The following is a 144,179-nucleotide window of genomic DNA, read 5'->3' as shown; positions in this document are numbered from 1 at the left end:
CGACTTTTGAAAAAAAAAACATATCATTTTAGAAACGTGCAATTTTAATTTTCATGGCCCAATTTTTATAAATTCTATGAAACACCTGTGAGGTCAAAATGCTCATTACAACCGTAGACAAATTATTTGAGGGATGTGGTTTCCAAAATGGGACCTTTTATGGGTTGTTTCTTGTGTGTGGCACCTCAAAGCCTCTGCAAACCTGAAATAATGCCTGAAAAACATCCTAAGGCCTGATTTTTTGAGTGCAGGACAATAGCACCGCGGGCGGCCCGACATGCACAGCATCATTGTAATCTATGATGCTGTGTGCTCCCATGCACACGATCAATGCTGCTCCAGGACATATTGCCCGCTCACGGACTGTATGTCACGGAGGGCATACGGTCGTGTGCAAGAGGCCTAAGGCTAGGTCTACACGACAACATATGTTGCGCGACAGATAGGGCACAACTACACGCAACATTTGTTGCGCGATAATTGTAGTCGTGTAGACCTAGCCTAAAAAAGCAGAGCCAACAAATTCACAACAGTGGTCACAGGAGTGAGACACTTCCTGGCTAAATACGATGTAGGGCACAACTCTCTGTTCATTGGCAGTGTGAGATCAGTAGCCCAAATCCATTTAACTCTTTAAAACATGTTACTTATTTAAATCAATAAAAAGTGTCCGTTTGCCCACTTTGATGGCAGTTCTTGGGCCAGGCTGAATTCTATTGACTGATGCAGTTATTTCTGGTTGCATGCTGCTTTCAACTGAATTTACTTTAGGACAGCTCAGTACAACATATTTTATTATTCCGAAAAGTTTTCCTCATAATTCGTTAATGAAAAAACCTGCACTGATAGTGTTAGGACTTCAGCACTGTTTATTATATGATAATAATTATAATAGATTATGAGCTCCACTGGGGAAAGCGAGTGATGATGATGTCTGTAAAGCGCTATGGAATAAGTCAGTGCTATAGAAGTGAGTAAAATAAATACACTTTAACCCCTTGTCGACCTCTGCCGTACATGTACGGCAGAAGTTATCCCTTTTAGGATATCGGGGGCGCCACAGCTGCCAGGTTTCTGCCGTTTCAAACAGCAGAGGCCAAGGGCTAACAGCCATAATACCATAAACCCTTCAGATCCTCTTAAAAAGGGTTTTTAAAAATATAAAGGTTCAAATCACCCCTCTTTCCCCAAAATTAAATAATTAAAAATAAAAACAAAAATATCATAGGCATTGCCACATCTAAAAACATCTGTACTATTAACCCCCTTCCCGACCCATGACGTACTACTACGTGGAAACCACTGCGTTCCAGCAATTCGACGTAATAGTACGTCATAGTGATCGGGCGGGTACCGGAGCGGTGCGCGCACGATCACTGCAGGGGCCCGGCAGTCCCTGATAGCCGGGCTCCTGCTGTATCCGCCGGCAAAAAAGCGGATTAACTCCTTCTATGCCACTGTCCGCGCACCAATAAAACTGGCACCTTATCCCGTAGTTTCCAAAATGTGGTCACTTATTTGAGTTTCTATTGTAGGGGTGCATCACGGGGGCTTCAAATGGGACACGGCATCTAAAAACCAGTTCAGCTAAATCTGCCTTCCAAAAACCATATGGCGTTCCTTTCATACTGCCCCCTGCTGTGTGCCTGTACAGCAGTTTTGGATCATATGTGGGGTGTTTCTGTAAACCACAGAATCAGGGTAATAAATATTGAGTTTTATTTGGCTGTTAACCCTTGCTTTGCTACTGGAAAAAATGGATCAAAATATAAAATCTGCCAAAAAAGTGAAATTCTGAAATGTAATTTCCTTTTTTTATTAATTCTTGTGGAACACCTAAAGGGTTAACAAAGTTAGTAAAATCAGTTTTGTATACCTTGAGGGGTGTAGTTTCTAAAATGGGGTCATTTTTGGGTGGTTTCTATTATGTAAGCCTCACAAAGTGACTTCAGACCTGAATTGGTCCTTAAAAAGTGGGTTTTGGAACTTTTCCCAAAAATTTCAAGATTTGCTTCCAAACTTCTAAGCCTTCTAACGTCCCCAAAAAAGCCGGAATTAGTACTTAACGGTAATTCATTTTCCATGAGATCACCACGACGGCCATACAAGGAGATTGACCCCTGACCTCTGTAGGGGCAGGAAGCAGAGAAAGGTTTAAATATTCCCCTCCCACCACCAACACCAGTGGTTCCAAAATACCAGAGTAAAGGGTGGTGGATACACACGTGAAAAAATAAATAGATAAACAGGAGAAGATATTGCATCATATCAACCCCCAGGTAATTAACAGGGAGGGAAATACGGGCCGTCATGGTGATCTCATGGAAAATGAATTACCGGTAAGTACTAATTCCGGCTTTCCATATCATCACCACGACGGCCATACAAGGAGGTATATCAAATATGAATTTACGGGGGGTACACAGACTGAAGGACTTTTTGTCCGAAAGACATATCAGTCTTTTTGAAAAGGTCCAACCTATAATGTTTGGCAAAAGTATGGATACTGGACCAGGTGGCTGCCTTACAGATCTCCTCAAGGGAGACACCGGCTCTTTCTGCTTGAGAAGATGACATTGCCCTGGTAGAGTGGGCTCTTATATTGCCTGGGCAGGAAAGATTCTGTAAGGAATAACAAGAAGCGATGGTAGCTTTGATCCATCTGGCAATGGAGGACTTGGAAACCTTCTGACCCTTGTTTCTTCCTCCAAACTGGACAAAGAGGCAGTCTGATTTCCTAAAGTCTTTAGTGGTATCTAAATAATCCAGTACTGCCCGTCTGACATCAAGTGAATGAAGGGTAGATTCCGAATCATTAGATGGGTTGTTAAACAAGGAAGGGAGAGTGATCTCCTGGTCCCTATGAAACTTCGAGACTACTTTCGGTAGAAAACACGGGTCTAGTCTTAGAACTATCCTGTCGTCCAGGACCTGTAGGTAAGGCTCTCTAATTGAAAGGGCCTGTAGTTCACTTATTCTTCTAGCTGAGGAGATGGCAACCAGGAACGCAGTCTTGTAAGATTTATGCTTCAAAGAGCAGTCACTCAGAGGTTCAAATGGAGGATGTGATAGTCCCCTAAGGACGATGTCTAAATCCCAGGAAGGTACTTGAGACCTTAAAGTCAGACGTAGCCTCGTTATTGCCTTCATGAAACGCTTTATCCACCTATGGTTTGCCAGCTCGGTGTCGTAAAAGCAACTAAGGGCTGATACCTGTACCTTGAGTGTGGAAGGTCTTAATCCCAGGTCAAAACCTTTTTGTAAAAAGTCCAGAATCATTTGGATGTTTGGAGCTGAGGTATTCAGTGAAGGCGAACCTGACCATGAGCAGAAACGTTTCCATATCTTCATGTAAATTGAAAAGGTCACCTTCTTTTTGGAAGCCTGAGGGTTAGGGTTGAAATTACCACATCCGATAGTCCCTGATGCTTTAGGATCTGGGTCTCAGGATCCAGGCTGCTAGGTTGAGAAAGTCCGGGTCCGGGTGTAGGATCGGACCTTGGTGAAGGATGTCTCGTCTCTTTGGCAGAATCCAAGGATCTTCGCTGGCCAGGTTCCACAGGATTGGGAACCAGCTCCTCTTTGGCCAGTAGGGTGTCACTAGTATGATTGAAGTACTGTCCTGTATGATCTTCTGTACCACCCTCGGTATTAACGGAAGAGGAGGGAAAGCGTAATGGAGACCTCGGTTCCATCTGAAAGAGAAAGCGTCCAGAAATCTCGGTCTGTCTCCGGGATGTAGGGAACAAAAAACTGGCGACTTTGAGTTTACTCGAGTGGCAAAGAGATCTATTGCTGGTCTCCCCCACTTGTCCCCTATCATCAGGAAGACTTCCTCGTTTAAGGACCATTCTGAGTGATCTATCCTTGCCCGGCTTAGGTAGTCTGCTTCCACATTTAGGGACCCCTTCAGATGGACTGCTGACACTGACCGGACGTTCGCCTCGGCCCAGGTGAATATCCTTGCCGACAATTCCAGCAGGCTGCTCGAACCTATGCCTCCATGATGGTTTAAATACCTTATCACTGTCGTATTGTCTGACAGGACTCTTACGTGATGGCCCTGAAGATGACTCTTTGCTTGCCTTAGAGTTTCCCAGACTGCCATCAATTCTCGAAGATTTGACGACTGGAGACTGAAAGATTTGGACCAGACTCCCTGGTAATAAACATCTCCGACCTTCGCTCCCCAACCGTACTGGCTTGCATCTGTGGTGATCTGGGCATAGGGATTCTTTGACCACTGCACCCCCTGGAGATATTGAGCCTGTCTTTCCACCAAATAAGGGAGGTTTTTATCCTCTGAGGGATGATCACCTTTTGGTCTAGGGAAGATTCCCTTCTGTCCCAAACCCTGAGGATCCACATCTGCAGGGTTCGGAAGTGGATCTGACACCACTGAACAGACGGTATGCAGGATGTGAGGATCCCCAGGAGACTCATTGAGTCTCTGATGGAGCTGAAATTCTTTGAGTTGAAGATGGAGATTTTCTTCTGGATGTCCTGTATCTTGCTCTGAGGCAAACAGGTTATCTGCCTCTGGGAATCCAGAATAACCCCCAGGAACTGGATCTTTGTTGTCGGCTCTGAGATTTTTTTATGTTGATCAACCAACCCAGACCCTCTAGGGTCTGACGGAAAAAACTTAGATCTCTCTGCAGAAGAGGAGCGGAACTGTTTGAGATTAGAAAATCGTCTAAGTATGGAAAAACTGTCAGACCTTCCTTCCTTAGATAGGCCACTACCTCGATCATTAGCTTTGTAAAAACTCGAGGGGCTGATGATATGCCGAAGGGGAGAGAGGTGAATTGATAATGAAGGATTCTGCCGAGATGGTCTCTGACCGCGAACCTTAAGAACCGTTGAGAGCTGGGATGTATCGGTACATGATAGTAGGCGTCGGTCAGATCGACCGAGCACATCACTGAATTGTTCTGGAGCAGAGGGACTATAGATCTTAGGGTCTCCATCCTGAATTTTTGATAGGTAATGTATCTGTTCAGGCGCTTTAAGTTTATTATTGTGCGGTAGGATCCCTCCTTCTTCTTCACTAGGAAGAGGTTCGAATAGAAACCCTCTCCTTGTTCGGATCGTGGTACTTTCACCACTACCCCTTTTGCGATTAGTTCCCGAATGCCCACGTGAATAGGATGATTGAATTCTGGGATCGCAACCTTGGTGACTAGAAATCTTGGGGGAAAGTCTGAGAATTGTATTTTGTAACCTGACTCTACAATCCTCAGAGCCCAGGAGTTTGAGGATATCTCCTCCCAACGGGGAAAAAACATCCTCAATCTCCCTCCTACCCTGATGTCACTGGTTTCCATTTCCTTTTTGGGGGGCAGGAGCGGGAGCCCTACCTCTCCCCCCCTTGGGGTAACTGAAACGGCCCGACTTGCCCTTACCAGAGAACTGACTACTCTGGTTGGAAGGGGCACGAAAGGGATACTTCCTTTTGTAGACTTTTTCCTCCGGAAAACCCTTCTTTTTATCGGAGGCCCTTTCTAGGATCTTCTCTAGTTCTGGTCCGAAGACATACTCTCCAGAAAAGGGGATGCCACATAGTCTGGATTTTGACACTTTGTCCCCCGACCAGCATTTCACCCACAAGGCACGGCGAGCTGCATTGGACTGACCCGCATCTTTTGCTGAAAAACGTATAGACTCCGCGGAGGCTGTAGCAGATTTTAGCAGGGGGATGGCACTCACAATCTCATCTGTTGAGGAATCGCTGGAGGCCCTATTCTCTAACTCAGAGAGCCAGATGAACATAGATCTGGCAACTGATGTGGCTGCTATGTTCGACTTCAGCGTGAACATGGCCGCCTCCCAGGACCTTCTCAATAGGCCGACAGCCTTTCTATCCAGTGGATCTTTGAGCTGAGAGGCATCCTCAAATGGTAGGCTGGTCTTTATATTGACCCTAGCTACCTGGGTGTCAATTTTAGGAATGGTATTAAAGGTCCTTGCCTCTTCTTGATCAAAGAGAAGCCGGTTCTGGAAGGATCTGGCAACACCTAGCCGTTTCTCCGGATCTGCCCATTCATCCAAAATCATCCCCTTGATATTATCGTTAATAGGGAAGACACTGGATTTCTTCACCCTGAGACCTCCAAACATCTCATCTTGTACTGATGGAGTAGCGGGGACCTCCTCTACTCCCATAGTAGCTCTGACGGCTTTTAAAAGCTCGGGCATATCCTCAGAGGAGAAGTAAAACTTCCTTCTATTTTCTGAAATTTCTCGTTCAGAGAGCTTATCTTCATCCTCCATATGTTTAGAGGAGGAAGCTGAACCGCCATAAACCTCAGAATCGGATGAAATATAATCATCCGATCTGTGGCGTTTAGCGGGGGGCTCCGAAACAACAGGTTTCTCTGTTTGGAGAGAGGAAAAGGCCGCAAAGGAGGATCTAATCTCTTCCTGCATTATGGACTTAATTTCGTCCATGAGGGACGGCTGTTCCTCCCGGACAATCTTAGCAATACAATCCCGGCACAACTTCTTAGGGTGGTCATCAGGAAGTCGCTTAAGACATGAAATACACTTTGATGACTTCTTGGGTTTTCTCAGAGAATCCTTAGCAGTCTGGAAAAGCCAAGAAAAAACCTCATCAATAATGTGCCCAGGTGAGAGAGGAAGAAAAACTCTCCCCTATGGGGAACTTACGGACAGCAGAGTAGAGGCCTCGGTATGCTCAGATGCAGACATCCTGAAGTACAGCCAGAGAAAGGTAAGAACTCACCGCAGGACGCTGCCGCAAGGAGGATCCATTTGAATTCTCCCGCCTCCTGGAGCCGGCCCCGTCCGTCCGCGTCACTTCCGGAAACGTCACTGCTACCCGGAAATGACGAATTTACATAGCGCCGCATGGCGCTGGGCGCACAAGCCGGCATGGTTTAGGTGAACCAGCGGGCGTTCCGTGCCCCGGGAGCAGGGCCCAGATCAACCGGAGGCGAGTCTCTCCCTTTCCCCCCTGTCCGGCGTAAGTATAAAACCGCGGGCTGACAGGGGGGGTCCCGCTAAAGCAGGTACGCGACTCCGTCCACTTCTGGACCTTCATCTCCACGGCAGCTGCCTGCGGAGACCTTTCTCCGCCCCTGTCCTCTGTAGGGACAGGAAACACTGGTGTTGGTGGTGGGAGGGGAGTATTTAAACCTTTCTCTGCTTCCTGCCCCTACAGAGGTCAGGGGTCAATCTCCTTGTATGGCCGTTGTGGTGATGATATGGAAATAAAATGTCATTAAAAATGTAAAGTAGTAACTATTATACGAGGTATCACTATCTATTATAAAAGTAGAGAAATTGAAATTTGAAATATTTTCCAAATTTTGGGTAAATTTGGGATTTTTTCACAAATAAAGGTGAAATTGACTACAATTTATGACTATCATGAAGTACAATATGTGACGAGAAAACAATCAGAATGGACTGGATAAGTAAAAGTGTTCCAAAGTTATTACCACATAAAATGACATGTCAGATTTGCAAAAAATGGCCTGGGCAGGAAGGTGAAAACAGGCCCGGGGTTGAAGGGGTTAAAATATAAAAATATTAATCCTATATGGCGTATCATACTGACCTGGAGAATGAAGGGCACAGGTCAGTTTTACTGCATAGGGAATGCCGTAAAAGCGAAACCCATAAAACTGTGGCAGACTAGCGTTTTTTTTTTCCAATTCCCCCCATTTGGAATTTTTTTCCCCCACTACATCCTATGCAATATTAAATGGTGGCATTAGAAAGTACAACTTGTCCTGCAAAAAACAAGTCCTCATATGTCTATGTGAACTGAAAAATAAAATGGTTACGGCACTGGGAAGAAAAATCTCCGTGTCCTATAAGGAAGGGTTGCCAACCAGAATTTTTCTGGAAAACGTATCCCAAAATCATGCCCATTTTTTACCGTCAAATTGAAAAATCACAACGAATGATAAAGATTATAAGTAATTCACCTCTATCTCCCTGATAAAACCTCATTACCAGCATTTACTGTGAGCTCTAAAATGAGAATTACCACCAAAATAATCTAGTCAAATACCACCAGCCTCAAAAAAATCACGGACACATCGATCTATTTTACAGACACAGGAAAAAAAGCCGCCTACTTTACAGACTGTACAGCCCTCCTCTAAGGCAGGGATCGGCAACTTTTGATGCTCCAGGTGTGGTGAAACTATGACTCCCAGCATGCACACTTGTTTGGCTCTTCTCAGAACTACCATAGAAGTCAATGGAGCATGCCGGGAGTTGTAGTTTCACAACAGCTGGAGTGCCTGGAGTTGTAGACCCCTGCTCTAAGGGTTAATAGTGCATATGAGCATGTGGGCATATCATACAGATGCAGCACATTTATTTGAATGCTTGCGTCCTCCAATCATGGCAGGGTCTCCCTCTCGCCTTCAAGTACAATGTTCAGTATAGGGTGGCCAGATGTCCGGTTTTTAGACTCCTGGCCAGGACGGGACCGCGGCGCTCAGGCGTGGTCACTTTAAGGAGGCAGGACCATGTTTGGATCACACTGTGACAGGCTGCATCGGCCAATGAATTCTGGTTTGTGCTGGAGCCTGGCAGGAACTAGTTGGAAACAGAGGAGCGTGAATCGCGATGGGACGGGACCGTCATGGGTGTGTAGCTGCGGCGGTGCTGCCAGTCACAATGATAGCACTTCTCTGCCACTCACCCCATCGACTGCCTCGCATCACCGCGCTCTCTCTCTGCCAGGCGCCAGGATCTTTGGGGGTTGGAGATAGCCTGCCCTGCACAGACACAGTAAGAGCTGCACAGGTGGAGCAGGGTTTAGTGCACCTGTGAAGAGGGGACTGACAGGGGTTAATAAATACTGTGAATGGGGGACTGCTGAAAGGGGTTAATAACTACTGTGAATGGGGGACTGCTTAAAAGGGTTAATAACTACTGAGAAGGGACCTCACAGTACTTATTATCCCCTTTCACAGTATTTATTAACCCCAGCAGTCCCCCCTTCACTGAAGGGGGGGACTGCGGAAAGGGGTTAATAACTATTGTGAAGGGGGGACTGCTGGGTAGTGTAGGGTGGCCACTGGTCCCTGAGGCGCCACCAGAACACCCCCCTTGCCCCTCCACCCATGGTCAGTAATAGGGGCGTGACTTCGCTGATATGGGCGTGGTTTGTTGTGTTGGGGCGTGGTCGGCGAGGTCCGGTGATGCGTTATACTACCCTACCTCGTGAGATTTCCCTACCCTCTGACTTCCTGTCGCATTAGCGATGACGTCGGGAGGCGTGCCTTACTTTTCACCATCTGCGCATGCCCAAAAGGACATTCTACTGAAAATCTCACGGCTGAATTGAGCAGCACAGCGGGAACCTGCGCATGCGTCGGGGAGCCGAGGTAGGGAAAAATCACGGGTCAGTGCGCAAGCGCGGTTAACTTATTAAAATCCACCCGATATACGCGCCTGCGCAATGTGGTGGTAGGGAAAAATTACATCCCAGTGCGCAAGCGCCGAGGGTAAGTATGACTATCCATGCCAAAAGCACTTTTAACCCTTTGCAGGAGCTATTCTCATATTGGTTCTTGATTGATTGTCCTCTAATATATAGGTTCTATTATATAGGGGGTCTGTCTGCACAGTATATTTGGGGGTCTGTCTGCACAGTATATTTGGGGGTCTGTCTGCACAGTATATTTGGGGGTCTGTCTGCACAGTATATTTGGGGGTCTGTCTCCACAGTATATTTGGGGGTCTGTCTCCACAGTATATTTGGGGGTCTGTCTGCACAGTATATTTGGGGGTCTGTCTGCACAGTATATTTGGGGGTCTGTCTGCACAGTATGTTTGGGGGTCTGTCTCCACAGTATATTTGGGGGTCTGTCTGCACAGTATATTTGGGGGTCTGTCTGCACAGTATATTTGGGGTCTGTCTCCACAGTACATTTGGGGGGCTGTCTGCGCAGTATATGGGGAGGGGGCTGTCTTCGCAGTATATGGGGGGGGGCTGTCTGCACAGTATATGGGGAGGGGGCTGTCTTCGCAGTATATGGGGGGGCTGTCTGAGCAGTATATGGGGGGCTGTCTGTGCAGTATATGGGGGGCTGTCTGCGCAGTATATGGGGGGGCTGTCTGCGCAGTATATGGGGGGGGCTGTCTGCGCAGTATATGGGGGGGGCTGTCTGCGCAGTATATGGGGGGGCTGTCTGCGCAGTATATGGGGGGGGCTGTCTGCGCAGTATATGGGGGGTCTGTCTGCGCAGTATATGGGGGGTCTGTCTGCGCAGTATATGGGGGGTCTGTCTGCGCAGTATATGGGGGGCTGTCTACGCAGTATATGGGGGGCTGTCTGCACAGTATATTGGGGGGCTGTTTGTGATGTATATGGGGGGCTGTCTTAGCAGTATATGGGGGGTGTCTGTGCATTATATAGGGAGGTCTGTGCAGTATATGAGGTGCTGTCTGTGCAGTATATTGGGGGGCTGTCTGCGAAGTATATGGGGGACTGTCTGCGCAGTATATGGGGGGGCTGTCTGCGCAGTATATGGGGGGGCTGTCTGCGCAGTATATAGGGGGGCTGTCTGCGCAGTATATGGGGGGGGCTGTCTGCGCAGTATATGGGGGGCTGTCTGCGCAGTATATGGGGGGGCTGTCTGCGCAGTATATGGGGGGTGTCTGTGCATTATATAGGGAGGTCTGTGCAGTATATGGGGCTGCTGTCTGTGCAGTATATGCGGGGTGTCTGTGCATTATATGGGGGGTGTCTGTGCATTATATAGGGAGGTCTGTGCAGTATATGGGGGGGCTGTCTGCAAAGTATATGGGGGGACTGTCTGTGCGGTATGGTATATTGGGGGATGTATGTGCAGCATATTTGGGGGGGCAGTGTATTATATTTGTGGGCTGTGCGTTAGATGTGGAGCTGTGCACCACGTGTGGCCTGTGTGTTAGATGTGTACAACCCTAATTTAACAAATAGTACGAAACTGCAGCCATCTCGTCACTTGGAGAAGGATGAGAAGCTGCCCCCCATCCAGAGGGACACACCTGCCACCAGATCCGTCGCTCACTGGATTCTGTAATCCCCGTCTGCTGTGTATGTGTGCACCGTCAGTCTGCTGTGTATGTGTGTGCACCGTCTGTCTGCTGTGTATGTGTGCACCGTCAGTCTGCTGTGTATGTGTGCACCGTCAGTCTGCTGTGTATGTGTGCACCGTCAGTCTGCTGTGTATGTGTGTGCACCGTCAGTCTGCTGTGTATGTGTGTGCACCGTCAGTCTGCTGTGTATGTGTGTGCACCGTCAGTCTGCTGTGTATGTGTGCACCGTCAGTCTGCTGTGTATGTGTGCACCGTCAGTCTGCTGTGTATGTGTGCACCGTCAGTCTGCTGTGTATGTGTGCACCGTCAGTCTGCTGTGTATGTGTGCACCGTCAGTCTGCTGTGTATGTGTGCACCGTCAGTCTGCTGTGTATGTGTGTGCACCGTCTGTCTGCTGTGTATGTGTGTGCACCGTCTGTCTGCTGTGTATGTGTGCACCGTCAGTCTGCTGTGTATGTGTGCACCGTCAGTCTGCTGTGTATGTGTGCACCGTCAGTCTGCTGTGTATGTGTGTGCACCGTCAGTCTGCTGTGTATGTGTGTGCACCGTCAGTCTGCTGTGTATGTGTGCACCGTCAGTCTGCTGTGTATGTGTGCACCGTCAGTCTGCTGTGTATGTGTGCACCGTCAGTCTGCTGTGTATGTGTGCACCGTCAGTCTGCTGTGTATGTGTGCACCGTCAGTCTGCTGTGTATGTGTGCACCGTCAGTCTGCTGTGTATGTGTGCACCGTCAGTCTGCTGTGTATGTGTGTGCACCGTCAGTCTGCTGTGTATGTGTGCACCTTCAGTCCACTGCGTCTGTTCTGCCATTTGCTCTAACCATTTAAATTTATTTTTTGTGTGTCACAACTCTGACCAGCATGTTCTCCTATGGAACACAAAGTACCTGAAGTGGAATGAAGAAGCCCATGTGTGAGGCCTGCGCCCTGGCGGGAGCATTAAATGGACATCTGACACGTGACGAGCTGCTCCTGTGTACTGTGATCACCGCGAGTTCAGAGGTCGGCAACCACAGGCCGTCCACATGCTGTGAATTACATCTCCCATCATGCTGGTAAAGTATTATGGGAGGTGTAGTCCAAAACATCTGGAATACCAAATGCGTATGAATGAAAAGCATGGTGTGTGATTGGTCAGTAACAAGGGTTGAAGCCTTGATGTGGCGTTACTGCTCACATGTGTATCCATGTGCCAATTCAACCAATGTGAGTGACTGTAATTAATACTGATTAGTTAACTATAAATACTGTGACAATGGAGAATTAAACGACCGTATCTCCTACACACCGCTTACACCGTGACCGTATCTCCTACACACTGCTTACACCGTGACCGTATCTCCTACACACTGCTTACACTGTGACCGTATCTCCTACACACTGCTTACACCGTGACCGTATCACCTACACACTGCTTACACTGTGACTGTATCACCTACACACTGCTTACACCGTGACCGTATCTCCTACACACTGCTTACACTGTGACCGTATCTCCTACACACTGCTTACACTGTGACCGTATCTCCTACACACTGCTTACACTGTGACCGTATCTCCTACACACTGCTTACACCGTGACCGTATCTCCTACACACCGCTTACACTGTGACCGTATCTCCTACACACGGCTTACACTATGACCGTATCTCCTACATACTGCTTACACTGTGACCGTATCTCCTACATACTGCTTACACTGTGACCGTATCACCTACACACTGCTTACACTGTGACCGTATCTCCTACACACTGCTTACACCGTGACCGTATCTCCTACACACTGCTTACACCGTGACCGTATCTCCTACACACTGCTTACACTGTGACCGTATCTCCTACACACTGCTTACACTGTGACCGTATCTCCTACACACTGCTTACACTGTGACCGTATCTCCTACACACCGCTTACACTGTGACCGTATCTCCTACACACGGCTTACACCGTGACCGTATCTCCTACATACTGCTTACACTGTGACCGTATCACCTACACACTGCTTACACTGTGACCGTATCTCCTACACACTGCTTACACCGTGACCGTATCTCCTACACACTGCTTACACTGTGACCGTATCTCCTACACACTGCTTACACTGTGACCGTATCTCCTACACACTGCTTACACCGTGACCGTATCTCCTACATACTGCTTACACTGTGACCGTATCTCCTACACACCGCTTACACTGTGACCGTATCTCCTACACACCGCTTACACTGTGACCGTATCTCCTACACACTGCTTACACCGTGACCGTATCTCCTACACACTGCTTACACTGTGACCGTATCTCCTACACACTGCTTACACTGTGACCGTATCTCCTACACACTGCTTACACCGTGACCGTATCACCTACACACTGCTTACACTGTGACCGTATCTCCTACACACCGCTTACACCGTGACCGTATCACCTACACACTGCTTACACCGTGACCGTATCACCTACACACCGCTTACACCGTGACCGTATCTCCTACACACCGCTTACACCGTGACCGTATCTCCTACACACCGCTTACACTGTGACCGTATCTCCTACACACCGCTTACACTGTGACCGTATCTCCTACACACTGCTTACACTGTGACCGTATCTCCTACACACCGCTTACACTGTGACCGTATCTCCTACACACTGCTTACACTGCGACCGTATCTCCTACACACTGCTTACACCGTGACCGTATCACCTACACACTGCTTACACCGTGACCGTATCTCCTACACACTGCTTACACCGTGACCGTATCTCCTACACACTGCTTACACCGTGACCGTATCTCCTACACACCGCTTACACCGTGACCGTATCACCTACACACCGCTTACACAGTGACCGTATCTCCTACACACCGCTTACACTGTGACCGTATCTCCTACACACCGCTTACACTGTGACCGTATCTCCTACACACTGCTTACACTGCGACCGTATCTCCTACACACTGCTTACACCGTGACCGTATCACCTACACACTGCTTACACCGTGACCGTATCTCCTACACACTGCTTACACCGTGACCGTATCTCCTACACACTGCTTACACCGTGACCGTATCTCCTACACACCGCTTACACCGTGACCGTATCACCTACACACCGCTTACACCGTGACCGTATCTCCTACACACTGCTTACACTGTGACTGTATCTCCTTCACAATTATGTCCGGTTTTAGCTCTGACCACACCTTTTGGACTCTTGTACACGACTATATGCACTAAAACATGTATAGTGTTAGTTAAGGGGCCATATTGATCGTGCGTACAGGAGCACATGGCATCTTGATGTTGTCCATGTTGTGCCTCACAATGGGCTATTGTCCCGCATTCATATGATCTATTCTCTATTCGTGCTAAACAATAGTCCCACCTGAAGCTCGACTTGCGCAGCATCATTGTAATCTAGGATTGTGTGTACTCCTGTTGGCATGATCAATGCCAGTGCGGGAAATATGGCCCTCTTGAAGGTAATACAGTCGTGTGAAAGAGGCCTTAAAATGGTTTTTCTCATCTCAGACAATAGAGGCGTATCGCTTGGATATGCCCCCATTGTCTTATAGCTGCTGTTCCCCGCACCTATATTGAGAACTGGTCCCCGAAATTGGAGTATGGCGCAATGCGCATGCTCTGCCGCCCTCCATTCTTTTCTATGTGAGAGTTGTGGATTAGCAAACAGTGGTCGACGGACCCCATTAAATCTGTCCTCCAGCCACAGCGCTATCTGCTCCGTTCTCAATATAGGTGCGTCTCCCATCGGTGGTACCCACACCTATCAGACAATAATTGCATATTCAAGCGATATGCCACCATTGATTGGAATACCCCTTTAACAGCAGTTAGTCCCTTGTGTGTCCATTGTGGTAATCACACTAGTTATGTCATAGCGTCATAGGGAAATCATTAATCAAACTGTTAAATTACAATTTTTTTATGAATTCCTGATGATGCTGATGTACTGTGACTCCCACAAGGGCTCATATGAAAAGGGGCAAGATTGAACAACGAACAAGCCTTTGCTGTTCATGTGCCAATCATAGGGTCTGCGATCAATAAAGAGCCAAAAGATAGCTCATTACTGATGGTATTGTTCATGGTTCACCTTTGGCAATAATGTTGTTTTGGGGGGGAAAAAAAATATACCAAGGGCTTTTTAATAAACGTACAGTAGTGACCCTATGGTAGTTTTAATGTCACCACAGCGGTAGTGCCAAAGGTTACTGTTACCCTGTACTGGCCAATGAAAACACAAATACATTGAAGTTAACTATACATTTTTTAATTTTTGTATAAATTACAATATATCCATAAAAAAATATATATATATATATATACATACTTAAAAAAAAAAATGAAATTTTAGTGGAGTAGGACTGTCGTGTAGGTGGTTTGAGGTTGGCAATGGTAGCCCCCCTGTCCTCTTTATTCTCTGAGCTAAAAATACAGTCCACAAGAAAGGATGCAGGTTGAAATTGTGGGTTGTATAAGGATCTGAGGAGGATGGTACCCGAGCATGTGTAGAGGTGGTGGGGAAAATAGTGGGACGGAGAAGTAGAAAAGAGACAGAAGTGAACACATGCCCGGGGGCTGGGAATGGGAAGGTTGTCGGTAATGGTCACTGGTGTGGGATGGGGTTGTGGGGGCCGTGGCCAATTTCTGTGACACATTCTCTAGCATGATATTAAACTCATGCAACTGCTCGGGCGTCATTGAGTCCACCAAATTGATAATGCTTACTCCATAAAGGTAGTTAGGGCTGCATTGGATCGCCGACTCTGCTCCCTCCCAGCGGCGAATCAAGGCAGCACTAAACTCCTTCTGATGTTCGTCCAAACCTTCTACAGTGTTGGAAACAACCTCTACACGGTCCACATAATCATTTTGCTTTGGCCTACCGGATCTCTGCATGCTCAGCAGGGCTCTTAAATTTGGATGTCAACCTAAGAGCCTCTGTTGAGCAGAGGGATCCGGTAGGGGACCCGGATTCTCCCAAGCAGATGCATGAGGGACAGGAGGTCTGGCGTTAGCAATCCATTCATTTTCCGCATCAGGGGGTTGTTCAGTCTCCAGAGCGCTGCTCTTAGTTCTGTATGAAAAAAAAACAAAAAAAAAAAACTGACCTTTAAAAACACCATCTATGTCCGATGCTACGTCTACATTACACCATAAGTTGGCTGTCCAAAACAGGGTTGCTGTTACAGACAGTCCCTTAAATTACATTTCTGTTTACATTTCATTTACATTTCTTTAAAAAAAATATATATAATTTACCCTCTTTGTGCCATTGTGCGTCGCCATAAACCAAGGCCGCTGTATATGTACTCCCTGAGGTTGCGCTGGACCCAATCGGGGACTGAACCTCCTTCATAGTCCATCCTGAAGCCGTCCTGGATAGATCAGCAACGCGTTGTGTAACCTGTTTGAAAGTTGAAAAAAAAAAAAACATAACATGATGTAAGGTTAAGAACAATATGAATGTTTAAAAAAAATAAAAAAATAAAATGCTGTTCTTACAACATATCTCCGGAGACACCGCATTTAACTCTCCCCAGGTCTCAGAAAGGTCAGAACATATGTCCCTCTATGGCTGCTTGGTCCAATGATGATCAGTGTGTTGGCCGTCAGAGTGGTCCCGTAAAGATTGACGCGCCACCACAAGTTAGATGAGGAGCTCGTTATCAATGGTAGGCACCCAAACGCCTCATCCTCTATGTTGTAGCCTCTTGAACCATGAAAGAAAAAAAAAGAAAAAAAGAAAAGAATCTAATTTAAAGCAAAATAGAAAATGCAAATTTAAACTATTTAATCAAGATTCATAAGTCAATGAACGCCATGCACACTCCCGCGAACTCCGTAGGCGACTGAGGGATCCTGACTGGTGGTTTCATTTGAAGGTTGCTCAAACAAACCAAAATTTTACATATTGCATAAAAAAAATAAAAAAATAGACAATGCTCTACCTTCTCTGTTAGAATCAATCAAGTAAACCACCTTCTCCCTCATATGCCACTCGACCCAGTACTCAAAGTTGACCAAAAAAACAAATATAAAAAAAAAAAATATATATATATATATATATATATATATATATATATTTTTAGTGTGAATAAGGTTAGCCACAGGAGGAACTGACTAGTAAAGTATTTCAACATTAAAACAAAACCAAAAAACACATATTGCTAATAGAGAATCCAAGATTACACAATTAAACTTTGAAATCAAATAAATACTCTACCTTTTCCGTGAGTATCAATCAAGGAAACCACCTTCTCCCTCATATGCCACTCGACTCAGTACTCAAAGTTGACCAAAAAAATATAAGTTAGAATATGTAATTTTGAATAACTTTAGTCAGTGACAAGTACTACAGTCTTACAACATTAACCCCCTCAGCCCCCCTAGCTTGACCCCCTTAATGACCAGACCACTTTTTACAATTCTGCTCTACACTACTTTCACCGTTTATTGCGCAGTCATGCAACTTACCACCCAAATGAATTTTACCTCCTTTTCTTCTCACTAATAGAGCTTTCATTTGCTGGTATTTCATTGCTGCTGACATGTCTACTTTTTTGATATTAATCAAAACTGACCAATTTTTTTTTTTAAATGACATTTTTCACTTTCTGTTGTAACATTTTTCAAATAAAAGTACATTTCTATATACATTTTTCACTAAATTTATTGTTCTACATGTCTTTGATAAAAAAATTAAAAAAAAGCAATATGTGTATATTTATTGGTTTGGGTAAAAGTTATAGCGTTTACAAACTATGGTGCAAAAAATTAATTTACGCACTTTGACTTTCTGAGCACCTGTCATGTTTCCTGAGGTTCTACAATGCCCAGACAGTAGAAACACCCCACAAATGACCCCATTTCGGAAAGTAGACACCCTAAGGTATTTGCTGATGGGCATAGTGAGTTCATGAAAGTTTTTATTTTTTGTCACAAGTTAGCGGAAATTGCATTTTATTTTATTTTTATTACAAAGTCTCATATTCCACTAACTTGTGACAAAAAATAAAATTTTACATGAACTCACCATACCCCTCATGGAATACCTTTGGGTGTCTTCTTTCTAAAATTGGGTCACATGTGGGGTATTTATACTGCCCGGGCATTTTAGGTGCCCTAAAGCGTGAGAACTAGTTTGGAATCCAAATGCGTAAAAATGGCCTGTGAAATCCTAAAAGTACTCATTGGAATTTGGGCCCCTTTGCGCACCTAGGCTGCCAAAATGTGTCACACATGTGGTATCGTTGTACTCAGGAGAAGTAGGACAATGTGTTTTGTGGTGTATTTTTACATATATCTATACTGTGTGTGAAAAATATCTCTGTAAATGACAACCTTTTACATTTTTTTTATACAAAGTTGTCATTCTACAGAGATATTTCTCTCACCCAACATGGGTATATGCAAAAATACACCCCAAAACACATTGCCATACTTCTCCCGAGTACGGCGATACCACATGTGTGACACTTTTTTGCAGCCAAGATGCGCAAAGGGGCCCAAATTCCAATGAGTATCTTTTAGGATTTCACATTTTTAGACATTTGGATCCCAGACTTCTTCTCACGCATTAGGGCCCCTAAAATGCCTGGGCAGTATAAATACCCCACATGTGACAACATTTTGGAAAGAAGACACCCCAAGGTATTTCGTGAGGAGCATGGCGAGTTCATCGAATATTTTTTTTTTTGCACAAGTTAGCGGAAATTATATATTTATTTTTTCGTACAAAGTCTCATTTTCCACTAACTTGTGACAAAAAATAAAATTTTACATGAACTCGCCATGCCCCTCGTGTGGGCAACTGATCAGGCCTGATCGGGCAAACACTGCGTTTTGGGTGGAGGGCGAACTAAGGTGACACTAATACTATTATAGATCTGACTGATCAGTTCTGATCACTTACAGATACTATAAAAGTACCAATGCTGATTAGCGATACGCGAATCAGCGAATCATTGACTGCGGTGCCGTGGGCTGGGCGCTAACCGATCCCTAAACTACCTAACCAAGGGGCCTAAACTATCCTAAAACCTAACTGTCAATACTAGTAGAAAAAAAAAAGTGACAGTTTACACTGATCACTTTTTTCCCTTTCACTAGTGATTGACAGGGGTGATCAAGGGGTTAATTGGGGTGATGGGCTAAATGTGTAGTGTTTGTTGTACTCATTGTGATCTGTGCTCTCTGCTGTAACCAATTGACGAAAAGGACCAGCAGAGAGCACAGAAGCCATTTAACACCTTATATTTATAAATATAATGTGTTATATGGCTGGTGGTTCTTCATTTTAAAAGTCACCAACCTGCCAGCGCTGATCATTGGCTGGCAGGCTGGTGACCAACTCCTTGTGCGCCTCTTGCCGACCCGCACTACGCCTGTGCGGGACGCATATACGTGTCATGATGCGTATATGCGTCTAGGAGGAATAACCCGGTTGCCCGCAGGACACATCCCTGCGTTAGGCGGTCGGGAGGTGGTTAATAGTGAATACAGCATAAAAGGAACGGAGGGGATTTGAAAGGTGCCCACTATAACCAAACAGAGGCAATTGCTACAGCAATTGAGTGGCCTCTATATCTCGCCCGAAAGGGAGAAATAGTGCCGCACGGAACACAATAGAGCCCGCCAGGGATATTGGATACAGCATCAGGAGATGGTGTAGGTACTCTACCCATGAAGGGAGCAAGGTGGCTGGAAACAAAAAGATTTAATCGCTACGGCAATAGAAGTCTGCCTGTATTCTCTGGCACAGGCACTACAAAAGAACCTCTAGAGGCCGAGAAGGGTTACCAACCCTACAAGAGGCGTTTGCCCGAATTATCAGCTTGCTTAGAACATAGCCCCTGGATAGGGGAACCAGGAAGGTCTGTCGTGTACAGCCTACGAGGGCATACGTACCAGAGACACCGTGTAGGTGTCCCAGTTGCTAAGCATGGTGATGGCTGCGTTACCTGTGCGGTAATTACCTGTGCAGGCAGGAGAGCGCCATCCAAAAGAGGTCTTCCACTAGAGGGGCACCAAACCTGGGTAGGGTAGGTTCCATCGTGCACGTTTGTCTTGACCTCAGAGGGATTCTGCATGGTGGAAGACCGCCTGATGCTCTGTTCTGAGGGAATCGGTGCAGAGGTGTCCCCAGAGGCAACTGACAGAGAAGGCTTTGTCACCAGCCTCAGGCCCGTCCTGTGGCTACCCGAGGATGCCGAAGAGGGGTGGAAGCTACTTGAGACCACCCAAGGAAGGTCCGTGGGCTACTCCTTGCGTGACCCTGTATCTGAGCGTGAGCGTGGCCCATCTCCACGGAGGAGGAGGGGGGGGGGGGTCGGGGAGAGACCGCAATTTGTAGGTAGCGCTCCAGCGACTACGCCAGGGATTGGTCGAGGCAGGCAAGGTTCCCATGGTTCGACAGGGAGGGAGCCCATTCAGGGGGAACCTACACAAAAGGGTGGGAGAGGAGGACAAGGCGACCACATTGAAACCTCCATAGACAACGGACGCACGTGAAATACGAAGTGATCCGATAGGGAGGCAGGGAGAGGATGCCCTCATAGAGCAGCAGGGCTGTACTATCTGTCCCCAGATGCCACGTTCCCTAACACTATACTTGTTTTAGTGCATATAGTCGTGTACAAGAGTCCAAAAGGTGTGGTCCGTGATCAGAGCTGAAACCGGACATAATTGTGAAGGAGATACAGTCACAGTGTAAGCAGTGTGTAGGTGATACGGTCACTGTGTAAGCGGTGTGAAGGAGATACAGTCACAGTGTAAGCAGTGTGTAGGTGATACGGTCACAGTGTAAGCAGTGTGTAGGAGATACGGTCACAGTGTAAGCAGTGTGTAGGAGATACGGTCACGGTGTAAGCAGTGTGTAGGAGATATGGTCACGGTGTAAGCAGTGTGTAGGTGATACGGTCACAGTGTAAGCAGTGTGTAGGTGATACGGTCACAGTGTAAGCAGTGTGTAGGTGATACGGTCACAGTGTAAGCAGTGTGTAGGTGATACGGTCACAGTGTAAGCAGTGTGTAGGAGATACGGTCACAGTGTAAGCAGTGTGTAGGAGATACGGTCGCGGTGTAAGCAGTGTGTAGGAGATACGGTCGCAGTGTAAGCAGTGTGTAGGAGATACGGTCGCAGTGTAAGCAGTGTGTAGGAGATACAGTCACAGTGTAAGCGGTGTGTAGGTGATACGGTCATGGTGTAAGCAGTGTGTAGGAGATACGGTCACGGTGTAAGCAGTGTGTAGGAGATACGGTCACGGTGTAAGCAGTGTGTAGGAGATACAGTCACAGTGTAAGCAGTGTGTAGGAGATACGGTCACGGTGTAAGCAGTGTGTAGGAGATACGGTCACGGTGTAAGCAGTGTGTAGGAGATACAGTCACGGTGTAAGCAGTGTGTAGGAGATACGGTCACGGTGTAAGCAGTGTGTAGGAGATACAGTCACAGTGTAAGCAGTGTGTAGGAGATACGGTCACAGTGTAAGCAGTGTGTAGGTGATACGGTCACGGTGTAAGCGGTGTGTAGAAGATACGGTCACAGTGTAAGCAGTGTGTAGGAGATACGGTCACGGTGTAAGCAGTGTGTAGGAGATACGGTCACAGTGTAAGCAGTGTGTAGGTGATACGGTCACGGTGTAAGCAGTGTGTAGGAGATACGGTCACAGTGTAAGCAGTGTGTAGGTGATACGGTCACGGTGTAAGCAGTGTGTAGGTGATACGGTCACGGTGTAAGCAGTGTGTAGGTGATACGGTCACGGTGTAAGCAGTGTGTAGGAGATACGGTCACAGTGTAAGCAGTGTGTAGGTGATACGGTCACGGTGTAAGCAGTGTGTAGGAGATACGGTCACAGTGTAAGCAGTGTGTAGGAGATACGGTCACAGTGTAAGCAGTGTGTAGGAGATACGGTCATGGTGTAAGCCGTGTGTAGGAGATACGGTCACAGTGTAAGCAGTGTGTAGGAGATACGGTCGTTTAATTCTCCATTGTCACAGTATTTATAGTTAACTAATCAGTATTAATTACAGTCACTCACATTGGTTGAATTGGCACATGGATACACATGTGAGCAGTAACGCCACGTCAAGGCTTCAACCCTTGTTACTGACCAATCACACACCATGCTTTTCATTCATACGCATTTGGTATTCCAGATGTTTTGGACTACACCTCCCATAATACTTTACCAGCATGATGGGAGATGTAATTCACAGCATGTGGACGGCCTGTGGTTGCCGACCTCTGAACTCGCGGTGGTCACAGTACACAGGAGCAGCTCGTCACGTGTCAGATGTCCCTTTAATGCTCCCGCCAGGGCGCAGGCCTCACACATGGGCTTCTTCATACCACTTCAGGTACCTCGTGTTCCATAGGAGAACATGCTGGTCAGAGTTGTGACACACAAAAAATAAATTTAAATGGTTAGAGCAAATGGCAGAACAGACGCAGTGCAGCAGACGGACGGTGCACACATACACAGCAATAAGAAAGAGAAGAAAATCCAGCTCTCTCCGGTGAAAAAATGCGAAACTTTATTCCAGCGAGTTAAAATCCATACAGGTGTACAAACACAGTCAACATGTTTCAGACCTCAAAAGAATATGGGTCCTTCCTCATGACAAACGACACATACACAGCAGACTGACGGTGCACACATACACAGCAGACTGACGGTGCACACATACACAGCAGACTGACGGTGCACACATACACAGCAGACTGACGGTGCACACATACACAGCAGACTGAAGGTGCACACATACACAGCAGACTGACGGTGCACACACATACACAGCAGACTGACGGTGCACACATACACAGCAGACTGACGGTGCACACATACACAGCAGACTGACGGTGCACACATACACAGCAGACTGACGGTGCACACATACACAGCAGACTGACGGTGCACACATACACAGCAGACTGACGGTGCACACATACACAGCAGACTGACGGTGCACACATACACAGCAGACTGACGGTGCACACATACACAGCAGACTGACGGTGCACACATACACAGCAGACTGACGGTGCACACATACACAGCAGACTGACGGTGCACACACATACACAGCAGACTGACGGTGCACACACATACACAGCAGACTGACGGTGCACACACATACACAGCAGACTGACGGTGCACACACATACACAGCAGACTGACGGTGCACACACATACACAGCAGACTGACGGTGCACACACATACACAGCAGACAGACGGTGCACACACATACACAGCAGACTGACGGTGCACACATACACAGCAGACGGGGATTACAGAATCCAGTGAGCGACGGATCTGGTGGCAGGTGTGTCCCTCTGAATGGGGGGCAGCTTCTCATCCTTCTCCAAGTGACGAGATGGCTGCAGTTTCGTAGTATTTGTTAAATTAGGGTTGTACACATCTAACACACAGGCCACACGTGGTGCACAGCTCCACATCTAACGCACAGCCCACAAATATAATACACTGCCCCCCCAAATATGCTGCACATACATCCCCCAATATACCGTACCGCACAGACAGCCCCCCCATATACTTCGCAGACAGCCCCCCCATATACTGCACAGACCTCCCTATATAATGCACAGACACCCCCCCATATAATGCACAGACAGCCCCCCCATATACTGCGCAGACAGACCCCCCATATACTGCGCAGACAGACCCCCCATATACTGCGCAGACAGACCCCCCATATACTGCGCAGACAGCCCCCCATATACTACGCAGACAGCCCCCCCCATATACTGCGCAGACAGCCCCCCCATTTAATGCGCAGACAGCCCCCCAAATGTACTGTGGAGACAGACCCCCAAATATACTGTGCAGACAGACCCCCAAATATACTGTGGAGACAGACCCCCAAATATACTGTGGAGACAGACCCCCAAATATACTGTGGAGACAGACCCCCAAATATACTGTGGAGACAGACCCCCAAATATACTGTGCAGACAGACCCCCAAATATACTGTGCAGACAGACCCCCAAATATACTGTGGAGACAGACCCCCAAATATACTGTGCAGACAGACCCCCAAATATACTGTGGAGACAGACCCCCAAATATACTGTGCAGACAGACCCCCAAATATACTGTGCAGACAGACCCCCAAATATACTGTGGAGACAGACCCCCAAATATACTGTGCAGACAGACCCCCAAATATACTGTGCAGACAGACCCCCAAATATACTGTGCAGACAGACCCCCAAATATACTGTGCAGACAGACCCCCTATATAATAGAACCTATATATAAGAGGACAATCAATCAAGAACCAATATGAGAATAGCTCCTGCAAAGGGTTAAAAGTGCTTTTGGCATGGATAGTCATACTTACCCTCGGCGCTTGCGCACTGGGATGTAATTTTTCCCTACCACCACATTGCGCAGGCGCGTATATCGGGTGGATTTTAATAAGTTAACCGCGCTTGCGCACTGACCCGTGATTTTTCCCTACCTCGGCTCCCCGACGCATGCGCAGGTTCCCGCTGTGCTGCTCAATTCATCCTTTTGGGCATGCGCAGATGGTGAAAAGTAAGGCACGCCTCCCGACGTCATCGCTAATGCGACAGGAAGTCAGAGGGTAGGGAAATCTCACGAGGTAGGGTAGTATAATGCGTCACCGGCTTTCTGGGAGGAAGCCAGTGGCCACCCTAGTTCGGTACCGGAGAGCAGGCAGTTACACGGACACCTAGGCTGTAGTCAGCACATAGCAGGCAGTGCGCGGGACACCTCAGGCTCACAGCAAGGACCCGGCGCGGGAAATTGGAAACTGTATCTCAGAGCCAGTGTGTAGAGCGGCCAGTGACACCAGCTCAGTGTTCCTCCTCCATTGCTGCTGAGATGAAGAGCAGAAAACGTGCCCTGCAGCAGCCAGAAGAGTGCGGGGTCTGGTTAGACGCGTCTCAGCTTAAGAAGAAATGCCACCAGGTGACTAGCGCGTTCATGTACGACAATGTGAACGGGACATTGCGGTTCATGGCTGGTTGTAATGTACCAGCGGGGCCACTAGGCTGGCATGTATGTGTAGGGAAGGAAGGTGACACCATCCTGTGGAGGAGACCGGGGCTCAGGCTGAGCGCCATGGTGTCTGGACCTATGCGCTCTGCTTACAGGCTGCTCAGCTGGTCTTCTGGAGATGGCGACCTGTGTGTATGACAAGTACCGCCTCTTCACAGTTCCCCACTGGCATAGATAGCGCTGTCCTTAGTGCCCTATTGTTTCTGGTCAGTAGTTGTAGAGGTGCCCAGTATTATGGTGTACCAGCTAGATGTGCCCTACATGAGGGCAGCAGAATCTAGTGACCCTGCACCTCAATCTGAATCTCTGCTGGCAGCATATAAGGCCAGACAGCCACCAGTGAGCGTGTCCGTGACAGGTCCCGTGCTGACCTCCACTCCTCTCACAGGATCACACAGTATTGGGGTCCGTCCACACATTGCGGAACAGGTGTGGACCCATTCATTTTAATGGGGCCTCAAAAGATGCGGACAGCACACCGTGTGCTGTCCACATCCATAGTTCCGTTACACGGCCCCACCAAAAATATAGACCATGTCCTATTCTTGTTCGTGATTGCATGTCTATTATAGGGCTGACTGTGTGCGTTCCGCATAATGCAGAACGGACACGGCCGGTATCCCTGTTTTGGTCTTGAGAATGTATTAGTATACTGAATTATAATACTTTGTAACACTTAGGGGGTCATTTATCAAACTGGGTTAAAGTAGAACTGGCTTAGTTGCCCATAGCAACCAATCAGATCCCACCTTTCACTTTCCAAAGGAGCTGTCCAAAATGAAAGGAGGAATCTGATTGGTTTCTATGGGCAACTAAGCCAGTTCTACTTTACACCAGTTTGATAAATGACCCCCTTAGTGTTTTGAAATCTACTGAATTACACTGACATAATGCTATGTGTGTAATAAAATAGCTTTCAGGACCCTAAGGGTTACACAGCATTATAATTCGGTATAATGCTGTACAGGACCTGTCACTGACGCCCGTTGTGTTTCCCGCATTCAGCTCGCTGGTGGCTGTCTGGCCTATCTGGTGATAGACTCCTATTAAAAGTGCGGGTTCTCCCCGCGTCCTGAGGAGACCTAGTCTGGTAACTGCACCTGCTGGCAAGTTGTACTTTGTAACGTTTCTAACGCCACCATGTAATATTGTATCCGATGAAGTGGGAAAAACTGAATTCTGCTATTTTCTTATGTGGAAAAACAGACCTGTTACCTTAAACTTCCAGGTCAGTACGATTGCAGCGATACCATGTTTGAATAGTTTTTCTTCTGTTTTAATACTGAAAAAAATATTAAATCTACGGAGCTGTGTTAGGGCTAATTTTAAAACAGAGCTGTGCCACTGGCCGGGGCAAGCTCAGTAAAAGCAATAGGGTTCAGCCTCCTGAATCCCCTTCATGTTGATGTGAGAGCGAGAAAAAAGGCACGAATAAAGAAGAACTCGGAAACAGGTAATCGCCAATCTGAAGTTGTAGAGCTCCTGTAGATTGTGTTTTTAGGGCACTGACAGACAGGGAGTGCATGGCGCAGTACCATAGTATAAAATACACCTTTTGATCACTGTGTCATGAGGAAGGGCTGGAATTGCCTCTGGTAGCCCGAAAAGCTTAGCCAAGACTGCTATTTTTGTAATTCATGGATGAGTTTTTACCGCAAGCAAAATAAATCTACATTCCTTTATTCAAGTGGAGCTGGATTTCTTTCAACCTCTTTTCGCATTTGCTGCCCGTTACCTGACACGGGCCTTCCGTGCTCACAGTTGAAGGAGGGGCAGGTGAGAGCTGCTGAATTTCCTTTTTCTTCACCTTTTGATTACGTTTTATTTAATTTTTTGGGGGATGTGAAGTGCCGAAAAATTGCAAATTGGCCACATTGAATCTTTTCCTGTTACACCATAGTGCAGGCATTTCTGTATACAGTTGAGGCTTGTGTGTGTGTGTGTGTGTGTGTTTTATTTTTTTATTTCCAATCAACCCCCTTTCCCCCAAATAAAAAAAAAAAAATAAGTTTTAAAATAGATTGCGAATTGTATGCTGTAATGAATAGTGTTGAGCGAACTTGTGTTTTAAAGTCCGGCGTACAAGGTTCGGGTTATCTAAGAATTCCGTTATGGATTCAACTACCACCGGCCATAAGTTATGTGGTAGAGGAATCCATACCGGAATTCTTAAATAACCCAAACCTTTGTACGCCGGACTTGGAAACATAAGTTCACTCATCCCTAGTAATGAATGTTTATCCGTTACAGAATACAGCATTTAGTACTGTATATTCCAGTGCTGCCACCTGCAGGCCTGTATTGGGATATACCAGTGACGGGCATCAATTCCTCAAGCAGGCCCCAGCCCATCACTGTAGTGTACCAGCTTCTCAGATCTCAGCCGGGAAGCTGTTACTAGCGCAAAAGCACACGTTGCTGCATTTTTACTGCTCATGCCGTGGTCACGCTTGACCACAAAAACAGCAGAAACCTGGTGGCTGCGAGCAGGTGCCATATTTAAAGACCGAACATCTGCCATGCATAAACGTGGGACCCGCACATATCTTAGCAATAGGCCCCCTTTACATTTATCAGTTGTGCCTGGGGAGCCGGACACAACTGATATATGTGCACTGCACTACTGACTGCGGGGCCAGCTGTGGAGACATCAGAGGTGAGGCCTCTGCCAGATGAGAAGTAAGTTGTCCTGTGTTCCCCCATCCACCAATGGCTGTCTGTTCTGACTGCACCAGCCTCTCATACAGAGAATCAGAAGTTCATCATCGTGCTGATGGGCTAATGTAAGGCTAGGGCTACACGGTGATGCCACACAAATCTAGATGGAATAGAATCGGCCATGTTGGATTTCTTGCTGCTGCGATCTCATTCATTTCTATAAGATCACCACTAGTTGGCAATCCTGGCTGCAACCAGTGTCGCCCTAGCCCAATACTTAAGAAGCAAGGCCGTATGGTGACCTTCCAGTCCCAGGCTTGTATACTTCTGCCTGGGGTACAGACGGGGTCACGTGCACCGCTTCAGCCAATAAGTGGCCTTAGTTGTGACGTGTCCCCAAGTGACGCTGTCTCAGCAGTGACGTTATTGGCTGCAGTGTGGCGCACATGACCCTGACCATAGCCTGCTTTAGAAGTAAACAAGTCTCAGACTGGAAGATCAAGGAGCAGGACAGAGTCAAAAGGGTGCTCTCATGTGTAGGTCTTATTTATTTTTTTATTTTTCTCACCAGTGCTTTTTGCTGTAAAAACGCTAGCTCTATATTTTAGCTGAAGATCTATTGGAATATGAACTGCGGTCTACACTGCATATTATTATTTATTATTATTATTATTCAGAAGATGAACTCTGCACCACAAGTCAAGTCAACGTCCTGCAGAATTAGGATGAGATTATTATTTTTTTTTTGTGTGGAAAATCACGTTGTGTGACTGTTCCCCAAAGAGACCCTCCAGCAAGAAAACCTCATACATAAACGCATGTTGTCCTTACATAAGATTACTGCTGGTTTCTACGGGCTGCACAAATGTTTTGATGAGTGGTTGGGAAAGGTGGTCAATGTCTATCCTACTGGACCCTTCCGGCTTGTCCCTCAAACGTCTGTATGTTAAGGCTCATGCACCCGACCATGACTGGCCCGGGAAATGCGGTCTATGTGTCTGCCGGACTGACCGCAGCGTTTTATGATGTGTACATATGATGTGAGGTCAGTTCAGGGAAGCCCCCATTGGCCCAGGAGATCGGGCAGACCACTAATGAGTGCATTAGCAGCATGAAGTACTGGGGACACATATCGATAAATGCAACCAGCTGTTGTACCCCGATACCCCCAAATCATACCATTTAGCAGATCAACCTGACCTTTAAGGAGCCTAATGGCTAATTACAACTGTAACCCTCATGCTTATATGGCTTTAAACTTTCTGTTTTAGATGGTGATCCCCTGCACGTCTTCAAGATTTAATCCACTTTCAAGAAGAAAATCTGTGGATTCTGTGCAGGTTGACTTTACTCAGACAAAGTCGCCTCAGCTTTTCACCAAGCAGACTTCAATGTATTCCTTCTTCTCTGCCGCTGGTAAGGAGCACTTACTAGACTGTATTCTAGTGTAGGATTATGGTAAAATCTACCACCACACACTTCCTATTTAAAGGGAGTCTTTCACCTAATCTGAGCGTTTTAGACCGCTCAGATCAGGTTATAGACTCTTTAACCCTCATTACGATCATACCTTTGTCTTACGTGTCCCTCGCCCAGATAATGAAAATAACACTTTTTAAACTTATGCAAATTACCTTCTGAAGGTGCCCAGGGGCGGCGTTACTGGGCGATGTGCCCAGAAAAACACACCTCCAGCCGGCGGACGTCACGAGCGGCACCAGAGGACGGCGGGCTGGGAACTGGCCCGCACCTGCGCACTGCTCTGCCCATTATGGGCAGAGGAACATCCTTTCATATTGCGCATGCGCCGGCCGGCTGTCTTTAGTTGGCCGGCGCATGCGCAATATGAAAGGATGTTCCTCTGCCCATTATGGGCAGAGCAGTGCGCAGGTGCGGGCCAGTTCCCAGCCCGCCGTCCTCTGGTGCCGCTCGTGACGTCCGCCGGCTGGAGGTGTGTTTTTCTGGGCACATTGCCCAGTAACGCCGCCCCTGGGCACCTTCAGAAGGTAATTTGCATAAGTTTAAAAAGTGTTATTTTCATTATCTGGGCGAGGGACACATAAGACAAAGGTATGATCGTAATGAGGGTTAAAGAGTCTATAACCTGATCTGAGCGGTCTAAAACGCTCAGATTAGGTGAAAGACTCCCTTTAAGGGGCTACATTTTATCATACAAGAAGCCAATGTGGCGTGTTGCTTATCTGTGTAAACCTTTAGAAAGTTCCTTGCGTACCTCACATTGTGTAGGACATGATGGCACAGTGAATGGTTGGTTGTTTTTGCATATTGCAAATCCTACAAGATCCGTAGCAGAAATCTGAAGCCTACACTTGGGTTCCTGGCAGGGGACTGCAGCAGGTCTGCACATGGATTAGCCCCATTGAAATGAGTCTAAAATGCAACTATAAATCCTTTCTTTTCTCTACAAAATATGTTGTCTTTTTCAGGCAGTAGGAACAAGCAGTCGCCCATTACTGATATTAATACATTGATTCAAGAAACTCCTCAGTGTGAGAAAGGAAACGCACACGAATCTCTGAATGTGATGGAACAGTCACCTGTTGGTATGTGGCCCGTTATCCTTGATTGACTGACGATTGCCAGATCTATCCTTAGTTTACTCCCTAGCAGAAAACTATCAATCGGTGGGGAGCACTGAACACACACGGCCGGTATTCGTGTTCTGCAGATCTGCAATTTGCAGACCACAAAAACTGCTTCGGCTGTGGGCTGGAGCCCTAAGGCTCATCTCTACTTACCCAGCACCCCAAGCATGTAGCTTGCCCCCATAAGATTGCCAAACTGTAGTCATAGCAGGACACAGTACATGCAGACTACTTTACACACCCCTTTCCCATATAATATCTGTGTGTGCCTATGAGACACCCTCCACTGCCAATAAGCCACATCCAGTCAGCCTCCAGAGACCAATACAGGAGGGGCACACCGCTCTGGCAGTATGACAACGGCTGTCTGCTCTCTTGCCTGGCACGAGCCGTTCTTTATAGTCATGGCATGGTTCTTTATAGTCTAGCTGCATGCTTTCAGAACTAGTTATAAAGGGCAGGAAGCAAAACCTGGTACTAATGTTGTAGTCAAAGCCTGAAAAAGTGCACTTAACCTTTTGTTGGTATGCGTCTGAGGGTAATGTATGTATTTTTATTCTCGCTAGAAACATCTATGTGCTCGAAACCTGCTGAAATCCAGGAGAGCGTCTCTTTATGTAACCTACACAGAAATACTAGAGAGCCAGTAAGCTCAGGACAAAAGGAAAACAATGACCGGAGCTGGGTGCTGGAGGAACCGGGCAACCATACTGGCAGCTTCTCCAATGTCTCCGTAGTCAGAACTAAAGACAAGTCTCCGAACCCTACTCTGAACCACTGTTTTGCTTCAAAATTCCAGAATAAACTGTCTGACTCTTCAATTGTCAAATGTCCTCAAAAGGATTATCATGAGGAAGACGGTTGTCCTCAAAGTCAGTTTGACAGTCCGCTTTTCACACAGGATACACAAGGGAACAGAGTCATCTGTCACCCATCTACAAGTGATCAACATCTGACCACACCACTTCAGGACAAAACTAATGTCACTTGGCACACAAAAAGTCAGATAAAAGGAACGCTACAAACTTTGTGCGATGAAGATTCCCTCCACATAATGTTCACCCAAGATTCTGAAGGAAACATGGTTATAAAACATTAGGCAGAGCTACATCACACAACTGAACTATACAGGTTTCTCAATGCACATGTATGATTACTGTTCACAACCAGTCCACCCAAAAAAGGCGGACCCTCAACCTGAACACAGCAAATCTGCTGCATCTCAGACATGGGCCAGTGATCAGGAATAAACAGCACTTGTTCCTGTAACTGCCCCATGTAAACTTACCGCTGATCACAAGACAAGCAAAATGAGATCTGAGCTATATTACCAACTGGATGTCTGTCGCAAATACACACTGGAGTTTTTAAAGATGTATTTTCCACCATGTGAACAAAATCCTTAGTCCGTTTATGTTTACCATTCATGTTGAATTCACGGCTGGCTTTGACTAAAAAAAACTGCAACAAAAATACCACAAACGGTGGCGCTTTTCACAAAATGCTGTGTGTGAAACCCGCTTTAATCTTCTGATCCCCATTAGCTGCTATACTGATGGGTGTGGCTATGCCAGTTAGCTTAGCCCATTAAAGGGGTTTTCCAGGATTTTCATTTTCGTGTCTTAGCCTCAGAAAAGGCCATCCATATCTGATCAGTTATGTGGTTTTTGGACCCCCAGAGATCAGATATTGACCTACCCTGAGGAAAAACAATCAATATTAAAACCTTGGAAAAAACCCTTTAGCGTGTCGCCCATCTTGGCACAGTCATAAGAATTGCCATAAACATTTGAGAGGTGCAGATCCCAGAATAGGAACCTGTTATAACGCAGTGCTTACTCTCATGTTTTCAGAGGTCCCATACAGGCCTGTCAGTCTGATTCCTTCATAAATGGCCAATAATTTAGTAATAAATGAAAAAAATACTGGAGTTAAATGCTACCGTCAGGCTTTTTCTCACCATCATATAAGTAAGCAGGTGAACAAACCATATTTATTGGAATACAATTTCTGAAATTCCTGACGTTTTCTAAATTCCTGTAAGTAAATATGCAGTGCACTTTGTTTTAAGGAACTGTAATAACACTGTTATACAGTTAATTTTAAGAAATCTAGGAATGTGTCTTCTAAAGCTAGAAAAGCTATACATGTATGTCCTGAAAATGAAGAAAAACATGTACAAGTCTAAATTGGCATAAAAGAAATGTCAGCTTTTTTTTTTTAGTGCTTGCCTTAAAGGGTTGTCTGGGAATAAATTACTCCGCACAGAAGCCCACAGCCTGCCTCCGCTATGGAAAGATTCTTACTTACCTGCTACCCGCAGGTCCAGTCCTGCAGGCTGGCTCCTGTGTGTCTATCTTTCAGTTCGCAGCTGGTTTACATCGTCTGTGGCCTGATCATCCGTTGCAGCCAGCAACTGGATTCACCGGTGATGTGTCCTCATGAAACACCTCACCACAGAAGCCAGTCACTGGCTGCAGCACAATATTTACTGGAAAATAAAGATATAGGAGCCAGTGTGCAAAACCAAAGCTGTGGGTAGGTAGTAACTATGAATCTTTCCATAGCGGAGGCAGGCTACGGGTTCATGTGAAAAGTTGCTTATACCCAGACAACCCCTTTAGCGCTTGCTCTTCTTGTTTTGTCTAGCAGTTCTGAGATGACTGCAGGCATGACCAGTGCTGATCTTCTGTCTCTGGTCTTGACTCCATATCACATGCAGCACAGCTTTAGGCATTGTAACAAAAGGCTTTGGAGCAACATGAACATACCTGGTAAAGAGGAGAGAACTGATGTTCACTAGTAGAACATCCTGCTTATAATTTGTTTATAGTATAAGGACTGGAGAGGTGATAACTGATTACCTATCACCATATATAGTGTAAGGACAGGAGAGAACACAGGAGAGGTGAGAACTGATTACCTACCACCACTAGAGCACCCTGCTTATCACTATATAGTGTAAGGACAGGAGAGGTGAGAGCTGATCATCCATCACCACTAGAGCACCCTGCTTATCACTGTTTATAGTATAAGGGACAGGAGAGGTGAGAGCTGATCATCCATCACCACTAGAACACCGTGCTTATCACTGTTTATAGTATAAGGGACAGGAGAGAACACAGGAGAGGTGAGAACTGATTACCTACCACCACTAGAACACCCTGCGTATCGCTCTTTTTGATAAATAGGAGCCTTATGTCAGATTTCCACCACATAGGTTTGGGGCCAATTATCAGGAACAAGCATTACTGTAAACACTGGTTCCTAATAATAAGCCTGTGTACATGTGCTCACCTGATGAACGAGTAAGGCTACTTTCACACTAGCGTTCGGGTTTCCGTTCGTGAGCTCCGTTTGAAGGAGCTCACGAGCGGACCCGAACGCAGCCGTCCAGCCCTGATGCAGTCTGAATGGAGGCGGATCCGCTCAGACTGCATCAGTCTGGCGGCGTTCAGCCTCCGCTCCGCTCGCCTCCGCACGGACAGGCGGACAGCTGAACGCTGCTTGCAGCGTTCGGGTGTCCGCCTGGCCGTTCGGAGGCGTGCGGATCCGTCCAGACTTTCAATGTAAGTCAATGGGGACGGATCCGTTTGAAGATGCCACAATGTGGCTCAATCTTCAAGCGGATCCGTCCCCCATTGACTTTACATTGAAAGTCTGGACGGATCCGTCCCAGGCTATTTTCACACTTAGCTTTTTTTTGCTAATATAATGCAGACGGATCCGTTCTGAACGGAGCCTCCGTCTGCATTATTATGAGCGGATCCGTTCAGAACGGATCCGCCCGAACGCTAGTGTGAAAGTAGCCTAACACGCTCATTTGTTGGGTGAGTTCTTTGTTCATGCAGCAAACTAAATCATTGTTTCTGGGCAGCAGACTGCGCTGTGTGAACAGGGATCTGCTCCCCAGAAACAATGAATCTGTATGAAGATGAGTGATGGTAGCAACCATGAGTGATCCACATACAATGGAGGAGATCTCTACATGTCAATGCTGCTCTACACCCACTGATGGGCTGGCAACTCAGGATGGAATGGAACCCCCTTCTCAATAATTGCCAGCTTGGTTTGTGCATGTAAATGTGCCATTAGATTGATAGAATATAAAATATATTTATGATTAACACTTCTAAACTTTTCTAAATTTCTATGAAAGTCAATTACACAATATTAATGATAAATAGTGTTTTTAAGCTGGAGTTGGTACTTTTCTACTGACTCCACCCAAAACTAGCTTCAACTCCACAGGCCGGGTCCCATAGCAGTGAATTGAGAGCCACACATGCTCTCCATTCTCCAAGTGGTCAGAATGATTTAACCCTGCTGCTCCCATTTTGCTGAGTCCAGTGTCACAAGCAGGGCTCTACTTCAAGGTCCCGCTCAACAGAAACTGTGACGACTGCTCAGCCAATTGCTTGTTGCAGCTAATCTGCCTCAGCCACTGATTGGTTGAGAGGTCACAGTTTTGTATCTCGAGAGGCCATGAAATAGAGACCAGCAGAAGACCTGTGAAACACCAAAGAATCGGTGAGGGATCTGAGAAGGTATGATTTTATTTATTTATTTTTAAACTTTCAAACCCCCTTTCATTTTTCATTCCTACCATCCTAACAACCCCTTTCATGTGATAGGCCTTCAATAACACAAGATGCCACATAACCCATTTCCCCATCCTTGTAGTTACTGTATCATCTACCTACCTCTTCCTGTTCTCAGTAGGTTATTGGTCTGCAGTGTCTGGGACATGTCGCTTTGTTCTCCACTTTTATCTGTAATAATTTTCCTATGATGAAATAAATTGGCAGTTTATATGAATCTTGTATGTGCTGAATATCTCAGGGCTTCTTGGCATAGAAGCAATTGCAGAAGATTCCTTTGCTTACGTGTCTCTTTCATCAATGGTGACAAGTCCCAGCTGTAAAGACCCAACTCATTTACTGTTCAATCGAGTTGTTAAGTGTTGACTTAGATACCGAGCGGCTATGAGCAGATTTCTGTGTGGAAATAATGATTCTTTATGGTTAGAATTCCATCTTACCAAAACTTGTCAGCTGGGTATGTTCACATGCGGCAGATTTGTTGCAGAAATGTCTGCAGCTGTACCATACTTCTGAATGGGACTAGCAGAAATCCATGTCCTGCTGCTGGAACAACCCCATTCAGATGAATGGAGCAGAACTGGAATTGCAGACATTTCTGTCAGCGTGACTATACCCTAATCGGAGAACAGGGGAAAAAAAAATTCTGAATACATATTTTAAAGACCAATAATACCATAAACTCCATCTCATGGCCCCTTATTGGCTGAGAGAAGTCCTGCAGAACAGATCAGAATTGTCACAGAATATCTGTTGATCTGTCACCTTACAGCTTGTAATTGCACCAGTCTTCTATAACATTAATTATTGATATTGTGTCGCCCACCTCATGACACCAAAACAGCGCTGACCTGGAACCCACAAGAACATCTAAAATCCGTCACAGCAACGGCATGCAGATATGAAAAAGGAGATAACAATCGTCATGTAGTAAAAAGTCCCCTATATCAAGGGTTTACAGAGTCTTAGGCTACTTTCACACTCGTGGTTGGTGCAGATCCGTCATGGACGGATCCGTTCAGATAATTCAACCATCTGCATCCGTTCAGAACAGATTTGTTTGTATTATCTATAACATAGCCAAGACAGATCCGTTATGAACACCATTGAAAGTCAATGGAGACAGATCCGTTTTCTATTGTCAGTGAAAAGGGATCTGTCCCCATTGACTTGCATTGTGTGCCAGGACGTATCCATTTGGCTCCGTTTCATCAGACGGACACCAGAACGCTGCAAGCAGCATTTTTGCGTCCGCCTTCAGAGCGGAATGGTGACTGAACGGAGGCAAACTGATGCATTCTGAGCGGATCCTTTTCCATTCAGACTGCATTAGGGCAAAACTGATCCGTTTTGGACCACTTGTGAGAGCCCATGACTAGTGTTGAGCGAACTTGTGTTTTAAGTTCGGCATCTAAAGTTTGGGTTATGGATTCTAAATTCCGTTATGGTCCGTGGTAGCGGAAAACATAACGCGATTCTTCTATAACCCGAACTTTAGATGCCGAACTTAAAACACAAGTTCGCTCAACACTACCCATGGCGGATCTCACAAACGGAAAGCCAAAACGCCAGTGTGAAAGTAGCCTAAGTTAGAGTATTCAAGTCTATCATCCACAATAGGTGCTTAGTGCTACTAGAAAAATTAAAGTCCCAAAGCAATAGATCAGGGGTAGGCGACCTCCGGCACTCCAGCTGTTGTGAAACTACAACTCCCAGCATGCATACTTGCTCTTCTCTTCTAAGAACTCACATAGAAATGAATGGAGCATGCTGGGAATTGTATTTTCACAACAGCTGGAGTGCTGAAGTTTGCTGATCCCTGCAATAGATGATGAAAACAAAAATAGTATAAACTTAAAGGGGTTCTACAGTTTGTTTTAACTGATGATTTATCCTCTGGATAGTATGTGTGTGTATGTATGTGTGGCGAAAACTCAAAAATGCAACCATCCATTTCAACGAAAAATGGTATACACACCACTTGCTTCCTGGAAAGAAATTGCGTGCAGGGGTCTCAGCTCTCTAGGACGTACTGTTCCCGAGATATTTCCTGCAGTAGCCAATACAAGCCTGCCAGCCTTTCACTTAAATCCTAACTGCCATACACACGGACAAATGTCCCTTATCAGCCAATAGAAGCTCGCAGGTCCTACTCCAGGTTGCCATAAGAACTGATCACAGGTTTTAGCAGTTCGCAGGTCCTGAAATCTTCAGTCGTATGACAGCACAACTACACTTCTACATGCATGGGGGGGCAGGGGCCACTATTAAATGGATGGGCGCTGTGGAGTTCACGGTTAAAAGGGGTGGGAGCTGTGGAGTTCACTGTTAACCTCTTAGGGACCCATGACGTACCGCTACATCATGTATAGTTCCGATCACCGCCACCCAGCCGGCAGTGATCGGAATCTGGTGCCTGCTTAAATCATTGAGCAGGCACCTTGGCTAAATGCGCGGGGGGGGGCCATCCCGTCAATTCAGACCTGCGGCGGCGGTGGAGCCATCGGGTCCCCATTGTGCTGTAGGGGGGACCCGATGGCATGGAAGGTAGTGCGATGCCTTCCTGAAGCATCGCGCTGCCTTCGGGTGAAGAGCCTGTGAGATCCAGCCCCCTGGACCTCACAGGCCCCGGAAGCTGTATGAGTAATACATATATACATACAGTAATACATACTCATACAGCCAATGCATTGTAAAGGATTAGACCCCCAAAAGTTCAAGTCCCAAAGTGGGACAAAAAATAAAGAAAGAAATAAAGTTCCCCCCCCCCCAAAACATTTAGTTTCAAGTAAAAATAAACAACGTCATTTTCCCCAAATAAAAGTATACATATTGGGTATCGCCGCATCCGTATCGACCGGCTCTATAAACATATCACACGACCTAACCCTTCAGATGAACACCGTAAAAAAGAAAAAATTAAAACTGCTAAATAAACAATTTTTTTATCACCTTACATCACAAAATCACAAAAAGTACAACAGCAAGCGATCAAAAAGGCGTTTGCCCAACAAAATAGTACCAATCTAACCGTCACCTAATCCCGCAAAAAAATTAGACAATCGCCCAAAAAAAAAAAAAACTGGCTCAGAATATGGAGACAGTAAAACATCATTTTTTTTTTTGTTTTAAAAAAGCTGTTATTGTGTAAAACTTACATAAAAAAAAAAAAAGGATACATATTAGGTATCGCCGCGTCGCGTATCGACCGGCTCTATAAAAATATCACATGACCTAACTCCTCAGATGAACACCGTAAAAAATTTCAAATAAAAACTGTGCTAAATAAACCATTTTTTTGTCACCTTAGATCACAAAAAGTGTAATAGCAAGTGATCAAAAAGTCATATGCACCCCAAAATAGTGCCAATCAAACCGTCATCTCATCCCGCAAAAAATGAGACCCTACCTAAGATAATCGCCCAAAAACTGAAAAAATTATGGCTCTCAGAATATGGAGACACCCAAACTGCACCCCAAAACCCACATATTTATCACAAAGTGCCAACATGGGAATTTCCCCTGAATACTACAGTCCAGTATAGTATATCTTCCATGTACTTTTCGCTATAAAAGCCTGTTTACACTCAGTGCGCTGGCTGTGCTCTTCATAGTGCGCCTGCGCTGATGAATGGCAGGAAAAGTCTAAGGCCTCCTGCACATGACTGTAGGTGTCCCATTGCCATATTGTGGATCTGCAATACATGGGCACGATTCCGTGTGCATTCTGCATCACGGATGCGGACCCATTCACTTTAATGGGTCCGCAAATCCGGAGATGCGGAATAAAAGCACGGAACGGAACACTACGGAGTGCTTCCATGGGGTTTCATCCCGTACTTCCATTCTGAAAAAAGATAGAACATGTCCTATCTTTTTGCAGATCGTCGACCCATTAAAGTGAATGGGTCCGCGATCCACTGCGGCTGCCCCATGGTCGGTGTTCATGCATTGCGGCCCGCAGCACGGCCACGGGGTGTACACGTTTGTGTGCAGGAGGCATAAGGCATATTGGTACACCATAGACTTTTCCAGGGTGCAAGTGCCCACAGAGAGGGCTCTGAGTGCCGCCTCTGGCACCCGTGCCATAGGTTCGCCATCACTGCACTAAAACATGATTTTTTTTTGTTTCAAAAATTATATTATTGTGTAAAACTTACATAAATAAAAAAAAGGATACATATTAGGTATCGCCGCGTCCATATCGACCGGCTCTATAAAAATATCACATGACCTAACCCCTCAGATGAACACCGTAAAAATTTTTTAATAAAAACTGTGCTAAATAAAAAAAAATTGTCACCTTAGATCACAAAAAGTGTAATAGCAAGCGATCAAAAAGTCACACGCACCCCAAAATAGTGCCAATAAAACCGTCATCTCATCCCGCAAATCGCCCCAAAACTGAAAAAATTATGGCTCTCAGACTATGGAAACACTAAAACATGATTTTGTGTAAGACTTACATAAATAAAATAAAAAGTACACATATTAGGTATTGTCGAATCCGTGACAACCTGGTCTATGAAAATATCACATGATCTAACCTGTCAGATGAATGTTGTAAATAACAAAAAATAAAAACAGTGCCAAAACAGCTATTTCTTGTTACCTTGCCTCACAAAAAGTATAATATAGAGCAACCAAAAATCATATGTACCCTAAACTAGTACCAACAATACTGCCACCCTATCCCGTAGTTTCTAAAATGGGGCCACTTTTTTGGAGTTTCTACTCTAGGGTTGCATCAGGGGGGCTTCGGTGGGGGACACGGTGTAAAAAAAAAAAACAGTCTAGCAAAATCTGCCTTCCAAAAACCGTATGGCATTCCTTTCCTTCTGCTCCCTGCCGTGTGCCCGTACAGCGGTTTACAACCACATATGGGGTGTTTCTGTAAACTACAGAATCATGGCCATAAATATTGAGTTTTGTTTGGCTGTTAACCCTTGCTTTGTTACTAAGAAAAATGGATTAAAATGGAAAATTTGCCAAAAAATTGAAATTCTGAAATCTCATCTCCATTTGCCAATAACTCTTGTGGAACACCTAAAGGGTTAAGAATCTGTTTTGAATACCTTGAGGGGTGTAGTTTCTTAGATGGGTCACTTTTATGAAGTTTCTACACAAGGGTTGCATCAGGGGGGCTTCAAATGGGATATGGTGTCAAAAAAACCAGTTCAGCAAAATCTGCCTTCCAAAAACCGCATGGCATTCATTTCCTTCTGTGCCCTGCCGTGTGCCCATACAGTAGTTTACGACCACATATGGGGTGTTTCTGTAAACTACAGAATCAGGGCCATAAATATTGAGTTTGGTTTGGCTGTTAACCCTTTCTTTGTAACTGGAAAATTATTAAAATGGAAAATCTGCCAAAAAAGTGAAAATTTTTAAATTGTATCTCTATTTTCCATTAATTCTTGTGGAACACCTAAAGGGTTAACAAAGTTTGTAAAATCTGTTTTGAATACCTTTAGCGGTGTCGTTTATAGAATGGGGACATTTTTGGGTGGTTTCTATTATGTAAGCCTTGCAAAGTGACTTCAGACCTGAACTGGTCCCTAAAAATTGGGTCTTTGAAAATTTCTCAAAAATTTCAAGATTTGCTTCTAAACTTCAAAGCCTTGTAACATCCCCCAAAAATAAAATATCATTCCCAAAATGATCCAAACATGAAGTAGACATATGGGGAATGTAAAGTAATAACTATTTTTGGAGGTATTACTATGTATTATAAAAGTAGAGAAATTAAAACTTGGAAATTTGCTATTTTTTACTTCACTTTTTGTAAATTTGTTTTTTTTTACTTCATTTTACCAGTGTCATAAAGTACAATATGTGACGAAAAAATAATCTCAGAATGGCCTGGATAAGTCAAAGCGTTTTAAAGTTATCAGCACTTAAAGTGACACTGGTCAGATTTGCAAAAAATGGCCAAGTCCTTAAGGTGAAATAGGGCTGAGTCCTTAAGGGGTTAAAGGGGTGGGCACTGTGAAAGTTACTGTTAAAAGGGCGGTCACCGTTAAAGAGGCGGCCACTGTCAAAGTCACAGTTAAAGGGGCGGTCACCGTTAAAGGGACGGTCATTGCGAAAGTTATTTATTATAAAATTGCAATAAATTGCAACGCCGGGTCATCAGCTAGTAATCTATATATATAAAGAAGGACGTATATATAGGCGGGCCCTGAGGAGGTCACTGTCAAGGTAGTGGGGTGCTGTGAAACTCAATGTTAAAGGGGCGGGCTGCTGTGAAGGTCAAAGTTAAGGGGCCAGGCTGCTGTTAAGGTCCCATTTTAAAGTGAACTGTGGAGTTCACTGTTAAAGGGGCGGGGTGCTGGAGAGGTCACTGTTATAGTGGATACTGTCGGTATCTTTTAATGACACACACAAACATGAAATGAAATATACCCGTGCACAGCCGGGTCCTTCTGCTGGTTTAGAGTATAAAGAAGAATCAGGAGACCATTTCACTAGGAATCGGGAAAATGGGCCAGAGGAAGACTGGCTGATCAAGCAAACACAATTCATACATAATAATAAAAGCCCTGTGTGCGTGCTCAGGGCTGCGTGTCCGTGCGTGTGTGCCGATAACTGAACTAGGCATGCGTGGCGTGGCGTGCCGAGCAATCAACACACAGCGCTGCACATGCTGCCTGCACCACTCACACCAGTGCGCCACCCAATCACAGTTGCCCCACATGCAACCGCGCTGCCCACACCAGTGCCCACTGTGTGACAACCAATCATCACACGGCGCTCCATACGCCGCCCGCACCACCCACAACTGCGTGCCAGCCGCTCGCAGGTTATGGTGTGCTCTCCACATTGGACCGCCGCTATTACTGTCCCTGCATCACACAGCCGCACAGTCCCAGCACTCTCAGCCACAGACCGCAGCCGCTGCCAGCAGTCAGTGACAGCCAGAGCCAGCAATCTGTGCCAGCAGTCTCAGCCACAGGCACCAGTCTGGGCCACCAGTAACAGTGCCAGCAGTCTCAGCAATCACTCAGTGCCACCAGTCACAGTGCCAGCAGTCTCAGTTAGCAGTCAGTGCCAGCCGTCTCAGCCATCACTCAGTGCCACCAGTCACAGTGCCAGAAGTCTTAGTCATCAGTCAGTGGCAGAAGTCTCAGCCACAGCCACCAGTTAGTTCCAGCAATCTCAGCCGCAGTCAGTGCCAGCAGTCTCAGCCAAGGCTAACAGTCTCAGCAACCAGTTAGTGTCAGCAGTCTCAGCCACCAGTCAAAGTGCCAGCAGTCTCAGACAGCAGTCAGTGCCACCAGCCACAGCCTCCAGTCACAGTGCCAGCAGTCTCAGCCACCAGTCAGTGCCAACCATCTCAGCCATCACTCAGTGCCTCCAGCCACAGCCACCAGTCACAGTGCCAGCAGTCTCTACACCACCAGTCAGTGCCAGCAGTCATTGCCAGCCATCTCAGCCATTAGTCAGTGCCACCAGCCACAGCCACCAGTCACAGTGCCTGCAGTCTCAGCTATACAATGTGGTCAAGTTCCTTTTCCATTTAATATAGACTGTTCCTACTAATGTTTCCGCACTACTGTTCTAGCGCCCGTTATTGTAATAGGCTTAATGTCAAGTATAAGATATAACCCAAAAGAAGGGTGAATCAGTTGAGAAATTCTTCCATCATCTAAACGTGATGTTCCATGATCTGGGATTTACAGCAAGGGGAAAAGTCACACCAACAACTTTGGACACAAGCCTTTGTACACGGACTGAGAGAGCCTATCAGAAAACAGGTGATGATGACAAGGCCTGAATACCGCACCTTGGGGCCAGAAGTCCTGTACCAAGTGGCAAAGGGGATTGAGCAGAACTGTCTTCTCCAGAAGCCTAAGGCTGCTATAATGGCCTTTCAACCAGGGCAAGACCCCAACAGAGGATCCACAATTATTTGTTACCGCTGTGGAAAGCCCGGACATGTGAGGAGAAATTGTAGGACCCCAGAACATCAAGGTATGAGAAGAAACCCTAAAGGCTCTCACCATTATGCGTGTTACCAAAACCAGGGCCTATCAGAGTTGCTTCTTCCTCCCACAGGGTGACAACAAGAAGATTTATCCCGCTAGGAAACAGGCAAGCCAGGTCCACCACCCTGTCCACTATTAGCTCTTGAAACAAAACAACCCAGTGGACCAACCCCTTTTGTCCAGGTGAATGTAGAGGGAAAATCACTTGATTTACTGGTGGGCACTGGTGCAGCCAGAAGTGTGATTTGACATCTGGACCTCCCTGACCCTGATTGCCTTTCTTCTGAGACAGTGGCATGTGTAGGAGTTGATGGTACTACTAGACGCTCCCCCATGTCCAGGCCTCTACACATGAACATTCAACATACTCAAGCCATGCTAGCACAATTAGTTGTATCCTCTACATGCCCTGTCAACCTGTTGGGAATGGACCTCCTTGCAAAGATACAAGCTACAATCCAATTTCATGAAGATAGCACATCACCCTGGACCCTGAGGACACCACCAAAGTTTTAGGCCTATTTTACCTTGAAGATGACATTTCAAACATGAGAGGGGGAAGTACTTTAGAAGCTGTTCCTGAAGGCCTATGGGCCACAGGCTCTGAAGACATAGGCAAATTTAAAGTGACACCAGTCTAGGTCGCATTGAAGCCACATGCATGTTCTCCCATGCAAGCCACAGTACCCTCTCTCTATAGCCCAGACAGACTCCATATCAAGACAACTTAAGGGCTACCTTGCCGTTGGTGCCATCATCCCTACAAAGTCACCTTGTAATACTCCTCTGTTTCCTATGAAGAAGAAAACAAAAAAAAGGAGAACCAGCAGCATACCGCATGTTACAAGACCTTCGGGCTGTTAATGAGGCTACAATTTTGGATACTCCAGTGGTGCCTAACCCTCACACCCTGCTAGCTCAAATCCCCTCTACTGCAACTTATTTCACAGTGATAGACTTGGCAAATGCATTTTTCAGCATACCTCTATATGTGGACAGTCAATACCTTTTTACCTTCACCCACCCTGGTAATCAATATACTTGGACAGTCATGCCACAAGGGGCCCAGGATAGCCCTTTAATGTTCTCCCAAGCTATGACACAAGTTTTGGAACCATGAAAGATGGAACATCCCTTGGTTGTACTCCTACAGTACGTGGATGATCTCCTCCTCTGTGCACTCACCACAGAGCTCTTCAACAAGGCCTTCATCACTCTTCTTCAGTTTCTCTACAAGAATGGCTGTAAAGCCTCAAAACAAAAACTTTAACTAACCCAAGAGAAGGTTGTTTTTTTGTGGCATTGTATCTCCCATCAAGCAAAATACCTTACCAAGGACCGAAAAGCTGATATTCAAGCCTACAATTACCTACCTGACTACAGTAAGCCTTTCAGACTTTATGAAATGGAGATACAAGGCCACGCCACAGGAGTCCTTAAACAAGAACATGGGAGCAGTCAAAGACCTCTTGGGTATTACTCTGCAAGACTAGACCCAGTTGCAAGAGGAGCTCCATCGTGCATGAGAGCATCTTGCAGTGCATCTTTTCCTGGATAACACCTCAGAACTTGTGTTTGCAGTGCATCTTCTCCTGGATAAAACCTCAGAACTTGTACTGGCCTATACCCTGAAGATCCTGGCTCTGCATAATATCACTGCCATACTGCAGCACTCAACCCAAACACCTGAGACATCTGCATCTCCAGTGCTCGCTTCTCATTCCTGATAATGTATCTCTCTCCCATTGTGCAGTACTCAATCCGTCCACTCTCCTTCCTCTTCCAAAGGGGGGTGAAGAAGAAGTTGAAACTGAAGATGATGTGGGTATGCACGTGAAAGTTGAAGTTTCGGACTTACCACATGATTGCCTTGCACTTATGAGCCATGAGACATCTGGGTTTGACTCCGTTACAGATACCCCCTTACAGGATGCAAACCTAACTGTTTTTGTGGATGGCTCCAGGTTTACAGATGAGAAAGGACGGTTTCACACGGGTATAGCAGTGACCACCACCACCTCATCTGTCAGCCCAGGAGGCTAAGTTGAAGGCTCTGATGTCCACCTGTAACATGGCAACAGGGAAAAGAGCCAACATATACATGGACTCCAGATACGCATATGTAGTGGCCCATGATTATGGTCCCATTTGGAAGGCTAGACACTTCATAACAGCAAATGGAACGCCTGTCAGACATCACAAGAACACAAGGAGGAAACTGAAGAAGACAAGAAAATAGACTTCCAGGCTTAGGAATTGATCATTACTTCACATAAACAAGCTCCAAAGGGAGAACAAGAAGAATGGATAAAGAAGGGAGCGGTGATAACAGAAAAAGGAGTCTACATGAATTACAAGAAGCCCTGCTTGCTCAGAACCATATTTCCAATGGTGGCAGAGCGGGCTCATGGAACCACACATCAGTCCAAGACTATGATGAACAACTTGGTGGCATCATATTACTTTGCTCCAGGATTTTCCACGGCATCGACACAATATACTCAGGGATGTCTTTTGTGTGCACGGTGTAATGCGGGAAAAATAGAGACGACTCTGCAGAAGTGCACTCCCAAACCACTCTACCCATTTCAGAGGATATAGATTGACCACATACAGATGACGAGAGCAGGTCCTTATGAGTATGCTCTAGCGGTAATTGACTTGTTCTCAGGATGGCCAGAGGCTTTCCCCGCCCAGAATAAATCTGCCATCATCACTGCCAAAAAACTCCTGAATGAAATAGTCTGCCGGTTTGGCCTACCAGAGACAATTGAAAGTGACAGAGAACCAGCCTTAACAGCCAATGTTACAAAAGAAGTATGGACAGTTGGGGACAGAATTAGCTTGGCACACCCTGTATCAAAGCAGGGGAAAAGTCGAAAGGGGAGGGGGGGGGGGGGGGGAGTGCAGACAGAACAGATTCCAGATGTATATTGGCTATATATACTGATGCAATAGGTATTCCACAAGGTGTCCCTGATGAGTTCAAAGCCCGGGATCAGATAGCAGCTGGTTTTGAATCCCTGATACCCATTGTCACTATCAACAAGAATGTAGACTGGATCAACTACCTGTATTACAATCAACAAAGGTTTGTCAACTACACCAGAGATGCCCTAAAAGGGGTAGTTGAATGACTAGGCCCAACTATTTGGAAATATTTTTTTTCTTTTCATTGACATATTCTGCCCCACATAACTTTTTGTATTTACATGTGAGGGGTGCCTATGCACTATTAGTAGTGTATAGAAAATTCTGTATATTATTATGTAGCACTGCTGCCTCCAGGTGTCCATAGGACTATACCTATGCCAATCCTGGTAGCCTCCAGCCTATCACCACAAACAATATCACGTGTGGGGAAGCTGTTTGGGCCCTGTGAGTACAGTGCTCATGGGAAAAGCTCCATCGGGTTATGCGGGCCTTACCTGTGTTTCTTCTCATCCATTTTCTATAAGATATCTTGTGCAGACAGAACAGATTCCAGATGTATATTGGCTGTGTGGAGACACGAAGGTGAGACCCAGGTTACAAATGAGATGGAGGGGTCAATGCACCCTCATCAGAGATTTTTGAGCAACCAGAGTGGGAACAGGTTACAAAGGACACCCTGGTAACCAGGGTAAGAAGGTAAGTAAAAGGCTCTTTTGACCCACATATATATACTGATGCAATAGGTATTCCACAAGGTGTCCCTGATGAGTTCAAAGCCCGGGATCAGATAGCAGCTGGTTTTGAATCCCTGATACCCATTGTCACTATCAACAAGAATGTAGACTGGATCAACTACCTGTATTACAATCAACAAAGGTTTGTCAACTACACCAGAGATGCCCTAAAAGGGGTAGTTGAACGACTAGGCCCAACTATTTGGAAATATTTTTTTTCTTTTCATTGACATATTCTGCCCCACATAACTTTTTGTATTTACATGTGAGGGGTGCCTATGACTTTTCATGTGAGGGGTGCCTATGACTTTTTTTTATCACTTTTTCAGAATTTTTTTTTGGGGGGGGGGGGGGGGGGGGGTGACAAAAAAAAACCTGAGAAACTGCCATTTTGTTTCTTATTACAGTGTTCACCGTATGGGATCAATACATTAAGATTTTGTTGGTGTTTTGGGATGCAATGGTGCAAAGATTCTTTTTTTTTATTATGGGAAAAGGATGGTGATTAGAATTTTTAGATTTTTAAAAACATTTAGGCCTCTTGCACACGGCCGTGTGTCCCCCGTGGTCGTCTTGCTGCCCGCATACGGCAGGTCTGCAATACACGGGGCACCGGCCGTGTGCATTCCACATCACGGATGCGAACCCATTCACTTGAATAGTTCCACAAATCCGGAGATGCGGTGCGGAACGGAAGCACAGAACGGAACCCTATGGAATCATTACAGAGTGCTTCAGTGGGGTTCCATTCCGTGCTTCCGTTGCCCAAAAATAGAACTTGTTTTAGCTTTTTGCGGAACGGAGGTATAATGAAACCCATTCAAGTGAATGTGGTCGCGATCCGCATGCGGCTGGGCCACGGTTGGTGCCCGTACATTGCGGACCGAAATTTGCGGTTCGCAGCACGGCTACGGGACACATACGTTCGTGTGAAAGAGGCCCTAGGATGAGTTCACACTTCAGTTATTTCAATCAGTTATTGTGAGCTAAAACCAAGTGCGGGTCAAAAACACAGAACAAGTGCTAATCTTTCCTTTATACCTTATCTCTGGGTATGCTTTACTACAGGTTTTGGCTCACAATAACTGATGGAAATAACTGATCAAATATCTGAAGTGTAAACTCTGCCTTAACGTTTTTAAGCCCCCTAGGGGGACTAAACATGCAATTGTTTCTCCTATGCACTATTAGTAGTGTATAGAAAATTCTGTATATTATTATGTAGCACTGCTGCCTCCAGGTGTCCATAGGAATATACCTATGCCAATCCTGGTAGCCTCCAGCCTATCACCACAAACAAACAATATCACGTGTGGGGAAGCTGTTTGGGCCCTGTGAGTACAGTGCTCATGGGAAAATCTCCATCGGGTTATGCGGGCCTTACCTGTGTTTCTTCTCATCCATTTTCTATAAGATATCTTGTACTGCTCTTTGTATTTGGTTGTTCCCCTGTGCTTGTTGTTACTAGGCCTCAGGGAGACGCTGGTTCATTCACCTGGGAAGGAACCAGTAGACTCATTCCCTACCACTACCTAGGGGATTTCAGGGATCCTAGGGTCTAGGTTCCGGCGTATGTATTTTCCCACCTTCAGGGTATATACATACTGACAGGAGTCAGGGCCAGGTTTAGGGGCTTCCTAGGAGGTGACCTTTTCCCTCTCCCTAGCCTTGAGGCCTAGTTCTGCGTCCCTCCCCTCCCCTGTATTCGTGACATTATCAACCGCCAAAAACTGCCATTTTGTTCGGATCAGTGCAGCTATGGATCCTATGTCTGCACTGGTCGGACAGCTGCAGGGTCTGTTTTTGGAGGTAGCTGACCTCTGCGCGACCGTTGTGCAGATCCAGAGACCACAGGCGGCTGGTTCCGGTGGTGGGTACTAGGCCTGCCCTGAACCTAAGGTTGCCCTCCCGGACAGATTTTCCGGGGGTAGCGACAATTTCATTCGGTTCAGGGAGTCGTGTAAATTGTAGTTTAGGCTGCGTCCGTACTCTTCTGGGGATGAAAGTCAACGTGTGCTCTGTTTACCTGCTCATCACTGCAAATCGAGCAGGTGAACAGAACATAAAAAGCAGCTCTCATATGAGCGTTGCCCTCTCTTCAAATAGCTGATCGTCGGGGGTGCCGGAGGACCCCGGCTGATCTGATATTAATGACCTATCCTGAGGATAGGTTATCAGTAGTAAAAAGAGGACAACCCCTTTAACAGTAGGACTGGAGGGAAGGGGGGGCATTTCAATATTTGCCTTGGGCAGCATAAAAGCTAGGTGCACCAGCGCTAAGTAAAAGGGGGGGGGGGGGGGGGCCCAAGCTGAACTCTTGCAGCAGGGCCCATGAGCCTTTAGCTATGCCCCTGATCTGAACCCAAGGCAGGCCAGATGGTTGGTTTTTTTTTACCAGATTTAATTTCATTGTTACCTATCGCCCTGGGATTAAGAACTTCAAGGCGGATGCCTTGTCGCATAGCTTTCCTGGGGGGGGGGGGGGGGGGGATTCGGAAGATCCTGGTCCTATCTTGTCTGAAGGGGTAGTAATACCCGCTCTTTATCCCGACCTTGAGGCAGAGGTGTTGGAGGCCCAGGGAGATGCACCGCATTCTTGTCCTCCAGGAAAGTTTGTTTGTTCCTTCGGAATTATGGCACAAGGTGTTCGAGGAACACCACTGTACAGTTCTCACAGGACACCCTGGGAGCAGATCCATGGTTGATCTCATCTCTCGTAGATTCTGGTGGCCGGGGTTGCGTAAATGGGTGGAGGGCTATGTGTCAGCCTGTAGTACTTGTGCACGTGCTAAGGTGACACATACTCGGCCTTCAGGATCTCTACTTCCATTGTCCATCCCGTCCAGACCTTGTACTCATTTGATCATGGACTTTATCACAGATTTGCTGAATTCCTCAGGAGAAACTGTGATTCTGGTGGTTGTTAATTGCTTCAGTAAGATGTCACACTTTATAGCATTATCAGGTCTACCTAATGCTAAAACACTCGCACGTGTTTGTTGACAACATTGTGAAGCTACATGGTATTTGCACTCGCTTGGGGGTACAATTGTCCTTCTCTTCGGCCTTTGACCCTCAGTAGAACGGACAGACTGAGTGTACTAACCAGAATCTGGAGACTTATCTGAGATGTTTTGTCTCAGAGAATCAGGAGTAGAGGTCTTCTTTTTTGTCTTTGGCCACGTTCGCCATAAATATCCATAGGCAGGAGTCCACTGATAAGTCACTGTTTTTTGGGGCATATGGGTTCCATCCGCAGTTTGGCACATTTTATGGTACTGAGACTTCTGGTATACCTGAAGAGTAAAGGTGTTCCTCTTCTGTAATCTATTTGGCGGAAAATTCAAAATAATCTAAAAAAAATTTGCAACAAGTATAAACGTATGGCTGACAAGAGACGTATCAGTGGTCCAGTACTGAGAGTGGGTGATTATGTGTGGCTGTCCACAAGAAACATTTAGTTGAAAGTACCTTCTCGGAAGTTAGGCCCAAGATGAATTGGTCCTTATAAGATCTCTGCTATTATTAACCTGGTAGCCTTTCGTCTTGAACTTCCGCAGGCTTTAAAGATTCATAATGTGTTTCACAAATCATTACTGAAGAGATATGTCGAACCTGCTGAACCGTCCTCCCTGCCACCCCCTCCTGTCATGGTGGACGGTAATCTTGAATTTCAGATCGCCAGGATAGTGGACTCCCGAATTCTCCATAGGATCTCTCCAGTATCTCATTCACTGGAAGGGTTACGGTCCAGAGGAGAGAATGTGGGTTCCAGCAGCCGATGTTAATGCCAGTTGCCTTGTGAAAGCCTTTAACAGGGCTAATCCGGATAAGGTCGGTCCTAGGTGTCCAGAGGTCACCCGTAGATCGGGGGGGGGGGGGGGGAAGGTACTGTCACGGTACCTTCTGTGACAGAGGTTAGAAGATCGTAGAGACTGACTGCACGTGAGGCTAACTGACAGTCTCTTGATTCTCAGTGTTGTTGTTTGGTAATGACCCCACCTCTTCTCAGGTGCAGCTGGTGGTCATTACTGCTTCCTTATTTAGTTTGGTTTCACACTTTATACCATGCGGTTTATATTCTGTGCTTGGATTTAGAGTTGGTGTGTGGACCTTTCTTGTGTTCCTGCTCATCCATTTTCTATAAGATAAGTTGTACTGCTCTTGTATTTAGTTGTTCCCTTGTGCTTGTTGTTACTAGGCCTCAGGAAGACGCTACTTCGTTCACCTGGGAAGGAACCAGTAGTCTCATTCCCTTTCACTACCTTTAGGGCATCTCAGGGCACCTATGGTTTAGGTTCCGGCGTATGTATTTTCCTACCTTCAGGGTCTATACATACTGACAGGTTTCAGGGCCAGATCTAGGGGTTTCCTAGGAGGTGACCTTTCCCTTCTCCCTAGCCTTGAGGCCTAGTTCTTTGTTCTCTCCCTTCTGTTGTCTTTCTGGTGTCCCTCCTCTCCCCATTATTCGTGACAGGATTACAGCGATGTACTGCAGTACATGTGTGCACTCTTTAGGATGAGGGGGGTTATAGTAACATTTAATATAAACACTGTCCAGGAGCTGTACTATTATTGGCCTGTTTGCATTAAATGTGACTATAAACCCCCTTCATTCATAGGAATACACCCATGTGCAGCAGTGCATGGGTGCATTCCTATGGATTAGGGGGGTTATAACACTTAGGTAAATTACGAGACACTGGACAGTGTTTATATTATATGACTATAACCCCCCTCATCCATAGGTATGCACCCATGTACTGCACATGTTTTAGCCCACCTTTTGGTTGAAAATATATATATATATTTTTTTTTCCCTCCTCTAAAACCTGGGGTGCGTCTTATATTCAGGTACGTCTTATAAAGCGAAAAGTACGGTAAATTAATTCGGGCCACTAATCTCACACTGCCAACATACAGAGGGTGATACCCCGCATCAGATACTGTTCACTTCAGACTGGCCCAAACAGGTTCTGGGTGTGAAAACTGGCATCAAAGTGGGCTGACGGACACTTTTTGCTGATTTGAATAAGTAACTGGTGTTTTTCAAGGGTTACATTAATTTGGGCCACTGATCTCACACTGCAACCATACAGAAGGTGATGCCTCACATCCTTAACCCTTTAAAAACACAAGTTACTTATTCAAATTAGTGTCTGTCTGCCCACTTTGATGCCAGTTTTCATGCCCAGAACTTGTTTGGGCCAGGCTGACGTCTACTGTACCTATTGCCTGGCATCACCCTCTGTGTGCTGGCAGTGTGAGATTATTCTTTAAATCTCACTTTTTTGTGCCCACTTTTATGCCAATCATTTGTATTTTAATGCCGATTTCAACTGATTTACTTTTTCTATTACTTGGGATATAATTCATCAAAAAAGAAAAAATACTAATAATGTGAGTAAGAAACTGACGAATAAGAAACCACACATGTGCACTGCCAGCGGCTCCAGGCGTTGTATCCCCACCTGACACTAAAAGAGCTGATGAGGGTATACTCACTGTACATATAACAATAAAGGGTATAGCTGATGTACCTGGCACCAGCCTGGAGAGTATACCATCAGCTCTTGTACAAACCTGACTCTAGTCTCTCCAGCGCCACCTATAGGATGGACCGGAAGTTTTCTATGCTGTGAAAAGAGTGGTCCTTAATGGGTTAAAAATGGAACCGGATTAGTGGAGCAGATGCCCATAGGGAGGGAGTCTGCTGCCAGTCACGTGATCCTGGGAGGCTGGCCCCGCCATGTCAAGTGCTACTAGTCACCGTGACCGAGGGAGAGGCCATGTAGCGGGCTTCCGCGTACGTCAGGGTGGGCGGGGCTTGTCGGTGCGCTAGGCACGAGAAAATATGGCGTCTAGAGCGTTGGGCGGACATCGCACATGGGTACCGCGGCTGTGCAGGCACGGAGCGGCCATCCTGCAGCCCAAAGTCCCGGCACGTGCTCCAGGTGAGAGTGCGCCACCAGCGGCCGCCGCAGGAGGTGCACTGCTGATACCTGGGTATAGACCTGCAGCCCCGGAAGGGAGTAACGGAGTCCGGTGATTTTACCTTTCTGCCCTTTAGTAAGGCAAAGGTTTACATATGAGCGGGGTAAACCCTGTGTCCTGTTTCCTATAGGCAGTGGTGATAGCTGGGGCTTGTTATTGGGGCAGACAGAAGACAGACAGCTCAGTAAGCTCTGCACTATATATCTCTCTCTCTATCTATCTATATATATATATCTCTCTATCTATCTATCTATCTATCTATATATATATATATATATATATATATATATATATATATATATCACACATTTACTCTCTGACAGCACAGTAATCGCTACACACAGACACACATTAGAAAAAAATGGTGGCACCAATGAGCAAACAATATAGTGGGTGCTATGTCCAGGGGTATAGCTCCTTATCCAATAAAATAGTCAAAGAAACGGACAGCACATCCAGTAGAAAATACGTGCTGGTTTAGTCACCCATTGTTTCGGCTCATACACAGAGCCTTTCTCATAGAGAATACACTGAGCCCCTTGGAATAAAGAAGTGATCATTACCTGCCACATCCCGGACCGCTGCTCTGGTGTTTACCAGCTGCTGCAGTCATGTCACATCGACAGCAGGTGCCCGCTGCAGCCAAGCACTTATCTCTTTGGTTTACCAGTGATTATCAGATATCGTCGACATGACCTCATCTGGGACAACCAAAATGGCGGCATGGGATCTGCCAGGTAAGTAATGATCACTTATTTATTGCAGGTGTAGTAGAATGCCAGAGAAGGGGTAAAAAAAAGTACATATAGACTCAACAGTGAGTCAGTACCTCCCGATTCTTACATTTCCCTACATCTCTGAGCTAATTTCCTGATACACCCCCACACAAACTCTCCGACCCTCACAAGACCTCCTTCTCTCCTCTTATCCCCTCTTCCCACAATCGCCTCCAAGATTTCTCCCGTGCATCCCCCATACTCTGGAACCTTCAAAAGAAACCTGAAAACCCACCTCTTCAGACAAGCCTATAACCAGTGACCCTGCTGCCTGTATACTGCCATGACCAACTTCACCCGCACCTACTGTGTCCTTCTCCCATACCATGTAGCCTGTAAGCCCTCACGGGCAGAGCCCTCTCTCCTGTACCAGTCTGTAACTCGTCTTGTTCATGCTTAGTGCAATTGTCTGTATCATGTATGTGCACCACTTATCATATGTACAGCGCTATGGAATGAATGGCGCTTTAATAATAAATAATAATTTCCTGCATACATTAGGGTGTTGGGGTATGTTCACACACGGCATGTAAAACTATTACATATAGGACTAAATGTCAGCTGGATCTACAACCCCAATTCCAAAAGTTGTGACGCTGTGTAAGGCTACTTTCACACTGGCGTTTCTGGGTCCGCTTGTCAGATCCGTTTCAAGGCTCTCATAAGCGGTCCAAAACGGATCAGTTTAGCCCCAATGCATTCTGAATGGATAAGGATCCGTTTAGAATGCATCAGTTTGGCTGCGTTTGAACTCCGTTCCGCTTTTGAGGCAGGCACCAAAACGCAGCATTTTGATGTCCGCCTGACGATGCAGAGCCAAACTGATTCGTCCTGACTTACAATGTAAGTCAATAGGGACTGATCCATTTTCACTGACACAATATGGTGCAATTTAAAACTGATCCATCCCCCATTGACTTTCAATGTAAGTCAGGACAGATCTGTTTTGACTTAGACTTTTTTAAATGAATAATGCAAACGGGTCCGTTATTAACGGATACAAGCATTTGCATTATCGCAGCGGATCCGTCTGTGCAGATACCAGACGAATCCGCACCGTACACCAGTGTGAAAGTAGCCTTAGATGTAAATAAAACAGAATTCAATGACTTGCAAAGCTCAGACCCACATTTTATTCACAGTAGATCACAGAGAACCTATCGGATGCGGAAAGTGAGACATTTCACAATTTCATGAAAAATCATTAACTCGTTTAGAATTTGGCAGCAACGAATCTCAAAAAGGCAGGCCGCGTCTACCATTGAGTAGTATCCCCTCTTCTGTTAAAGAGTCTGCAAACGTCTGGGAAGTGAGGAAATTAATTGCTGGAGTTTTGAGAGAAGACTGATGGAGGATTCTAGCTGCTCTACAGTTCTGGGTGTTCTCCATTGGTGAATGCTCTGGAGTGTAGGCAGGCTAGTTCAACACCCGGACTCTTCTGCAAAGCCATGCTGATGGGTGCAGTATGTAGTTTAGCATTGTTTTGCTGAAATATGCAAGGCTGCTATCTGGATGGGAGCATATGTTCTAAAACCTCTACATGCTGTTCAGCATTGATAGTGCATTTCCAGATGTGTAAGCTGCCCACACCATAGGCACTAATGAAGCTCCGTACCCTAAGAGATGCAGGCTTTTCCAATTGTATGCTGATAACCAGCTGGATGGTCCCTCTCCTCTTGAGTCTCTAGTACAGGCATCCTCAAACTGACGCCCTCCAGCTGTTGCAAAACTACAACTCCCAGCATGCCCGAACAGCCTACAGGTATCAGCCTACAGCAGGGCATTGTGGGAGTTGTAGTTTTACAACAGCTGGAGGGCCGCAGTTTGAGGATGCCTGCTCTAGTACATGGTGTTCGTGGTTTCCCAAAATGATTCATCTGACCACAGAACAGTTTTTTCATTTTGTCTCAGTCCATTTTAAATGACGTTTGGCCTAGACAAGATGGCTGCGGTTCTGGACCGTGTTTATATATGGCTTCTTCTTTACATGATACAGCTTTAACTTGCATTTGTGGTGTTGCACGGCAAACTGTGTTCACAGACAATGATTTCTAGAAGTGTTCCTGAGCCTATGCAGTGATTTCCAGTACAGAATCATGCCTTTTTTTAATGCAGTACCTCCTGAGGGCCCGTAGATCAAGAGCATTCAATATTGGCTTGTACACATGGATTTCTACAGAAATCTTTTGATGATATGTCCAGTAAATGTGGGATATTCAGTCTTTGCAATTTTAAGTGGAGGAACATTTTTGTGAAATTGTTCCACAATTTTTAGATGCAGCTTTTCGCAGATTAGTGGACTTCTGCCCATCTTTCACAGTTCCGGTTCAAATTCTGGTAGCCTGTTCTGGCATAAATGCCGGGCAGTTGGCCAGACAAAAAATACTGCATGCAGCAGTATTTGTCTGTCGAAAACCGGCATTTTTTACTGGAAAACTGCCAGATCCCATTATAGTCAATGGCAATCTGGTGGATGGTAGAATCTGGCAGTGCCGGATCTGGTAGACTCTGGCAAGCTGTTCCCTGCCGGATCTGGCAACTGTGAATTTTCCCTTTGCTTCTGGGAGCCTCTGCCTCTCTATCGTGCTCTTTTTATACTAAGTCATATGACCTAGTACCAAACTGCTCCCCCAGCTGTTTATTTACCAGTACTAGGGATCGACCGATTATCGCAGTTACCAATATTATCGGCTGATATTCATGATTTTCAAAGTTATCAGTATCGGCATCTAACCTTTGCCGATAATGCGTCCAGCGCGCTATTACAGAGCATGAGCTCATGTTCCCAAAGCGGCACAGGGGAGAGTGAGTCACTCTCTCCCTCCCCCTGTGCCACACTGCCAATGAGGAGAGACGGCAGGAGGAGGGGCAGGCGCACTGGGCCACCAATGAAAGTTATTGTCAAATACAGGAGGCGGTGCCCAGCCTATATGACAGGGAGCTGCGATCAGCGGTAGTTAATCCCCCCAGGTGCCGCTGATCGCAGCTCCCTGTCAGTGGCAGGGTGCCGGCTATGTGATTCTGCGCTGACACACCTGCCTCCTGTATTAAACGTTAATTATGACTGGTGGTGCAGTGCGTCCTCCCCAGTATTAAAAACATTGGAGTAGTGTGCCCCACCCCAGTATTTAAATGGCAGTGGCCACAGGGTCCCCTCCTCTTCATTGGTGGCAGTGGCAGCTTCTGATCGGAGCCCCAGCAGTGTAATCCTGGGGCTCCGATCGGTTACCATGGGAGCCAGGGCGCTACTGAAGCCCTCGCTGCCATGGTAATCTCCCTTCTGCTGTGTGTACTATGCACAGGGCAGCAGGGAGAGTGTTAAGTCCTATTCACCCTAAGGCCTCATGCACACGACCGTATTTTTTAACGTCCCGCAAAACATGGTTCCGTTGTACCGTGATCCGTGCCCGTTTTTTCTTCCGTGGGTCTGCCGTGATTTTTGGAGGATCCACGGACATGAAAAATGAAATAAAATTCTAAGTCAAGTTTGCCATTGAAATGATAGGAAAAAACGGACACGGATCACGGACACGGATCACGGACACGGATGACAATCTTGGGTGCATCCGTGATTTTCACGGACCCATTGACTTGAATGGGCCCGTGAACCGTTGGCCGTGAAAAAAATAGGACAGGTCCTATTTTTTTCACGGCCTAGAAACACAGGTCACGGGCACGGTGTAAAAACGGTGCACAAGCCGAGTTTTCAACGGCCCCATTGAAAGTCAATGGAGCCGCAGAAAAAAACGGAAAACGGCACAACGGCCACGGGTGCACACAACGGTCGTGTGCATGAGGCCTAATAGAGATCTATCAGGGTGAATAGGACAAGTAATCAAAAAATCCCAGGTTCTACCCCTAAGGGGGGAAATAGTTCTGAAAAAAAATAATAAAGTATAAATCACCCCCTTTCCCAATTTTACATATGTTTGTTTATTGTTTATATATTTTATATCACATATTGCCAAGTCCAAACTATTAAAAAAAATCTGTGATGAACGCTGTAACATACATTATTATTTTTTTTATTTATTTTTTATTTTTTAATATGAACTTATACCGATATTTTGTGATTGGCTATTGGCCTGAAAGTTCACAGGTTATCTGTATCAGCTCTAAAAAAATCAATATCGGTCGATCCCTAACCAGTACCACTTACTTTTCCAGCCTTTTGCTGCCCATCCCAACTTTCTTGAGATGCATTGCTGCCATCAAGTTCTAAATGAGGTAAAATGTCTGACTTTCAATATCTGATATGTGTTCTTTGATCTACTATGAATGAAATATGGGTCTATGAGATTTAAAAATCATTGCATTCTGTTATCTACATTTATTTACACTTAACTACACAGCGTCCCAATTGTTTTGTAGTTGAGGTTGTATATTTATACAAAGACAGTGGGCTTTCTAGCACCACTGTGTGGGCTTTGTCATATATTGTGCTGACATCTATACCTTTTAATTATTGCCATTTCTACTTCTATCTCAGTTTCCTGAGGAAAAAAATGCTGCATCCTTAATCCCTTCAAGACAAAGCTAGTTTTTACCTTCAGGACCCTGCCATTTTTCACATTTCTGGCAAGGCCATTTTTTAGCAAATCTGCCATTTTTAGCAAATCTGACGTGTCCCTTTATGTGGTAATAACTTTAAAATGCTTTTACTTATCCAGGCCATTCTGAGCCTGTTTTCTCATCACATATTATACTTCATGACAATGGTAAAATTGAGTCAAAAAAAATCATTTTTATTTATAAAAAATATACCAAATTTACCAAATTTTGAACAATTTGTAAATTTCCACATTTAAATTTCTCTACTTTTATAATAGACAGTATTGCCTCCAAAAATAGTTATTTTTTTTAAATCAGATCATTTTTATTGTACGAAAATACAACAATGCGGCATTGTTACAAAAATACGCATATCAAGTCCCACAATGTGACATATAAATTAACACCACTGATGATTATGAGACAGCAAGCAGCCATATAATGACAGTGTAACCGCAACATACCCTTCCCACCCCCCCCACCCCTCCCAACTCCCACTTCAGCACTCAATGGACCTCACCTTTTAATCAGCTCTATACCTCCAACGCCCCCACAATTTCTCAAATTTTTGCGGACATCCTCTCTTCTTAAACACCATTTTCTCATATGCTAGCATCGTGTTTACTTTCCTTCTAAATTCCTCAATAACTGGAGGGCTTGATTGAATCCAGTGTAGGGCAATCAACTTTCTTGCCACATACAATAGTCTACTCGCTACAATTCTGTCAGTCCCCTCTTCCCCAATATCTGCCACATATCCCAAGACACACACTTTTGGTTCCCTAGGTATCCGCAGTGAGAAGATATCCTGAATCATTGCCAACACATCTGACCAGAAGCCATCTAGTTGTGAACATTGCCACAGCATATGCAGTAGATCCGCCGATTCTGCCTGACATCTTGGACACTTTGCATCTGCTCTGATGCCAATGCGGTGTAAAAAGACTGGTGTTTTATAGACTCTGTGAATAATGAAAAGTTGAGACAACTTCCCACCTTCACTTAAAGATATTGTTGGTATGGCTTCTAATATATCCTCCCACTGCTCCTGAGATATCTCCCCTATATCTTTTTCCCACCCCTTCATTCTAGAAAGAGGAAACGCTTCCAGATATTTATTCAGTAACATTTGGTATATCAATGAAATAATCCCTTTTTTATCCCCTTTCTCCACTATTAAACCTAAAGCTGCGTCTTTATGTATCCTGGTATTGTCGTTCCTACACATTTCAGTAAATGCGTGCCTTATCTGTAAAAACTGGTAAAAGCAATGCTTGGGTATACCGTACTCCTCCTGTAATTTATCAAACGTTTTTAATCCCTCCTTCTCCATTATATCCCCAAATTTGGTCACACCCCTATCCCGCCAATGTTTGGTAAATCCTCTGAGATGTAAGAATTCAGGTACATTGCGATTATTCCATAAAGGTGTAAGTACTGTAGTACCAACTGCACCCCTCAACTGTTTAACCTTTTCCCAAACCTTCCTCATCAAATTCACCAAATGCGACCGGGTATCTACAAAGGAAATTCCTGCCCCTTCCAATATCCACAATAGCTCCTTACCCCCCAATGCATGCTTCAATATTTGCCCTGTCATGTCCGTCGTGTCACTATTCATCCATCCCCTAAAGTGCTGACTTTGTGCCGCCAAGTAGTATAACCATGGATTAGGCACCGCCAGACCCCCTGCCTCTTTTGAATACTGCAAGGTCTCCAATTTAATTCTAGATTGGCCTTTTTTCCATATCAGGTCCCTAAATATAGAATTGATTTTCCGAAATCGATCAAGTGGTATCCATGTTGGGGCATTGTGTAGTATATACAACAATTGGGGCATCATAACCATCTTGATCAGATTAACCCTACCTATCACTGATAAAAACAGTTTGCACCAAGCCTTGGAGCGAATCCTAAACTTTGTTAGCATTGGGGACAGATTTAGCTCCACAAAGTCTGTCAGTTTGGGTGATATGTTAATCCCTAAGTATTTAATAGTTTTAACACAGGGGATATTGTTTAACGCAGCTATTGTCGAGGATGCCTGTCCGTCTAAGAACATAAGAGCCGATTTGTGCCAATTTATAGTCAGGCCTGATAACCCTCCAAAGCGACCAAGCAGCGTCATAGTCTCGGCCAGGGATGTCGACGTGTCTCCCAGAAACAACAAGGTGTCATCAGCGTACATGGCCACCTTATTGTGCACAGGACCATATTTAAATCCCACTATCGCTTGTGAGCACCTGATCGCAGCCGCAAGGGGCTCAATTGCAAGCGCGAACAACAAAGGAGACAGTGGACATCCCTGCCGTGTCCCCCTAAACAGCTTGAAGCTTGATGACAATTCTCCGTTTACTCTAATACGCGCCCTTGGTGCCGAGTATAGCGTTTGTGCCCACTTAATAAAGCATTCCCCAAAACCCATCGTCCGCAGCGTACACCATAGATATCCCCATTCTATACTATCAAACGCCTTGGCCGCGTCTAGTGATAAAATCGCCCTGTCACCCTCATTATCAGCCGTACACTGTATACTAGCAAAGACTCTTCTTATGTTAATAGAAGTGGATTTTTGGGGCATGAAGCCAGTCTGATCAGGGTGCACTATTGTCAGTATTACCTTTGATAATCTCATCGCCAAAACTTTGGCCAGTATTTTAACGTCCGCCGCTAGCAGTGAGATGGGCCTATAAGAGTCAGGGAACTTGGGGTCCTTTCCTGGTTTAGGCAGTACCACTATAAGAGCATCTTGCATTGTGTCTGGAAGAGTACCCGCTTCTAAGGCCTGCTGGAGAACCTTTAATAACTCCGGAAGTAAAACATCCCTAAATTTCTTGTAAATCTCCGCAGGGAGCCCATCTGAGCCCGGAGCCTTGTCATTTGCCATGGAACCTAGTGCTACCTCTAGTTCCTCCAAACTAATAGGAGCATCTAGCATTAAACTATTCTCAGACGACAACTTAGGGAGGTCAATGTCATGCAGGAAATCCATCATCTCCGACTCCACACATCTAGTCTTGGATGTGTAAAGCTCGGAGTAGAAGTCCTCCATAACCTCTAGAATTTCCCCAGTAGTCCGCTTACTCTGACCCTGCACATTAACTAATTCTGTTATACACGTCGAACCCTGTTGATTTTTTGACATAATCGAGAGTAGATGCCCTACACTTTCCCCTTCTGCAAAAAACTGCTGTTTGTAGAACTGTCTCTTCCTATCTGCCACCTGAAGCAAATGACATCTCAGGTCTTCCTGTACTAGCTTTAAATTCCGGCTCGTTACCTCTGACGGATCTAATACATATGCCACTTCCGCATCCTTGACAGCTGCATGCATACGAACATCAGTCTCCCTGGAGCGAGATTTATGCCTGTTAATCTGTTGAATTAGTACCCCTCGCAGAAACCCCTTCATGGCATCCCAAACTACGTGCAAAGGGGCCGTACCCGTGTTGAAAGAAAAATACTCCCTCAATGCCCCTTTCACATCATCCAACTCTCCCAGCGTCTGCAACCAAAAGGCATTACATTTCCACAATCTGGATCCCAGTCTAGCGTCCCTTACTAAAGCTAACTCTATTTTAAGAGGAGAGTGGTCTGAGAGAGATCTGGAGAGATACTCTGTGGAGTGAACCAGAGGAAACGCAGCTGCATTAATCAAGGCTAAGTCTATTCTCGATAATGATGCAAAAGTGGAGGAATTACAAGAATAACTGCGAGACCCTGGGTGTTGTATCCTCCAGATGTCCAACAGTCCCACCTCTGTCATTATATTATTCAGAGGAGACACTCTTTGACACCTACCAACATCATGCACTCTGCATCTGTCCATTCGCTCATCCGGGACATTATTGAAATCCCCAATTATCAACCAAGGGACACTAGAATATTGCGCTAAGATATCTAATATTTTCCTCAAAGGGACCACTGAAAATGGAGGAGGAAAGTAAACTGATACCAGGACCATGCGTACCCCATCTATTTCGCAGAATACACATATAAACCTGCCCTCTTCATCTACATATTCCTGTAAACATAAAAAACGTATACTCCTATGGACCATTATGCTCACTCCCCTGGAATGTGAGGAGAACACCGCGTGCGACGAAAAGCCTGCCCAGGCCTTACTCACAGTGTGCAGTGATTGTTTAGTCAAATGAGTTTCCTGCAAGCAGTATATAGCCGGGTGGAACCGCATCATATAACCAAACACACTTTGACGTTTTGTCGCATCAGCTAGTCCCCGCACATTCCAGCTAATTATTTTAGTCATTGGAGCCATTGACAGTTATGTTCCTAGCAATATGCCACACATTTATTTGAGCATGTAATTTCCCTAACGTTTCTCCTCGCCTCCACCGCCATTTAGTGCTGAAGTATGAGAACCCCTCCCTTCCCCCCCCCCATTAACTCCCCAATGTAACAACAGGAAAATTGATTCCATATACATAACAACATTTCCCACCCTAGATGGGCAGCTATAGTAACCGCTGCCTAGCTTGCAATACGGCATAGTCTAGCACCGTGTTAACTCCATACAGGCCAGAGTCCTTAGTAAGGTGAAGCACGCTGCTCGCGCTCCTGCAATCAAAGTGACTTCGTCACCAGACGAATAACTGAAAATGAACAGTAAAACTAAACATAGTCCGCACTCCTAGATACCAGAGTTCTCACTCCCATGTTATCAAAAAAGCACAGTAGATAAGGAAAGAATTGCTTCCAAGCCTCACGGGAAAAACAAAACGAGGCCTGCCAGAAGACTGTCCACCCCCTATCAAATGCGGGATCCCGGCCCGCAAGATAACCAGGAGTGCAAACAAAAGAGAAAAAAGGGGGATTTCTCTGGGGGACAACGTTACCACCAGCATTGTCCTCTTCAAGTGTCCGGTTCTTTATGCTTCAGACGCTTTTCATGTAGATCCAGCCACTTTAGCGCGTCCTCCGGGTTTTCAAAGAAATGAGTGGCTCCCATGGCCGCCACCCTCAGTTTCGCTGGGAACAACATAGAGTATGGTACTTGGAGGTTCCTCAGCCTCCGCTTGATATCCAGGAAACGCGCCCTGCGCTTCTGAACTTCGGAAGAGTAGTCCGGGTATATTGAGATCGTCGCTCCATTAATGGATAGCTCCGGAAGGTCACGCGCTTTTTTCAAAATAGTGTCTCTGTCTTTGTAGTGCAAGATCTTGGCTAAGATCGGACGTGGGGGCCTCCCCGGAGGAAGCGGTCTAGTGGGCACTCTGTGCGCTCTTTCCACAGCATATAATGGAGACAGCCCTTTATCTTGAAAGTTTTCCAGCAGCCACTTTTCAATAAAATCAGTGGAGTTAGCTCCCTCAGCTTTTTCAGGGATACCCACTATTCTAATATTGTTGCGCCGCGACCTATTTTCAAGGTCGTCCGTTTTAGCAAACAGTTGTGCAATGTCCCGTCCAGACGTCTTGGCAGCCATTTTAAGGGGTGTCATTTCATCCTCCAGGCCAGACACTCTTTTTTCCACCTCAGTGGTTCTTTCAGAGATCTTATGCAGGTCATTTCTGATAATCACCAAATCCTCTCTAAGCCCCCCCACTTGCAATGTCAGGGACTTGAGGGTGCTGCTGCACTGTGTCACTGCTTTCATGACATCCTGGAGTGTTGGCTCTTTATCATGAGGCACTTTTCCCCCCTCAGCTGCATGGCCCTGCTTGCCCGATCTCACTGAAGCCCGGGCTCCCTCCAGACCGCTCTCCCCCTCCACTGAGGAGTCCCCCTCCCCTTCTGAAGATACCTCTGCCTCCTCACAGTCTTTCAGACCCGCTCGCGCTGCTCCCGAATCGCGGGCATATTTGCTGAGCCGCGCCGCTACTTTCCGGCTCATCTCCTCCTGCGGGTCCTCTCCCTCATCCTCATCGGCGCCATATTGCTGCCGTTCCTCCCGCTCCTCTCTCAAACTCATCCGGCTCCCTCTTGACATTTTCGCAGATTTCTGCGAACTCCGGACCATATTCTCCACCTCCAGGCAGCTTTTTCACCACAGCAGGAGTACGGTAAGTGTCCCGGTGACTATATATCAGGATAACCGGCAGGAGCTCTTCACATGTGCGCCTTACTCCATGCCGCGCTAGGCCACGCCCCCCAAAAATAGTTATTACTTTACATTCCCCATATGTCTACATCATGTTTGGATCATTTTGTGAATGTAATTTTATTTTTTGGGGACGTTAGAAGGCTTAGAAGTTTAGAAGCAAATATTGAAATTTTTCAGAAAATTTCCCAAACCCACTTTTTAAGAATAAGTTCAGGTCTGAAGTCACTTTTTGAAGCTTACATAATAGAAACCACCCAAAAATGACCCCATTTTAGAAACTACACCCCTCAAGGTATTCAAAACTGATTTTACAAGCTTTAACCCTTTAGGTGTTCCACAAGAATTAAGGGAAAATGGATTTGAAATTTAAGATTTTCCATTATTTCCAGTAACAAAGCAAGGGTTAACAGCCAAACAAAACTCAATATTTATTACCCTGATTCTGTAGTTTACAGAAACACCCCATTTGTCATTGTAAACTGCTGTAAGGGAACACGGCAGGGCGCAGAAGGAAAGGAATGCCATATGGTTTTTGGAGTGGAGGGACATGTCACATTTGAAGACCCACTTATGCACCCCTAGAGTAGAAACTCAAAAAAAGACCCCGTTTTGGAAATTAATGGATAAGGTGGCAGTTTTGTTGGTACTACTTTAGGGTACATATGATTTTTGGTTGCTCTATATTACACTTTTTGTGAGGCAAGGTAACAAAAAATAGCTGTTTTGGCACCATTTTTATTTTTTGTTATTTACAATGTTCATCTGACAGGTGTTAGATCATGTGGTATTTTTATAGAGCAGGTTGTTACGGACGCAACAATACCAAATATTTGGTTGTTTGTTTTACATAAAGCATTATATATATATATATATATATATATATATATATATATATATATATATATATATATATATAAAATTATTCTTATTTTTTATTTAGTGTCTCCATATTCTGAAAGCCATTTTTTATTTTTGCGACTGTCTTTTATGTAGGATCTCATTTTTTGCGGTGTGAGATGACAGTTTTATTGGTACACCTTTTGGAGTGTGTATGACTTTTTGATCTTCTTATTACACTTTTTGTATATAAGGTGACAAACAATGGCTTTTTTTACGGTGTTCAACTGAGGGGTTAAATCATATATTTTTATAGATCAGGTCGTTACAGACGTGGTAATACCTAATATGTCTACTTATTTAAAATTAACGTTTTATACACTAATATTTTTGAAACAAACAAAAAAAAAATCATGTTTTAGAGTCTCTATAGTCTGAGAGCCATAGTTTTTTATTTTTTGGGCGATTGTTTTAGGTCGGGGCTTATTTTTTGCGGGTGTGGCGACGGTTAGACTGGTAATATTTTTTGGGGGGGCACACGCCTTTTTGATTGCTTTGTGTTGCACTTTTAGTGATGTAAGGTGACAAATTTTCTACTTTTCTTTTTTTTCCCTATTTTTTACAATATTTTTTTACTTTATTTTGGTAAAAGGACGAATTTTTTTTTTTTTTTTTTTTTTTTACTTGAAACTTACTTTTTTTATAATTTTTTTTTTTTTTTTTTTTTTTTTTTACTATTTATATTTGTCCCACTGTGGGACTTCATCTTTTAAGGGTTTGATCCCTGTTTCAATTCAGTACAATACATTCTGTATTGTACTGAATTGAATGGTCAGCGTCTCTGACAGTTGCCTAGGAGACCCAGCACTCAGGCTGTATCTCCTGGCTTCTGTAGGCTAGCAGCTCCGATGCATGTGTAAGGGAATGGGGCTGCCATGGCAACCATTGACCCCTTGCCAGCATGGGGGGGGGGGGTGATGGAGTCAGAGCTAGCTCCCTCCCTCTGTATACCCCACACATGCCGCTGTCAGCGCTGACTGCCACACGTGAAAGGGTTAATCCGCCGGCATAACCGCACACACTGATGCCGGCGGATGCAGCAGGGACCCGGCTGTCAGTAACAGCTGGGCTTCTGGTGCGGATCGGACGGGTGCAGCGCCTGCCCCCGCCCGATCCCATCCCATCACGTACATGCACGTGAGGATGCGGCAAGGAGCCACATTCGCTCCTGTACATGTACGTGATAATGTGGGAAGGGGTTAAAGGGGCATTCCAGCTATATATTGGAAAGGGGATAACAATTAGATTGGTGGGGGTCCTACTGCTGGGGCCCTCACCAGTAACAAGAACGGGGTCCCCGTGGAGCCACCCTGAAATGAATGTCTGACCACCGCCTGAAATACTTAAGGTTGAAAATAGGCCCTGTTTTTAAGGAGTTAAAATGTTCATTCACTGTTGATAATTATTGGTTTTAACGTGGTTGTGTAACCTGAATAGCTTAGTAAATATGTGTTGGAGCCCAAAGGTACCTTCACTGGAGAGTTGACGAGCTTAGCTTCCTATAATGATAGTTAGCCAGCCTTCATCAGATTACTACGCAATACCTGGTATAAATATTAGCACTTCCAAGAATTGCAAATCGCTGGAACAAGCGCTGAAGGCCTTGTTCAAATTTGAGCTCTGAGGCTGGATTATAAGGCAGGATTCGCACACTGCTTTTGGCCAATGTCACATGAGTGTATCCAGTCCAGGAAAGGCTCTCCATGTAATGGCTGTATTTATTGAGCACTACTCCTCTGACGTGAACGCACAGCATCATAATGATTTATGATTCTGTGTGTTCCTCCCTGACTGCTGGTCTATTGTACTGTACTCTAAGCATTATGTGAGTACAGTACAATAGACCTATGGTCAAACCAGGAATTCACAGCATCATAAATCATTACAATGCTGTGAGTTCACGTCAGACGAGCAGTGTCCAGTCCATAAAATGTAGCCATCATGGAGCATGTTTCCCATAGTGAATACTCTTATGTGACATTCGCATTTAGGTCCATATTTTGTGCCTCTGATTTTCCTTGCCTGAAGACAAACGGGGCAGGGAAAATCTACAAAGCGGACTTTTCTGCCCTTGTATACATTTTTTTATACTTTGTCTCTGAAATGCCAGTGTTTCAGTGTAAAACATAGCTCTCTAGCTTCAGGCAGCTTGAAATAGACCGATTCACTTTAAAAATGGCTTAAAAGTGTGGAACCTAAGGTAATTTAACAGGAATTTCTTTTTTCCCCCCCCCAATATATATATTCTGTTTTTGGAACGCACCTTTCAAGCACAACTGCCTCATGACAGTAAAGTCCAGACTAGATGGTGATGCCAACTCAACTAAAGCTTTCGAAAAAGTTGAGTCATCAGATTGTTGGCAAGGACGCATGACAGTATTTAATGCAGATTCAGTGCATCAGCAATTCCGCATGACTTGGCTTTAGTCAACTGGTCACATTGAAGGCCAGGTATTAAATGACGACGTGTCTCAGCCTCGCCTTCCTGTCTTCAGGCCTCCTCTGTACTGCCAACACTGGCCTCCTTCCAGTTTATGATGAAGTGTTCTGCGATCGTACGTGTGACTCCTTAAAGATAGCCATGTCATTATCCCATGAATTTATTCTCCCATAGGTTGTATTATTGCAGTCATCTGGGGATGGCAAACCTCAGCATGACCTCCTTGACCATCCTGAAGCTTCAGCAAATGTTGCTCGCTTTGTGTTGTGATTACTTAATAAAACAGCCGTATTATTCTGCCAGTATGTGACAAAGCCTTCATTGTGCCCGTGGCAACACTGTGTCCCAGATCTGTGTGCTTGATATTTTTAGTTGATGTATTCCTCACTCAAACAGCAAAGTAAACCTAGCATTATATAATGACTAATGTAAACATTCTCAGATTTTAGGGATGCCTGACAGAATCGCTAGAATCAGGATAGCATCCAACTGGAAATGTCATTAGGACATGTTACATCCAGTGCTGGAAAATATTTTACTGATACAGATTTTAACTTATACAGAACGCAATACATACTGTGAATGTAAACCTTTCAGATCCAGTCAGTAAAATAAAAAGATAATTCCTTGAATAGGACTTCAGTGTGGGATCAGTGGTGGTCTGACCGGAGGACCCCACAAATCAGCAGAATAAAAAAACTGCCTTGTATTTTATTTCATAAATGTAAAACCCAGAAAACATTATTTAAAAGGGATTTTCTTGGGAGAAGCCATTAAAAAAAGGGTTAAAAATAAAAAGTAATCCATACCCTCACAGACCCTCAGCCATTGCTACTGCCCCATGACTTATCTTGCTGGAAGTGTCAGGAAAGACCCACTCAGCCAATCGCAGACTGTAACAGTGATTTGCCTGAGCCAGTGATGGGCGGTGGGGGGGGGGGGCCCTGTCTGGTGTCTTGAGGAGAGCAGCAATGGCTGTGAGGATGAGTGTGGCTTTTTCATTTATTTATATTTGCATTTTTTTTGTTAACCCTTTGTGGCCATTTAAAAAAACAACAAAAAAATAAATAAAAATAATCCCTTAAAGGGAACCTGTCACCGGGATTTTGGGTATAGAGCTGAGGACATGTGTTGCTAGATGGCAGCTAGCACATCCACAATAACCAGTCCCCATAGCTCTTTGCGCTTTTATTGTGTAAAAAAACCCCGATTTGATACATATGCAAATTACCCTGAGATGCGTGCTGTCCCTGACTCCTCTCACATACAGGACTCATCTCAGGTTAATTTGCATATGTATAAAATAGTTTTTTTTTTTTTTTTTTACACAATAAAAGCACACAGAGCTACGGGGACTGGGTATTGCGGATGTGCTAGCAGCCATCTAGCAACCCATGTCCTCAGCTCTATACCCAAAATCCTGGTGACAGGTTCCCTTTAAATGTCTTGTCCTTGGTTCCTGGTCATGTGAAGAAACACATGTTGCATTGAAAACCTAGAATGTTATGGCTGGGTTTTAAGTGCCCTGAGCAGCGGGTGGACAGGACCATTGCTGTGCAAGGAAAGATTGTGAAGGAGCTGCAGCATTTAACAAGCCATGCTTCCCTTTCATTCTGAGTATCATGGAGGTTCCACCAGTTGTACCACCTGATAACTTGATGGCGTAACCTATGGATGTGTCATTACTTCTAATGCTAGAAAAGCTCTTCCGAACATTAGGATATTTTTACTTACCGTATGTATTTCCCTTTGTTTCTTCTAAGCTTACAGGCTTAAGTCCTCTATACAGTACCTAACACGGAAAGATTTACCAAAGTTGGCTTACCAGAAACTAAAAGGCAAAAGTCCTGGAGTCATTTTCTTACCTGGCTTTGCATCCGATATGAATGCTCAGAAAGCCGTGGCCCTCGAAGACTTCTGCAAATCTCTTGGACACTCGTTTATACGGTAAATTAGATGGTGTTTTTTTGTCTTACAAAATTCTGGCTCCTTTTCAAAGTATCTCTTGATGGTTTTTCAGGTGTTTCCATTTCTCTATAGGGGGAAAAAAACGCCATTAACAAAACACTAGTAAACACACTGTTTGCAACAAACTCTCTTAAAAAAAAAAAATGCCCCAAAGGCATCACACATCTGTAGAGCTTCTTACAAGGGAGACCGCCAGGAACTGTACTGTCCCTGTAACAAGGACAGATTTTTAGCCTTCGAAAGTAAATTGTGAAGTTTCACATTCAGTAACTAAAGAATGGACCTTGAAATTCATACAAAAAAAAAAAAGACTTGTGTATCATTTTTTTTTTGTTCCTGAGTGATATTTCCTAATTGCTTTTTTTCCTCGTAGTCTACAAAGCTTTTGTGACTAAGACAGTGATATTTTGAAATATATCTATTTAATAAAATGGGCGAATTTGCATCTTTTCATTCACAGTAAAGTGACAAGAAAACAACATATGAATCAAAATTGATGTGTACAGCTGGAAGGTCTTCTAAGGCCCCTTTCAGACAAGCAAGTTTTCCGCGTGGGTGCAGTGCGTGACGTGAACGCATAGCACCAGCACTGAATCCTGACCCATACATTTCAATGGGGCTGTGCACATGAGTGTTGTTTTTCCACACATCACTTCTGCGTTGCGTAAAAATCGCAACATATTCTATATTATGCATTTTTCACACAAAGCTGGCCCCATAGAAGTGAATGGGGCTATGTGAAAAACGCATCACATCCACAAACAAGGGCGGATGCGATGGGTTTTTCACTGATTGCAAAGAGATGTTTGTAAACATTCAGTTTTCTATCACGCGTGTGAAAAAAAACGCATCAATGCGCATTTCACCCGCGCAATAAAAACTGAACAACTAAACGCAATTGCAAACAAAACTGACTGAACTCTCTTGCGAAATGGTGTGAGTTTTCCTGAACGCATCCGGACCTCATCCGTATTTGTCTGCAAGGGGCCTAAGAGTTCTAAATGGTGGCATTTCAGTTGGGTCTCAAGTTATGAAGTTACCCTGCTAGAGTCCTCTGTGGGTAAGAACAACATCAAGTGAGAGACTCTGGTAGACCCCAGAACGTGGGATTTATTTCAAATTTCTTTTACATAATTGAAGAACATGGGAACATACTGAAAGGAACAAGGTGAGCGCTTCCATCAGTATATACTAGACTTTGAATGCTCCTACAGAAGACTATATAATCATAAATCTCGAAAAATGACTCTCCTAAATCTTTTATGATCACTTTAGTAGATCGTTTTTTTCCTGACATTTTATGGATGAATAGGTGCAAATTCACCAGTTTTATGTCATTTTCAAATTGTCACTGTCCTGGTATTACAAGCAACACGGATGTCCTTGCTGCCTATTTACTAACTTTGAGGTATTTGCTATGCCATTTCCTTCCTTGTGAGTCTGCGTCAGGTTATCGCCTAGCTTGGCCTGGTTAATTTAGGAGGGGGCTGTTATTACTTCACCTCCTTGAAGTCCAGGCTGTTCTGGTTGCTAGAGATGATGTATGCTATATGCAATTGTTTCTGGATTCTTAGGGCTCATGCACACACCATGTGCAGTCTGGGAAACACAGCCTGTGTGTCGATCACATCTCCTGCACCGACGGCTGCTCATCTGACCTGAACTCCTGTCAGACCAAGGGTCTGTTGTACTGTACTCACATCATCATGCATGTGTCCTTCTTATCTTGTTCTGTCAGTATATCCTAGGACCCGTGGTCCTGCAGTCTTTCACTGCTGTCAGCATTGAAGTTTGTTGTTTATTTTCCTGTGATTCTGTTATTACTTGTTTGATGGGTTTAGTTTCTGGATTAGCCTTGGTTGTCTTGCTGGGTTGTATTTCAGAACAGGGTCAGTTCACTGTTATTCATCCACTCTAAACCTGTATGCCATTGCCATACTCCATCTCCTTTACCCTTGCTTATGCGCATTCACTTCTATTGGTGAGTTTATTTCAGCATATTGTCTGCCGGTGTTGATATATGCTTGAATCTATGTTCTTGTAACTGTCCAGTTGTTGTGCAGTTTAGTCCTACTCAAAGTCATGGAGGTACAGTATCTGTGGACCAAGAGCCAGTTTTTATTTACTGGAAGAGGAGCACCACTGAACGCCTTTTATGTTTTCAGGTTTGATTACACTGGATGTGGAAACTCAGAGGGAAACATAAAAGAGTGCACCATTGGGAAATGGAAGAAAGATGTACTTTCAATTCTGGATGATGTGTCTGAAGGGCCACAGGTAAGTTTTCCATAGCTTAGGCATTCCTCTTATGACATTATTTAATGGTTATTACTAGTAAACAAAATATTTTACATGTACACTGTAAATGTCCTCGATGACCCCTCCCTATGAAAAATTGCATTGAACATGATCTTCTAGAGGGATGGTCCTCTCAAACAACTGGACTATAGTCTAGATCTGTTCTGAACCTTTTTGCGCCAAGTACCTTGTAGTGACAGGAAGCTCGAACCAAGACCCTCAAGGAAGCTAAGAGTGATAAATGCTAACAAAATAAGTCTATTCTCACGTTGCGGTCAAAGGCCTGTTGTAAGCCACTGCCAACAGTTCCTTCAGATTTAACAGAAAGAATAGCACAGCATACAGTTCCGATCTTCCTGTCAAAATGACAGACACCACATTAGGACCCAATATGGAAGACTGTTACTATGTAAATTACATTCCGCACTACCAAACATACAGGAGAGTGCAGCACTACATACCATACTTGCATCCAGTGGAATCTCCTCAGATACATAATTACTTTCCTCATCTTCTCCATTCGGACCAAACTGCCATGATGATGATTTATTTTATTTTTTTCAGCCATGTCTCATCTCTCTCACACAGACCTCTTTAGGTTTCTGCTTTTTCATCATTCTCCCCACCTCCTCAATACTCCATCCTGCCACCCTCTATACTGTGCCTCCTGTGCTCCCCAATACTATACTGCAGAAACAGATAGTATCTGTGTGGAGGGACTATTACCACAAAGATAGTATCTCCTTCAGTAATTACCACCACATAGTAACTTCAAAAATAATTGCACCCTGCAAATAGTGACCAAGTCATGGTAATAATGTCCTCTGTTGTTCCCCAGAAGAAATAATGCCCTCATAGAGCCCATGATAGTAGTAATGTCCCCCAGTATTAATAAAGTGCGTTATAATGCTCCCATGAGTAATAACTAGTACCTCGAGTAGTTGTAGAGCCCACCATAATGGCTCCATAAGTAACAATGCCTATCTAGTGCCCCAGTAGTAATAAAACCTACCATGGAGGCCAAGTAGTAATAAAACCCACTTGGTGCCCTCGGTAGTAGATAGCCCTAGTAGAACTAATGCCCTCTAAAATGACCCCCTGAGTAGCAATAAAGCCCCCATAGTATGCCCCAAAGTAATAATGCCAGTCTATATTGCCCTCAGTAGTACTATATCTATTATCTATAATATCCCCTGTAGTAATAAAGCGCCCATAATGTGGCCCAGTAGAAAAATACCTTCTTATAGTGCTGCCATTAGAAATAAGCCCCCATAAACTATCCCAGTAGAAAACTTTTGTAGTGGACATTATAGTACTAATGTCCCCATAGTGCCCCTCCCCTCCATAGTGGCCCAAAAGCATGTGCTGCACCAAGATGCCAAAGCAAGATAACAAACTCAATAATTGACTCGATGACGCTGTCTGCAATGTGACACAGGACACGGGCCTCTTGCAGCCCGACCCTAGTAGTCGCAGTCATGGTGGCCTAGTGCCTGTGGCCTATGAGGGTGAACTACGACTGATGTGCCCTGAGCTTCCTAAGGATGGCGAGAGGGTCTATAGTTAAGCTGTTGAACTTGAACTGCTTCAGCACTGCAATACTTTATAGGAAAATGTAATTAAAGAGGACCTTTCACTTGTATAAACTATGTGAACTGAGTATGCTGCCATATAGAGCGGTGCCCGGGGATCTCACTGCACTTACTATTATCCCCGGGCGCCGCTCCGTTCTCCCGTCATAGGCTCCGGTACCTTTGCTTCTTAAGTTATAGTAGGCGGGTCTTCCCTTGTCCTGTGGGCGTCTCCTTCTCCTCGGCTGCAGCGCTGGCCAATCGCAGCGCACAGCCTGGGAGTTTTTTTTCTCCCAGGCTGTGAGCTGTGCGCTGCGATTGGCCAGCGCTGCAGCCTAGGAGAAGGAGACGCCCACAGGACAAGGGAAGACCCGCCTACTATAACTTAAGAAGCAAAGGTACCAGAGCCTATGACGGGAGAACGGAGCGGCGCCCGGGGATAATAGTAAGTGCAGTGAGATCCCCGGGCGCCGCTCTATATGGCAGCATACTCCGTTCACATAGCTTATACAAGTGAAAGGTCCTCTTTAAATGAAAAATATTAACAAATATGCAGTTGGTCTATTTATGTGGTCAGCATGGAATTTCAGACTGCAGTAGTCTACCATTTTTCACTACACTGACAAACATTTGTGAAAAGCTGATGACAGAGAACATACCACCCTGCATAGAAATATAGGCCAGCATTTACTAAGCCTGATGTACGTTACGTCAGTGCTAGTGAAAGAGATCGCTGAAGTGACTTACAGCCTGAAAATAAACCTTATGCCTGCTTTTTGGAACAGATTATGTCAAAAATGGGTGTAATCTGCTTAATTAATGGCAATGGTGCGTAAAAACAATTGATTAAAATCGGATCCGGTTTGGACATGGGTCGCTGTTCTGTATATATTTTGGTTTCAGCAGCCCTCGTTTCTAACCTGTTTGTATGTTCTTCCAGATATTAGTTGGATCAAGCATGGGAGGGTGGCTTATGCTTCTTGCTACTATTGCTCGGCCAGAGAAGATTGCAGCTCTTGTTGGCGTTGCCCCTGCTGCAGACCATTTTGTTACAGTATTTAACCAGCTTCCACTAGAGGTACATATGCCCAAGTGATACGTTTATAGAAAATTCTAGCAAAAATGCAGCTCGATATGTGTAAAGGGGTTAGCTCATCTGAGACTGTCCCTTTTATGGTGCAGGTGCTGCTCCTGTTACCAAAGGCAAACAGCTGATGAATGGCTGTCCATGTAATATGCAGAATTATTTCAGGTCTGTTGAGGATTTTCTTCATTCAGGCCCGTGAAAAAAAAAAAAACACTTTCTAAGCCTATTTATCCACTCACTTTTCTAAAAATACTTTTTAATACATTAATAATGATATTTAAAATCAATTATGAACGAACTGTCAGTTCAGAGAAAAACCTGAAATAAATGTTCCTGCCATATATGTAAATGAACCTTAGATGAGTCCTGTTTCCTCCATGTTTCAGAGATGAGTCCAGTGTTCTCTGACTCTGAGCCCAGCACCGCCCCGCATCCTCCGAATCTCCTCCTTGCTCCCCGACGTCACAAAGCTAGAGCGCCGTAATCTCACGATTAACCAGCTAGCGCATGCGCAGTTCGTTCCCTGGGGCTGATGCCAGCACAGGCAAGGAACACTATGCCGACACTGCGCATGTGCTAGCTTGCGCATTGCGAGATTACGGCACTCTAGTTTTGTGACGTTGGGGAGCAAGGAGGAGATTCGGAGTTTGCGAGGCGGTGCTGGGCTCCGGAAACGTTAGTAACAGCCCCTTGGGGTTCTTGCCTCATTTACATATATACAATCTTTTTTTGACACCATAAAAGCACACAGAGCTATGGGGACTGGATATTGCAGATGTGCTAGTGGTGATCTAGCAACCCATGTCCTCGGCTCTATACACAAAATCCCGGTGACCATTTCCCTTTAAAGAGGACCTTTCACCGATCCTGACATTGTGAACTAAGTATACAGACATGTAGAGCGGCGCCCGGGGATCTCACTGCACTTACTGTTATCCCTGGGCGCCACTCCGTTCTCCCGCTATGCCCTCTGGTATCTCCGGCCACTAAGTTATAGTAGGCGGAGATTTCAGTCACTAAGTTATGGTAGGCGGAGTCTGCTCTAGAGCTGGCCAATCGCAGCACAGAGCTCACAGCCTGGGAGGTTATTTTCTCCCATGCTGTGAGCTTTGCAATGTGATTGGCCAGAGCTACAGAAGAACAAGGGCAGACTCCGCCTACCATAACTTTGTGACCGGAGATACCGGAGGGCATAGCAGGAGAACGGAGCGCCGCCCAGTGATAATAGTAAGTGCAGTGAGATCCCCGCGCGCCACTCTCCATGTCTGTATACTCAGTTCACAGTGTCATAATCGGTGAAAGGTCCTCTTTAAAGGGAGTCTTTCACCTAATCTGAGCGTTTTAGACCGCTCAGATCAGGTTATAGACTCTTTAACCCTCATTACGATCATACCTGTCTCTTATCTGTCCCTCGCCCAGATAATGAAAATAACACTTTTTAAACGTATGCAAATTACCTTCTGAAGGTGCCCAGGGGCGGCGTTACTGGGCGATGTGCCCAGAAAAACACACCTCCAGCCGGCGGACGTCACGAGCGGCACCAGAGGACGGCGGGCTGGGAACTGGCCCGCACCTGAGCACTGCTCTGCCCATTATGGGCAGATGAACAGCTTTTCATATTGCGCATGCGCCGGCCAACTAAAGACAGCCGGCCGGCGCATGCACAATATGAAAAGCTGTTCATCTGCCATAATGGGCAGAGCAGTGCGCAGGTGCGGGCCAGTTCCCAGCCCGCCGTCGTCTGGTGCCGCTCGTGACGTCCGCCGGCTGGAGGTGTGTTTTTCTGGGCACATCGCCCAGTAACGCCGCCCCTGGGCACCTTCAGAAGGTAATTTGCATACGTTTAAAAAGTGTTATTTTCATTATCTGGGCGAGGGACAGATAAGAGACAGGTATGATCGTAATGAGGGTTAAAGAGTCTATAACCTGATCTGAGCGGTATAAAACGCTCAGATTAGGTGAAAGACTCCCTTTAAAGAGGACCTTTCACTAGAATAAAGCATCTAAACTAACTATACAGACATGTAGAGCAGCGCCCAGGGATCTCCCTGTACTTACTATTATACCTGGGCGCCGCTCCGTTCTCCCGGTATAGCCTCCGGTATCTTCATAGTTGGGCTCCACCCAGTGGAACCTGCCGGCGTCTCCTTCACCCAGGCTGTAGCGCTGGCCAATCACAGCGCTCAGCTCATAGCCTGAGAGAGAGAAAAGCCTATGAGCTGAGCGCTGCGATTGGCCAGCGCTACAGCATGGGAGAATGAGACGCCGGCAGGTTCAACTGGGTGGAGCCTAACTATGAAGATACCGGAGGCTATACCGGGAGAACGGAGCGGCGCCCAGGTATAACAGTAAGTGCAGGGAGATCCCTGGGCGCTGCTCTACATGTCTGTATAGTTAGTTTAGATGTTTCATTCTAGTGAAAGGTCCTCTTTAAAATCATATACTTCCGCCTGCCTTCCCCCAGCGCTTCACTGGTACCATGCTGGTCTTTGTACATCCCGACCTCCTGTGATGATATGATGCCCCCAACAGGATAGTCCTTACAGAAGGTCTGTTTTTACAGGCGAGTATTCTGTTTTGTTTTTGGGTGGTTTCTGCAGATTAAATGTGCAAGCAAATTTGCACTGAAATCTGCATGATCCATCCTAGTCATCCCTGTGGAAACTCTCTGCAGCAGTTTGTAATAGTCCATCAACATATACAGTAAGCATTTCTTTCTATTTCCAGGAAAAGAAAGCAGCTGAGGAGAAAGGTGAATGGAAACTTACCTCAAAATACAGTGAAGAAGGCTTTTATACTTTACCGTATTCTTTTATCAAAGAAGCTGAAAACCACTGCTTGTTAAATAGCCCAATACCCATAACTTCTCCTATCCGACTCATTCACGGCATGAAAGATGAAGAAGTGCCATGGCATGTGTCCATGCAGATTGCAGACCGGGCACTCAGCTCCGATGTAGATGTCATTCTCCGCAAACATGGCCTGCATCGGATGAGTGAAAAAGAGGACATGAAACTCCTCGTGTACACGATTGATGATTTAATTGATAAACTCACCACTTTAGGGTAACCGACAATGGTCTGCAGATTACCACACCGCTTTCCCTACATTTGGGGCTCCGTTTGAGCACAGCATAGTAGATGACTGCACATGTAATGGCTGCAAATAGTTGTTTACGTGAAAGAGACCTCTATTACTATCCACTTCAGTATTTCCCATGTCGTTTTATATTTCCTAAATATATCCTTTTCTACTTCCCACAGCAAATGTGAATAACTTTCTCACTGTACAGGACTGGATTCACTAGTGAAAACACTATGGCATGTAATATATGCAGAGCAATAAAGTATATGTATAAACCTCACCTTCTGCAGGTAGAATGTCCCTTTGATGTGCTGATATAAATGCACCTATCGTTCTCTTGATTTCCCGTTCCGGATACGGCATTATAACGATTTATAATGCTGCGTCTCTCTGTACGACCTTGCATCTGCTGAATTGTACTGACATAATGCTGTCAGTATAAGTAAGGTCATGCAGAGACGTACAGCATTATAAATCGGTATAATGTGGTGCGTTCCTCTGAAACGAGTAGTGTCCATAACGGGAAATCACGCTCACACACGGAATATATTTTCCGCAATGGACACACTTTTCTGAAAGAGGCCATGGTATGGAAGAGACTGCACAAGTGATGCAGCCTTGCCATGTAGGAAGGAAAAGGAATATCCAGCAACCAGATGGAGTCTGTATAACCTTTATTCCAATTATTAAAAAAAACACATTTGGTGCAAAAGATGCTGGATGCTGGTGATATTGGTGAGGTGGATACTGTTTCGTAGCCTTGCCATGTGCACGCTGCGAAGTATAGAATTGTGTGGCTGAAAGCATGCAACAGTGTTCTTACTTAAAAGAATATTGTAATCTTTATTCTATATTTTGTACTGGCTATATTGCACTTAATATATTACCACTATACAGTATATTAGTTGCTGACTTGCTGGAATATAGCCTTATAGTTTCACATCTATTGGTGTAAATGTAAGGCTACTTTCACACTGGCATTTTGGCTTTCTGTTTCCGAGATCTGTTCAGGGCTCTCACAAGCGGTCCAAAATGGATTGGTTTTGCCTTAATGCATTCTGAATGGATGCGGATCCGCTCAGAATGCATCAGTTTGCCTCCGATCCGCCTCTATTCCGCTCTGGAGGCGGACACCAAAACGCTGCTTGCAGCGTTTTGGTGTCAGCCTGACGATGCGGAGGCAAACATATCCGTTCTGACACACAATGTAAGTCAATGGGGACGGATCCGTTTTCACTGATCCGCCCCCCATTGACTTTCAATGGTGTTCAAGACTGATCAGTTTTGGCTATGTTAAAGATATTACAAACAGATCAGTTCTGAACGGATGCGTGCGGTTGTATTATCAGTGCGGATAATGATGGATATGCACCAAACGCGACTGTGAAACCTTATACATGATGTTACTTTCTGCAGTGAAACTCGGTGGTTTGTTCATTCAGAGTCCTAGCAGGAGAATTTGTGCGATAGACCTATCAAAGGCTTTCTCCAGTTGTCTTGATGTTTGTGTTCACATTTCTTATTCACGTACAAATACATGTGTGTATACAACAAAACCAGAATTAAGAGACTATTGTATTTCCCTTAAAAGGGCATAAAAACCCGTTCAGGTTTTATACAGTTTTTGAAGCCAGGAGTGCATTAAAAAAGAGGTGAATTAGTGTCTGCCCTAATACTTTCTCTGCTTTTATGATCCACTCCAAATTCTGCTGACCACTGCTATTGCATGCAGCAATCTCCTCCACAGCATGGCGCAGAGCGATCTTTGTCATCGCTCGTCCCCATGCTGTCTAGTGGTTTGCCGGCGGCAGATTTTTATTACACTGCATGATCTGCTGCCGGCAAACAATTTTTAAGCGTTTTTAAAAATAACAATTACCCAATGAACAATCAGCGACAGTATTACACGGCAAGATGATCGCCAATCGGCGCTCATACGAACACTCATTAGCGATCATCTGCCCCAAAAAAATGTACAGGTGTAATACAGTCTTTACTGGTATGCAGTGGTAGTACATAACACGGATGTATGCCTGAGAGCAAGGTGTATTGCCTGTAAGGTTATACAGACAGCTCCACAACCTGGAACACATATGACATACATCATTCATAAATTGTATGAGGAGTGGTACCCAATACATTCTGGGGACTGCGGTGATGCACAGGGGAGCATTTTGGTGACATACAGTATGGAGAAGGGAGGATACACTGATTGCCTGATACTTATGGGACCGGCATAAAGGCCCCAATGCTTTTAAGTTTCAAGGTATAGAACACATCCAACCATCACTATGGGGTGGAGACCTAAAGACGTGCAGTGGATTATTTATTAATTTTTTTCCTTGTGAACGCTCAGACCTGAGGGCCTTAGTCATCAAATCTCCTGTGTGTGCTTTATGGAAGAATAATGGGGGCCTGTATAAAGCATTAGATACCCCTGGCTCCCCTTTTGGATGGGACAATGCATGCTTCATTAGTAAAGGTGTGTGGGGGATGTATTATACATGTCTAGCCCCCCTTTTCATCTTGAGTTTTTGCCCAACAATTAACTGTCCAGGAAGTGTCCTGCCCCTCTTAGACTATGTCAACCTTAACAGCTGGATGTATGAATGCTCTACATACTTTCCCTTCTTGCCACTAGTAGCTGGGCACTGTACTGTCCTCATGGGTTATACATGCACCCTACTGGCCATCATGATTGATCAGGAAGGGGCACCCTGACCAATGCAGTACCTATGGCTAATACAGCAGCCAATTGTAAATATCCACCTTGGAGGAGGGTCCTCAATTGCCTGGGATCACTGCGGATTAAGGTGGTTTTATGCGCTTATAATTCTGATAAATAGAATTACTGAATGCTATTCTTCCTGCTGCATCTTGTAGCCATTCTGGCATTTATAAATCGCGACCAGAAGAGTAGTTAGCAGCTTCATTGGTCCTCTAGTAACAAGCAATGCTTCTGCAAGATGGGCACTGACACTTACAGGTCTGGTGCTTCAACAGAAGAGTTTCCTGACCCTATAATGAAAAAGCAAATCTATAAAAAACAAAACCTAGCATTTTCCTAGGCAGTGAATCGCTATATATAGCTTACCAACCAAGCACGGTGCAAGGAAGGGCAACTAGCAAATTAGTGACAGGCTCATTCAGACGTTGTAAGCAAGATCTTGCCTGGTCCAGTCCCACAGAAGAGTTAAAGGGGTTGTCTCACTTCAGTAAATGGCATTTATAATGTACAAGGCACTTACTAATGTATTGTGATTGTCCATATTGCCTCCTTTGCTGGCTGGATTCATTTTGCCATCACATTTTACACTGCTCGTATCCAGGGGTTATGACCACCCACCCATCCATTCAGCAGCGATGGTGGTGCCTGCACACTATAGAAAACTGCCAGCCTATGCATACTCCCATGGTCCCGGCCGCCAGAGACTTCCTATAATATGCAAGTACACATTTTCTATTACACCATATGGCCAGCTGGGTGTGTGTGGGCGCTTCTTGCCTGTGGAAGAGACGGCACCAGATGATCTGGCCAATATATTATGCTGAGAAACCTTGGGTCCTAGAATTCAAGTGGATGTTAATTTGACACACAGCACCTAAATAATTTTGCAGATCAAGCACACTACTTCATGGTAACAATATTCTGTAATGGCAGCGGACTCTTTCAGGGGGACAATGTGCCCAGATGTAAAACACTAATGGAGTCATTTGTCAAACTGGTGTACAGTAGAACTGGCTTAGTTGCCCATAGCAACCAATCAGTTCCACCTTTCTTTTTTGACAGCTCCTTTGAAAGGTGGAATCTGGTTGGTTGCTATGGGCGACTAAGCTAGTTCTACTTTTCACCAGTTGCCCAAAACTGTAATGTGCTGGGTGGCATTTTCACAATTTGACAGGTGCATACTTATAGTGGTTATCCAAACATATAATTTTTTTTTTTCAAACTCGCCAATCCCCTGCTGGTCTTATGCCGACACTTCTGGGGCCCCTCACCATTTACTTTTCACGCAGCTTCAGTGAAAAGGTTTATATATATATATATATATATATCACTCTTGGGGCTCGTTCACACAAACGTTTTTTGCATTCCGTATATGCAACCATGCATTTCAATGGTTCTGCAAAAGAAACGGAATGTACTCTGTATGCATTCCGTATTTCCGTTCCATTCGAAGATAGAACATGTCCTATTATTGCCCGCAAATCACGTTCTGTGGCTCCATTCAAGTCCATGGATCCACAAAAAATGGAACACATACGGAATGTACTCCATATGTCTTCCGTATCTGATCCATTTTTGTGGAACCATCTATTGAAAATTTTATGCCCAGCCCAATTTTTTCTATGTAATTACTGTATACTGTATATGCCATACGGAAAAACGGAACGGAACTGGAAACCCTACTGAAACAAAAAACTGCCCGCAAAACACTGAAAAAGCCATATGGTCGTATAAACGAGCCCTTACACCAGATGGTCTACTGTATGATCCTGGGAAGTCTCACGCCCTGGTTCTAGTCTACTTAATAAAACCTGAGCATTAGTTTCCTCTGGGGCCAATGTGCCACTCAGTGTGCTAAATGAAATGATGCTAATAGTTTGAGGTACAGTTGACCTGCTGGAGGTATCATGAAATTTTAAGGGACCCTGTTACCATGAAAATGATAAGTATTCTGCAGGCAGCATGTTATAGAGCAGGAGGAGCTGAGCAGATTGATTCATGGATTTGTGAGAAAATATTCAGTATATTTAGTAGTTTTTCATTCATTTAAATTTCTGTTAATTCTGGGCGTTGAAGTCAAGGAGTTGGTCCTAGCAGTGATTGACAGCCTTCCCTCTATGACTGTGTATACAGATAGCTATCCGACACTGACTGAAAACAAGGAGGCGGTCCTATCAGTGACTGACAGCCTTCCCTCTATGACTGTGTATACAGAGAGAGCTGTCAGTCACTGACTGAAGACAAGGATTCGGTCCTATCAGTGATTGACAGCCTGCCCTCTATGACTGTGTATACAGATAGCTGTCAGTCACTGACCGAAAACAAGGAGGCGGTCCTATCAGTGATTGACAGCCTTCCCTCTATGACTGTGTATACAGATAGCTGTCAGTCACTGACTGAAGACAAGGAGACGGTCCTATCAGTGACCGACATCCTTCCCTCTATGACTGTGTATGCAGATAGCTGTCATTCACTGACTGAAGACAAGGAGACGGTCCTATCAGTGACTGACAGCCTTCCCTCTATGACTGTATGCAGAGATATCTGTCAGTCACTGACTGAAGACAAGGAGACGGTCCTATCAGTGACCGACATCCTTCCCTCTATGACTGTGTATGCAGAGATAGCTGTCAGTCACTGACTGAAGACAAGGAGACGGTCCTATCAGTGACTGACAGCCTTCCCTCTATGACTGTGTATACAAAGATAGCTGTCAGTCACTGACCGAAAACAAGGAGGCGGTCCTATCAGTGATTGACAGCCTTCCCTCTATGGCTGTGTATACAGAGATAGCTGTCAGTCACTGACTGAAGACAAGGAGACGGTCCTATCTGACTGACAGCCTTCCCTATATGACTGTGTATACAGAGATAGCTGTCAGTCACTGACTGAAGACAAGGAGACGGTCCTATCAGTGACCGACATCCTTCCCTCTATGACTGTGTATGCAGAGATAGCTGTCATTCACTGACTAAAGACAAGGATTCGGTCCTATCAGTGACTGACAGCCTTCCCTCTATGACTGTGTATGCAGAGATAGCTGTCAGTCACTGACTGAAGACAAGGAGACGGTCCTATCAGTGACTGACAGCCTTCCCTCTATGACTGTGTATGCAGAGATATCTGTCAGTCACTGACTAAAGACAAGGATTCGGTCCTATCAGTGACTGACAGCCTTCCCTCTATGACTGTGTATGCAGAGATAGCTGTCAGTCACTGACTGAAGACAAGGAGACGGTCCTATCAGTGACTGACAGCCTTCCCTCTATGACTGTGTATGCAGAGATAGCTGTCAGTCACTGACTGAAGACAAAGAGACGGTCCTATCAGTGACCGACATCCTTCCCTCTGACTGTGTATGCAGAGATAGCTGTCAGTCACTGACTGAAGACAAGGAGACGGTCCTATCAGTGACTGACAGCCTTCCCTCTATGACTGTGTATGCAGAGATAGCTGTCAGTCACTGACTGAAGACAAGGAGACGGTCCTATCAGTGACTGACAGCCTTCCCTCTATGACTGTGTATGCAGAGATATCTGTCAGTCACTGACTGAAGACAAGGAGACGGTCCTATCAGTGACTGACAGCCTTCCCTCGATGACTGTATATACCAGGCATGCTCAACCTGCGGCCCTCCAGCTGTTGCAAAACTACAACTCCTAGCATGCCCGAACAGCCTACAGCAGGGCATTGTGGGAGATGTAGTTTTACAACAGCTGGAGGGCCGCAGGTTGAGCATGCCTGGTATATACAGTCATACCTGTAAATCAATTATAGGCCCTCCTCCTTGACTTCAAAGCCCAGAATGAACAGAAATTGAAATGATTAAAAGAGTTAAGCCTCTTGCACACGAACGTGTGCGCCCCATGGCCATGCCAAACACTGACTGTGGGGCAGCGGCAGCGGATCGCGGACCCATTCACTTTAATGGGTCTGCGATCCGCCCGTTCCGCAAAAAGATAGGACACGTTCTATCTTTTTGCGGAACGGAAGTACGGGACCAAACCCCACGGAAGCACTCTGTAGTGCTTCTGTAGAGTTCCGTTCCGCATCTCCGGATTAGCGGACCCATTGAAGTGAATGGGTCCGCATCCGTGATGCGGAATGCCCACAGAACGGCACCCGTGTATTGCTGATCCGCATATGCGGTCCGCAGCACGGGACACCTACGGTCGTGTGCAATAGGCCTTATGCCTTATTCACACGTCAGTGTTCCGTCATTTCCATCAGCGATTTTAAGCCAAAACCCGATGCGACTCTAAACACAGAACAGGAGCAGATCTTTCCCTTATACCTTATCTCTGTGGAGGCTCCAATCCTGTTTTTTGCTCACAATCACTGATGGAAATCACTGACCAAAACACTGACGTATGAATAAGGCCTCTTGCACACGACCGTTGTGTGTTTTGCAGTCCGCAAATTGTGGATCCGCAAAATACGGATGGCGTCCATGTGCGTTCTGCAATTTGCGGAACGGCACGGACAGCCATTGATATAACTGCCTATTCTTGTCCGCAAAACGGACAAGAATAGGACAGGCTATTTTTTTTTTGCGGACCACGGAACGGAGAAACGGATGCGGACAGCATCTTTTGCGGCCCCATTGAAGTGAATGGGTCCGCATCCAAGCCACAAAAACTGCGGCTCAGATGCGGACCAAAACAGTGGTCATGTGCATGAGGTCTAAGGCTTCTGAATCTTTGCCCACAAACCTATATATTAATCTGCCGAGCGCCTCCTGCTCTATAACATGCCTCCTTCAGATCAGACACAATGTTCAATATGACAGGATCATTCCCAGACGGTGGACTGCCATGTTTTGTTATAGTGCTGCTGCTGTATTTGTGGAGCTCCTCTTATGTTTAGGACAATTTGGATGGGCAATGCGGACTACTGTCCAGTGTTCTCTGACGCTGGCCCCTGTTTTGACTATAAATTTCCTGGCAATATTCTGATGAGGTAATTGACTGAACCCATGATGCCACCAGAGAGTTCCCCCTCACTAGAACATAGCCTATTCTCAGACGAAGTGGGTGGCACTACATTGACTAGCAGACCCACACACAACTCATGCCCTAGACATGCCTGGGGGGTGGGACTTCCTCCAAGATTATGCTCCCCAACAACAAAAATGGCTGGCCCTATACTTACTGTTTTTTATGTGCATATATTATGTCATACGCACGCTTTTTTTAATTGACCATGTTTTTAACAAACTATGGTCTTTCAATGCAAGACAAACTACTTCATAAGCCTTTTAGGTAGGGCAGACTGTTATACTGCGCTTTCACCACTAGATGGCGCATTGCCTGAGGAAGACCTGCCAGTGTCTGCTGTCACAGCCCAGCTAATAAGCTTAGCCTGGCTGGCTGTCACACACAGAGCTGTCACTGGGGCTGACAATGCGGAAGATATGCAGCCGGCAGGTCAGGAAGTGTTACCTGAGCACACGGCAACGACTAGCAGGCTGACTGATGTGGGATGTGGCTGGGAATATTCTGATCCTTATTATGATCCATCCCTATAACAGGAGTAAGTGATGGCTGTGAAGTGCAATGAGGACTGGATGGGCACCCTGCCAGTATGCCTAAGTACTATGCCACTGGCCAACTTGGCTATACCAGGTATTTTCCTTTTATTATGCAAATAACTGTAATGGAATAGAGACACTGTTATATTATTGTCATAGTCATTACTAATTGTGTGCAATATGTTCTCCTGGCATGACTATGTAGCTTTCTTACACTGGCTAGAGTACCTGGGTACCCCCACTGCCTGGCACATATTCATTTACATGAAGAAGATTGTAGCTGGTATTGCAGTAATAGCTGTCATTAGCAGGAAACACTGTGCGTGGTCATGGCGGTTTACTGCAGTGATAGTAAAGGAGGACAAGTCCCTATTTCTCTGTGTTTGGAGCTTTTCACTGTCCTCTTCAGCTAGAATCAAGGGCGTGTGAGGCTTCCTGTGGTGTATTCAGTAGGAAACCATTCTAGGAACATTTCCTAGACCAGTTTCTTGGAAAGGAAAAGCGACTCTCCCAGTATGAAGGGTTATTCTCATCTAGACATTTTGGGATAGCCACCTCTGGGACCTGAGCTTTTCTCCATAATGGGACCCCTATCACAGTTTCATTTTATGTTCTGATCCATCTTAGAACAAACGGATCCTGTAAAAAAATTTTTTTTTATCTATCCAAAAGTAACGGAAATGGCTCAAACGAATGCTAAATGTGCATAATGGATACTCAGGATCTGTGTTTTGTTTTTTTACAGAATCAGTTTTTTCACCTGACGGATCAGAAGAACAGGCCCCTATGAATGGGTCCACATCCGTTCCACAATTTTGCGGAACGGGTTTCGACTCATTCATTTCAATGGGGCTGCTAAAGATGCGGACAGCACACTGTGTGTTGTCCGCATCCGTTGTTCTGTTCTGTGGCCCCACAAAAATATAGAGCATGACAAGAATAGGCATTTCTGTAATGGGCTGCCCGTTCTGTAAATTCCGGAAGGCACACAGGCGGTATCCGTGTTTGCGGTCCGCAAAACCCGTTGCGGTCGTCTGAATGCGCCCTAATATGTATGCAGATATGGATCATCCCAGAGGTATAGCAGCCTCTACCGGAACACAGTGGGAATGGTTTGACAAGCAGCGGCAGTAGTACACCACGTCTACCTATGCTCTTCCAAAGAGTTCCACATAAGGTCTTTGGTTCAGCGGGAATTAGGATAAAATTCAACAAATGGTCCTACTTACTTTATAAGTCATTAAAACATAAAATGGGCTCTTTGTTTCCTCCTGAGCGATGTCACTATTCCAGCTTCATCAAGGCAGCTCACTATGACATGGTGTTCACAAGGTACCAGGCTGTCATAGCAACCGATGAGAGCCCCGCAATTTCGCCCTGAGGAGCTCCGATTGGAGGACGGGGAAGCCCTCTCCCTCTGTCTAACCCCTCAAATGCCGCAGTGGCTATTTACAGCGTCATGTGAGGTGTTAGGGTGATCCCCGATCCTGTTCACTGCTGTATTATACAGTCGGCAGCAGTGGCGTATGGAGCGAGATCAGCTCGTCAGCCTGCTCCATACAACCCTTTAACGCTCAAAGCGTACGGGTACGTCATGGGGGGTTAAGGGGCCACTTCCTGACCTCCATCTTTTCTTGGAGACTGCTGTTGTACTGCTGTGTGTCTCTAATAAAGGTTATCTCTTTAAAGGTAACCACATAAAAATCTTCAATATTTAAATGAAATATTTCTCTTTTACAGACCTTGTAATACATCCTCTTTAATGTAGATGGCTGGAACAGTTACTGCATACCAGCTGTGTATTTTATATACAATCTTTCTCATGAACTTTGGGTCACTTTTTTGTTCAAGCCATGTCCAGGAACATTGGCTGCTATCCGCTGGGCCCCTTAAATTCTCAGGAATTTTGACAACAGTGGTCACAGAAGCATTAAGATCTTTGAGGATAGTCTTGTAGCCATTAAATTGACATACTGTACTTAGCCATTGCCTAATTTTGAACTTCCTTACACACCATGTTACTTCTTTGTCAAGGCTGTGTACACATTGCATATGAGCCCTACGGCCATGGTCAGGCTGGCATACATCAGTATACCTTTTCTTTTTAACTGTATAGACGTCAGACAGCTCTTTGCTATACCGAGGGCTATATATGTATATTTTAGTCAACATTGTGGCCAGTGCAAGATATATGCAACTGTACGGCTGTATGGAGGAGTAGGTTGTAGACCTCTGCTGGAGTTTTATGTCAGGAAATCTTCCCAACAACAAAAGGCTGAGACGCGGTGTGTATGGTGTGCATGTGAGTGATGACCTTTCTCCGAGAATGAGTCAAAGCACTTTTTCAATTTCTAATTGATGGGGATGAGACTCTCAAGACCACCGTCAATCAGCTGTTTTCCGAGGCTGCTGCGCTCTAGTGAGTGCCTCTGTCATTCCATGGCCTGTGACGTCATGTTTATCGGTCACATAGCCTTTCTGCAGAAGTGTCATATTCAAGTAAATGGGATTGACCTCCAATAACAAGCACAGCCAATATACAATGTACAGCGCTGGGCTTGGTATAGTATGAAGAGGCTGTAGTACTCATCTGAGTGATTCAGCCTCTTGAAACAGCTAAGTGTTGGGAATTGGAACCCACTGATCAGATTTTGATAATTTATCCTCAGGATAGGTCATTAATATTTAAAGCAGTTGTCCGGGTTCAGAGCTAAACCTAGACATAACCCCTTCTTCACCCATGCCACTTTGAGTGGAGCATCGGAGAATTTTATGCTCGAGTGCTCTCCCTTGCCCTGTGCTTAGTCGCGCAGGGCAAGGGCTTTTTCAGCAGATCCGATGACGTACTGGGTATCAGAATGCCAGGCGGAGATTTCCACCTAGCAGTGAGCCTGGTGATGTCACTGGCACTATTGGGCAGTCTTTAGCGCTGTCCTAGCCTATAAAACAGCCTAGTCCATCTCTAAAGCCCGCCCATTCCTGCCAGTGACATCACCGGGGACATTGCTAGGTGGAAGCCTCCGCCTAGCAGTGAAAAAATATAAACAAAACAGCCTGAGTCCTGCGCAATGCAGCGCAGGGCAATGGAGAGATTCAGAGCGTTAATGTGTCATTCTGGGTCAAACCTTTTGATGCTGTTGAACCAGTAGAAAGTCAGATGGATTTCCAAACATCTCAATGCTCTAAATATAATGTTACATGGGAACACATCTAATATTACTCACAATGTGCATGGTCGAACACCAGGCATTTGTGGCTGGATTTGTTAAAGAGGATTGTCTAAGAAGTTAATCCATTAATTATAGGATTAACAGTAGATTGTTAATGACCTGAATCCAAGGACCTTGCTGGAACCTACTGTTTGCTTTTCTTCTATGATGTCTCAGTAGTATTTAACAAATAATCTTGTTATATCATATTTTAATGAAAGCTTATGCATATTTCTTGCTCTTTATTATTGTTCGGCAGCAGAAATGATGTGAGGTTGACTTCCATTGTGTGAATTAAAGTGGTTGTCTCACTTCAGCAAATGGCATTTATCATGTAGACGAAGTTAATATAAGACACTTTCTAACGTATTTTAATCGTGCATATTGTTTCCTTTGCTTGCTTGATTCATTTTTCGATGGTCACGACCACCCTGCAATCCAACAGTGGTGGTCGTACTTGCATACTGTAGGAAAAAGCTCCAACCTGTGGTCACTCCCATAATACCGGCAGGCATTTTCCTATAGTACGCAAGCACGATCACCACTGCTGAATATAATGTGATAGAAAAATGAATGAAGCCAAGGAGGCAATATGGACAACCACAAAACATTAGTAAGTGCCTTGTATTAACTTTCTCTACATGATAAATGCCATTTGCTGAAGTGAGAAAACCCCTTTAATGGGAACTCCCTCATTGCAAATTGAAGGCTTTATTTTTCATAAGGTTGCTGCTAATATTTGATCCATACAAAAGCACAGAGTACGCAATCCTAATAATAGAGATATATCACACACTATTGCTAGTGCCATGATAACACTGCATATTTATCAGTGCAATGTGCCATTCTTACCGTCTGAGGAATATATAATAAGGTGCTCTGGAATTGTACGTTTCCATACCAACTGATGATGGGACCAAGCAGCATGTTCCCTGTCCAGTATAGGAGAACATATGTGTAGTACCATCATAAACGCAAACATTGATGAGTTAATTTCGAGCATCTCGGGGCAATATAAGATGGAATACATTCTTTAAACAAAATGACACTGTGATATGGTACCGGAAACATCCATTTTTGCAGCTAGTTTTCTAGAGCATGAATAAAAGAAAACATCTTCCTTTATGAAAATTATTAAAATACTTTATATTATAAAATGTTATACATTATAAACAGTTGCAGAATTTAACCCTGGGGTGGCCATGTAATGTATGGATATTCGATTGTGAGCAGCTCTGGGCATGGGGACTGAAATGAGTGATTTTGTACAGCTCATGCTTAAAGGCTCTATACACCTTTAGTGGCAATTTTTTTATTATTGTACTTATTTTGAGCTAAAAATCATCAGTTTTTTTTTCAAATATTGAGCCGTTTTTCCTGCACAGCTGTAAATTTCTCTAGTAACTGGTTCAGAATTTTCTCTAGGAAATTTTCTGAAATTCTATGCGCACATGTCAGCCAGTTTCATAGGTACAAATATGCTGACAGATGCCCTTTAATCCTATGGTAGGTGTGTATTATATCTACCCCCCAAATACAGACCCCAGAATAGATATATACTTCGGCCCACACTATAGAATACATGCCCCTGAATAAATATGTACCCAGAAATAGATGCAGACCAGAAAAGGCACATGAAAATAACTGCAGACCCCTAAATAAATACAGATCTCCAACCAGGACCGCAGAGTATAAAAAAACGCTATATATATATATATATATATATATATATATATATACACATATACATATATATATATATATATATATATATATAAATATACCTCTTGAAGCTCATCAAGAGAATGCCAAGAGTGTGCAAAGCAGTAATCAAAGTAAAAGGTGGCTACTATGAAGAACCTAGAATATGACATATTTTCAGTTGTTTCATACTTTTTTGATAAGTATATAATTCCACGTGTTAATTCATAGTTTTGATGCCTTCAGTGTGAATCTACAATTTTCATAGTCATGAAAATAAAGTCCTTAAATAAACATACGGTAATCTAATATCACCCCCCTACCCCCAAAATATCCAGACCCCAGCCCCCTGAACAAAAACAGATCCCTGAATAAATGCAGACCCCTAAAATATAGAGTTGAGGGGACGCCTGGATGTTCGGCCGAACTTCACAAAAAAGTTTGAGTTCAGGACCCAAACTTTTGAGCACTAAAATGGCTCTAAAAAAGTAATGGCAAGGGGTAGAGGGCTGCAAATGGCAGCAAAATGTGGTTAACAGCATGGCAAGTGCTCTGCAAACAAATGTGGATAGGAAATGACTTAAAGTAACATAAAATACGTAAAAATAATAATCTTGATCTAGGAGGAGGAGGTTGAGGAGGCGGTGGGTGTGGCGGTGTAGGTGGAAGCGGCGGAGGTAGCCATAACAGTTTTTTGTTTTTTATTTTATAAACATTTTTATTTTCGGTTTAAATTTGGGTAGACCCCAAAACATTGGGAAATAAAACCTGTGAACCCCCTTCAGTTGTGCTAAACAAACGTTCAGACAATACACTGGCTGCAGGGCAGGCCAGCACCTCCAAGGCTTAAAGGGCAAGCTCAGGCCATGTGCCCAATTTGGAGACCCAGAAGTTGAAGGGGGCAGACCCATCAGTCAGTACGTGTAGGCGTGTGCACACATACTGCTCCACCATGTCGCACTTCCCCGTGATGTCCACGATCCAATTGGATATCTTCTCTATCAACTTTCGATGTTCTTTTCTGCGCCTACCATGTTGATCACGGGTAACGGTAAATCAGGGTTCAATGCCGGAGAGGGAGGGTGAGAAAGGGATACCACATCCAAGGGAGGTCAATGGATGAAATGTGATCGAGCGGAAATGTGGGACAAGTTGTTAAAGTGGAAGGATCGAATGAAAGGAGGTGGCATGCGTCAATTAAAGACAAATTTTAGAAATTTAAGTCCCTGGTACCTATGCAGAGCAGGGGTTTTTCATCGGCAGAAATGGGTTAATGTCACCCACCAATGGAACAGACTATTTTTTAAAATTTCAGTCCCTGTCAACTGTGCAGAGCAGGGGTTTATTCACGGCAAAACTGTGATCATGTCGTCCACCAATTGAACAGATGATTTTACAAAAATTAGGTCCCTGTCACCTTTGCAGAGCAGGGGTTTGTATATGGCAAAATTGGTATAATGTCACCTGACAATGTAACAGACGAATTTTAGGTCCCTGTCACCTATGCACAGACGCTTTTGCACCCTGCTCCCTCTTCTGCGGTGCTGGTGCTTCTGTGCGACCACCGCCTCTTTCTCCGAACGAGACAGGTCACTCGCATGACCTTGATTCCATGTGGGGTCTAGTATCTCCCCATCCTCCACACCATCTTCTACCAACTTTTTACCCCTGCTTTCCTTGTCGGTCTGCAGACTGTAGAAAGCTACAGCAGTTGGCACCTGTGTTTTGTCATCATCAGAGACGTGCTGCGGTAGTCTTCCAATGTCTTCATCCTAAAACATAAGTGGTTGGTCATCGGTGCACTCAATCTCTTCCACTTCTGGGGCAGGGCTATGTGGATGGCCCTGGCAAACCCCACCAGCGGAGTCATCAAAAAGCAGAAGAGACTGCTGCATGACTTGGGGTTTAGACTGCTTGGCTGATTTGCAAGGGGGTGAGCTGAAAGACTGATGGGTATGGGCTGCAGGTGCCAACTCAGATCTTTCAGCAGGAGACCGGGTGGGAGACAATGTGAAGGAACTGGAAGCACTGTCAGCCACCCAATCTACTATCGCCTGTACTTGTTTTGGCCTCACCATTTATAGAGCCCCATTCAGCCCTACCAAATAACGCTGAAGGTTCTGTCACCTGAGGAAGGTGTTTCACTTGTGCATGTAGCTGGCACAGATCGACCACGTCCTCTCCCTGCAACAGGAGCTCCACCAGCAGCACGCCTGGGGCCACCTGCCTTATTTGATGCTCTCCTCATTCTTTGCGTTCACCCACCAAACTAACAGATGGTTTATGTCAGGCGACAATGTAACTGCCAACAGTCAACAATAAGGTTCACTTAGGGTAAGGCAGTGCCGGCGTCATAAAGAGGAAAAATTTCTTGAGGTCACACAACAGTGTGACAGGCAAATTTTATACAATTAATTCACGGTCACAAAATTTTTTAATTTGTCAACCAACAATGTAACTGCTGTATTGACTGGTTGTATTTGACAGTGACAAATGCAGCAAAGGCCCCAAATGTATTGTCTTGCACAAAATGTTTTTTTTTTTTAACACCAGAATATAACAGCAGTATCTAACACTTGCATTGGACTGCCAGAAATGCAGCAAAGGCCGCAAATTTATTATCTTGCCCAAAATGGGTGTTTTTTTAAACCCAGTATATAATTGCAGTATTTAAAGCTTGTATTTCACTGTGACAAATGCAGCAAAGGCCCCAGATGCAGGGGATTGCAAAAAAATTGCAGGGTAAAAAAATGGTGCACTGCACCCACAAAGCAAAATCGCTGTAGATCGCTGAGTTAGCAAGCATGTCTGATAACAGATTCTCTCCCATTTCCTTCCATTGCAGCATCAGCATCCTATCCCTACACTAGTAAGAGCAGAGTGACGGGCGGCGCTATGTGACTCCAGCTTATATAGAGAATGGGTCACATGCTGCACTGGGCACACGAGTTAAACACTTGTTGATTGGCTGCTCTGCAGCCTTTCAAAAAGCGCCATTAACTCGCCAAACACCAAACTCAAACCCGAACTTTAACTGAAAAGTTCGGGTTCAGGTCCAGGGTCCAAAAATCTTAAAGTTTGGTACGAACCTAAACTTTACAGTTCGAATTCGCTCAACCCTACTAAAATACTGTAACTATAGGGCCCATATCCCTGAATGAATACAGAACCCACATCAGACCTGAAAATAAATAGACCTCCCCAAAAAATTTAAGACCCTCTAAATACAAACGACATACCCCCTAAATAAACTCAGACCAGATCCCTAAGTAAATACATACCCCAAAACAGACTCCCTAAATGAAACACAACCCCGGTGAGAGCAGCTCACACTCTCCTCTCCTGTTGAGTTTTACAGCTATAGTTACTGGCTTCCATCACAGATAAAGGGTGCCGATTTATATTCCTGTCATTGTTTTTCTCTTGACATTTGCCAATTGTTGCTAATCTATCATGAAAAAGTATTTAATATATAGCATACAGTATAGATACAGTGTTTCCCAACCAGTGTGCCTCCAGCTGTTGCAAAACTACAATTCCCAGCATGCCTTGACAGCCTTTGGCTGTGCGGGCATGCTGGGAGTTGTAGTTTTGCAACAGCTGGAGGCACACTGGTTGGGAAACACTGGTATAGAAAACATTATAGGATACATGCGTGTCACAGAATGTTGACTTCTGAAAGCTTTGTACCTTGCATCACCAGCAGCAATGGCAGATAATCTTAAGGACCCCTGAAAAGATTAGCCTTCAGTTTTCTGCTAATCACCACTTGACGCCAGTGAGATCCTGGTTTACTTTAAAGCATATGGACAATCTACGTAACATGTAGATCCATGGCTGATGATGTCTAATTTGTACTTTAGTTGAATGATTACAGTCTCACTTAATCCACGGTATGGCATCAGATATTTGTAAAGCTGATAAACACAAGCTGCCAGTGTCATACAGATGTATGTAAATGTTCTGTAGGCTCTTAACACTGTAGAAATGTGATAAAGTAGCGATTCCTGATGGTTTTAGGCTTTATTCACATATGTGTGATACAGATCCAGCTTTTTCAGCAACCCTGTGCTGATGAAATTCTGTCCGGCCCCATTCAGTATACTATACAAGTGCATAGGAACGAGCCTTCCCATTGACGTCGGCCCCATTCAATATACTATGCAAGTGTATAGGAACAAGCCTTCCCATTGACGTCGGCCCCATTCAATATACTATACAAGTGCATAGGAACGAGCCTTCCCATTGACGTCGGCCCCATTCACTATACTATACAAGTGCATAGGAACGAGCCTTCCCATTGACGTCGGCCCCATTCAATATACTATACAAGTGTATAGGAACAAGCCTTCCCATTGACGTCCGGCTCCATTCACTATACTATACAAGTGCATAGGAACGAGCCTTCCCATTGACGTCGGCCCCATTCAATATACTATACAAGTGTATAGGAACAAGCCTTCCCATTGACGTCCGGCCCCATTCACTATACTATACAAGTGTATAGGAACGAGCCTTCCCTTGACGTCCGGCTCCATTCACTATACTATACAAGTGTATAGGAACGAGCCTTCCCTTGACGTCTGCCCCATTCACTGTACTATACAAGTGTATAGGAACGAGCCTTCCCTTGACATCCGGCTCCATTCACTATACTATACAAGTGTATAGGAACGAGCCTTCCCTTGACGTCTGCCCCATTCACTGTACTATACAAGTGTATAGGAACGAGCCTTCCCTTGACGTCCGGCTCCATTCACTATACTATACAAGTGTATAGGAACGAGCCTTCCCTTGATGTCCGGCTCCATTCACTATACTATACAAGTGCATAGGAACGAGCCTTCCCATTGACGTCGGCCCCATTCAATATACTATACAAGTGTATAGGAACAAGCCTTCCCATTGACGTCCGGCTCCATTCACTATACTATACAAGTGTATAGGAACAAGCCTTCCCATTGACGTCCGGTCCCATTCACTATACTATACAAGTGTATAGGAACGAGCCTTCCCTTGACGTCCGGCTCCATTCACTATACTATACAAGTGTATAGGAATGAGCCTTCCCTTGACGTCGGCCCCATTCACTATACTATGCAAGTGTATAGGAACAAGCCTTCCCATTGACGTCCGGCTCCATTCACTATACTATACAAGTGCATAGGAACGAGCCTTCCCAATGACGTCGGCCCCATTAACTATACTATACAAGTGTATAGGAACAAGCCTTCCCATTGACGTCCGGCCCCATTCACTATACTATACAAGTGTATAGGAACGAGCCTTCCCTTAACGTCCGGCTCCATTCACTATACTATACAAGTGTATAGGAACGAGCCGTCCCATTGACGTCCGGCCCCACTCACTGTACTATACAAGTGTATAGGAACGAGCCTTCCCTTGACGTCGGCCCCATTCACTATACTATGCAAGTGTATAGGAACAAGCCTTCCCATTGACGTCCGGCCCCATTCACTATACTATGCAAGTGTATAGGAACGAGCCTTCCCATTGTTGTCTGGCCCCATTCTCTATACTATACAAGTGTATAGGAAAGAGCCGTCCCATTGACGTCCGGCCCCATTCACTATACTATACAAGTGTATAGGAATGAGCCATCCCATTGATGTACGGCCCCATTCATTATACTATACAAGTGTATGGGAACGAGCCGTCCCATTGACGTCCGGCCCCATTTACTATACTATACAAGTGTATAGGAATGAGCAATCCCATTGATGTCCGGCTCCATTCACTATACTATACAAGTGTATAGGAACAAACCATCCTATTGAAGTGAATAGGACGGCTTGTAATTACACCTGCAATGTCGACGGCAAGCAGGTAAACAATGAAGGGGAGGCTGCACTGGCACGGCGCGTGCCTTCTCTTCTAACAGCTGATCGTGGAAGTGCCAGGTGTCAGACCACCCGCTGATCTGATATTGATGACCTATCCGGAGGTCCACTTGTCTTTCTACTTGAAGTTCTACAAGGAGTAGAGCTTGATATAAATGAGAGAGCTCCCCGACCAAAACAATAGATTCTTTACAATTAGAAAACATTAACCAGCAGAGTTGAACTGTCCCACCAGAATACCAGAGAATCCTTAATCTCTGATGCAATTGTCTGCCAGGTCCAGCAGTGACTATTTATTTGATTCAATACCTATTCAACATTACTAATGATATAGGGATTGACAATAATTTCCTCTGGTGGGCCCATGGAACTCCAGTCCGACATTACTCATTGTCTGGTTTTCTTATACAAGGGCCACCACTGTTGGTGGGGGTGCTGGGATCCCCACTAATCAAATATCGACTCCCGGAAACCCCTTTAATGGCATATGTTATTCTAAATCAAATAGAGAAACACAATATGGAACCACTAAAAATAAGGAAAAATGATAGAAATCCCAATAATTTTATTACTCCTCTTCTGAATGTTATGACATTCTGAATTCTTTGAAATTAAATTTACCAATGATAAACAATTTCTATATCAAGCTGATTCCAACTTTGTAAACAGATCAGCTTTGCAGGATGGAGCCTTGTCATGGAACTTTTTTTTAATTATTTTTATAAATTTCGTAAATTTCCAATAGTATTGTTATCCAGACTGTATATTTGCCATGTCATTGAACTGATTTGTCTTTCCTGACTACAGCAATCCTTGCTCTGTAACTAGACGCCTTATCCTCCTGAAAAATGACTTCACCATCACAACCTTTATTTTTTTCATGATAAATGAATGAGAAGTGTCCAAATTTCTACGTTCACCTAGGCCAAGATCAGCACCGTTTGACACTCCAGCTGCTGTGTAACTACAACTCCCAGCATGCACACTGTCTTGTCTGTTGTAACTCTCATAGAAGTGATTCTGGCAGTTGTAGTTCCAGCTGGAGTGCCAGAGGTTGCTGATCCCCGACCTAGGCATTGACTGATTGTCATCTGCTCTGGTTATTCACCTGACTTACTGTAAATAACATGCAGACCATATTATGATTGAATGGGGGAGTGTGCTTGTTGTATTAAGGCAAAACAATATGTTTCAAGGACAGCACCAATGTCCCAAATCTTTGGAAGCGTCCCGGTCACCAGCGGTGAGACTCCTTCCCGCTGTAAATGGTAAACATAAGAATAAAGATAAAACGTGACCAGCGTCTTCCTTCGTGCAAGATTTATTTTCCACCAACACAGCAGACAGACAACGTTTCGACTTCACATAAGCCTTTCTCAAGCCATGAGAATTATATGAAGCCGAAATGTTGCCTATCTGCTGTGTTGGTGGAAAATAAATCTTGCACGAAGGAAGACGCTGGTCACGTTTTATCTTTATTCTTATGTTTTATTAAGGCAGTCATCTTTATATGTTTGTCTGCACCAGAAAAAAAGTCCCAGCAAGCAGATTCATCAATAGATATAATTTTACCAGTTCTACCAGTTCATAGTGGGCCCATAGCAGATGCCATGCCAGCTATCCTGTAGCTATGCCCTTGATTTAATGGTCTTCTAAAATGTAATCAAGTCTACCCATGGCTGAGTGTCTTAGGTCAGGTTATGCTAAATGACTTTTGTGTTATCTTTTCCCCTCAGTGTGAACTTTAATATGATCTATTCTATTTCAGGATCACATGATTCATTCAGCTATTGGGTTGATGAAAAATCTCCCGTTGGACCGGACCAGGCAACATCAATTAAACGATTGGCAAAAATCTCATTGGTAAAAAAACTTATGAAGAAATGGTCTGTTACCCAAAATTTAACATTCAAGGAACAATTGGAGTCAGGTATTCGCTATTTTGACCTACGTGTATCCTCGAAGCCAGAGGAGGCTGAAATAGAGATCTATTTCATACATGGCTTATATGGAATTAAAGTATGGGATGGACTGGCAGAAATTAACACTTTTCTAACAAATCACAGCACTGAGGTTGTTTTGTTGGACTTTAACCACTTCTATGCAATGGAACATGAACATCATTTGTATCTTGTGAATATGCTGCGCGAGTTGTTTGGCAGAAAACTTTGTGCAGCTGATTGTGTGGAAAACATTACATTACAATACCTGTGGGAAAAGAAGTATCAGGTAGGTTTTAAAAACTAAAACAAAAATGATCACATGACCTCAGAAACTGATAGACAATGCTGGGAGGGTGGGTTGGAATGAATAGGTATATTGCCAGATCTGGGTTTATGGAATTTGCAGAACCTGACAGTGTTTTGTAGTACTGAACAATATTTACCATTTGTGAAAACCCAAAATCTAAAATGTTGTGTATACTTTATAAATACACAATATAACATCTGTCTGTTAACTTGTTAATTTGATATCAACGCTCATTTTATTTTTACATATATTTATATTTTACTTATAAAATAGTAGTTGATATGCCATTGTGTCAAACCTCCATTGTATATTACTAAACAATATCATACCCTCTAATATTATGAAAAGAAAGTTATACTCCCACACCCACAGCACATTAACTTGCATGCTACTCTAGTGTTACAGTGGCGGTCTTCAATCACTGGTCCTGGGTCTTGGCTTCCTGGTGGCACAGACCCACCTCATGCTCACCTCTTCCCTGTAAGCAAGGCCACTGGCCTTGCTGTGTCTTTCGTGCAGCATGATTGCTGGGTTGGCCTCTCCTCCTGTGCCCCTTAGGGAGTGTGAGCTTCCTCCAGGTCCTAAACAGTCTGCATGTGCACCCTACTCTGCTCCAGCCTATGGTTGCCTACTTTGGGGTACTTAAGGCACTTCACCTTGTTGGTAGAGTGCCTGAGTAATAGGTTTTTCTAGCATGCTAGTATTCTGCAAAGGTGTCAGTTCTGTTGTCTGCCCATGTACTGACTTTCTGCCCGTTTACTGGATTCCGACCCTCCACTGCCTTGACCTGTGTCTGACCTCCATATTGACCCTTTGCTGCCTGCCCTTTTCTCTGACCATTTTCCTTGGTTCGTTGACACAGTGGTTCAATATCTACTGCCGTAACACATAGATTTTTCACATTCCCTTTTTGAGAGCCCTAATAGCATATCAAACCTAAGTAAGAGACCGCTACTGCAGTCACAGTGCCGTCAGCTGAAGTGAGCTCAAAAGTAAAAAGCACATTATCCTTGTAAGCGCCAAACATAGTGTCTGTAAAGAACAACAACTATTTATTCTTCCCTGTCACTGTACAGGCCCATCTGTCAGGGTACACCTTGAACTGGTTGAGCATCAACTACTGTGGAGCGCATAATATTTTGGCTAAGGGCACAAAAGCTACTTCATTAGTCCATTAATTTTTGTGGTTGGACAGGAAGTGGTTAGCAGAACAAGAACAGCATTTTACTAAGTTTCTTAAAAGCGGTTGTCCAACCTTCAAATAAGTAACATGAACATAGATGGGACATCATCACTCCAGAAACAGCAGGGATGGGAGCCTTGGTGCTGGAATGGTAGAGCTTTTAGTTACCCGGCTCTCACAAATTTTTGGGGAGGTCGCACAACTCTTTCAAAGCATTCTGAAGCTTAGCTGATCTTCTGAATTCAAGAAAAAGGTAAAATATCTACAGTCCAATTAAAATGGGAACTGTACCTCTCAAATAGGCACAATCAGAAGGTCTGGAATGCTTATCAGTCTATAATGCTGTTTGTTCGATGCTCCTCAATAACACATTTTATAGTATAATGGTTTGCAATATATTGCTAATGAGCTATATGTCTCATCTCCCATTTTAGAACAGTTTCATTCATCATGTTTCATTGACTAACCATCCCCTAGACCCCTACCCTAGTAAAATGGTGTCTGAGACCCCCCCCCCCCCCCAACAAGATTTACCTCAAATACAGCGTGCATTAAACTTTGCAACTTTTTGGAGCCAATATTCTGTGTCACAGTGGATGATAAATGTTCCCCTTCATGTAATTTTTAGGTCAAATTTTTTGTTTCCATTTTCTAAATCTTTTCAGCTGATGCCTGTGTAGGGAAAGGAAATCAAGGTATGGCGACACGTAGCGTAGATGCTGTGAATTTTATTCAGATAATCTGCAACAGTTACAGTACCAACAAAGTGGTTGAAACTTCAAAATGGCATCCACACACATTGTTAACTGAATTATACTGCAGTTTTTCAATCTGCTGAAATTTTTACCCGCAGCTTTCAGCCTTTGCAATGCAAAGTTTGATTAGGTACCTTAAAGACACCATCTGTGTATGGAGATTTAGTGGTAAAGCTCCATGGAAAAATAATATGCAAAAAGTTTTCTCTCAGCCACTAAGGGTACAGCTACACCGCACGTTGTTGAGGCCAGGATTGCAGGGGCATCGCAGTGAAGTGGTGATCCCATAGAAATGAATGGGATCACCACTTAACGGCACACATGCTACTCATGCTGCGACCCCATTAATTTCTATGGGATCACCGCTACACTGTGATGCTCCTTGTGATCGTCCTGCGATTCTGGCCATGACGGCTGTTGCATGACCAGTGTTGCTGTGTAGCCGTACTCTTAGGGTACTTTCACACTTGCGGCAGGACGGATCCGATAGGCTGTTCACCTTGTCGGATCCGTCCTTCCGCTGTTTCGCCGTGCCGCCGGACCGCCGCTCCGTCCCTATTGACTATAATGGGGACAGGGGCGGCGCTCCGGCACAGTACGGCAGTGCACAGCGAAAGGCCGCCGGACTAAAAGTCCTGCATGTCTGACTTTTTAGTCCGGCGGCCTCTGACCGCGAACTGCCGTACTGCGCTCTGGAGCGCCGCCCCGTCCTCATTATAGTCAATGGGGACAGAGCGGCAGTCCGGCGGCATGGTGAAACAGCGGAAGGACGGATCCGACAGGGTGAACAGCATGCCGGATCCGTCCTGCCGCAAGTGTGAAAGTACCCTTAGTCTCCATACACAGCTGGAGACTAAAGGTACTTTCCACCTAAACTGCACCCAAGGCATCTCATTCAGCCAATTAGAATCCTACTCTGTACTTGTGAGGGGCAAGCCTCCTGAAACAGCTGTCTGTGGATGGATGGATGGCTATTTTCCTCGTCATATCCCAAGGCTTAGTAATACATTTGGAAGGGAGCCACTTCCAAAAGATGGGGCTAGTGAGATAGTTTTCTTTTCCTGGAGATACCTCTTTGCAATGCAAAGGTTGAAAGTAGCGGATGACCCCCTCTGTGATTCCTGCAACAATCATGTCACAAAAATATGCCTATTTCAGGCAGTATTTGTGCCATTACATTTCGGAGAAACTTGCTGCTGAATTTCCATCATGGAAAACTTATTGAGAAGTGGTATTTTGTATTTGTTGATATTTCTATGTGTGCGTGCTAAGGCGTGACCAACAATTTGATGGGCTAGGACAGATTATAGAAAAAAGAACCGTGTGATGAGAGGTGAATTTGATGGCAAATAATGTGCTTGCAAATTTAACGCTGGGGCTACACCTTGAATTTTTGTAACATTTTTAGTCTGCCCGTAAATGTTCCGGTTTTCTGTTTCAGTTTTGAAGCTATAACCAGGCACACATGGGCACATTTACTAAGACCAGCTTTTTATGCCACTCCTAGTTTCCCCATTTTGCTGCTGTAAAATTCTCTAAATTATGGCGAGGAGTGTGCCTCGTCATCAATTAGGTGGATCTATGGCAGTCCTTGCACTTGGCGAAAACAGTACTCCAGCCCCTATTTCCAGGCGTAAATGCTAGTAAATTTGCCAGAGCCAGAGTCCACAGCATGGCCCTCACCCTTCCTCAATTGCTGAACTCGGCAAAAAAACTGTTGTGCGACTAAATATTTTCTCATGGCTGGTAAAAAAAAGAAGGGACATGTGACTATTTTTACAACTAAAGTAGTAGCTAGTTCCTTAATAAATGACCCTCACAAAGTTTTTATAGTAAGATGTTTCCACTTTAAACTATTGAGCTATAGCTTTTGCCCATAGGAACACACTGGGGCACAGTTGCGAAGGGACTTTTGACTATTTTAGGTGTAAAATAGTTGCAAGTCCCCTTTTTAACTGGCTGGTTTTATGCAGTGTCCGTCGGTTGGGCAAGATGAGGGGGGTGGGTGGGAGCAGTGCCGGGGTTGGGACTAACATTTGCGCCAGGTGCACAGATGCGCCTAATTTATGACAAGGCGCACACAAAAATCTAACAGCAGCGCAAGGGAGAAACTAAGACCGGCATAAAAAGCCGGTCTTAGTAAACGTGCCCCATTAAGTGTTCCAACACACATGAATTTGTCTCTGCCTTTTTTTGCCAGTAAAAGAAATGCTAGAGTAAGCACAAACATTTTTTTCCTTGCCATCCATAGTTTTTGCAGTTTTCTTTGGGATGGCTTTTATGGTGTTTTTTTGTACACAGAGGGTGTCATTTACAAAGTGCATCATGCCACTTTTTGACTGTGTTTTGTGACTTTTTAAAAGCCCATGCAACAATATTATGTTTCACAGCATTTTTATGCCATCCTCACCATTTCGGAATGGCGAAGGGAGTGGCAGGGGCATGTCTGGGACCAATGGCATATTTACTTACATTTACGCCAGATTTAGAATTAAAAGTGGTTGAAAAAGTACTGAAGTAGTTTTTCACAATAGGCACACAAAGCAGGAGGATGTGCATGAATTTATGAGGAGCATGAATCATCATAAATTAGGCAAATCTTCCACCACCACAAAATGGAAACAAAGACATAAAAAGCTGGTGTTTGTGAATGACCCGCAGTGTGTTTTACCACAAACGTATTTCCCATAGACATAGTAACATAGTATATAAGGCTGAAAAAAGATATCTGTCCATCCAGTTCAGCCTGGTATCCTGCAAGTTGATCCAGAGGAAGGAAAAAAAAAAAAAAAACATGTGAGGTAGAAGCCAATTTTCCTCACTTTAGGGGGAAAAAAAATCCTTCCCTGCTCCAATCAGAATAACTCCCTGGATCAACGACCCCTCTCTAGTAGCTATAGCCTGTAATATTATTACACTCCAGAAATACATCCAGGCCCCTCTTGAATTCCTTTATTGTACTCACCATCACCACCTCCTCAGGCAGAGAGTTCCATAGTCTCACTGCTCTTACCGTAAAGAATCCTCTTCTATGTTTGTGTACAAACCTTCTTTCCTCCAGATGCAGAGGCTGTCCCCTTGTCACAGTCACAGTCCTGGGGATAAATAGAGGATGGGAGAGATCTCTGTACCGACCCCTGATATATTTATACAGTTATTAGATCTCCCCTCGTCTTTTTATTTTTCGCCCTATAAGACGCACAGGCCCATAAGAAGCACCTAGGTTTTTGAGGAGGAAAATAAGAAAAAAAATATTTTGAACCAATAGGTGTGCTTTTGGTGGGTTTTGAACTAATTGTGGTCTGTGGATGGTGCACTTCTATGGGGGATCTGTGGATGGCGAACTGTTATGGGGGATCTGTGGGTGACGTACTGATATGGGGGATCTGTGGGTGACGCACTGATGTGGGGGATCTGTGATGGACACTTATGGGGGATCTGTGGGTGACACTTATGGGGGATTTGTGGGTGACACTTATGGGGGATCTGTGGGTGACACTTATGGGGGTCTCTGGATGGCACTGTTATGGGGATCTGTGTATGACACTGTTATGGGGGGGATCTGTGGATGACACATATATAGCATCTTATGCTATGTGTCATCCACAGATCCCCTCCATAACAGTGTCCCTGTAGTGAATGACCCTCAATGCAAAGGGTGGGGGTCGCATATGCTTTTATAATGACAGTGGGGCCCGTGCAGTGACTGTATTCTACTACACGGGCCCCGCTCACTGTATAATCGTATCTGTATTCTGTAACAGTTAATTATGTATATACAGGTAATCGCATAATCAGCGCTACTTACTTCTACAAGCGCTCGGTAGGTAGCAGAGAGGAGGGAGGAGGCAGGCCCGGAGGACAGGCGCTGGCAGCGTGAGTCACTACGTCATGCGCCCATGCCGCCTGCTTCATTCATAAAGTGGGCGACGCAGGCGCGTGACGTAGAGAGTGACGTGCCGCCCGCCCGTCCTCCAGGCCTGCCTCCTCCCTCCTCTCTGCTACCTACCGAGCGCTTGTAGTTGTAAGTAGCGCTGATTATGCGATTACCAGTATATACACAATTAACTATTACAGAATACAGATACGATTATACAGTGAGCGGGGCCCGTGTAGTAGAATACAGTCACTGCACGGGCCCCGCTGTCAATATAAATGCAGATGCCAGCCCCCAGCCCCTCCTCCCTCACAGCTGATACACCCGCCGCGTGGCATCGGCCCCTATTCTGGTGCAACCGGACGTGTCTCAGCCATTTATTGTTGAGGTTGATACGTCTGAGGTTGGGGTAGGAGCAATATTGTCGCAGGGTCCTTCACTCAGTAAATGGCAACCATGTGCATTTTTTTTGTAAAAAACTCTCGACTGCTGAAAGGAATTATGATGTGGGGAATAAGGAAATTGCTGGCCATTAAGTTGGCGTTCGAGGAGTGTCGGCATTGGTTGGAAGGAGCAATTCATCCTATTACGGTAATTACGGATCATAAGAATCTGGCCTACTTGGAGTCAGCTAAGCGATTGAACCCAAGGCAGGCCAGATGGTCATTGTTTTTCACCAGATTTAACTTCATCGTCACTTATCGCCCTGGGGTTAAGAACGTCAAGGCGGATGCTTTGTCACGTAGCTTTCCTGGGGGCGGGCGGGGGGGGGGGGGGGTGAGTCTAATGACCCTTGTCCCATTTTATCTGAAGGGGTGGTTATCCGCTACTTATCCTGATCTCGAGGCTAGGGTGTTGGAGGCACAGGAGGATGCTCCGGACTCTTTTCCTCAGGGGAAATTGTTTGTTCCCTCCGAATTACGTCACAAGGTGTTCTGGGCACCCTGGGAGCAGATCGACTGTCGATCTCATCTCTCGCAGATTTTGGTGGCCGGGGTTGTGTAAGTGTATTGAGGACTATGTGGCAGCCTGTGGTACCTGTTCACGTGCTAAGGTGACACATACTCGGCCTTCCGGATCTCTGCTTCCATTGCCCATCCTGTCCAGACCGTGGACCCATTTGTCCATGGATTTTATCACGGATTTACCGACTTCTTCGGGAAAGACTGTGATTCTGGTGGTTGTCGATCGTTTTAGTAAAATGGCACACTTTATTGCATTACCTAGTCTACCCAATGCTAAAACTCTTGCGCAGGTGTTTGTCGACAACATTATGAAACTACATGGCATTCCCTCTGATGTGGTGTCCGATAGAGGGACTCAGTTTGTTTCCAGATTCTGGAGAGCGTTCTGTACTCGTCTGGGTGTACAATTGTCCTTCTCTTCGGCTTTTCATCCTCAGTCGAATGGACAGATGGAGCGCACTAATCAGAATCTGGAGACTTACTTGAGATGTTTTGTTTCAGAGAATCAGGGACAGTGGTCTTCATTTTTGTCGTTAGCTGAGTTTGCTATAAATAACCGTAGACAGGAATTTTTTGGGGGCATATGGGTTCCATCCACAGTTTGCGGTGCTCATAATTCCGGCATTCCTGAGGAGGAACGAATTTCCTCTTCTTTGTCTTCTATTTGGCAGAAAATACAAAATAACCTGGGAAAGATGGGCAACAGGTATAAGCGTGCGGCTGACAGGAGACGTATGAGTGGTCTGGACCTGAGAGTGGGAGATTCTGTGTGGCTGTCTACAAGAAACATTAAACTTAAGGTACCTTCTTGGAAGTTGGAACCAAGATTTATTGGTCCATATAAGATCACTGCCATTGTTAACCCTGTAGCCTTCCGTCTTGAACTTCCTCAGGCATTGAAAATCCATAACGTATTTCATAAATCGTTGTTAAAGAAATGTGTTGAACCTGTTGAACCGTCCTCCTTGACTCCCGCTTCTGTCATGGTGGACGGCAATTTAGAATTTCAGATAAGCAGGATTGTGGACTCCAGAGTTCTCAGGAGATCCCTCCAGTATCTCGTTCATTGGAGAGGGTACGGACCAGAGGAGAGGATGTGGGTTCCAGCGACAGATGTTAATGCTAACCGTCTGGTGAGAGCATTCCACAGAGCTCATCCTGATAAGGTCGGTCCTGGGTGCCCGGAGGTCACCTGAAAAAGGGGGGATACTGTTAAGCCGGTGACAGGTTTGAGAAGGTCTGAAAGAATATCTGCACATTAGTTATCTGACAGCCTCTTTTGGTTTCACTTTGTCTGTGTGTTGCTGGTATGTCCACACCCCCTGTTCCGGTGTGGATCATGTGACCTTCACCTCCCCCTTTTTAGTCTGACTTTACCCATCACTCGCTTGCTCTGGATAGCTTCATTTGGTTTTTGGAAGAGCTGGAGTGTGGTTCTTGGTGAAGTCCTGTTCGTCCATCATCCATCAGCCCCAGAAGTTAAGTGTTCCGCTTGTTGTGTTTTGTATTCCACCCACCTTTGTTGTTTACTAGGCCTCAGCGAGACGCTGGTTCCTTCACTAGGGAAGGAGCGGGTTGTCTCTGCCCGGTCATTACTATTAGGGCAACTGAGGGCCACCAGGGTTTTCTAGGTTCCTGTGTATGGGCATCTCTACCATCGAGAGGTGCCCATACGGATAGGAGTTAGGGCCAGGAGCAGGGTTTTATAGGTGGTGACACTTTTCCTTCCCTAGCGGTGAGGCCTAGTGTCTTTTCCCTTCCTTCTTGTTGTCCTTTGGTGTTCTCCCCTACAACATCCGTGACAGGTATTCCAAGATAGCATCTCTTAGAAAACCTTCAGTTTAATTACAACAGATGTTGAAGTTACCAGCCTACAGTTTCTGGGCTCTGTTTTTGGACCCTTTTTGGATATTGGCACCACATTTGCTATGCGCAAATCGTGTGGCACACTCCCCGTCAGTCCTTAATTATCAGAAATAAGGGTCTGGCTATGACAGTACTTAATTCTCTTAGGATACAGGAGTGCATGCCATCTGGTTCCAGCGATTTGTCTATTTTAATCTTTTTAAGATGCCTTTTAATGGGGAATTTACTTTTACATTCTGCATTTCATCTGACAGTTTATTTTCTTCAGTGATTGCAGTAGAGAAAAAAATATTTAATAGCTTTGCTTTCTCAACATTGCTCTCTGCAACTCCCCCCTCATTACTCTGTAAAAGGCAAACACCTTCAGATTTATACTTTTTACCTTTTATATAATTGAAGAACATTTTAGGGTTAGTTTTACTCTTTGGCAATGAATCTCTCTGTCTCTAGTTTGGCTGCTTTTATTAGTTTTTTTTTTACATATTCTGTTTATTTCTTTATAGTTTTTCAATGTTTCCTTGCTACCCTCCTGTTTTAGTGATTTAAATGTTTTCTTTTTGTCATTTATTGCTTTTGTTACAATTCTATTTATCCACATTGTTTTTTTTCTTGTTCTTTATCCTTTTATTCCCATAATGTATGTACCTCTCACAATTAGAGTTTAGGATTCGTGACTATTTCCCAGTTGTCCTCCAATCTGCAAATCTGTTGTTCTATTAGGTCTATTGGTTAGTAGTAAGTCCATTATGGCCGTCCCTCTAGTCGGGTCCTGAACCAGTTGGGAAAGGTAATTGTCTTTGGTTATTGCCAAGAACCAGTTTTCTTTATGAGATGTGCAGGTTTCAGTTTCCCAGTCTATATCTGTGTAGTTGAAAGTCCCCCATAATAATGACCTCATGATTTGCTGCCTCATCTATCTCGTTTAATAGTAGATTTTCTGTAGACTCTGGTATACTAGGTAGCTTATAATAAACTCCTATCAGTATTTTATTATTGTTTTTGCCACCATTTTGATGATCGTTTCAGACTGTAATTCTGTGAGTTAACTGCCCAATCATAGCTATCATCCAGCCATGTCTCAGTTACTCCCACTATGTCATAGTCCTCCTCACACATCACTAATTCCAGTTCACCAGTTTAATTAGTCAGGCTTCTGGCATTAGTGTACATACAATTGAGAGGTTTTTGTATATATTTTACCCTACACCTTTCCTTATGAACTGTTCTAGTCCCTCCTTCCATTCCTCCCCTAGTTTCATTACATCTACACTGTCTTCCCCTCCTATGTTGTAATTACCCAGTCACTAGCGTAAACACTCCTCCAAACTTCTAGCCATCTTCTCCCCTTTGAGGTACAGCCCATCCGTACGATAGAGCCTGTAGCCAACAGAGAATTTGGCCCAATTCTCCAGGAACCCAAACCCCTCCTTCCTACACCAATTCTTGAGCCATTCGTTATCCTCTTTAATCTCCCGCTGCCTTTCTGGTGTGGCTCGTGGTACAGGTAGTATTTCAAAAGATACTACCTTTGAGGTCCTTGCCCTAAGCTTGTGACCTAAATCCCTAAAATAATTTTTAAGGATGCTCCACCTACCTCTAACTTTGTCATTGGTTCCAATATGGACCATGACTGCTGGATCTTCTCCAGCCCCTCCCAGTAATCTGTCAACCCAATCCGCAATATTTCGAACTCGAGCGCCAGGAAGACAACACACTGTTTGACGATCCTGGTCTATGTAACAGATCGCCCTATCTGTACCCTAATAATTAAGTCTTCCACTACCAGTACTTGTCTGGCCTGCCCTGCTCTCCTGGTCCCCTGCTTACTTGAGCTGACATTCCCCTGACTGGCAGAGGAAGTGTCCGGCTGCAGCAGTGCTCTCCCTGAACTATAATCTGAAGCTCGCGTGTTTATCACAAAAAATGAGTAAATGAGTAAAAAAAAAGTGTTGGTGCTACAAACTCAGCAATTTGATTGTACAGAAAAATGTCACTAAAAACATATGTGTGAAAGCATACTAAAGGAATTGTCAGGATAAGCCATTCATATCTGATTGGTGGGGGCCTGACAAACCACATTCCCACTGTAGTAAGCACCAGAGCTACACAGGTCTATCCACTATACTGTGTGGATGGAGCTGATTACTGTAGCACTGCTTCAATTTACTTCAGTGGACAGAGCTGTGTAGTTCTGGTACTCACTTTCAGTACCAGAGCTACTTTGGAACAGCTGAACGGTGTGGGGTGTTGGACCCTGAAGGATCATCAGATATTCATAGGGGTAGGCCATCAATTTAAAAATTCTGGAAAATCCCTTTAAGTTGTATGCAACATAGTTCACTCCTGTGGACCGCAGATGTTGCTTAGTAGATAAAATCAATCGTGTTACACTACAAGAAGTCTAGGTGTAGCCCAGGGGTGCACCTAGACTTTCTGCTGCCTGATTCAAAAACGAAAAAGGTGCCCCAATGCCAATTTCTTAACCGAACCCCTTCTCTCCAGCCCTACTTGGAAAACATTACATACAACACTACAAAACATACAGGGTAATACAGCACCACATACTGTGCCCACTGTGCTTCCTAATACTATACTGCAGAAACATATAATCCCACTTTTGCTGCTCCCCTCTTGCCCCTACCTGGTGCTGCCTGAGGCAATCGCCTCACCTCGCTTTATTGGTGGTGCACCCCTGGTGTAGCCCTAGCTTTAGGCCTGATTCACACGTCAGTGTTTTGGTCAATGATTTCCATCGGTGATTGTGAGTCAAAACCAGGTACAGGTCAAAAACACAGCAATAGGTGCAAATATTTCAATTATACATTATCTCTGTAGGATCTACTTCTGGCTCACAATAACTGATGGAAATTACTGACCGAATACTGACCAAAACACTGATGTTTGAATAAGGGGCTTTCCAATCTCAGACATTGGGGCATATGATATGCCCCTAATGTCTGATAGGTGCGGGTCTCATCTCAGGGATGCACACCTATACTTATAATGGAGCCTGCAAAGTGCCGGAGGGTGCATTGCGCATGTGTGAACGCCCTCCATTCATTCCTATGGGAGTGCCGAAAATAGTCGAGCGCTGGCTCAGCTATTTCTGTCATCCCTTTTAAAGTGAATGGAGCAGCGGCCGTGCTTACAGTGTGCTCCCAATTCATTTCAATGGGACTTAAAAAAAAGCTGAGAGGGCCGCTTGGCTATTTTCGATGTTCTCCCGCTGTATGCAGAGTGTCATATGATCTGTCACATATATGTGTATAAATACACATGTTGTGGAAGACCTACAATACTGCTAAGCAAGCAACATGAAGACCGAGGAGCTCTCCAAACAGGTCAGACACAAAGGTGTGGAGAAGTATAGATCAGGGTTGTGTGTTACAAAATATCCTAAACTTTGAACATCCCACCGATCACCGTTAAATCCATTATAACAAAAAAGAAAGAATATGGCACAACTATACACTACGACTACGTTCGGATTGCATGCATTTTTCACACACGTGAAGAAAAACTGAAGATTAGCAATCTACATCTCCTGGCAACCATCAGTGTAAAACGCATTATATCCAGATGCCTTCTGTTTTTCACACAAGCCACATTCACCTCTATGGGGCCAGGGCTGCGTGAAAAATATAGAACATGCTGCGATTTTTCCTGTACGCAGAGATGGTGCACGGAAAACCTCGCTCATATACTGTGCACAGACCCATTGTAATGAATGGATCAGGAATCAGCCCGGATGATATGCGTTTAGTACATGTCACTACTCTCCCTTAGATAGAACCAGGTCACTCAGCTTGTCAGTTGTTTTGGTGGTCTGAATGAATGACAAGCATGGGCATTCTATCTATTTCATACTTTTTTAAAGTTACCGTAAGTAGTTTTATCAAAATTATGATTTATAGATTATTCTAAGGATTATACTGTAAGTGTGGGTGATGACACGTCTGCTCGTCAGATTGCTTCGTATGTTGTGTCACACGTAAGAAGACCTTTTGTAAACTAATTGTCACTAATTGTCACCATGAATCAATATATGTAGAAGAACTGCATGCCTAAGTCTGTACGTAATACACCTGCCTGTCTACCTAGTGCCTAGCAAACCAGCCACTCCCTGCTTTACATTGGGATGCGCCTCCAACTGCAGTTATGCGACACAGTAAAAATGTCCACAAATGTCACTTATATTGTTATGTATCTTGCTTAGTTCCTTAAATACACTTTAAGTGATCATCATTTCTATCTTCTGTTAATCACAGTCTTGCATGTGTTTGAGCATGTAAATATAAATGTGAAATGTTCCTGATGGTACAAAATGCTATCCTACTGGCAGAACAAGAGGACTCATGTACGAGTTTGGGTGGTGTTTGTTGATCTTTGTGTCCCCAGTGGGAGCAAGTGGACAAAAATTTGTGGATTGCAACCTTGTGGCAATTTAAACTTTAAAACTGATCTGAAAACTAGCATGGAAGTACTATATAGTTCTATATTATTTTAAAAAAACATTCAATACCAAGGAAAATACACACGTGTGATCAGGGGAGCACCCAGGAATTTTGTCTAGGGGGGGTCCGAAAGGCAAAAAAATGTGGCATGGTAGTGCGCTGTGCTAATTCAATTTTTCAAAGCCCCCTTTATATTTAAAACTGCAGGGAGGGGGTGTAGTGTGTTGTGCTGATTCTTTTACTTGGCGATCCTAAAAGCTCAGCAGGAAATCAATAATTTTTTGGCCCCGCCCATTATTAAAAGCCCCTCCTACATATAATAGGCCACTCCCAACAAACACTGTACAGCTGACATAGTTGCGGCCTGTCTCTACACACCATATGGAGAGAGGGGGAGGGTCTGTCCTGGCTGCACTGCCTGCTTCACATTATACAATAAACAGCAGACTACAGCCAGAAAGCTCCTCCGCTCTCCTCCCTCCCCAGACCCTGCTCAAGGCCTGTGGTTCCCCCCACCATCTGCCACCCGCCCGTGGACTGCTGCCCCCTTTGGCCGTCCTCACCCAGCTCTGAATCCTCCTTCTGCAAATGGCAGGGGGAGGACCCGGAGCATCTTATCTCCTACATAGCGCCTCATACCTCTTACATCCAGTGATGTCACCTTTGTTGTAGACGTTCTCTTTCCTCATCTTCTCCATTCAGACCAGACCGCCATGATGATTTTTCAGCCATCTCCCGTCTCTGCAGAGATTAACAAACAGACATTAGTTTCCCACATTTCCATCATCTTCTGAACACCCTTTCCTGCCACCCCCAATACTGTGCCCGCTGTGCCCCCAATACTATACTGCAGAAACAGTCCCCCTGGAAATACTACTACCACACAGATAGTGCCCCCTTCAACAATTATTGGCACACAGTGCTCTAAAAAAATAACTGCGCCCAGACACTAATAGTATAAAGATAATGTCCCCCAAAAATTATTGTGCTAAGCTGAAACGTGGCAGGGTGCCCCCAAAGTAACAGGGCTCCCCAAAATAGAAATAATTCTCTGCCAGAGCACACTTAGTAGTAATAATGCCCCTATAGTGCCCATACTAGTAATCATGTTCCTCATAGCCCCCCAGTATTAGCAAAGCTCCGCATAATACCTCCTAGTACTAATAATTCTCCCTACAATATGACAGTACATGAAATACCCCCGCTTAGTGCCCGCTGTTGAGCTAATGTCCCCATAATGTATGCCAGTATAAAATACCCCTATATAGTGCCCCAGTAAATGCCCTCATAGTGCTCCTCTCCCCCTTCCCCATAGTGTCCCCCATAATATGCCAGTAAAAAATGCCCCTTCTAAGTGCCACCATATGCCCCAATAGTGCTCCTCTCCCCCATAGTGCCTACCATAATGTGCCAATAAAAAATGCCCCCTTAGTGCCACCAAATGCCATAATGCCCCCATAATGTGCCAATAAGAATAAAGGCCCCTTTAGAGCCCCCACTTCCCCTTAGTGCCCCCAAATAATGCCCCTATAGTGCCACCAGATGCCCCATAGTGCTCCTCTCCCCCATAATGTGCCAGTAAGAAGTACCACCCAAAAAAAAAGTACCACCAGATGCTCCATAGTGCCGTTCTCCCCTTTAGTGCCCCCATAGTGCCGTTCTCCCCTTTAGTGCCCCCATAGTGCTGTTCTCCCCTTTAGTGCCCCCATAGTGCCGTTCTCCCCTTTAGTGCCCCCATAGTGCCGTTCTCCCCTTTAGTGCCCCCATAGTGCCAGCTCCCCTTTAGTGCCCCCATAGTGCCGTTCTCCCCTTTAGTGCCCCCATAGTGCCGTTCTCCCCTTTAGTGCCCCCATAGTGCCGTTCTCCCTTTAGTGCCCCCATAGTGCCAGCTCCCCTTTAGTGCCCCCATAGTGCCGTTCTCCCCTTTAGTGCCCCCATAGTGCCAGCTCCCCTTTAGTGCCCCCATAGTGCCGTTCTCCCCTTTAGTGCCCCCATAGTGCCAGCTCCCCTTTAGTGCCCCCATAGTGCCGTTCTCCCCTTTAGTGCCCCCATAGTGCCGTTCTCCCCTTTAGTGCCCCCATAGTGCCAGCTCCCCTTTAGTGCCCCCATAGTGCCGTTCTCCCCTTTAGTGCCCCCATAGTGCCAGCTCCCCTTCAGTGCCCCCATAGTGCCGTTCTCCCCTTTTGTGCCCCCATAGTGCTGTTCTCCCCTTTAGTGCCCCCATAGTGCCAGCTCCCCTTTAGTGCCCCCATAGTGCCGTTCTCCCCTTTAGTGCCCCCATAGTGCCAGCTCCCCTTTAGTGCCCCCATAGTGCCGTTCTCCCCTTTAGTGCCCCCATAGTGCCAGCTCTCCTTTAGTGCCCCCATAGTGCCAGCTCCCCTTTGGTGCCCCCATAGTGCCGTTCTCCCCTTTAGTGCCCCCATAGTGCCAGCTCCCCTTTAGTGCCCCCATAGTGCCGTTCTCCCCTTTAGTGCCCCCATAGTGCCGTTCTCCCCTTTAGTGCCCCCATAGTGCCAGCTCCCCTTTTGTGCCCCCATAGTGCCGTTCTCCCCTTTAGTGCCCCCATAGTGCCAGCTCCCCTTCAGTGCCCCCATAGTGCCGTTCTCCCCTTTTGTGCCCCCATAGTGCTGTTCTCCCCTTTGGTGCCCCCATAGTGCCAGCTCCCCTTTAGTGCCCCCATAGTGCCGTTCTCCCCTTTAGTGCCCCCATAGTGCCAGCTCCCCTTTAGTGCCCCCATAGTGCCGTTCTCCCCTTTAGTGCCCCCATAGTGCCAGCTCTCCTTTAGTGCCCCCATAGTGCCAGCTCCCCTTTGGTGCCCCCATAGTGCCGTTCTCCCCTTTAGTGCCCCCATAGTGCCAGCTCTCCTTTAGTGCCCCCATAGTGCCAGCTCCCCTTTGGTGCCCCCATAGTGCCAGCTCCCCCCCTCCAAAAAAACAACAACAAAAAATACACTGATACTTACCTCCAGCAGCCTCTTCCGGTCTGTGTCCCTGCTGTGTGCTGCCCGGCTCAGGCAGCACGATGATGACGTCATCGCGCTGCTAGAGCCGGCCTCTGATAGGCTGCAGGCATTAGTGCCTGCGGCCTATCAGAAGAACAGGGGAGGGACACGCCTCTCCCTCCCCTGCTCTGCCGCAGCACAGCCATCTATATCGCTGTCCTAAGGACAGCGATATAGATGCATTAGATATGGAGATGAGCGCTTCCACAATGGAAGCGCTCATCTCCTACGGCCCCCCACCACCGCCGCCGCAAATGCCCGCAATTTACATCCAGGGCCGCGCCGCCTGTGGTGCGGCCCTGGAGGATGAAAAAAAAAAATTTGGGCTGGTTGTTCTAGGGGGGGTCCAGACCCGCTGGACCCCCCCTGTAGGTGCGCCACTGCGTGTGATACATTTTGCACCTTTGATAGATTGCTTTATGTATAGGAACATGAATGTGTGGTCCTTGATAAGGCTCAAGACTTTTTACAATGACAGAGGTGTCCTGATTTTCTGGTAGCTAGAAGCCATAAAAATTCTAGATAAGGCCTCTTTCACACTTGCGTTGTCCGGATCTGGCGTGTACTCCACTTGCCGGAATTACATGCCGAATCCGGAAAAACGCAAGTGAACTGAAAGCATTTAAAGACAGATCCGTCTTCAAAATGCATTCAGTGTTACTATGGCAGCCAGGACGCTATTAAAGTCCTGGTTGCCATAGTAGTAGTGGGGAGCGGTATACTTACAGTCCGTGCGGCTCCCGGGGGCGCTCCAGAATGACGTCAGAGCGCCCCATGCGCATGGATGACGTGTCCATACGATCACGTCATCCATGCACGTGAGGCGCCCTGACATCACTCTGAAGCGCCCCGGGAGCCGCACGGACGGTAAGTATACTGCTCCCCACTACACTTTACCATGGCTGCCAGGACTTTAGCGTCCCGGCAGCCATGGTAATCATTCAGAAAAAGCTAAACGTCGGATCTGGCAATGCGCCGAAACGACGTTTAGCTTAAAGGGAACCTGTCATCAACTTTATGCTGCCCATACTAACGGCAGAATAAAGTAGAGACAGGTGAGTTTATTTCCGTGGTCTGTCATTTATAAGTTAAAAGTAAGTTGTTGCCAAGAACTAACATCACAATCATTGCAGACTGGGCCTGGAAAAGTCACGGCCACCTGAGAAGAGTCATGGAAATTCATAAATTCCTGCTCTCCTGCCCACCTGCTGATGACTGACAGTCTTCTACCTAGTTTTCTCCCTTTCTCTCTAGGAGAGAACTGCCAATCATCAGGAGAGCAGGAGATTATGAATAACCATGACTCTTCTCAGATAGATTTGACTCTTTTCAAGCCCTGGGCTGCAATGATTATGATGCTGGTTCTCGCAATCACTTACTTTTAGCTCATGAGTGACACACCTACTGAGATCAGCATTTCTGTCACTAGTTTATGCTGCCCTCAGTGAGGTCATCATAAAGTTGATGACAGGTTCCCTTTAAGGTCGGATCCGGATCAATGCCTTTCAATGGGCACTAATTCCGGATCCGGCCTTGCGGCATTTTCTCCGGCCAAAAAACGTTCCGGTCCTGAACCGAAGACATCCTGATGCATCCTGAACGGATTTCACTCCATTCAGAATGCATTAGGATAAAACTGATCAGGATTCTTCCGGCATAGAGCCCCGACGACGGAACTCTATGCCGGAAGAAAAGAACGCAGGTGTGAAAGAGCCCTAAAAAACAAGGTGAAAATTCTCAGCCATTACCTCTGGGGGTCAGATAGCTTCTCACACAGCATCAGCTATAATAGTGTACAATGTACTATTACTAACTCTTTGTGTTCTTTAAATTAGGTTCTTGTTTTCTACCACTATAACATTTGGAATGAGTACCCATTCCTGTGGGCAGGAAATAAGATGCCAGCGCCATGGGCCAACACAACAAATGTACATAAGTTGATTCAATTTCTGGAGACAACTCTGGGGGAACGTGCAAAGCGGGGGACATTTCATGTGTCTCAGGCCATTCTCACACCACAGGTTAAAACCATTGTGCGAGGATTGAAATCTGGATTAAAAAATACACTTGTCCATAGGTAAGTTTAGACTAGCAATGCATCAATTACATCCTGAAGTGTTCAAATGCCATGTAAATGTGTTGTTACAGTATGTAAGATCTCATATGTGCATGTAGCTAATTTCATAGATGTAATTTTCCCAAGTCATACTTAAAGTGGTTGTCTGGCAATAAGGGGTTTTAAGCTAATGTCCGCAGCCTGCCAGAGTAAGTAGAAGCTTCATACTTACCTGCTCCCTGCTGGCTCTGGTGCAGAAGACTGGAGAGGCAGGGAGCAGGAAAGCATAAATCTTCTGCTTACTGTTGCAGGCTGTGGGAATTAGCTAAACCTCCTAGTTCCTGGACTACCCCTTTAAAAAAGAGAACCTTGATACAAATGGCACATGAATGATGAACTGGTTACACTGACTTGCAGAAATACTGTAAGGTAATGCAAAAGTATTATATTAGTTAAAGACAGTGGCATACATAGAGAAATAAAGGCCCTATAGCAAGGATCCAACCAGCCCCCCCCCAGAACAGAAGGGTTACCGGCTAAACCCCTTTCAATGACTGTTGGGACATTTTTTGCACTGCCTCATTTGCTAAAAGTTGTAGAAGGTAGAGTCCTGACCAAGTTTTCACCCTCAGTAGAAAAGGGGGTGATCCCAACTGGACCTCCTCTTGACCTGGGCCCCATAGCAGTCGCATGGTCTGCCACTATGGTAGTTACGCCCCTGCTTAAAGACTTACCAGATCATAGTGACTACACAATCAAAGAGAGTTCCTAAAGCTCCCCAGGGTGAGACTTAAATTGTCTAATTGGAATTAGAAAATTATAATCAACCAAGAACTGCTAGCCTTCAGAAACATGCAAAACAGAAGATAACCACAACACTCAAAATCGACTGGCAAGTGATCAAACGTGGGTTTTATTTATGTCTCGAGGACACATAGACGGCCTACATTAGTGTTTCGGTCCTTTCCAGATCTTGTTCATGGTTAAACCAATAATGTGTAGGGAGGGAACTGCTGGAGCTTCCTGCCCCTCCAACTTCCTAGCCCTACTGTGCAGGTGCCTCCCTGCTCCTCTCCAATGTAGTGACACATCTTTGAAGAGGAGCTTGGAGGAAGTGCCCTGCACAGTATTGTCACTACTTGTTGGAGAGGGGGGATGATGCTGTGAGGGAGAGGGTATTTGGGGTCATGTATAATGGCATATGTAGTGCTTACAACATTGATATGGCTTCTATGAGGGTGGAGAATCTTAATGCAGAGAGAATGGTAGTGGCAGACAATATGTAGATGCCAAAGCGCTGGCCCAGGCTGCCATTTTCTTGTGGTGCTCCACAAGGGGGCCCTTTCTATTAGTTTGGTTTGGCCATGAGTCTCTCTTTTGGTTTGGCAGGGTGTCTCACTACTTGTGTGAATTACGTTACTAGGTACAGTACAGGGACAGGTTTCTGTGTAGCCAGGCTGGCCTTTTCAGGATGAACACTGTGGCTTTAGTGTATGGACAGTCTATAATTGTTTTTATCACCAGGTTCCTGTATACCCAGGCCATTCTTTTCAGAACAAATTCCTTGCTTACTGGTAAGGACAGTAGAGTTTACAGTGCATTTGGAAAGTCTACAGACAATTTCATAAAATAAAAAATAAAATCTCTATCAACCTGCACTCAATACCCTATAATGACAAGGTAAAAAATAATTTTAGAAATTTTGCTAATTTATTAAAAAGAAATAAACTTAAATTTTGCATGGACATAAGTATTCAGACCGTTTGCTGTGGCACTTGAAATTTAGCCCTGGGGCCTCCCATTTCTCATGATAATTTATGAGATGTTACTACACCTTAATTGGAGTCCACCCATTGATTGGACATGATTTAATTTAAATAGATACATCCACAAGTCCCACAGCTGACAATGCATATTAGAGGAAAAACCAAGCCATGAGGTAAAAGGAACTGACCATAGAGGTCAGAGACAGGATTGCCTGGAGGCACAGATCTAGAGGGGTTCATAAAATGTTCAAGGGCACAGTGGCCTTCATAATTCTTAAAGAGGACCTTTCATCGGTCCAAACATTGTGAACTAAGTATTATGACATATACAGCGGCATCCAGGGATCTCACTACACTTACTATTATCCCTGGGCACCGCTCCGTAATCCCGTTATGTCCTCCGGTATGTTCGGGGACTTGGTTATAGTAGGAGGAGACTTCCCTTATACTGCTGGGCGTCTCCTTCTCCTAGGCTGTAGCGCTGGCCAATCGCATCACAGAGCTCATATCCTGGGAGAAAAAAAACTGCGATTGGCCAGCGCTACAGCCTAGGAGAAGGAGACGCCCAGCAGAACAAGGGCAGTCCCCTAAGTCTCTGCCTACTATAACTAAGTGAGCGAAGATACCGGAGGACATAACAGGAGAACGAAGCAGCGCCCAGGGATAATAGTAAGTGCAGTGAGATCCTTGGGCGCCGCTGTATATGTCATGATACTTAGTTCACAATGTTTGGACCGATGAAAGGTCCTCTTTAAATGGAAGAAGTTTTTATTTTTGCACAATTAACAAAATGTGAAAAAAGTGAAAAGGTGTGAAGACTTTACGAATGCATTGTACACAGTTGTTTTTCTCGTGACAATCCCGCTCACTGAGTTTATGTTACAAATTCTATAGTGGTCTACACATAAAAAGAGCAGAAGTGAATCACATTTGTACAGCAATTGCAGAACCAGCTATGCATACACAGGGTGAGGCCAAAGCCTGGACACACCCTTTTAACTGGTGTAATTTGAAGAAAATTTACTTCCATTGTTAGAAAGTATTAATTGGGAAGAGGGCTGCATTTTTTGGTGGTGGAATAGTTCTTGGCCGCCATTTGAAATCTGCCATATTGAATTCAGTTCAGGTTTTTCTAATGGGAAGGGGGTCATAATATATACTAGTCTTGCCTAGAATTTAGTCAGAAACACACTGGGAGGGTCAGTTTTGACCTATCTTTACCCATTTAGGAGTTAAACGAGATCAAAGCTCTACACTATTTACTTCAATAATACTTTTTTTATTCACCTATCTAACAAGACAATCTAGCACCAGTTTGTACAGTTGCTCACTAACTTCCAACAAAACTCACTGGGTTTTCCTTTACAAATTCTGTAATGGTCTGCACTTAAAAAGGCAGAAATAAATCACATTTGTACAGCAATTGTATCTACTAATCACTTCCCTTAATGATTAATTGAGGTCCAAGTTCAGTTTTTTTATATTGGGGTCATCATGGGAAAGAGATCTTTGTATTGTCTTAACATAAACATTAACAATAATCTGAAATCTTGTCTAATAAAATTTACATGTAACATGTTTTCATTACCACTCTGCATTTTCTGTCTCCAAGACAGGCACCAACAAACACAATGCCACACAGTATCCATAAATAGTACATTTTTATTGAAACATGATTAAAAATAATAATCGATAATCACATTAAAATATCCACAGTCTTAGATGAACTCCACATGTCACAAAAGCATGTCCATGAGATCCCAACAATGGTCAAATAATTAAAATATCAGTTTGTATATTAATAACTCCCCACAATTTGCCACGTAATAATTACTAATATCAATTATCTACACTGTTGCAGCATAATTTGCCATATTATTGTAGTTGTTATTATTGTCAATTATCGCAGTATAATACCTTAACCAAAATGGTGCAACACAGTAATCTCACTTAGGCAAACAATATTTCTGCCAGCATCCACAGCAAATGTGAGATGAAGCAAATATACCAGACCAAGGGACTGTGTTATCACCCCGACGAACGTTTTGCCCAAAGCTCCGTCCCTGCCCCCCCCCCCCCCCCCCCGTGCAAAACGTACAGGAGGTGCATGTTTGGTAACTTTACTGTAACAAGCCTTACATCTGTGTGATTGTCACTTAACCATTGCTAATCTTGTATAACTGTATTTCCATTTGTGTCATGCCTATATGTAATGTACTGTTGGTGTATTTTCTTCCTAGGAATCTTCCAATGATACTGAACTGGGTAAAAATGCAGAAACCAGGTGCCACGGGTGTTAATATCATCACATCAGACTTTGTTGAACTAGTTGACTTTGCAGAAACAGTTATTGCACTAAACTATCTGCTGCTCAAAAACAATAAAGACAAAGAAAACAGCTAAGAAGCAAAACTGAAGCCAGTGAGTCTGACATTGCCATGAAATAAATTTCACCTAGTTGGGAAAAGGATCATCTACAGTGTCCGTGCTATTTTTTTTAATCATGTCTACCTCTTTTATGTTTTATTTTGCTAATTTATTAACAGATGAAGACTTAAATTTCAACAAACTGTAATTCTGAGTTTAGGCTTTATAATGGAGGAACCAGCCCTTCTTCCCCATGTCTTGAATAGAAGCCAGAAGTAAATTCTTACTTCTAACCACATTTTCCAATGTGTCCAATTTATACGTATGTTGATTAAAAAGATCAAAGATAAACTAGTTGTGTATTTTATTACATACATTAATGATGAAATGATCAGGAAATGCTACAGAATTTAGAACAGTTATCTGAAAGGTTTACAGATATCGGGGTAATACCACATGGTCTCATGATTTCTGAAGTTCGGCCATGTGAGTTCAGCTGCACGGTGTGGATGGACATTAGCAATTCCTCATCACTATGGCCTGCAAGTGCGTGCAATTGGGAAGTTCTTCCAATTTTGTGTGTACAGATCTTGCATGGAAGCACACAGAGTCCCAATGGGTCTGTATTGCAGATCTGTAATGGCCCCTCTTAATATGGCACTGTATGCAGTTGAATAACTATAGGGATCACTGCAGTTGCCGCCTAGGGGCGGTGAAGAGCAGCATTTGTGCAGCAGTTATTTCCACTGTATGGGGACGAGTGAAAGCTACTGCAAGTGCTCGTCCCCATACAGATTCATAGTTTCTGGACAACAAATGGCTTTTTACACAGCATGATCTGCTGTCCAGAAACAATGATTTTGATATCTGCATAAATTATGATTTCACTTGATGAACAAGCGTTTTGCTCATTCATCTGGTGATCGCAGACAACTTCACACAGGACAGTAATCTGTTAACGAGTGTTCATACTAACATTAGTTTCCAATAATTGGCCTGACAATTGTCTCATGAAAATCTGGCTAAAATGTGTTGTCTCACTTCAGCAAGTGGTATTTTTTGGGGGACATTTGTTAATATAAGCCACTTTCTAATGTATTGTTATTATCCATATCATCTCCTTTGCTGGCTGGATTCATTTTTTCATCATATTATACACTGCTCGTATCCATGGTTACGAACACCCTGCAATCCATCAGTGGTGGTCGTGATTGCACACTATAGGAAAAAGCATCAGCCTCTCTGGTGGCTGGGACTGTGGTAGTGCACATACAGTTGCAAGAAAAAGTATGTGAACCCTTATGGATTTCTGCACAAATTGGTCATAAAATGTGATCTGATCTTCATCTAAGTCACAACAGTAGACAATCACAGTCTGCTTAAACTAATAAACACACAGAGAATTAAATGTTACCATGTTTTTATTGAACACACCATGTAAACATTCACAGTGCCGGTGGAAAAAGTATGTGAACCCTTGGATTTAATAACTGGTTGAACCTCCTTTGGCAGCAATAACTTCAACCAAACGTTTCCTGTAGTTGCAGATCAGACGTGCACTGCGGTCAGGAGTAATTCTTGACCATTCCTCTTTACAGAACTGTTTCAGTTCAGCAATATTCTTGGGATGTCTGGTGTGAATCTCTTTCTTGAGGTCATGCCACAGCATCTCAATTGGGTTGAGGTCAGGACTCTGACTGGGCCACTCCAGATAGCGTATTTTCTTCAGTTTTAGCCATTCTGTTGTTGATTTAATTCTATGCTTTGGGTCGTTGTCCTGTTGCAGCACCCATCTTCTGTTGAGCTTCAGCTGGTGGACAGATGTCCTTAACCACCTCAGCTCCCCTAGCCTAAACCCCCTTAATGACCAGACCACTTTTTACAATTCTGCACTACACTACTTTCACGGTTTATTGCTCGGTCATACAACTTACCACCCAAATGAATTTTGCCTTCTTTTCTTCTCACTATTAGAGCTTTCATTTGGTGGTATTTCATTGCTGCTGACATTTTAACTTTTTTTGATATTAATCGAAATTGACTGAAATGTTTGCAAAAAAAAAATACATTTTTCACTTTCGGTTGTAAAATTTTTCAAATAAAACTACATTTCTATATAAATTTTTCTCTAAATTTATTTTATTGATAAAAAAAAATGCAATAAGTGTATATTTATTGGTTTGGGTAAAAGTTATAGAGTTTACAAACTATGGTACAAAAATGTGAATTTCCCATTTCGGAAAGTAGACACCCTAAGGCATGGATGTCAAACTCATGGCCCTCCAGATGTTGCAAAACTACAACTCCCATCATTCCCTGATAGCTGTAGTATGCCCAAGCATGATGGGAGTTGTAGTTTTGCAACAGCTGGAGGGCCACGAGTTTGACATCCCTGCCCTAAGGTATTCGCTGATGGGCATAGTGAGTTCATGGAAGTTTTTATTTTTTGTCACAAGTCAGCGGAAAATTATTTATTTATTTTTCTTACAAAGACTCATATTCCACTAACTTGTGACAAAAAATTTAATTTTACATGAACTCATCATACCCCTCACGGAATACCTTGGGGTGTTTTCTTTCCAAAATGGGGTCACTTGTGGGGTAGTTATACTGCCCTGGCATTTTAGGGGACCTAAAGCGTGAGAATTAGTTTGGAATCCAAATGCGTAAAAAATGCTCTGTGAAATCGTAAAGATACTCTTTAGCATTCGGGCCCCTTTGTGCACCTAGGCTGCAAAAAAGTGTCACACATGTGGTATCGCCGTACTCAGAAGAAGTAGGGCAATGTGTTTTGGGGTGTATTTTTACATATACCCATGCTGGGTGAGAGAAATATCTCTGTCAAATGACAACTTTGTATAAAAAAAAATTGGAAAAGTTGTCTTTTAGAGAGACATTTCTCTCACCCAGCATGGGTATATGTAAAAATACACCCCAAAACATATTGCCCTACTTCTCCTGAGTACGGCGATACCACATGTGTGACACTTTTTTGCAGCCTAGGTGCGCAAAGGGGCCCAAATTCCAATAAGTACCTTTTAGGAGGGCATTTGGATTCCAGACTTCTTTTTAAGCTTTAGGGCCCCTAAAATGCCAGGGCAGTATAAATACACCACATGTGACCCCATTTTGGAAAGAAGACACCCCAAGGTATTCTGTGAGGGGCATGGCGAGTTCCTAGAATAAATTTTTTTTGGGCACAAGTTAGCGGAAAATGATTTTGTAAGAGAAAAAAAAAAAAAAACATTTTCTGCTAACTTGTGCCAAAAAAAAAAAGAAATATTCTAGGAACTCGCCATGCCCCTTACGGAATACCTTGGGGTGTCTACTTTCTAAAATGGGGTCACTTGTGGGGTATTTATACTGCCCTGGCATTTTAGGGGCCCTAAAGCGTGAGAAGAAGTCTGGAATATAAATATTAAAAAAAAATTACGCATTTGGATTCCGTGAGGGGTATGGTGAGTTCATGTGAGATTTTATTTTTTTTGTCACAAGTTAGTGGAATATGAGACAGATTTTTTTTTTTTCTTACAAAGTCTCATATTCCACTAACTTGTGACAAAAAAAAATTCTTCTATGAACTCGCCATGCCCCTCAAAAGTGATCTTTTTATAGCGCCGCAGCGATTTTACGGTGCTTTTGCAGTGATCAGAAAAAAATACATTTCTGTCACTGCGGTGGGGCGGACTGAACGCAAGTGTGCGCACAAGATCAGGCCTGATCTGGCGAACACTGCGTTTTTTGTAGAGCCTATAGAACATGTCCTATCCTTGTCCGCCCCACCGCAGTGACAGAAATGTATTTTTTTCTGATCACTGCAAAAACACAGTAAAATCGCTGCGGCGCTATAAAAAGATCACTTTTGAGGGGCATGGTGAGTTCATAGAAGAATTTTTTTTGGGCACAAGTTAGCGGAAATTGATTAATTTTTTTTTTTTTTTTTTTCTTACAAAGTCCCCACTGCAATTGCGGACAAGAAAATACATTTTCTATACAGTTCTGGCAATGTGCGGATCCGCAAAATGCGGAAAGCACATTGACGGTGTCCGTGTTTTGCGGATCCGTGGATCCGCAAAACATGTACCGACGTCTGAATGGAGCCTTACAGGGGGGTGATCAATGACAGGGGGGGGGGTGATCATGGAGTCTATATGGGGTGATAACCCCCCTGTAAGGCTCAGTTCAGACGTCCGTATCTGTTTTGCGGATCCGTGGATCCACAAAACACATACGGACGTCTGAATGGAGCCTTACAGGGGGGTGATCAATGACAGGGGGGTGAGCAGGGAGTCTATATGGGGTGATCAGGGGTTAATAAGTGACAGGGGGGTGGGGGGTGTAGTGTAGTGTGGTGTTTGGTGCTACTTACAGAGCTGCCTGTGTCCTCTGGGGGTCAATCCAAGCAAAAGGGACCACCAGAGGACCAGGTAGCAGGTATATCAGACGCTGTTAACAAAACAGCGTCTGATATACCTTTCAAGGGTTAAAATAATCGCCTCTACAGCCTGCCAGCGAATGATCGCCGCTGGCAGGCTGTAGATCCACTCGTTTACCTCCCGATCCTGTTAACGCGTGCTCCTGTGTGCGCGCGTTCACAGGAAATCTCGCGTCTCGCGAGATGACGCGCTGGCGCATCAAGGAGGAACAGATTGACCGCCGCCAGAACACAATCCTGCGTTAGGCGGTCCGGAGGCGGTTAAGTTCTCCTGCAAAATGTCTTGATGAACTTGGGAAATCATTTTTTCTTTCAATTATAGCAATCCGTCCAGGCCCTGACGCAGCAAAGCAGCCCCAAACCATGATGCCCCCACCACCATACTTAACAGTTGGGATAAGGTTTTGATGTTGGTGTGCTGTGCCTCTTTTTCTCCACACATAGTGTTGTGTGTTTCTTCCAAACAACTCAACTTTGGTTTCATCTGTCCACAGAATATTTTGCCATTACTGCTGTGGAACATCCAGGTGCTCTTGTGCAAACTGTAAACGTGCAGCAATGTTTTTTTAGACAGCAGTGGCTTCCTCTGTGGTATCCTCCCATGAAATCCATTCTTGTTTAGTGTTTTACGTATCGTAGATTCGCTAACAGGGATGTTAGCATATGCCAGAGACTTTTGTAAGTCTTTAGCTGACACTCTAGGATTCTTCTTCCCCTCATAGAGCAGTCTGCGCTGTGCTCTTGCAGTCAATTTTACAGGACGGTCACTCCTAGGGAGAGTAGCAGCAGTGCTGAACTTTCTCCATTTATAGAAAATTTGTCTTACTGTGGACTGATGAACAGCAAGGCTTTTGCAGATACTTTTATAACCCTCTCCAGCTTTATGCAAGTCAACAATTCTTAATCATAGGTCTTCTGAGAGCTCTTTTGTGCGAGGCATCATTCACATCAGGCAATGCTTCTTGTGAAAAGCAAACCCAGAACTGGTGTGTGTTTTTATAGGGCAGGGCATCTGTAACCAACACCTCCAATCTTATCTCATTGATTGGACTCCAGTTGTCTGACACCTCACTCCAATTAGCTCTTGGAGAGGTCATTAGTCTAGGGGTTCACATACTTTTTCTACCTGCACTGTGAATGTTTACATGGTGTGTTCAATAAAAACATGGTAACATTTAATTATTTGTGTGTTATTAGTTTAAGCAGACTGTGATTGTCTATTGTTGTGACTTAGATGAAGATCAGATCACATTTTATGATCAATTTGTGCAGAAATTCATTTCGTTCCAAAGGGGTTCACATACATTTTCTTGCAACTGTAGGTTGCTGCTTTTTTCTATAGTGTGCAAGCACAGTAATCGCTAAGGGCTGTTTCATACAAGCGAGCCCATTGCGGGAATTACGATCCGTGTGTTAGTGTGATCCTCCGCTCTGGACTTGCAGGAGCGCACGGCATTATCATGATTTATAATGCTATGTGCCTCTGCTTGACCTTATTTCTACAGAATCACACTGACAGCTTTATGTCACTATGATTCTGTAGAAAAAAGGTCAAGCAGAGACACATAGCATTATAAATCATTTTAATGCCGTACGCTCCTGCAAGTCCAGAGCGGAGGATCACACTCACACACGGAGCATGATTCCCGCAATGGACTCGCTCGTGAGAAACAGCCCTAATAGATTGCAGTATATAATGTGATGGAAAAATGAATCCAGCCAGCAAAGGAAGCAATATGGACAATCACAATACATTAGTAAGTGCCTTGTCTTAACTTTTTCTACATAATAAATGCCATTTGCTACAACCCCTTTAAGGCTGATTATACATATTTGATCTTTCTGATCTACTTTAACCCCTTAAGGACCCTGCCATTTTTCACCTTAAGGACCAGGCCATTTTTAGCAAATCTGACATGTGTCACTTTATGTGGCAATAACTTTAAAACGCTTTTACTTATCCAGGACATTCTGAGATTGTTTTCTCGTCACATATTGTACTTCATGACAGTGGTAAAATTGAGTCAAAGAAATACATTTTTATTTATAAAAAAAAATCAAAATTTACCCAAAATGTGGAAAAATTAGCAAATTTCCAAATGTCTATTTCTCTACTTTTATAATAAATAGTAATACCTCCAAAAATAGTTATTACTTTACATTCCCCATATGTCTACTTTATGTTTGGATCATTTTGTGAATGCTATTTTATTTTTTGGGGACGTTAGAAGGCTTAGAAGTTTAGAAGCAAATCTAGAAATGTTTCTGAAAATTTCTAAAACCCACTTTTTCAGGACCAATTCAGGTCTGAAGTCACTTTATGAGGCTTACATAATAGAAACCACCCCAAAATGACCCCATTTTACAAACTACACCCCTCAAGGTATTCAAAACTGTTTTTTACAAACTTCTATGCTTTGGGTCGTTGTCCTGTTGCAGCACCCATCTTCTGTTGAGCTTCAGCTGGTGGACAGATGTCCTTAACCACCTCAGCTCCCCTAGCCTAAACCCCCTTAATGACCAGACCACTTTTTACAATTCTGCACTACACTACTTTCACGGTTTATTGCTCGGTCATACAACTTACCACCCAAATGAATTTTGCCTTCTTTTCTTCTCACTATTAGAGCTTTCATTTGGTGGTATTTCATTGCTGCTGACATTTTAACTTTTTTTGATATTAATCGAAATTGACTGAAATGTTTGCAAAAAAAAAAGACATTTTTCATTTTCGGTTGTAAAATTTTTCAAATAAAACTACATTTCTATATAAATTTTTCTCTAAATTTATTTTATTGATAAAAAAAAATGCAATAAGTGTATATTTATTGGTTTGGGTAAAAGTTATAGAGTTTACAAACTATGGTACAAAAATGTGAATTTCCCATTTCGGAAAGTAGACACCCTAAGGCATGGATGTCAAACTCATGGCCCTCCAGATGTTGCAAAACTACAACTCCCATCATTCCCTGATAGCTGTAGTATGCCCAAGCATGATGGGAGTTGTAGTTTTGCAACAGCTGGAGGGCCACGAGTTTGACATCCCTGCCCTAAGGTATTCGCTGATGGGCATAGTGAGTTCATGGAAGTTTTTATTTTTTGTCACAAGTCAGCGGAAAATTATTTATTTATTTTTCTTACAAAGACTCATATTCCACTAACTTGTGACAAAAAATTTAATTTTACATGAACTCATCATACCCCTCACGGAATACCTTGGGGTGTTTTCTTTCCAAAATGGGGTCACTTGTGGGGTAGTTATACTGCCCTGGCATTTTAGGGGACCTAAAGCGTGAGAATTAGTTTGGAATCCAAATGCGTAAAAAATGCTCTGTGAAATCGTAAAGATACTCTTTAGCATTCGGGCCCCTTTGTGCACCTAGGCTGCAAAAAAGTGTCACACATGTGGTATCGCCGTACTCAGAAGAAGTAGGGCAATGTGTTTTGGGGTGTATTTTTACATATACCCATGCTGGGTGAGAGAAATATCTCTGTCAAATGACAACTTTGTATAAAAAAAAATTGGAAAAGTTGTCTTTTAGAGAGACATTTCTCTCACCCAGCATGGGTATATGTAAAAATACACCCCAAAACATATTGCCCTACTTCTCCTGAGTACGGCGATACCACATGTGTGACACTTTTTTGCAGCCTAGGTGCGCAAAGGGGCCCAAATTCCAATAAGTACCTTTTAGGAGGGCATTTGGATTCCAGACTTCTTTTTAAGCTTTAGGGCCCCTAAAATGCCAGGGCAGTATAAATACACCACATGTGACCCCATTTTGGAAAGAAGACACCCCAAGGTATTCTGTGAGGGGCATGGCGAGTTCCTAGAATAAATTTTTTTTGGGCACAAGTTAGCGGAAAATGATTTTGTAAGAGAAAAAAAAAAAAAAACATTTTCTGCTAACTTGTGCCAAAAAAAAAAAGAAATATTCTAGGAACTCGCCATGCCCCTTACGGAATACCTTGGGGTGTCTACTTTCTAAAATGGGGTCACTTGTGGGGTATTTATACTGCCCTGGCATTTTAGGGGCCCTAAAGCGTGAGAAGAAGTCTGGAATATAAATATTAAAAAAAAATTACGCATTTGGATTCCGTGAGGGGTATGGTGAGTTCATGTGAGATTTTATTTTTTTTGTCACAAGTTAGTGGAATATGAGACAGATTTTTTTTTTTTCTTACAAAGTCTCATATTCCACTAACTTGTGACAAAAAAAAATTCTTCTATGAACTCGCCATGCCCCTCAAAAGTGATCTTTTTATAGCGCCGCAGCGATTTTACGGTGCTTTTGCAGTGATCAGAAAAAAATACATTTCTGTCACTGCGGTGGGGCGGACTGAACGCAAGTGTGCGCACAAGATCAGGCCTGATCTGGCGAACACTGCGTTTTTTGTAGAGCCTATAGAACATGTCCTATCCTTGTCCGCCCCACCGCAGTGACAGAAATGTATTTTTTTCTGATCACTGCAAAAACACAGTAAAATCGCTGCGGCGCTATAAAAAGATCACTTTTGAGGGGCATGGTGAGTTCATAGAAGAATTTTTTTTGGGCACAAGTTAGCGGAAATTGATTAATTTTTTTTTTTTTTTTTTTCTTACAAAGTCCCCACTGCAATTGCGGACAAGAAAATACATTTTCTATACAGTTCTGGCAATGTGCGGATCCGCAAAATGCGGAAAGCACATTGACGGTGTCCGTGTTTTGCGGATCCGTGGATCCGCAAAACATGTACCGACGTCTGAATGGAGCCTTACAGGGGGGTGATCAATGACAGGGGGGGGGGTGATCATGGAGTCTATATGGGGTGATAACCCCCCTGTAAGGCTCAGTTCAGACGTCCGTATCTGTTTTGCGGATCCGTGGATCCACAAAACACATACGGACGTCTGAATGGAGCCTTACAGGGGGGTGATCAATGACAGGGGGGTGAGCAGGGAGTCTATATGGGGTGATCAGGGGTTAATAAGTGACAGGGGGGTGGGGGGTGTAGTGTAGTGTGGTGTTTGGTGCTACTTACAGAGCTGCCTGTGTCCTCTGGGGGTCGATCCAAGCAAAAGGGACCACCAGAGGACCAGGTAGCAGGTATATCAGACGCTGTTAACAAAACAGCGTCTGATATACCTTTCAAGGGTTAAAATAATCGCCTCTACAGCCTGCCAGCGAATGATCGCCGCTGGCAGGCTGTAGATCCACTCGTTTACCTCCCGATCCTGTTAACGCGTGCTCCTGTGTGCGCGCGTTCACAGGAAATCTCGCGTCTCGCGAGATGACGCGCTGGCGCATCAAGGAGGAACAGATTGACCGCCGCCAGAACACAATCCTGCGTTAGGCGGTCCGGAGGCGGTTAAGTTCTCCTGCAAAATGTCTTGATGAACTTGGGAAATCATTTTTTCTTTCAATTATAGCAATCCGTCCAGGCCCTGACGCAGCAAAGCAGCCCCAAACCATGATGCCCCCACCACCATACTTAACAGTTGGGATAAGGTTTTGATGTTGGTGTGCTGTGCCTCTTTTTCTCCACACATAGTGTTGTGTGTTTCTTCCAAACAACTCAACTTTGGTTTCATCTGTCCACAGAATATTTTGCCATTACTGCTGTGGAACATCCAGGTGCTCTTGTGCAAACTGTAAACGTGCAGCAATGTTTTTTTAGACAGCAGTGGCTTCCTCTGTGGTATCCTCCCATGAAATCCATTCTTGTTTAGTGTTTTACGTATCGTAGATTCGCTAACAGGGATGTTAGCATATGCCAGAGACTTTTGTAAGTCTTTAGCTGACACTCTAGGATTCTTCTTCCCCTCATAGAGCAGTCTGCGCTGTGCTCTTGCAGTCAATTTTACAGGACGGTCACTCCTAGGGAGAGTAGCAGCAGTGCTGAACTTTCTCCATTTATAGAAAATTTGTCTTACTGTGGACTGATGAACAGCAAGGCTTTTGCAGATACTTTTATAACCCTCTCCAGCTTTATGCAAGTCAACAATTCTTAATCATAGGTCTTCTGAGAGCTCTTTTGTGCGAGGCATCATTCACATCAGGCAATGCTTCTTGTGAAAAGCAAACCCAGAACTGGTGTGTGTTTTTATAGGGCAGGGCATCTGTAACCAACACCTCCAATCTTATCTCATTGATTGGACTCCAGTTGTCTGACACCTCACTCCAATTAGCTCTTGGAGAGGTCATTAGTCTAGGGGTTCACATACTTTTTCTACCTGCACTGTGAATGTTTACATGGTGTGTTCAATAAAAACATGGTAACATTTAATTATTTGTGTGTTATTAGTTTAAGCAGACTGTGATTGTCTATTGTTGTGACTTAGATGAAGATCAGATCACATTTTATGACCAATTTGTGCAGAAATTCATTTCGTTCCAAAGGGGTTCACATACATTTTCTTGCAACTGTAGGTTGCTGCTTTTTTCTATAGTGTGCAAGCACAGTAATCGCTAAGGGCTGTTTCATACAAGCGAGCCCATTGCGGGAATTACGATCTGTGTGTTAGTGTGATCCTCCGCTCTGGACTTGCAGGAGCGCACGGCATTATCATGATTTATAATGCTATGTGCCTCTGCTTGACCTTATTTCTACAGAATCACACTGACAGCTTTATGTCACTATGATTCTGTAGAAAAAAGGTCAAGCAGAGACACATAGCATTATAAATCATTTTAATGCCGTACGCTCCTGCAAGTCCAGAGCGGAGGATCACACTCACACACGGAGCATGATTCCCGCAATGGACTCGCTCGTGAGAAACAGCCCTAATAGATTGCAGTATATAATGTGATGGAAAAATGAATCCAGCCAGCAAAGGAAGCAATATGGACAATCACAATACATTAGTAAGTGCCTTGTCTTAACTTTTTCTACATAATAAATGCCATTTGCTACAACCCCTTTAAGGCTGATTATACATATTTGATCTTTCTGATCTACTTTAACCCCTTAAGGACCCTGCCATTTTTCACCTTAAGGACCAGGCCATTTTTAGCAAATCTGACATGTGTCACTTTATGTGGCAATAACTTTAAAACGCTTTTACTTATCCAGGACATTCTGAGATTGTTTTCTCGTCACATATTGTACTTCATGACAGTGGTAAAATTGAGTCAAAGAAATACATTTTTATTTATAAAAAAAAATCAAAATTTACCCAAAATGTGGAAAAATTAGCAAATTTCCAAATGTCTATTTCTCTACTTTTATAATAAATAGTAATACCTCCAAAAATAGTTATTACTTTACATTCCCCATATGTCTACTTTATGTTTGGATCATTTTGTGAATGCTATTTTATTTTTTGGGGACGTTAGAAGGCTTAGAAGTTTAGAAGCAAATCTAGAAATGTTTCTGAAAATTTCTAAAACCCACTTTTTCAGGACCAATTCAGGTCTGAAGTCACTTTATGAGGCTTACATAATAGAAACCACCCCAAAATGACCCCATTTTACAAACTACACCCCTCAAGGTATTCAAAACTGTTTTTTACAAACTTTGTTAACCCTTTAAGTGTTCCACAAGAATTAATGGAAAATAGAGATAACATTTCTAAATTTAACTTTTTGGGCAGATTTTCCATTTGAATCAATTTTTTTCCAGTTACAAAGCAAGGGTTAACAGCCAAACAGAACTCAATTTTATGGCCCTGATTCTGTAGTTTACAGAAGCACCCCATACGTGGTCGTAAACTGCTGTACGGGCACACGGCAGGGCGCAGAAGGAAAGGAATACTATACGGTTTTTGGAAGGCAGATTTTGCTGGACTGGTTTTTTGATACCATGTCCCATTTGAAGTCATCCTGATGCACCCCTAGAGTAGAAACTCCCAAAAAGTGACCCCAAATTTGAAACTATGGGATAAGGTGGCAATTTTATTGGTACTATTTTAGGGTATATATGATTTTTGGTTCCTCTATGTTACACTTTTTGTGAGGCATGGTAACAAGAAATAGCTGTTTTGGCACAGTTTTTATTTTTTGTTATTTACAACATTCATCTGACAGGTTATATCATGTGGTATTTTTATAGAGCAGGTACTACTTTTTTGGTTGGTTGTTTCAGTTTTATGTAAGTTTTACACAATCATTTCATTTTTGAAACAAAAAAATCATGCTTTAGTGTCTCTATAGTCTGAGAGCCATAGTTTTTTCAGTTTTGGGGCGATTATCTTAGGTAGGGTATGATTTTTGCGGGATGAGATGACGGTTTGATTGGCACTATTTTCAGGTGCGTATGACTTTTTGATCGCTTGCTATTACACTTTTTGTGATAGTTTTTACATGTTTTTTTTTTTTTTTTTTTTTTTTTTTTTACGGTGTTCACCTGAGGGGTTAGATCATGTGATATTTTTATAGAGCCGGTCGATACAGACTGTCTCCGTGTGCATTCCCTTTCAGTATTTCCGTACCGTGAAAAGATAGAACATGTCTTATTCTTCTCCACAAATCACGGTGCTTGGCTCCATTCAAGTCAATGGGTCCGCAAAAAAAACGGAACACATATGGAAATGCATCCGTATGTCTTCTGTATCTGTTCCGTTTTTGCGGAACCATCTATTGAAAATGTTATGCCCAGCCAAATGTTATGCCCAGCCAAATTTCTATGTAATTACTGTATACTGTATATGGCATACAGAAAAATGGAACGGAAAAACTGAAAGGAAACGGAAACACAACAAAAAAACGGAACGGATCCATAAAAAAGGGACCGCAAAACACTGAAAAAGCCATACGGTCATGTGCATGAGCTCTAAGACGCTAACAGTTTCCTAGGAGACCCAGCCCTGGGGCTGAATCTCCTGGGCTTCCATAGCTGGCGGTCCCGATGCTTCTTCAGGGCATCGGGGCTGCCATAGCAACCCTCGGTTCCCTGTCACCGCAGCACAGGGACCCGATGGGGATGTACAAGCTCCCGCAAACCCTGCTGACTGCGGCATACAGGGGGTTAATCCACAGACATCAGTGTTTTCACTGATGCTGGCAGATACAGCAGGGGACCGGCTGTCAGTATCATCCGGGTCCCTGCTGCTGATCGCGGCAGCAGTTGTGGGGCAGCGTGTTAACCCTAGGACGAGAATGCTCGTCCTAGTGCATTAAGTACCTGCAAGTTAGGACAAGCATTCTTGTCCAAGGTCCTGAAAAGGTTAATATCTGGCAACAAAAGTATTATAAATGTGAGTGGAGTGGAAGAATGCTGGAATGCAGGAGAATGAGAAAATATTTTATGATACACATCATGGCAGATATCCCCCACTGTCAGAAAGGAGATCATTTACCTTTTAATGCCAAAAATTGTAGTAACTAAGCATATTATTAAGGAAGCGATCCTGTGGAGAAAAGTACAGATGATTGACTGAAAGGGTTACAGTATACTTGCAACACATGTCTATATGGAAGAGACAATGAGCTGTAAAGGAGATTATACTTCACCCCATCTCTGTTTACAGTGGTGGTGTGTAGGGATATCCACTAACCAAAGTGAAGGCCATATGAAGATCTACAGCCCAAGACTTCTACTCCATTTGCAACTGTAATGTAATCACTGGCTGCTAGTGCTATGTCAAGGTGTCACTTAAGAGACCCATCAATGCTGCTAAAAAGATACACATGGGTTTCAGCTGGCAAGCGAGAAGTTATGTAGGGAGCCCAAGCTAAAATTTTGCACCTGTACCCTCGAGCCCTTTAATATGCCGCTGATTGGATTCAGTCCTGAATGCCATGTATTTTCACAGATACAAATTCTGGTAGAAAACCTCTATTTGCATATGATTAGGAGACTATGTCAAATTATGCTGTTTACCATGGATGTAACTACTGCTGTAGCAGCCATAGTGGTTTTTAAGGGGCCCACACCAGCAGGCACTCGGCTAGGACATCATCCAGGCAGCGCATAATAGATATACTAGACAAAGGGGTCTAGAGATCCTTGATAATTACAGGAGCCAAGCAGCAGGTCACTCCCTGGAGGCCCCCTTACTCCTTCATTGAGGCCCCCACCATGAGCTATGGACTCAGTCGGGCAGGTAACATTTAATATCTGTACTCACTCACTGTGTGTCCTCTGTACTGAGATACATCACTGTGTATTAAGGCACATTTACACTGCACCCATGAGCAGACGATTGTTGGGAAGGAAGCATTTCTTCCCAAAAATTGGCTGCTTGTTATTCGCAATGAAGAGCTACATTTACATGTAGCAATCACCTCTACAATATTAGGACAAGCGATGGCTACTGCTGTCGCATGTCCTAATACCGTTGCATTGTTCCTGGGCAGCAGAGTACTGTTTAGACAGCACAATCTGCTGCGCAAAAATGATGATTGAGGTGTCTGCTTGTCTGCTTCGAGTGATCTGCTGCACCTTTAGATAATTGGGAGTGAGCTTTGTAGTAACGTTTATTCCCAATAATCTGCCCGCCAATTGGGCAATCTAAATGAGGCTTTATCTGTACTGAGGGACACCACTGTGTTAACTGTATTGAGAGAAATCCCTGTTATCTGTACTCAGACCTCCCAAGTGTCCCTCTTTTGGAGGGAAAATCCCTACTTTTGACCCAAGTCCCTCTGTCCTTCTTTAATCCTTAAATGTCCCCCTTTTTGATTTGAGGTATAGATTTCATTATTACATGTACAATATTGATCCAAAAAGTGTGGTTCCTATCTGTATATTATGGCTTGCCATGTGTAGTACTTGATTATTTGATGCAATTTTTATTTTAGAAATATTCAGATAATTTTTGCGATACTCTGTAAAAGTAAACTATTGAATTGTATAGATATAAAGGAAAAATGGATCTTTGACACAATCAACCAAAAGTGTCTCTCTTTGACCATCCAAAAAGTTGGTAGGTGTGTCTGTAGTGAGAAACATCACTATACGTTATCTGTACTGAGAGACATCACTGTGTTACCTCTACTGAGTAATTTCAACATGCTCTCTGTACTGAGAGACTTATCTGTGTTATCTGTACTGGGGGACATCACTGTGTTATCTGTACTGATAGGCATTGCGAGTTATCTGTACTTTGAGACATCACTGTATTATCTGTAGTGAGAGCTATCACTGTGTTATCTGTACCAAGAGAGATTACTGTGTTATCTGTACTGAGAGACATCTCTGTTTTATCTGTTTTGAGACACATCACTATTTATTATCTGTACTGAGATATATCACTGTGTTATCTGTACTGAGATCACTATATTATCTGTAATTAGCTACATCATTTTGTTATCTGTGATGAGAGACATCACTGTTATCTGTACTGAGAGGCATCACTGTGTTATCTGTGGTGTTACACAGGACTGCAGGTGACATCTGCTACATTATCTGTACTCAGAGAGTTATTATTGTGTTATCTGTGGTGTTACCTAGGAATGCAGGTGACATCTACTACATTATCTGTACTCATAGAGATCACTGTGTTATCTGTGGTGTTACATAGGACTGCAGGTAAGCTCAGGTTCACATCTGATCTGACACTCTGATCCGGTCACTGTATCTGGCATATATGCTAGCTTTAGGCCAGACAAAAAATACAAAAAACACTACACCAAGCATTATAGTGAATGGGGATCCAGCATTCCACAGGAGTATCCTGCTATGCCTTATACAGTGAACTCTGGCACTCTGTTCCTCCGCTGGAAGGTTAATTCATAAAATGAGAATGCTTGTATGTATGTATGTATGTATGTATGTATGTATGTGGTTAAGTAGAGGGTGGTTATTAACCCCTTAGGCCTCTTTCACACAGGCGTTGCGGGAAAAGGTGCGGGTGCGTTGCGGGAACATGCGTGATTTTTCTGTGTGAGTGCAAAACATTGTAATGCGTTTTGCACGCGCGTGAGAAAAATCGGCATGTTTGGTACCCAATCCCGAACTTCTTCACAGAAGTTCGGGTTTGGGATCGGTGTTCTGTAGATTGTATTATTTTCCCTTATAACATGGTTATAAGGGAAAATAATAGCATTCTGAATACAGAATGCATAGTACAATAAGGCTGGAGGGGTTAAAAAAAATGTATAAAAATAACTCACCTTAATCCACTTGATCGCGCAGCACGGCTTCTCTTCTGTCTTCTTCTTTGCTGTGCACAGGAATAGGACCTTTGACATCACTGTGATCATCACATGGTCCAATCACATGGTTCATCTCCATGGTGAGGGACCATGTGATTGGATCATGTGATGTGACGTCACCACAGGTCCTTAGCCGGCAGCTCAACATTACAGAAGAAGACAGAGATCCGCAACTACGCGGACTCGGTGAGTTAATTTTTTTTTTTTTAACCCCTCCATCACTATTTTACTTTGCATTCTGTATTCAGAATGCTATTATTTTCCCTTATAACCATGTTATAAGGGAAAATAATACAGATCGGGTCCCCAGCCTGATTGTCACCTAGCAACCACCCGTGAAAATCACACCGTATCTGCACTTGCTTGCGGATGCTTGCGATTTTCACACGGCCCCATTCACCTGCCTGCGTTGTGTGAAAAACGCAGAATATAGAGCATGCTGCGATATTCACGCAACGCACAAGTGATGCGTGAAAATCACCGCTTGTGTGCACAACCCCATAGAAATGAATGGGTCCGGATTAAGTGCGGGTGCAATACGTTCACCTCACGCATTGCACCCGCGCGGAATACTTGCCCGTGTGAAAGGGGCCTTAAAGACCAGGGCCTATTTCCATTTTAACTTTATGGATTTTTCCTCCCCACGTTCCAATAGCCATAACTTTATTTTTCCGTTCACATAGCTATATGGGTGCTTATTATTTGCGGGACGAGAATAATTTCTTAATGCAATTTAATTTACCGTGTCTTGTATCAGAAAAAGGGAAAACCATTCTTTGTGTGTCAAAATTGGAGAGAAAAAAAAAAACAGAATTCCGCCAAGGTTTTGGGGGTTTTGTCATTAAATCGTTCACAATATACTAAAAATGACCTGACGTCATTATTCTCCAGCTCAATAAGAATGCGGCTATATAAAATTTGAATAGTTTTTTGTTGTTTAACTACTTTAAAAAAAAAAAAAAACACCTTTGGAAAAATCAAAATTCTTTGCATCGCTATATTGTGACAACCACAACTTTTTTATATTTCTCTTTACAGAGCTGTATGAGAGCTTGTTTTTTGCCTAACAAAACAATAGTTTTTATTGGTACCATTTTTGTAGCATGTAAGACTTTTTGATCACAATTAATACATTTTTTGGGGAGACAAGATCAAAAAATGGCAAATTGCTTGTTTTAATTATTTTTTTTTTTACTGTGTTCACCGCACAGGAATTATTTGTTTTATATTTTAATAGTTCAGTCATTTTTGGATGCGGTGATACCTAATATGTTTATTTTTTTTTTATTGTTTATATATTTTTATATGTAAAATTAGGAAAGGTGGGTGATTTTTATGGTGTTTTTTTAAAACGTTGTATTTAACTTTTATTCAGTCATTTATTCTGTATTGAAGGCAAAGACTCTAACCATTGAGCCACAGAGCTCAGTGCTAGTACTAGGAAGATTTTCTCTTGCTAAAAATCTCAACAGTATTTTTCTTACATTATACATGGGAAACTACCACTAAGGTTTTTAGCCTCAGTAGTATTAGAGACTTTGCCTTCAATACAGAAAGTGGGGAGTTCAAAACCCAGCAGAGACTGTTTTAAAATAGATGACTGAAGAAAACTTAAATGCATAGTTTACTTTAGTCTTCAAAATATCTGTGTGCTTTAGTCACCAAGACTGCTTGAAAAAAATTATACTAGGCTGAAACGTCGCATACACTTGGTGAATAAACCACATGGATATTTTGAAGACTAAAGAATAGGTGGAAGGTAGACATTTTTCTTAGCTTTGTGCATATTTGCTTATCCCTAAGAGCTCATTGATTACACCTGTTCACACATGAGGCTGAGAGTAATTTTACTCTGCATTTTATCATTATTACTACTTATTGCACATTCCTCAAACCTCTCAATCTTTACTAATACATTTTTCCACTCCATAATATTGGGCGCTCTATCAGAACCCCACTCTCTTGCGATGAAAACTGTCATAAGGCCTCTTGTCCAGACCCTTTTTTTCTTTTTTCCCTAACTAATGGCAGAATACAGCCCAACACAGCCAGCTCCAATTCAAGTAGAAGGGATACCAAGGACTCTACACTTAAAACACGAAAAACATCTCTCCTATAAGATTGCACATTTGGGCAACTCCATATCATATGTATATAGTCGGCAGCCTCTTCTTTACATTTCCAACAGTTTGATTTTCGTTCCTTATAAATCTTACTTAACAATAACTGGGTCATATATATTCTATGAATAATATTAAAATAAATAATCCTGAAGTTATAATAAATCGTTGCCCTTTTTATATTTTTATATATATTCCCCCATTCTAATGTCTTTGATCCTATATCCTTCGCCCATTTTTCCTCACTTTTGAACTTTACTATTTTTCCCAACCCCTTTCTTATTATTGATAACAAAAGTCTATAAACTCATATTTTGCTGTGATAAAAATATTCCTTATTTTGTGTAGCTTTAAGTGCGTGTTTTAATTGGTGGTACCGAAACCAACTCATTGACTCCAAATCTATTCCGGGACATAACTCGTTTAGTGCTCTTATTTCCCCATTTGTAACTAACTGTGATACATAAATAATACCATACTTTTCCCAAAACTTATATTCCGCAATTAGTTGAAATGGTCTAATATTGCCATTACACCACAGAGGTGAAAAGTGTCAAGTGTTCAAGATTCCTAGTATTCTTTTAATTTTTCCCCAGGCCAAGTCGACAATTCGACATATTGGACACTTTTTACCTTTCTTTTTGATAAATTGGCCCACTTGGCCCAATACATTTTATATCCCGAGATATCACTGAACTTATTTATTAGTTCCATAAGATAAGGCAACTGTAATGTTGGATTCTCCCCAAAAATTATGATGTCATCTGCATACATACTTATTTTGTCAGATGCCCCCTTCATGCCAAAACCTTTAATCCTTTCATCTGATCTAATTTTAACTGCCAGCGGTTCTATAAATAATGCAAACAGCAAAAGGGAAAGAGGACATCCCTCTCTTGTTCCTCTATGCAATTCTATTTTCTCAGACCATACCCCATTAATGTTAAGTCTAGCTTTGGGGTGATTATATCAAATTTGGACCCACTTAATAAAATATTGGCCTAAATTCATCCTATACATTATTTTCCACTGGTATTTCCACTCAACCCTGTCAAACGCTTTCTCGGTGTCTAATGACAGGATGGAGTGGGAGCCTCCCCCCTGTCCTGCCTGCATATTCAGAAAAGCTCTACGTATACTAGATTGTACTAGTCTCTTGGATATAAACCCAGTTTTATTTGGGTGAATTAACCTGTCAATAACTCCCTTTAATCTATTAGCAAATATTTTTGCACAGATTTTATCATCTGTATTTAATAGTGTTGAGCGCGAATATTCGAATAACAAACATTTTTAGCGAATATTGCAACTTCGAGAATTCGCAAATATTTCTAATATAGTGCTATATTTTCGCTATATAGAATATTCGTGAATTTTATGAAAACATGATCCCTCACTGCTTCTTGCTTGTGGGCCAATGAGTCATTGGCCCATAAGCAAATTAAGCTGGAAGGAATCATTTTTTCATATTGAAAAAAAATTGACGAATATTCTAAATAACGAATATATTCGTTATATTGCTATATATTCATTTTTTAGAATATTCGTAATATTCTAAAACAAGAATATATACCAATTTAGCGAATATTCGTAAAATACAATTTAGCTGATATAGTGATATAATCATTTTTTAAGAGTCCTAATTTTTTTAAAATCTGAAGTTCAGAAGAGAAAAAAAGTTACAACTATTAGACAAAGAAGATTATACCACTATATTAGCTAAATTGATCGATTCTACATTAGTTTTTTTGAATATTCGCTATATTGCAAGAAGCAGGGTGGAATCAATCTTATTATTAGAAATTTCCGATTTTTAGCCGAAAATCGGGAATGTTATTAATGATCGCGTGAGGACACGATCTTATGAGTGACGTAATCGTGTCACATGTCATGTGCCCTGGTTTTGGTTTTGCTACCAGTGGAGTTTGGCAGTCTGCCTGTATTAAAATCGGCGATCGAAAATGGGGCGAATTCGATTTAAAAAAGAAGTTCTTCTCACTGTAAGTAATATTGCATTACAGCACTGTATTTTATTTCATATTGCATGCATGGCAGAACAATATTTAGCAACACTCAATTTACGTCTAAATTTTTTATATGTAGATTGAGTGTTGATAAATATTCGTGTATGCGAATAAGAACTAAATTGATACAAATTAATTTATTTTTTGTCCTCCGCCGCCCGGCACCCCCCAATAGCAGATACTACTGATTGGTGCACTTAGTATTCTTGTTACTTCGCAGCACTATGTCAGTAGCATGTATGTATGAACAACAGATAAATATCTATCACATGCACATAGCACATCCATTTTCCTGCCATGCAATATATACCACACACTATATACCATACACACAATATATATATATAGATTTAAATCCATGTCCATAAGCTTTTTTTGTTGGACCAAAAGTATTTGCTGGTTCATTTAGCGTTACCCAGGGTGCACCACAGTGAGGCGAACCAGCAGTTGATCATTTTTACCCCCTTCCGGACGTCCTGAATCCTGTTTGTGGGGGATTGGGAGCTATATATTCACAACACCTTTGGATTTACTTGATTTTTGGTAGATGCAGTACGGATTTACTCAGCTGGAGTGTAAAGATATCCGTAACAAGAATAAAATGCAGATGTGGTAAAGTTAACACACATGATTTATGAAACATGTTATGTAAACTAAATGAAATGTTATGCGTCAAGATTTTTTTTTATGGATTTTGTTTCAAGAAAACGTGATGAGTTAATAAATTTGATTTAAGAGGTAGTGTGTTAACCCTACTACATCTGTACGGATTAGCAGTATTACTGTATATATACATTACAGAGTGTTGTAGAGAGAGGGACCAAATTCATGTAACCATTGTACCTGGGCATAATCTTGAACTGTACTCTACTACTCGATCATAGTTTAGCCTCTTGATGTCACACAATTTTTTTGGGGATGACCGGTATCTCATGCCGCACTCCATATTTTGCATTTAACTCTGATTGAAGAGACAGTACTATCTCCATTTTGTCCTTTCTTTTGTGGTCCGGTCATATCCCCGAAGAAGAAATTGCCGATGGATAAAGATGAAAGCATATATTCAAAACATTTTTAGTATACCACATATTAAACATATATCTGGAAAATAAAATAAAAATTGAAAGCCAAATTTGAATTTTCATGTTGCTGTTAAGAATCCTAATTCTATTGAGATTCTATGTGTGTGGGCTCTGACAAATCAGATATTGCCCAAGTAAGCTGAGATGTACCCGTCTTGTTAAGGCACTGTACCATATATATAGCTGGTTGGTGTGTTATATAGTGTGTGGTATATATTTAGTGGAAGGAAAATTGATGCGCTATATGCATGTGATAGTTTTTCCATGGACCATACATAGATGCTACTAACATCGTGCGCCGACGAAACAAGAATGCTAATTTCACCAATTCGCAATATATACTGTAACCAGTAAAAATTTGTTGAATTGACTTTCAGACAATTTTTTTTTTAAATCGTATCAATATAGATAATCGCATCTACAAATATTTCAGAATTCGTGATCTACAGAACAATCATTGTGCTGCATGCAATATGTACAAAAACATATATGCTTTAAGAGAATATTACTTACAGTTAATATGATGTCGTCTTCAACTTTCTCAAATATGTCCCTGAACTTTGACGTACTTCCAGTAGCCATTGTAGCCATTCACTTGTAAAGTTCAACTAGTGATGAATGCTTTATAGACACTGGTCACAGTCACTGGGTGGTTCAAATGCTGTAAATGACGTCATACGCTTTTTCAAACACGTTTACGTTACCCGCTTTATTTAAATTAGGGAGAGCGATAGCGAATATAATAAATCGAATATTATTCGTTATTTAGAATTTTTTATTTTATTTTTTCAAAGTGTATTGTTAATCAACTTCGGCATACTCCTCCCCGACAAGCGTCCCCGTCACCATGGGAATGCCTGTAGATGAGAAAATACCATCAGTTCTGAGTTCTCCCTGAGATCGTGAAAACTCAGATCCAATGGTATATTCTAACCCACAGGCGTTCCCATGGTGACGGGGACGCTTGTCGGGGAGGAGTATGCCAAAGTGGAATAACAGTACACTTTGAAAAAAAAAAGACTAATATTCTAAATAACGAATATATTTGCTATATTGCTATAACTTTTTTTTTGAATATTCGTCATATTCGCTATATTGCTATAACTTCGTTTTTTAGAATATTCGTCATATTCTATATATAGCAGTATAGCGAATATTCGTAAAATACACATATAGACTGCAATTTAGCTAATATAGTGCTATAGTTTTTTTTTTAATAGGGTGAATTTTTTTAAAATCTGAAGGATTCAGAAAGAGAAAAAAAATTGACAAAAAAAAAAAGATTATAGCACTACATTAGTGAAATTGCAGTCTATGTGTATTTTACGAATATTCGCTATATTGCTGTAACGTTGTTTTTTAGAATATTCGTCATATTCTAAGACAAGAATATATAGCAATATAGCGAATATTTGTAAAATACACATACCATTAGCAAACCAATAGGAAAGTTGCCTTGGAAAGTTAAAAATTGCAATA

General features: G+C 44.0%; 3 protein-coding genes across 3 annotated transcripts; all 3 read left to right on the top strand.

The window, feature by feature from the left end:
- Positions 1–24,750: 24,750 nt before the first annotated feature.
- LOC122932822 (aurora kinase A and ninein-interacting protein-like) lies at positions 24,751–33,800 on the top strand. Its single transcript, XM_044287453.1, has 4 exons — positions 24,751–25,052; positions 29,072–29,216; positions 30,248–30,364; positions 30,973–33,800. Exons 1-4 carry the CDS (start codon positions 24,966–24,968, stop codon positions 31,503–31,505), a joined length of 882 nt encoding a protein of 293 aa, XP_044143388.1. The 5' UTR covers positions 24,751–24,965; the 3' UTR covers positions 31,506–33,800.
- An 18,659-nt stretch (positions 33,801–52,459) lies between these two features.
- Positions 52,460–77,673, top strand: ABHD10 (abhydrolase domain containing 10, depalmitoylase). Its single transcript, XM_044287455.1, has 5 exons — positions 52,460–52,617; positions 69,149–69,332; positions 71,519–71,630; positions 74,163–74,300; positions 77,037–77,673. Exons 1-5 carry the CDS (start codon positions 52,518–52,520, stop codon positions 77,376–77,378), a joined length of 876 nt encoding a protein of 291 aa, XP_044143390.1. The 5' UTR covers positions 52,460–52,517; the 3' UTR covers positions 77,379–77,673.
- Positions 77,674–85,535: 7,862 nt separating this feature from the next.
- PLCXD2 (phosphatidylinositol specific phospholipase C X domain containing 2) lies at positions 85,536–121,261 on the top strand. Its single transcript, XM_044287888.1, has 4 exons — positions 85,536–85,745; positions 98,191–98,651; positions 116,609–116,850; positions 120,836–121,261. Exons 1-4 carry the CDS (start codon positions 85,661–85,663, stop codon positions 120,996–120,998), a joined length of 951 nt encoding a protein of 316 aa, XP_044143823.1. The 5' UTR covers positions 85,536–85,660; the 3' UTR covers positions 120,999–121,261.
- Positions 121,262–144,179: the final 22,918 nt, after the last annotated feature.

Source organism: Bufo gargarizans, chromosome 3 (assembly GCF_014858855.1).
Source record: "Bufo gargarizans isolate SCDJY-AF-19 chromosome 3, ASM1485885v1, whole genome shotgun sequence".
Taxonomy (NCBI): domain Eukaryota; kingdom Metazoa; phylum Chordata; class Amphibia; order Anura; family Bufonidae; genus Bufo; species Bufo gargarizans.
This window is presented reverse-complemented; position numbering and strand designations above follow the sequence as displayed.

Excerpts from the sequence above, each read along its gene's own strand:
- LOC122932822 (XM_044287453.1), top strand. The coding sequence starts at position 24,966 with ATGAAGAGCAGAAAACGTGCCCTGCAGCAGCCAGAAGAGTGCGGGGTC. Across the intron at positions 25,053-29,071 it reads TTAAGAAGAAATGCCACCAG|ATGGTGATCCCCTGCACGTC; the intron begins GTGACTAGCGCG and ends TTTCTGTTTTAG. Across the intron at positions 29,217-30,247 it reads TTCCTTCTTCTCTGCCGCTG|GCAGTAGGAACAAGCAGTCG; the intron begins GTAAGGAGCACT and ends TGTCTTTTTCAG.
- ABHD10 (XM_044287455.1), top strand. The coding sequence starts at position 52,518 with ATGGCGTCTAGAGCGTTGGGCGGACATCGCACATGGGTACCGCGGCTG. Across the intron at positions 52,618-69,148 it reads AGTCCCGGCACGTGCTCCAG|CTTACAGGCTTAAGTCCTCT; the intron begins GTGAGAGTGCGC and ends GTTTCTTCTAAG. Across the intron at positions 69,333-71,518 it reads CTTGGACACTCGTTTATACG|GTTTGATTACACTGGATGTG; the intron begins GTAAATTAGATG and ends TTATGTTTTCAG.
- PLCXD2 (XM_044287888.1), top strand. The coding sequence starts at position 85,661 with ATGGCTGTGAAGTGCAATGAGGACTGGATGGGCACCCTGCCAGTATGC. Across the intron at positions 85,746-98,190 it reads GGCCAACTTGGCTATACCAG|GATCACATGATTCATTCAGC; the intron begins GTATTTTCCTTT and ends ATTCTATTTCAG. Across the intron at positions 116,851-120,835 it reads AAAAATACACTTGTCCATAG|GAATCTTCCAATGATACTGA; the intron begins GTAAGTTTAGAC and ends TTTTCTTCCTAG.